The following is a 144,179-nucleotide window of genomic DNA, read 5'->3' as shown; positions in this document are numbered from 1 at the left end:
ATCCCATCTAAAAATCCCTCATGCTGGGGTGGAAGAGATGGGCCCTTAGGAGAATGGATGACTTGAAAGACAGAGTACTGTGCCACTCACTTGCTCCAGAGATGCCTGGTGGAAACAGGTTGGAGGGACCTGTGTTGAGGCTTTCAAAAGGTTCAAGAAGGATGCTTCATGGATCTAGAAAGGTCTCATTTTTCTCTCTCCAAAAGGGCAAATTTCCTCTTTTCCTTTTTCTCTCTCTCACTCTCCACCAGCCAGCATAGGAAATTCCATTCAGGAGTTCCTGGGCAGGGGTGGAGGGGTGAATGGATTGTCTGTCTTCCTTTCCCTCTCTCTCTCTCTTTCCAGCACAGAGGAAGCCAACATTTCCACTTGGCTATATACTTACATACTAGAGATGCTTTGATCCTACTAACCAAAAATAAGATAACTAGTTCTCTATATATCCCATTTAAAATTATTTACTATTCTTTACATCCTGCCAAAACTCTAAGGTATTTTTCCGATGACACAAAAAAACTAAGTTTAAACTAAGTAAAAGTTCTTTTAAATGGCTCTAATACTGCTAGTGTTTTGTATATGTATCTAAATGTTATAAATCATTTACAGAGTTAAAACTGTATACATGTAAACAGCTGTAGTTCTTTTTTCTATGTTACATTCTATCTAATAAGGGCTTTCACATTTTTACTTTTTTATAACAAATGCTAAAAGTTCTACCATTTAGGCCTGACATCTGTCTTATCTGACATTAACTAAATAATACATATGTTATACAATTGAGCATCAAAACAGGGGCTATTTAAAATTACTAACTGCCTTCCCCTAACCATTGGGAAATTTAGGGTTTTTAATTGTCACTAACTTGTTACTTTACCTAATCAAAATTCAAGGTTTAAATTGTAATTAACCAGGGTTACTTTAAATTTTGTCATTACAGTTCTGACCCAAGAACATTTACAGGCAAGCCCATGAAAAATGACTCTGACAAGTGCTTATCTATCAACCAGGACAGACATTCTTAAGTATTGGGATTGTTTTGCATTTTCCTTGTAAAAACTTTGTATCTGTTACCTGCTAACTCTATACAGCAATTTAAAGGTGTCAGTACGTTCGCTATGCTTCAAACAATTAGATTTAATTAGGCCCAGTCTATGAGCCATTTTTAAAAATAAATCTCTTTTTTGCTTAATTTAGCCAAAAAGGTCACATTGGCAATGACTTCTGTTCTGTTTGATGTGTTGCTTCCTCTCCTCTGTGGGACAAAATCTGACTCTCTGGACTTTACAGGAGAAGCACTCCCACCCTGAGGGACAAAACTGCCAAACTGGCAAAATCTTCAGAGACAACTGTTCAGAGAAACAGTTTAAGAGGATGTGAACCCCAAGTCGTCAGCATCCCCCAACTTCTCAGAAAAACAAGTGGCATTCACCCAACCAAAGCAGGTCAAAAGGACTGCACAAATGATTGGGACTTCTCCAGATCTGATGGAGTTAATTATGCCAGAGCGCTAAAAGTAACCAAAGCTGAAAGATTTTAAAAAGGTGCTCTTACACATTAGCTATAATATTCAAGCCTTCTAGGCTTCTGGCAAAAGGCAAAGTCATGTCTTTGGTCAAAGCCTTCTGTTTAAACAAAGTCAATATAACCTTCAATGATATCTAACTTCTGTTTAGGGATGCTATGAGTCTTCCTTCTGTACAAAACTGACTCAATGATGTTTGTTCTCTAATTGGACTAATACCTGCCCCCTGGTACACCTGGCCCCTAATGTAGTTGGCCTTTACCTGCCCACTATAGTGACAGAGTTCAAAATAGCTACAGATATAAACACTGATAGGCAAAGTAACCACAAGATTTTGTCACATGTTAGAATTACTTTATTCTTTCTGCCACACCTGGCAGGGCCCCTTCTGACGCTCCTAGCACTGTTAATGTTCAGGCCATTCCTTCTAAACCAACTTTATCTCTTCCAGAATAAAGGCCTGTAGGACCCAAACCATGAGGCAGTGAGGCTATCAATCTCTACAAATAAACGAGGTCTCCAGGAGCAGCCCAGAACTCCATGTGGAAACTTAATTATGCTGGCTAATATTTCAGACACCCCAATGGAAAAAAATAGGAGAGACAATTTCCCTCCAGAGGTAGGATCTTCTGTCCCTTGTCAGTTCAAAGCAGATACTGAAGATGGACACCCCCACACACAGCAACCCCCCAAAAATAATTTTTTGGAATGCTGTCTCTCAGGGGGATTTGAGGCCGGCTAGAAATAGGAAAAATTTGGGGAACACGTAGGTTGCCAGGGCCACCCTCACCTGGTTGGGAACCACCCATGGCCCTCCCCACTCATTCATTATTGAGTGGGAGTCTCCTGGGTCTGCCCTCCCCATGGGTTAGTGTAGGTTTTAAAAGTACCTGAAAAAGAAAAGCACCCTCTCTCTGCCAGTGGACTCCACCTGTGGCCTTTGTATTTTCTTTCTTAGCTTTTAACAAACCCCATTTACACCCACGCATTCTGCTTGGCTTCTTCCATGTGGGAACACAAGGACCACGGTCTTTGAAAACACTGTTTTGCCGTCATCAGTACCTTCCTCTTATCATGACTTGTTTTCCACTCCTGTCTTTCATTGTTTGTGTGTTCATTGTCCAGTGGGGTTTTGCTTTGGTATTTTACCCGTAAATATATTGCACTTTAATTAGTCTTCTTTTAAGGTTAATATAGTTATGACACTTGCTGTACTTCCCAGAGGCCCAGTAAGTAGCTTCTCCACAAAAACATCTTGGCATCAGAGAAATGGAATTGCCACTTTGTAAATTGAACTGGTAGAATGTTTTCCATACATTTTAATAAATCTTTGAGGTAGTTTCCAGCCTAATTAGCGCATTTCCTTTCTTGGATTTGTTAGTGCTTATTCAACATCCAGTTCCCTGATGGAAAATTGCCATGTTTGGCAAATCAGTTTAACCCAAGCATGACTAATCTTCTGTGTGGCTAAGCCATTCTGGGACATAAGGACATTGTCCTTTAAAAGTGACACATTTTACTACCTTAGGATCCTTGCCAGACTAATCAAACATACAGTTAGAAAGTTCCATAGAATACTGCAATTTTGTTTTCCAAACCTAGGAAAGATGTGTTTGTTGGTAAATTATAACATAAATCAGGAAGAATCTATTCAAATTCTTTATTATATATTTATTGATAAGCTTCATCATTCCCCATTTGGTTCTTTAAAATTCTCTAAATTTCACATTTTCATCATCTTAAGTTCTCAAAAAAAGTAAATGCTCTAGATTCATCTTGGAAAAAAGGAATTTCACTTAAAAATTTCACTCAAAGAAATTTCTGATAAAGCTCACCTCTGGGAAAGCATAAAACATAATGGTGCACGTGAGTCTGTAAATCTGAATGTTAACATTTGTGACCAGATTTCTTTTCAGTCCATATTTCTTCAACTGGCCCATTTTTCTTTAAAATAAAGTTTTTGGGGGGATGAGAAAGAGTCTTTAATTTTTGCTTTACCTTGTAACTATGAGCTTCTGTTTCCCGGGCTGTTTTCTATCTTTTGTATAGTGTGCCTTGAATCAATTTTTCTTGACTTGGGTGCTCCACGGACCCTTTATATAGCATTTCTTTTAGATTCCATTGCATAAAATGTTTCTTTTGAATATTATTAACCTGGGGCTAGGGGCAAGCTCATGTGGTAGGGTTAGGCACAGTGCCCTGACCACACAAATAAAATAAAATAAAGGAAATGTCCTCCATCTGCCCCAAATCAAGTTAATGATAAAGAGTTCCTGTTTTTAGACTTTTGATCGCTATGATTGAAAAGAAGAAAAACAAGACAAGAAATTCTATAAATGCAGATAGAACTTTTCTAAATGACTAGCTAGTGTTTTTGAGACAGAAATTTATACTTTTATTAAAATGCCCTATATTTCTGGCTCAGTGATCATCACCGTGTTCTAGCCTGCCTAGTGACCTGAACACCAATTGGAGTTTTGTTGTGGGTAATACTACTCAATGCTTTTGGTTATCACTGTCCAGCTGTCTTCATAGCCAGGGAAAACCCATTCAAGGGTCCTACAGCTTCTTCATGAATTTGTTCCTGTAATGAATTCACATTGGGTGAGGATCATTCATTATGAAACCAATGAGCATTTACTGGGTACCTCTGTGCCAGTCACTTTCATGAATGTTTTACATATACTAATTCATTTACTTCTCCCTACAACCCTGTGAAGCAGGCATTGATTTTATTTCCATTTCAAAGATGGGCAGGTTGAGGCAAGGCAACTTGCTAAAAATACACAGCAAGAACTGGGATTCATATCTCAGCAGACTGCCTCTAACATTCATGCTCTTGTTATAGTAATATCAAGGTGCCATGGGACCGTTGAGAGTGGAGCAAATAACCTCACCTCCTGGTGGGGATGAGGGGCACCAGGGAATGCAATACATAGCTAGGGATGTTCAATCCTGACGAAGATGTGTCATCTTTGATTTGATCCCTCTTAGCCACCGGTTAGTATATACTGAGTCATCTGGAAAGAAGATGAACCAGAAAAAACATACATGCACCTGTGTGCAAATGTGTTCTAGGCCTAAGAACTTTGTGTCCTGGTATAAATATAATGCAAATTATGCATGACACTGTTCATGTATATCTGCTACCAAATATTCTCAGATTTCCTTTACTCTCTTTTCAGACTGTATGTATCATTAATTAAGATTTATTTCAAACTGCTATCCTTCAGAAGTTTCTCTACTACTAAATTTGTAAGATACCCTGTTCTAACTTGTTTTTAATAAGATTCCTTTTAGTGTTGTTTAGTGTTTCTGACTATTGAGGAATAATATTCCTCTCTAAATCAAAGATAACCTGAAAAAAATCAACACTGAAATATCACCTCATTCTGCATTTGCAGACTAAACCATCTCAGATTTCTTCAGGTGTAAAATGCAACTTTTCTGTGACAGACTTGAGGTTTGTGCATGCCTGGATTGCCCCCTAGTGGTGTATTTGATATATGACCACTTCTCAGATGCTGATAGGCTACTCCCGGTTACTTTGAATGTTAGGTTTTAGTTTGATATTTTCCATACCTTCTCCCATTTGCAGAGCAATCACCAAAGACGGTATCTTTGCATGAAAGCGAGCAATGTACAACGTGACTCACACATGAAGTGGTGATCATGCTATTGATGGTGGTGAAATCCACTGAAGTTTCTGCTCTTGCTTTTGCTCTGTACTGTTTTTTAGTTGCCTATCCTTCACGTTCTTCCATTTGTTGACGTTCTATTGGAGTGTACAGGTAATTTGGGGATGCAATGATGACTTACAGACAGCACTATGCTTTGAAAATACCAATTAGGCATGTTGAATACTGCTGGGCAGCAGTCCCACACTTACCCATAACAAACAAGCCAGAAGTCTAGAGGCCTCAGCTGGTCCCAGACTCCTTGGCTCCTTCTGGGTAGTTGGGGCTGTTACTCACTGGCCCAACCACTTGGATGTCATCCAAATAGTATGGAAACCTTCGAGGTCCTGTGGAAAGTCGGGGAGAGGCCCAGTCAGCATCATGGACCTGACCTTCTGCAGAATGCCAGGCCCTCGCCACTTGTACCAACCGGACCAGAACCAGGAAATCTGATGCAACAGGCTTTATTAAATCTGAAATCTTCTTTAATAAGCAAGAAGTCAATTTTGGCTCAATTAAATAAAGTAAGTACAAATAATTTTTCAAAGAACAAAATGAAGTTAATAAAGGATTTTAAAGAAAAAAACTTGCTTTTATCTGAATTTTAAAAGGAGGGTTGATACCACAGACGAACTGAAAATGAATAAAGAAGAGAGAATCCTCCTTTCATGCAAAAAAAAGTTTGTGAAATGGTACTAGAGATTTCTTCCCAGCAAGATGGTTGTGGGAACTAGAGAGTGAATATAAAGTGACCAATGAAAGCACATTGTAGGGATTCATTTATTTATTTGTTTATTTGGCAAGTATTTCTTGAGCACCTATTATGTGCAAGTCAATCATTTAGGTAAAAGTGAGAAGACATGTGCCCTTGTGAAACTTGAATGGCAATTTCCCCATTCTCACTCAACAAAGAGATTATAGGGGAGAAATGACCACCATCTTTAAGAGACTTGGGTTGTTGTATGAGAGAAAGGCTTTCATGTTCCATGTGCCTGTGGAAAGTAGAACCAAGACCAAAACAGGATAGCTGTTTTTCTTCAATGAAAGGAAGACCCTGATTACAATCAGCACTGACTAGAAATGGGGTAGGGCTGCCACTCGGTGCAGAGGGGACATAAGCTTGGATTATGCTATCAGTGGAAGTACTTTATAAGAAAGTTAGGACTTAGTATCAAGGATATCTACAGTGTGGGCCAAGAGGAAATACATCAAATCCATGTTTCCTTCTGCTTCTTAACTCAGGGATGCTGGGACTGAGATGGAATGTTAACGTCATTGCCATAACCAGGGCTGTGACTAGAAGGCTGAACAAGTTTGAATGCAGGATCCATTCTGGCTAAGGCTAACAGGAAGCCAAAGATTCTTGTCATCTTATGCATCTAGGAATCAAGTGTCTTGGGTTTAGACATGCCCAACCTGGAAATAGGGAGACCCCATAAGAAGACTCTTCCCTAATAGAGTCAGGAACCCGTGTCCAGCAATCAGATACAAACATGGAGGCAGAGGGTAGTAATGATTATACACGTGATTTATTTAATTCCTGTTTCTCTTACTTTGGTATTTCTGATCCATGAAAACACCATGAAAAGTAAGTATGGTTAATCCCATTTAATAGATGAGACAACTGAGGGTCTAAGAAATTAAATAATTAACTTAAGACTATGCAGCTAATTTAGTAGTGAAGAAAAGACTTGAACTCGCTGTCTCTGTGTTTCCTCTACTTCACACACACACACACACACACACACACACACACACACACAGAGTAAAATGAGCCCTGGACTGAGACAGGAAGGATTCTTGTGTCCTCTCCTGCCCTAGTCTGCATTCCCATCATCTGTGAAGGTAAGAGGGTAGGCAGTAGGTGTGGCAATGTCTGATTCAGTTCAGTAGCTATCTCCTGGATACTCTGTAGGTTCAAGGACCTGATGAGAGACAGAGATACTAGGATAGAGAAGACAGGGGTTTGCCCTCATTGAGTTTACAGACGTGGGAAGGAAATATGTTCATAAGTAGATCATTGCAAAGTAATGTGCTTAGTGAAGTTTAAATTTCTTCATGTTTCCACACTGATTGATTTTAACAAAACAAAGCAAGCTCACATTAGTTTCATCAAGAATTCACAACAAGGGGAAAAGGGACATAGAGCACTTGTCTAGAAAGTGTGAGGCCATGAGTTCAATCCCAGCACTTCAAAAAAGAGAGAGGGAGGGAGGGAAGGAGAGAGAGAGAGAAGGAAAGGAAAGGAAAGGAGAGGAGAGGAAAGGAAAGGAAAAACTAACTCAGAGCAAAGGACTTTGGTCAAGAGAGGTTAAAGCTAAAAAAGGGCTGTACAGAAAAGGAAAGGGAAATTGAGGACAGTGGGGTGAGGCTTGTGGGATCTGAAATTATGAAGAAATCTACACTTGGGAGTTCTTAGGCCCATAATACCCAATGAACAACAGCAAAGGGCCATGTTTGGCTCCCTGAGTATCTTTTAGCACTGCCTAGAGTATCTACTTTATTGTGATCTAAATTGCACCTATTTCTGCAATGTCTTTCTCTCAGATCATCACTGTATCCTGGCCCAAATGGTGCTACATATGAACTTTGGGCTGAGACAGAGATAAGTGCCAGGCCAGCCAGAGTGGAGATATGATTGGATGTGGCCTTTTGACCTGTCTATGATACAAAGTATTGTTAATCCAAGAAACCCATCTTTCTGAGCCTTTGTAGATGGCATGGTGGAAGGCCACCATTTTCTCTGGTGACATGAGCAAATGCGGCTGAAACTACAGTTAAATATCTATATCAACAGACAACTCTGCAAACAGATTGGCATTACTAATGAGTTTCCAAAACAGGACAAAGAACAAGCCTCTCTTTAGCCTCTGTAGACTGTAGCCCAAATTCTAGGGAGTGATAGCTCCATAGCATCGTTGAGTGTAGAATCTAAACATTTGCTTTAGAAGGTTGTAGTAGGTTGTTAAGTCATAAACAATGTCCTGGTATTGTACTTATAAGTACAGGTGATTTGTAGTATTTATTGAAATACTGGAGATCATTATGTCTCTATCATTCTTTATGTTTCTTCCATGTAAATTAGTGTAACCATTATGAAGAACAGTATAGAGTTTCTTAAAAAAACTAAAACTAGATCTAGCATATGATCCAGCTGTCCCACTTCTGGGTTGCTATAGTTTGGGTCTTGAATGTCCTCAAAAGGCCTGTGTATTGAGTATTGAAAGCTTGTTTCTAGGCCTGTGGCACTACTGGGAGGCAGGGCCTCCACCATTGGGTAGGAGGGCCTGGTGGAAAGAAGTTAGGTAGTTGGGAGCATGGCCTTCAAGAGGCTATTGGGACCCCAGTCTCTCTCTCTCTCTCTCTCCCCCCTCTCTTCTTCTTCCTCTTCCTCCTCCTCCTCCTGTTCCTCCTCCTTCTTCTTCTTCTTTCACTATGAGGTGAACAGATTTGCTTTACCATGTACTCCATGATGTTCTATCTTTCCACAGGACCAAAGGCAATGGACCAACTGACCATGGACAAAACCATCTGAAATTATAAGCCAAAATAAACTTTTCTTCCTTTTAAGTTATCTCAGGTATTTTGTCACAGTGATGGAGAGCTGACTAGCACATAAGTATATATCCAAATGAAATGAATACCAATGAGATATCAGCATGTTCATATGTTTGTTGTAGCACTATTCACAATAGCTAAGATATTCAATCAGCCTAGATACCCATCAATGGATCGATAGATAAATAAAATGTGATACATATTAAAGAAGAATGAAAGCCTGTCATTTATAGAAAAATGGATGGAACTGGAGAACATTATGGCAATAGAAATAAGCCAGACATAGAAAGACAAGTTCTGTGTATTCTGTCTCATTTATAGAAGCAAAAAAAAGTAGACCTGAATGTAGAATAGTGATTACTAGAAGTTGGGAAGTGGGGGAAGATAGGTAAAGGGAGGCTGGATTTGATTCATTCATATATGTTGTGTGCCTATATGGAAATCACAGTGAACCCTAATATGCACAATTAATACATGTTAATTATTACCATGTTTTAAATATTAACATGTATAATTAATACATGTTAATAAAAACTTAAAAATTTTAGAAAATTGAGTCTGTAGTGAACATGTATTGACTTTTTAAGAAATGTTTCAACCTTCATTTTCCTTGTATCTTTTTGTTATTTTTCTTAATCTGGGCTTTATGAACACCTTATAATTAAGTGATGTTGCTCATCACTTTCATAATCATATTTTCTTACAATTATGTATTGCTCTTCACAGTTAAAAAAACATATATCCATGATCTCATGAATCCAGCAAAATCCCATGAGGCCAATGAGGCAGTTATACACACTTTGCAGGTGAGAAACCTGCAGGCTATAGAAGATGAATCATTTTCTCCAGGCTGGTAAGTTCAGTAGATAAACTTGGAATTGAACCCAACCCTTCTAATGCTGAACTCCTACCTTAGCCACAATCATACATCAACAAGGTCCCTCGTTTGAGCTATAACAGACCTTTGTCAAAATTCACATTCTTCTTTCATAGACCTTAAAATTTTGAACAAATAAATGGTGTGATCAGTGAGACCAAATATGTGACTAGAAAGAAAGTTACATGTTTGGATGCCATATAAACTTTTTGTGGTGCAAAATGACCCCTCCCCCAAATCCCCAAGATGGATTGGCATCATTAGGCATTCTTCAGCTTTATGTAGTAGGTGCAGACACTTTGTTGGATGAATAGGTGGTTGTTGGTTATATGGTTAGCCATGAGGAGACAGAACAGTGAACAAGACAGCAGGTGCCTTGCTCTATGTCACTTGCAGTCATGTGGGAGAGACAAGCTTCACACAAGATTTGGTTATATCTGCTGGGTGTAATGATGTTTAAAAGATGGTAACTCTAGGGGCACAGAGCAGGGAAACCTAATCTAGGCCAGGGGCCAGGATGGATGAGCCTCTTTGAGGAAATACTGTTTCCTCTGAGACCTAAAGGCTGAAAAGGCTTTGTCCAGCGGAAGGAGGTGGTGGGCCATAGGGAGTGTTTTAAGCAGAGATGACAGCATAAACAGCAAATGTGAAGGTAACAGCAGTAAGGAGAGTGCCGTGTGTTTCAGGAACTTAGAGAATTTCAATGTAAACACTGAGGATCAGATGGTGGCACAAAATGACAAGTGAGCCTGGGAGCAGGCAGGATTTGGCAGACTGTGATAAGGAGCTATCACTTTATAACAAAGAGACTTAAGTAGAAGACTGATGATGTTTTTCAGTTATCACTGTGGACCAGATCTGGAAGGAGCAAGAGTACATGCTGGGAAGACACTAGAGCCAATCATATGTTGCCTTTATTCAAGGTCCTTGCATACAAGATGGGAGCAGGGAGCAGGGATTCCTGCGTAGAACGAAAGCATGAACAAAGGTGTGGGTTTCTAGAAATGGGCAGCACTTCACAGTGGAGCACAAGGCAGAAAGGCCAACTGGGTTTACAACAGGGAAGGTCTTGAATGCCAAGGTAGACTTGTTTAGGTTCAAGTCCATAGAAAGTAGGGAGTCACTGAAGCTTTTGGCCCAAGAAGTGGCACAAGCCCATCTAAGGGTGATAAAAATCCAAGCAACAAGGCAATTGTTTTCACTTGTGTTTTGTTCACTAAGCATTTTCACACACTTGGTCTCACATAAGCCACACCATAACCCTATATTGTTAATATTTTCTGTAATTATTAACAATTGCTACTGTTTATTAAGTGCCTTATATGTGTCTGGCATAGAGCTTGGTGGGCCTCTATGTATTTTATCTTATATAATTCTCACATCCTTTCTTTGCAATTTGTTTTGCCCCAATTTTAGATGAGAAATTGAAATTGAGAGATGGTAAGAGACTCATCCATGGCCACACAGATAGTAATGACATAGTGAGAATGCAAACTGGGCAGGGTGTTCCATCCATTTGGCCCATAGACAATGTATGAATCTCACAAGCCTTTTAGAGGGCCATAAAAACATTTGGCTCAAAAATACTGTAGAGAGTTTGCAAAAAGTAAAAGACTAAGAGTCTAAGATTTAGTATTCTTTTCTTCAGAATTTGTCAAAATTTTCCATTAAATTTGGAAATAATTTAAGGTTAAATTTTCTCACGTTTGCAAGCTTAACAGAGATTGTATAGGATTTCCCAAAAATTATAGGCAATCCTAAAGGAAATTAACTTATAATCAAATAATTTAAAAAAACATAACCATAAAAATTCCTCCAAATAACCTTACATGATATGTACTTGCATTTTAGCATGCTTGATACCAGTCACCAAAAATGAGAGTGCTTAGAATCTATGAAGGTTAAAACAGACCCTGGCTCATGGCACCAGCCTCCCTGAGAGATTCTTATTTCAGAGAATCACCCGAGTTTTATTTTTTAAGGCCTAACTAGTAGATAGCACACAGCTTTTCCAAGAAGAAAAAAAATGAACTTCAAAGATAAGAGTCTGAGGGCCAGGTGTGGTGATGCACTCCTGTAATCCCAGCTACTTGGGAGGAAGAGATCAGAGATCAAGAGGATCAAGGTCCAAGGCTAACTGCAGACAAAAAAGCATGAAGCCCTATCTGAAAAACAACTGAAATAACAAGAGGCATGGCTCAGGAGGAAGAGCACCTGCCTAGCAAGCACAAGGCTCTGAGTTCAATCCCCAGTACCACCAAAATAAATAAATAAATAAAGAGGTAAGAGTTTGTCCCTAAATAGGCAGGACAAATACATATTTACTTTTCTTAGCTCTAGAAAGGCAATGGGTGAAATTTAAATATAGACTATAATTTGTAGTGCCATAGTAAAGTTATTTTTGCTTTTTTGATAGAGGATATCCTCATTTCTGGAAAAAGACCTCTGAAATGCTTAGAGGTGAAGGTGCCTATTTGCTATTATAGTGATAATCTGATTATAAGAAATCAGATACCATTTTGCTGAAGCTCTAGTACATGATGCCCTGGCCACTCAGACACCACACTGCTATTCCCTCTGCCAGGGAAGCTGGCATCCCCAGAGCCTATCAGATCCACAGTTGCCAGAGAGCAAAGACTAAGCAAGTCCTAATTCCTGACATGCTATGACATACTGATGAAGAGCGGGTGGGGATGCTCCAGAATTTGAGAGGTGGTGGCCAGAAATTCAGTTAAAGTAGGTCACCTCACCCTAACGAGACAGAATTTGTTGGAGGCAGAGGTTTGGGAGGAGTAGAGGCAGGACAGGGCAACATGGGCACCACTTTCTATAAAAAGGCAACAATCTCAAAGCCACCAGCACTTAAAGTGACAATCCTTGTGAATCACCTTGCCTAAAGGAGCCAGGCACAGACAATGAAATTGAACATTAGCTATGGCCAGGCATTGTGCTGAGCACTACGCACTATCCCTAATTTACAGAAGAGGATACAGGGATTCAGAGTGCTAAAGCACCTCACCTAAGTTCTCATAGCCCATGGGTGACAGAACAGGGTCTTAACCTGGCTGGCTGACCCCTTATGTCCAGCTTGTATCTCAGTGAAAGTCAAGAGGCAGTCAGATGTGTATTGAGAACTACCTTTCAAGGATCATGGCTGGGGTCCAGAAAGTCCTTGGAAGGAAAAAAGAACTGGGATTTCCCTTAGAGTTTTGAAGAATGTCTAGAACTGGCACTAGCAAAGTGAGTCCACAGTGATTGTGTCTCACTGGGAGAAAACAAACCCCAAACACTGGATGGGACTCCTGTGTAGTCACCACTTGGACAACACCCACGGCAATGGGATAAACAAGAACTTGGGTGAGTCCTTTTGCTGTAAAAAACAATGAGTGCATTGTCAAAGGCAAGAAGGCTTGCTCTGCTACCCACTACTCTCCAAAGCTGATGAAATTCACCCATCTGCAGACCTCTATCAGAGAGGGGTCAAGGATGACAACCTGGAGAGGACTCTCTGCCAGCATCTAACTCACACATCCATTTATAGAGTGCCCACTATGTGCCAGACAACTAGATGGATGTTGACATGAAGAGTGGTAATACCAAAATGAGGCCTCTGTGTGTGTTTAGAGGAGAAGGCAGGTACTAATGAAAAACTCACTAGGCAAGAGTCAGATTTAGTCTACGATGCAATAATAATAGCTATTCTTTATGAACAGCCAAGCATTTTGCTAAGACATGTGTGTGTGTGTGTGTTTCTGTGTGTGTGTGTGTGTGTGTGTGTGTGTGTGTGTATATGGCTTATCAAAACACACATTCTCTCTTCCTTTCCTTCCCCCTCTCCCTATCTCTCTCTCCTCCTCATATATAAGTTAAACTTAAGTGTGGTGTGTGAGCCTAAATTATTTCTTCAAGATGACCTAACTGCTAAACACAAGACTAAAACTGAAAAGCTGTTCTGTCTCACTCTAGTGCTTAGGGAGAGCACTTAGCACATGGGGGTTAAGAGAAAGAGAGGGTGTAGAGAGCAGTGGAGATCTTGACTTCTGAAGGAAAGCTAGCTGAAATGAACACTGGCTCTGGCATTCCTGGTGTATGATCTTGGGAAAATTATCAACCTCCCTATGCCTCCATTTCCGCATCTATAAAAGGAGGACTGTGATGGTTAATTTTTGGTGTCAACTTGCCTATAGTACTGGTAAGGAATTACTTCTGGGTGTGTCTGTGAGATATTTTCAGAAATGATTGGTGTGTGGGTCAGCCAACTTAGTGGAGAAGACCTGACCTCAATGTGGGTAACACCAGACCATCGACTGGAGACACAGATAGAACAGGAAAGCAGAAGGTGGGAGTTTGTTCTCTGGCTCTTCCTTCAGCAACACAGCATGTGTCTGTTGCTGCCCTTAGACATAAGACTCCAGGTTTTTCAGTCTTCGGACTCAGCAACTTGCACCAGTGACCCTCCCAGGGATCTGGGCCTTCAGCCATCAAGTGAAAGTGGCATTGTTGGTCTCCCTGGTTCTGAGACTTCTGGCATCTTAGACTGGGCCACACTACCACTTTCTCAGGTGACTATTGTGAGATATTTCAACTTGTATAAGCCTGTGAACCAATCTCCATACATGTAACATATATGTAATATTTATTATATGTATATAGGTTGTTTGTTTGGAGAACCCTGACTATAAAGACAATATTGATATCTACCCATACACTTGAAATGAGTATATATATATACTCATATCTATCTATCTATATATATATATACCTATATATATATATATATATATATGGTGCTTTATGGTGCTGTTTGTTATATGTAGAGAACATATATTCTGAACAAAATCTAAGCAGGGCAAGGAACAGAGCTAAGACAGAAACTGTGATCAGTAGAATAGTACAGGCATCAGGAAATGAGACTATGGATCACAAATGCTGGCAATTCACCTTTAGGAAAGCAAGACAAGTAGGGATAAGAGGTCTGAGCTAAGGCTAGTTTTAAAGCAATGAACCATATTAAAGTTGTCAGAGAACATGTGTGATTTTCTTTCATTTTTTCTCTTCAGCATTATAGATTTGTTCAAAAAGAGGTAATTTGAAAGAAGGAATCTCATCTGGCTGAACAAAATGAAGTCATTCTTTCTGTATGCAAGATTTCTTCCTAGATATGTTTCCCAGGGTGGATTAACTAGGTATACATTTCCCCTCCTATCATAAATAACTAAAAGCTGGATTACATATATATTTGAAGCAAATGTTTTAAGATACTGCATTCTAGGTAGCATGGGAATTTGACCTCCCTAAATTAAAAGAGATGATATGAACCTTATCACCCTGCTTTCAGCCTGACGGTACCCTCCACATCATTGTGCTAGATCGGGGAAACCAAGCAGAGCAGGCCAACTGAGTTGAATAAGCAAAGATCATGGAAGCCGATGTGAAATTCATGGGGCAAAGTACCAGAGAGCTGGATGAAATGCAGGAAAATGCCACAGATGTTTTTTGTAAGCCAACATAGTCTAATTTCTAGGACATATTGCTAAGTTAAAAGCAAAAGAGGATGGGCAAAATGGAAATCCATAAGTTCCTAGAATCTAATGAAAATGAAAATATAACTTACCAGAATCTGTGGGACCCAGCAAAGGCAGGGCTCAGAGGAAAGTTTATGAACACCTATATTTAAAAAAACAATCACAGAGATCTCAAGTAAATAGCCTAATGAGGCACCTCAATCTCCTAGAAAAATAGGAACAAGTCAAAGCCCAAATATGGAAAGAAATAGCATAAATTATGGCAGAAATTAATGAGATAGCAAAAAACTACAAAAAAAATCAATGAAACAAAAAGTTGATCCTTTGAAAAGAAAAATAAGGTTGATTAAACCCTTAGCCAATCTGATAAAAAGGAGGAGGGAAAAGACACAAGGTAATAAAATTAGAGATAAAAAAGGGGATGTTGCAACAAATACCAGTGGAATCCAGAGGATCATGAGGGAATACTTTGAAAACCTACATTCAAATAAACTGGAAAAGACATGGAATAAATACATAAATTTTTAGATGCATTTAACCTACTAAAATTTAATGAAGAGGATATAAACCATTAAAGAGATTTATAACAAGCAATGAGACTGAAGCAGTAATAAAGAGTCTTCTAACAAAAAAAAGCCTAGGATGCAGTATATTCACTGCTGAATGCTACCAGACCTTTAAAGAAGAACTAATACCAATTCTCAAACTTTTCCATGAAATAAGAAGAGAAGGAATACTACCAAAGCCATTCTATGAATCTAGTGTTATACTCATTCCAAAATCAGATAAGGACCCAACAAAAAAGAGAAGTATAGGTCAATCACTTTAATAAAGAGAGACAAAAATTCTCAATAAAATACTTGCAAACTATAGTCATCAACATATTTAAAAGATTATATGGCAGGTGGAATGGCTCAAAGGGTAGAGCACCTATCTAGCAATGTGAAGACCTGAGTTTAAACCCCAGAACCACCAAAAATAAATAAATAAATAAATAAATAAATAATAATAAATAGAAGATTATACATCAGGATCAAGTTGATTTCATTTTAGGGATGCAAGAATGACTCAATGTACATAAATCAATAAATGTAATACAGTACCTAAACACAACTGAAGACAAAAAAAAATCACATGATCATTCCAATTAATGTAGAAAAAGCCTTTGATAAAATTCAGCATCCTTTTATGATAAAAGTTCCAAAGAAACTTTCATGATAAAAGTTTTGAAGAAACATAATAAAGACTCTATGTGACAAACCTATAGCCAACATCATGCCAAATGGAGAAAACTGAAATCATTTCCTTTAAAGGATTTCCACTGTCTCCACTCTTATTCAATATATACTGGAATTCCTAGCCAGAGCTATAAGGCAAGAGAAAGAAATAAAAGGGATTCAAATAGGAAAGGAGGAAGTTAAATTATCCTTATTTGCAGATGATATGATCTATACTTAAAAGACCCCAAAGATTCCACCAAAAACTCTTAGATCTGATAAACACCTTCAGAAACATAGTAGGATATGAAATCAACATACAAAAATCAGTAGCTTTTCTTATACTAATAATGAATAGACTGAGAAAGAAATCAGGAAAACAATCTCATTCACAATAGCCTCAAAAAAATTAAATACCTAGGTATAAACCTAATGAAGTAGGTGAAAGATCTGTACAATGAAAACTATAGAAACCCTGAAGAAAGAAATTGAAGCAGACACCAGAAGATGGAAAGATCCTCTATCATGGCTTGGCAGAATTATCATGAAAATGGCTATACTGCTGAAATCAATCTTTAGATTCAATTTAATGCCCATCAAAACACCAATATTAGAAAAGAAAGTATGGTGTGTGTGTGTGTGTATTAGTGTGTGTATAGCATACATACATATATATACATACATATCATGGAATGTTACTTAGCCATAAAAAATGAAATTATGTCATTAGCAGAAAAATGGATAGAACTGGCAATCATGATGTTGAATGATTAAACCAATCTCAGAAGGCCAAATATCACATGTTCTCACTCATTTGTGGAACCTAGACCTAAAATGATAATGATGATGATAGAACATGAATTTATATAAGGGACTGGGGGAAGGTCAATGGCACGTGGAAGCGGGAAAGGAAAGGATAGGATACCAAGGGATAAGAGGATCAAAATGTGCTACATATATACACATGAGGATGGCAATATGAAACCCATCAAAAATGTTTGAGAATGGGGGAAGCTAGAGGGGGAATGGAATATGATGGAGGGGTGAGCATGTTCAAGGTACACTGCACACAATTAGGCTATTATCACAGTGAGATCCTCTCATATTATTAGTGTATGCTAATTCAAAAGTGAAACAAAATTTTTTTTAAAATGGCTAAACTATATACAGCATGCTTCTTTTGTATAAGAAAGAGGGGAAAATAAAACATGTATCTCTTACTTTGAAAAGGTCACAGGACAAAGCACCAAAATCTATATGAGATCCCCTTGGGTCTACTGCTGAACAATAAACCATGTGTGTGCTGGGAGAAACTCCATGAGGCCAGGTGTAAACAGCCAAAGAGCTGTCGACTATTCCCAGGATACCCTTGTGTTCTAATTGGCCAGGGGGGGGGAAAATCCCACTGAATTATTTGACTGGGTGTCCTCTGACTTTTACTCCCTCTGTGTTCTGTTTTATAATGGTATTTCTAGATTTAAACTTTAGACTTAACAAATACTTTTAGACTTAAACAATGCATTTGACTTAGCTGTTAGCTATTTGTCCCCTTCTCCTGTACTAATTAATCACTGGCCAAGAAATCCTAATTCCCTCAAGACTGAGGAATGTTTAAACATAAGGGGGAATTGTAAGAGGTACTCAAACTGCTTTTGCTGAAAAGCACTGACTTCTTCTTGGGCCCACGAATTAACTAAAAACAGGAGGAACTTGGCATCCTTGCCTTCATTTTGTAGCAGTCTTTGCTCTAAGCCATTCTCTTTGCAATCACCTTGGATTCCAAGAAAGACAGATAACATTTTCATGACAAGGGATAGAAAGCTACACCCAACAGTAGACCTTTCTTTGGATGGACCACCTGCCTGGCTCCAGATAACTCTGGAACCTCTCCCAGAACAAAGACTGATAGAATGATCAAGAGGCCACACCTGTGACTGGAACTGTTTAAATATGCATACCTTTTGTCTTCTGCCCCTAAGTCTTTGTCTATTTAAATTTATAGCTCATGTCAGTACTCAGAAAATGGCTAAAGACAAGCTAAGTGTTTACTCTGGCTCTTTCTATGGCATGTCCCAAGCCATGTAATAAACCTCCTTTCTCTGCTTTAAAGAAAGAATGGTAGATAGAAAGAAAAAAAGAAAGATAGGAAGGAAGGAAGGAAGGAAAGAATGAAGGAAGGAAGGAAGAAAGATTGATTCCACTGAACATGGAGGTATTCAGCAGACCCTGTGGAAAGGTCATGACTCAGTAGTAGTGATACATGGATGACACGCACAGGAATTTCAGGTGCTCAGGGTTCTTGAGTCCACTCTGAGAATGAAAGCACAGACAGACTCCAACAGCAGAGGTCAGAAAGATTTTGTTTGTAGAGAAGAGAAAAAGAAAGACTGCATATTGGGGAATGCAAGGGGACCCAGAAACCAGTGGTCCCATGGGTCAGGGAGGGGAATGGGGTTTTACAGCCTTTTTTGTATTGCCTGAGGGCAGAGATGCCTTTCAGATGCAGATGGACATTCCCTAAGGAGGAGAAGTGTCTCCTTGACCTCCTGTGGTCTGTCCTTCAAGTTCCCCCCTCAGTGACCACCCTAACTGCTGTTAGGAATAGGGACAATGGAGTCTATTCAGTAACTGCTTCCGGCTGATAGGGGGTGATGAAGGGGCCCACAGGGCTGACCATGAGAGGGGTTGTCAAGGGGACCGAGGTAGTAGGTCATTTTCATCTCCACCAGAGTCATTTGTAGTTTGATGGCTTCTAGGCGAGAAGAAATAAACTTGACAAGTAAGTTTAAAATGCAAGGGCCAAACACAAGCAAGAGAATAATGGCAACTATAGGGCCCAGAAAGGGAAGGAACAAAGTCCTGGAGGAGAGCCAGGATTTTATTTGGTCCCATACCTGCATAGAAACCAGAGTTTTGAGAGATTGCTCCTGGAGCCACTTAGCCTGTTGGAGAATGTAATCTGAACGTTCCTTTACAATGCCTGAAGTGTTTATATATGTGCAACAGGAGGTATTGGCTATGGCACATACCCCCCTTTGTTTGGCCAAAAGAAAATCTAGGGCCAGGCAGTGGTGCATTACCATACAGGCAAGGGATGACAAAGTCCTTTGCATGTCCTTATTGGCAAGGCCTACCTGGTCTGAGATGTCTTCTACTACTTTGGTTAGGTTTTTTGCAGTTACATGATTGGCAATCACCCCATAGCTGATTCCAGCTAGGGCTGTAACTAATGCTGTTATCCCTAAAACTAGTAGAGTAACCTCTCTTTTATCTCTACAGGAAGCTGTTCTTGTTCATTAGCATTCCTCTTTCCTTCCAGATAGCTGCATGAGCATGTAGGATCAGGAAGACATCTGTATAGATGTTTACTCTCTGCTCTTTTGACAGTCTTAGGGATTCTATTAGGGCCACTAATTTGAGCACTCGTATTAGGAAGAAGAGGACCTGATGTGAGGATACCAAATCCTGTCACAACTGCAAACCCTGCATGTCTGACACCATTCTTGACAAAAGAACTCCCATCAGTGTATAATTCTAGAGCTGGGTTTTTTAAGGGCTGATCAGTTAAGTCAGGTCGGGCAACATAATTTTCCATAAGTACCTCCTCACATGAGTGTTCAGGATTTCCCTCTGCCTCTGGTAGAAGGGATGCAGGATTTAGGCTCTGACAGGTCCTTAAAGTTATTTCTGTCCCTCCCAGAAGCTGGGCCTGGTATTTAAGTAGATGGCTGTCAGATAGCCAAAGTTCTCCTTTTGAATTTAAAATTCCCCCTAGGTCGTGTGGGGTATAAACCGTTAGGGGGTGGTTTAGGATAAGTTTTGGAGCTTCAGACACTAGAAGCCTTTCTATAGCCACTGCTCTTAAGGCATCCTGGCCATCCCTTGGCTACCTAATCTAACTCTTTGCTTAAGTAGCCTTCTGGCCAGGGAGTGATGCCCTGGAGCTGAGTCACCACTCCGAAGGCCAGGCCTCCCTTTTCATAGACATAATTGAAACTTGTCTTGTACTGGGAGACCCAGTGCTGGAGCTATCATAAGGGCCTTTTTAAACTGGTGGAATGCATTTTCTGACTTGTCATCCCATTCAACAAAGGGCTGGGGATCCTTTTGTGCTTCCTTAAGGATTTGATATAAAGGCCTGGCTAGGTCTGCATATCCCAGGATCCAAATTCTGCAGTATTCTGTGACCCCTCAAAAGGCCTTCAATTGTTTTAGAGTTTTAGGCAGAAGAAACGTCAGGATTGGATGGATTCTATCTTCTCCTAGAGACTTCATTTCTTTCTCCAGGACAAGACCTAAATATGTAACCCTAGACTGACACAATTGGGCTTTTTCTTTAGAGATTTTACATTTTCTATCTGCTAAGAAGTTAAGTAAGGATTCAGTGGCTCGTGAAATAACAGGCTTAGTAAGTCCACAGAGCAGGAGGTCATCTACATATTGTAGCAGAGTAGCTTGTGGATATTGCCACTCTGCCAAGTCTTGGGTTAGAGCTAACCCCAAAGAGGTGGGGGCTGTCTCTGAATCCCTGGGGGAGGACAGTCCAAGAGACCTGTCCAGACTTTCTTCTGGGGTCCTCAAAGGCAAAGATAGATTGACTCTTAGGGTGTAAGGGAATGCAAAAGAAGGCATCCTTTAAGTCCAGGACAGAGTAGTAAGCAGTACCTGGAGGTATTTGGGCTAAAAGCGTATAGGGATTTGGAACTACAGGGTGGAGAGGCACTACTGCTTCATTGATCAGGTGGAGATCCTGGACTAGCCTCAATTTGTTAGGTCCCTTCCTGACACCGAGAATAGGAGTATTATATGGGCTGGAGCATTCTATTAGCAGTCCCTGTCTCTTTAAGTCTTTGATTATGGAAATTAGCCCCTCCTTACCTTCTGGCTTTAAAGGATATTGGTTTTGATGGGGAAACCAGGAGGGGTCCTTGAGATGAATTACGATTGGGACAGCTGTTTGTGCCCATCCCATGGTGTGTCTATCCATCCACAATGTGGGGTCTACTTGTTCCTCTATTAGGACAAGCAAAAGTACTCTCCTGGGGGTAAATTAGTTGCAACCCCAATTTAGATAGAAGCTCTCACCCTGGCAGAGGAGTAGGGGGTTTGGGGACAATTAAAAAGGAGTGACAGAAATGGAAATCTCCCCAGGAGCAGGCTAAGGACTGAGTGAAATAATGCTCTAGAGGCTGGCCTGATATGCCTTGAACAGTAATTTTCTTGGAGGACCTGGGTCCAGGAGAGAAAGGATAGCTGAGATGCTGGCTCCAGTATTGATAAGGAGGCGAACTTGTGCTTTTCAATTGTGAGTAAAACCTGGGGCTCCTCTGCTTTAACGGTGGTTACAGAGCCTGGATGGGAGGCCCAGGGACCCGTCATTGGGTGGGAGGCTCTGGCCTCAGTTCCCAGGGGAACTGGAGACAGTGTGACTTCCAATGTTTTCTCCAAAAAATGGGGCAGGGTCCCAGAGGAAGCTTTCTCTGGGGGCACTCCCTCCTAAAATGGCCTGCCTGTCCACACTGAAAGCATGTACTTGGGTTTGGACTTTGCACCGGGGAAGCCTCTCTGAGCATTGCGATCAGAGCCTCCTGCCACTTATCCTTTCTCTTTTCCTTCTCCAGGTCCTTTTTTTCTTTTTCTAAGTCCCTATTATAGTACACAGATATGGCTACAAGGATCAATTGGTCTAGATCTCTGCTCCTTTCAGCCACCAGTTTCTGAAGCTTTTTATGGATATCTGGTGCTGACTGTATTAGAAATTTATCTTTTAGGACACTTTCCTCTTCCTGTGACTCTGTATAATACTGGTATGCTTTTGTAAAGCATCCTTAAGTCTGTAGGAAAGCTACTGGAGTTTAAGGGTCCTTGCTGTACAGCCGTGACTTGGGAGTAATTAAGAGGTTTTACCTTGTTTCTCCTCAGACCATCAAGAATGCAGTGGATGAAATGGTTATGACTCCATTTATCCTGGTCATTTTCGGGGTCCCACTTAGGGTCATACCTAGGTATTGCCTGATCTCTGTTGGAATTGGGAATTGAGGTTCCCTTTTAGGTATCCAGTGCCTTTGTCTTTCTTATCCCTCCCCCTCCTCCTCCTGTGAGGACCTAGTCTGAGACAGGCCTGTAGGGCTGCTTTTATATAAGTGATAATTGTCTCCAGCTGTGACTGCCTGATCTAGTACCTGCTGTTTCTCCAGAGAAGTGAGGATCTGAGATAGCAATAGCATTACATCTTTCCAGCTCAGTTCAAACTTTTGGCTGACTTCTCTAAATGCCTGGATCTGGGTTTTCTGTGTAATTTCCTAAATCCTTTTTTATTTCTTTAAGTTCATGCACTCTAAAAGGAACATGAGCCCTATCCCCTCCAGGAATTAACTGGAGGAGGTAGAGTCCTGTGGGATAGTGTCTACTGTGTGAGGTAGACACACTAGAAGGGGAAGGAAGAAGAGGGGGTAAAGGGGAAGAGTAAGAGCTGATGGAGCATCAGATGGTTTTTTTGGTTCAAGGGAGTTTGGGGGCTTTTTGCAAAGGGTTACCATGGTCTGGGTATCTAGCCTGCATTTGTTCAGCCATTTTGGGTGATCTCTTAGGAATAAGAACAATTTAACATATGGAACTTTGGTCTACTTGTCCCTCCAGAACATATCTAATTGAAGAATGATATTATAATTAATGCTCCCTCCTTCTGGCCATCTTTCCTCATCTCCCAGAGGATACTGTGGCCAAGCCTGGGTACAGTAAAACTTGAGTCACTTTTGCTGAAGACTTTTTGGATCAAGATCTTTCCAATGTTTTAATAAGCAGGCAAGGGGGGATCCTTCCTGGATCCTTGAAGCTTGATTCCCCATCTAAAAAGGGAAACAAGGGAAAACTGGTTACCTTAACAGAGGTTTCTCCTTTTATCTAAGTGTCCCCAGATGAGGAGAAGCTCTAGGCTCTAGTGGGAGAGGGTATCCCTTTCTCCCTTGCTCCTTCCACTGCCACCTATGGGTAAGGTCATAGAGGATTTACAGATATTTCAGGTGTGCCTACCCCCCTGAAATGATCTTTGACCAATCTCTTATGTATTTTGACTTGCCTGATTGCCCTGTGACCCAGATAGGCATGGTTCTCTTCTACCAGCTGAAGGCTTATAATTTTAAAATAACTTTATCGAAGTAACCAAGAGAGCTTGCATGGCCAGAAGGAGGATCCCTGTAGAGACATGGATGGGGACTCCTGATGTAGACTTTTGTTCCCCTGTATATTCTGTGAGGCATATATGCTTTTTATGAAGAGAGAGAGTCTGAAGGTTTTTCCTCCAGTAAGGGGCAAAAATGGAGAAGACCTGGGGTTTTTGCCTTTTACTTGTTTTTCTTTTCTTTCCCTGAGGGCAGGCCGCAGAACCTGTTTAACCAGTTAACCTGATGTTTGACAAAGACAGTTAAGCCTAAATTAGAAAGTAGCACTTTCTGGTGCCTGTAGGGATTTTTCCCAAACTTCCTGAAGAAAGAAGTTCACAGCTGCTTAGAGCAAAGGGAGGAGGGTGACACTCACCCTGAACTACTTGGAAAAGGGGAAGGACAGGCTGAAGGTTGGGGGAAAAGAAAGTTTCCAGTCTCAATGCATGAGGGATTATTTTTCATCACTGCTGTCCAGGTCGATCCTGCCCAAGGACAGTACTGGAGCACTGGAAGCAAGGGGTGACCTCCACTCTTGGGCCACAGAAACCATGAAGGAAGTGTAAGAGATCTGATTGTCTATTTGCTGCAGACATGGCTGGAGGGAGTCCGAGACTTAGCTGCCTTTGGAGCCTCAGAGCGGGTCAGGAAGTTGCATCTCCAGCTTTTGGGTGACACTGGGAATGCCCTGGCCAGAACACCTTTTCTGGCTTGAAGACAAACTTTCCTTTCCACTGGCTGTTTTTGGACCTCCTCTTAAGTGGGTCAGATCTTGAAAGAGAGAGAGTTAGAGTTTAAGGAGAAGAAAAAAAGCCTTGGAGCACTGAAGTCGGGCTCCACCCACATAGCATTGGCAGTGTGGTATAAACCCCTGCCTGGCGTCTGAGTTCCCTCAGATTGCCTGCCTTATAACTGTAATGGGCTTGGAGCTTTTCCTCAGTTTCCCAAGGGAGAAACCCTTCTTGACAAGACAGAGAGAGAGAGAGAGAAAAAGAAAAGATCAACCTGAGAGTTCCACTGTAGCTAGGCCATGGTGGGGGGGTCTCTCCTGGAAAATGGACTCCACCAGAGTGCCGGATGCTCATGGTCACGTTCCTAGGCAGACTTTCCCAGTTTGGCACAACCTATACTGACCTCAGGTGACAGCTGTTCCCTTCATGGTCGCCAAATATGATGCACGGATGACACACGCAGGAATTTCAGGTGCTCAGGGTTCTTGAGCCTGCTCTGAGAATGAAAGCACAGACAGACTCCAACAGCAGAGGTTGGAGATTTTATTTGTAGAGAAGAGAAAAAAAAAGACTGCATATTGGGGAATGCAGGGGGACCTGGAAATCAGTGATCCCATGGGTCAGGGAGGGGAGTGGGGTTTTACAGCCCTTTTTGCATTGCCTGAGGGCAGAGATGCCTTTCAGATGCAGACAGGCATTCCCTGGGAGAAGAAGTGTCTCCTTGACCTCCTGCAATTTTTCCTTCAGTAGGGCTAAACTATCTCTGAAATAGAGGGTAAAGCCACTCTGATAATGGCTTAATAACAAATACCACGCATGCTAATGTTTTATGAACTAAAAAAGTTAAATCTACAAAAACAGGGCAAAATACTAAATCAGAATGCAAGCAAACTCTATTCCACATGATTAACATAACTACATTGAAGAAAAAGAAAACTAATCAAAATCACTTTTGACACAGTACTTTAATTACAAAATGTAGATCTAGGGGAAGAAAATTGCAAATTAATCTTGAACTTTTTTGGGGGGATTGGAGGGAGGGGGTGTTTAACTCAGAGCCTTGGGTTTGCTAGGCAGATGCTCTACCACTTGAACCACACTGTCAGTCCTTTTTGTGTTGGTTATTTTGGGAATTGGGTCTCATGTTTATTCCTGAGCCAGCCTGTACCTCAATCCTTCTATTTACACTTCTCAATGGCCCAATTACTGTTGTGTGTTGGTTTTTAGACAGGATCTCATCATTGTAGCCCAGGATCCTCCTGCTTCAGCCCTCCAAGTACTGGGATTACAGGTATGGGCCACCAGCCCTGGCCAAAGGTAAACTGTCTTAAGACAGTTCACTACATAGGGCAGCGATGGTGACCTCATTTGTGATTTAGATAGGGTCTCACTAACGTTTGCCTAGGCTGGCCTAAAACACTGTCCTCTAGATCTCCATCTCCTGAGTGTTAGAAATGAAAGAATGGGCAGAATGGATAGACAGGGAGACAACTCAAATGCCAGCACAGGGTTTATTGTGGAGAAGCAGCCCTAAGGAGGGGGGGTTCCAGCAAGAGAGCTGGAGCCCACCACTGCTTACAGACTGGGGGTATTTCTGAGGTGGGTGGAGAAGCCCTAGGGTGGGATAATCCTCAATGACCCTCTGAGCCTCCCAAGATCATGGCTTAAGGGCGGGTCATTCCTTCCAGGCCAGGTGGGGAGTTTCTAGTAAATAGGTAATGTGAATGTCAATTTTTCTTTACAGCTGGGTGAAGGGTTTTCAATAAGTCACCTCCAAGGAGGAGGGATTCCAGTTCTAACATGGCTTCCTTTTGTTCACCCTATCATTGAGGAGCTAGGATTACAAGTATGACCCACTATGCCCAGCTTGAACTTTTTAAAGTTAGATTTGTGTTTTCATAGCAGTATAATAAACCTGAAACTATGTTATATATACTGCATGACTGAGCAACTGTATAAATGTTTTGTATTGCTGGGAACTAGGATTCTCTCTGCCAAAGATGGGATATACAGGAGACAGGAGCAAGATGGCTGATTGCTGTCATCCCTATGCACCAGTGGCAAGGAAGGAAGATCAGAGGGCCCCAAAGGGCACCCATGGGGTCCCATAACCAGCAAGAAACAAAGCCCTCTCTGAATCCACAAATAGAGAATCAACTAACCAAGGGAAGACTGGGAAGAACCACTCATAGCTCAACACACCTGATCCCCTGCCCCTGAAGTTGCCACGTGGCTCCAGGCTCCATTACTCAGCACTTGCTGGGTGGTAAGTCCTGCTTCCCAGCACACACAGGAACTCAGAACTCCATACTCCCCCAACTACATGACCTGCTACCTTCACCCTAAAATACTAGGGAAACCAGCATCCCTGTATAAACAGGACCCAGGGCTCCCACTGCTCCATAGGTAACAGAAGGTGCAAGGCAGCAGGCTTGGTTCCCCTGTGCCAGCAGCAGCTACTGTACTGCACTCCTGGAAGCTTGTGCCAGCAAGAAGCCCCAGGGTTCCTGTTACCAAAGGCTTGGTTCCCTCTTGTCTGCAGCTCTACTGTACTGCTCTCCTGGAGCCCATGCCCAACAAACAGGCCCCAGAACTCCCACTGCCTGAAGGTTGGTTCCTCCATGTCTGAAACAGCTGTCACGGCTCCTGGGAACTTGTGCCTGCAAGCAGGCACCAGGGCTCCCACTGCCCACAGGCTTTGTACTCCCATAACTGCTGCAGCTCCTGTGGCTCCTGGAAGCCAGCACCTGGCAAGCAGGCCCCAGAACTTCCACTGTCCACAAGCTTGAGTTTCCTGTGCCTGCAGCAGCTGCCACAGCTCCTGGTAGCCCATGCCAGCAAGCAGGCCCCAGGGCTCCTGCTGCCCAAGGGCTTGGATCCCCAAGCCTGCAGCAGCTGCCATGACTCTGGAAGCCCACACATCAACACAAGTAGACCTCAAGGCCTCTGCTTCATTGTGGGCACCATACAATTCAATTCCACTGGCTTTGCTGCCAAACAGTCACCCTCAACTTGCTACTCAGTGCCAGGAGCCCTGAGGGTCACACACACAAGTGAACCCCAGGCTCCAGGCTTTGCTATTCTGCTGGCACCAGGGGCTTCCCTCCCCACAGAACACAGAGGCCCAGTGCTAACAATCAAGCCCACCTGTGGGAAAGCCCCTGCTGTCCCATCAAAGAGCAGGAACCCAGCTCTTTCACTGAGTAGTAATCTGCCATTCTGTGGGTGCCAGGAGACCTACTTCCCTGAGGCACAAAAAAGCCCAGTTCTTTTCAGTGTGCCTAACCATGGGAGAGCCCCTGCTTCTCTGTTAAAGACCAAAAATGCTAGATTCCCTACTGAGGGGAGGAAAGCTGTAACCTACTAATAGGTGAATGGCACAAGACCATCTGCCTCCTAGGCACACAGAGGCCTAGCACTCCCAATTGTGCCAGACAGCTGGAGAGCCCCCACACCCCAATCAAAGAGCATAATGCTAGGTTCCCCAGTGAGGGGAGGAAAGCTGTAACCTGCTACTCTGTGGACAGCACCAGAGACCTGTTTCCCCAAACTACACAGAGGCCCAGCACTTCCCATCTTGCCTGCCTACAGGAGAGTCCAGTCTCCCCTCTCTAAGAGCTGGAACTCCAGCTCCTCCACTGAGTAGCAATATACTACTCTGAAGGTGCTGGGAAGCCTGCCTCCCACAGTGCACGGAGACCCGCACTCTCCCCTGTCCCTGACAGCAAGAGAGCCCTTGCTCCCCTGTTAAGGAATGAGAATACCAGATTCCCCACTGTGGGGAGGAAAGCCATAACCAGCTACTCTGCAGGCACACCAGAAGACCTATTTTTCCAAGGTGCACAGAGGCTTCATGCTTCACACTGTGTCTCCCTGCAGGAGAGTCCCATCTCTCCTGTCCAAGATCTGGAATCCCCAGCTCCTCCACTGAGAGGCAATCTGCTACTCTGCAGATGCTAAGAGGTCTGCCTCTCACAGTGCACAGGGACCCAGCACTCCCCACTGTTAAGGCAGGAGAATCCCTGCACCCCAATCAAAGGGTGGGAACTCCAGCCCTCTTGCTGTGGGGAGAAAAGAGGTAATCTGCACCACAACAAGAACCCTGTAAGGGGTAACATTTCCAGCATACTCCTCTCTGAGGAAAACTGCTGGAGCTTCTGGAGAAAAAACCTCAAAACCCCAACAAAGGATTAAAACCCTAACCAAAAATAACTCCAGATGCATAAATCTCAACACACAATGAAACATCAAGATACCCACTCTCTCTCAAAAGCCAATTCCACCACTAAGGATCTAAAAATCTCTGTAGAAGAAGAACTATCAAATAATGAATTTCAAAAAACAATAGTAAAAATGATTAATGAACTTAAAGGAGAAACACAAAAGCTAGTTATTTGACCTCAAAGAATAAATGAATAAACAATTAAATGAGCACAAATGGAATACAAACAAAAAGATGAATGAAATTAAGAAGACTATTCAGGATATGAAAGAGGAAATGGATAAATATATGGAAACCCTGAAAAACAATCAATCCGGAATAAATAACTCAATATCCCAAATAAAAGTTTCAATCAAAGCTTGGTGAACAGAGTGGAGCAAGTTGACAACAGAGTATCAGGAACAGAAAACAAAGTAGAGGAATTAGACCAAACAGTAAAAGACTGTAAAAGAATGCTAAGAAAATACAAATGGAGCATGCAAGATATCTGGGACACTAAAGAAAGACTAAACCTATGAATCATGGGTGTAAAAGAAGGAGAGAAGACACAAACGAAAGGCATTGACCACCTATTCAATAGAATAATAGCAGAGAACTTCCCTAACCTTGAGAAAGAGAGTCACTCAGATGCAGGAAGCTTACAGAACACCAAACCAACAGGACCAAAAAAGAAACAACCCCAGACACATCATAATCAAAACATTCAGCACTCAGAACAAAGAAAGAATTCTGAAAGCTGCAAAAGAAAAAACACAAGTTATATATAAAGGCAAACCCATTAGAATAACAGCAGATTTCTCAACTCAAACTATAAATGCAAGAAGGTCATGGAAAGACATAATCCAGGTAATCCAGGTCCTGCTGTCAACACAGACTAGTCTACCCAGCAAAACTATCCTTCCTAATTGAAGGAGAAACTAAAACCTTCCACAACAAGGAAAAACTAAAGGAATTTGCGATCACCAAGCCAGCACTACAGAAGATACTTAAAGGACTTTTACATATACAAGAAGAAACTAGAGTGAGACAGGAAGACTCAAGAAAGAATAAACCCTTTTGAACAAGCAGACCAGTAAACAAGGAATAGGTAAAACTAAACAGCAGGGGAATAAAAATGACTAGAAAGAACAGGCACCTGTCAATATTAACACTGAATGTAAATGGCCTCAATATCCCGATCCAAAGACATAGCAAACTGGGTTAAAAAAACAAGATCCAACCACATGTTGCTTACAAGAGACTCATCTCACTGAAGAAAATAAACACTGGCCTAGAGTCAAAGAGTAGAAAAAATTTTCCAAGCAAATAGACCCCATAAACAGGCAAGAGTAGCTCTACTCATATCTGGCAAAGTAAACTTCAGACTAAAATCAATCACATGAGACAGTGAAAGTCACTTCACATTAATTAAAGGAACAACTCATCAAGAGAAAACATCAATTCTTAACATACATGCACCAAACATAGGGGCACCCATCTACATTAAAAAACAAGCAAACAAAACTAATGGCCCTAAGAGCACAGATAGACCCTAACACAATGATAGTGGGAGACCTGAATACCCTACTGTCACCAATAGATAGGTCATCCAGGCAAAAGATCAACAAAGAAACTTCAGAGCCACTCCACACATTAGACCAAATAGACAAAGTTGATATCTACAGAGTATTTCATCCAGCAACCAGGCAATACACATTCTTTTCTGTAGCTCATGGAACTTTCTCCAAAACAGATCATATTTTGGACACAAACCAAGTCTCAACAAGTTCAAGAAAACTGAAATAACCCCCTGAATCATGTGAGATCATAACAGAATAAAACTAGATGTCAACAAAAGACACCACAGAAAATATTCAAACACAGGAAGACTGAACAACACACTGTTGAAAAACCAATGGGTTACTGAAGAAATAAGGGAAGAAATAAAAAAGTTCCTAGAATCCAATGAAAATGAAAATATAGCCTACCAGTATCTTTTGGACACAGCAAAGGCTGTGATAAGGGGAAAGTTTATAGTTATAAGTGCCTACATTAAAAAAACAGAGCCCTCTCAAATAAATAGTCTAATGATGCACCTTAAGCTCTTAGAAAAACAGTAACCAACCAAGCCCAAAACCAGCAGAGAGACATAAAAAAGATCAGGGCCAAGATCAATGAGATTGAAACCAAACAAACTATAAGAAGCATCAATGAAACAAAAAGTTGGTCCTTTAAAAGATTAGCAAGATCAACAAACCCTTTGCCAACAGGACAAAACAGAGGCGGGAAAAGACCCAAATTAATAAAATCAGAGGTGAAAAAGGGGATATAAACACAAATACTAACTAAATCCAGAGAATCATTAGAGCGTACTTTGAAAACTTACATTCAAGTAAACAGGAAAATCTGGCTGAAATGGATAAATTCCTAGACACATATAACCAACCAAAATTGAACCAAGAAAATATTAAACACTTAAATAATCCCATTATATGCAATGAAATTGAAGCAGTAATAAAGAGTCTCCCTACAAAGAGCCCAGGACCTGATGGATTCATGGCTGAATTTGACCAAACCTTTAAAGAAGAACTCATACCAATACTCCTCAAACTTTCCAGGAAATAGAAAGGGAAGGAATACTACCAAACTCAGTCTATGAAGCCAGCATTACACTCATTCCAAAACTGAATAAAGACCTAACCAGAAAAGAGAATTATAGACCAATAAATTTAATGAATATAGATGCAAAGACTATCAACAAAATACTGGCAAACAGAATTCAACAACACGTTAAAAAGACCATAAACCATGAACAAGTTGGTTTCATTCCAGGGATGTAAGTGTGGTTCAACTTACGTAAATCCATAAATGTAATATAAACTGATCCATAAACAGCATATAAACAGAAGCAAGGACAAAAAACCACACAATCTTCTCAATAGACCCAGAAAAAGCCTTTGACAAAATCCAATACCCTTTCATGATAAAAGCTCTGAAGAAACTAGGAATAGAAGGAATATTCCTCAACATAATAAAGGCTATAAACTACAAACCTAGAGCCAACACCATGCTCAATGGAGAGCAACTGAAACTGTTCTCATTAAAGTCAGGAATGAGACAGGACTGTCCACTTTCTCCGCTCCTCCTCAATATAGTTTTGGAATTTCTAGCCAGAGGAATAAGACAAGAGCAAGAAATAAAAGGGATTCAAATAGGGATGAAAGAAGTCAAAATACCCCTATTTGCAGATAATATGATCCTATACCTAAGAGAACCCAAAAACGTTACCAAAAACTATTAGAAATCATAAGCTTTCACAAAGTAGCAGGATACAAAATTAACATACAGAAATCAGTAGCTTTTCTATATACGAACAACAATCAAATTGAGAAAGAAATCAGGGAAACAATCCCATTTAAAATAGCCCCAAAAATAATAAAGTACCCTGGAATAAGTTTAACAAAAGAAAACAAAGACCTTTTTAATGAGAACTATAAACCACTGAGGAGAAAAATCAAAGAAGACATCAGAAGATGAAAAGATCTTCTATGCTTGTGGATTGGTAGACTCAACATTGTGAAAATGGCAATACTATCAAAAGCAATCTACATGTTCAACACAATCCCTATCAGAGTTCCAATGACATTCTGCACAGAAAGAGAAAAAGCAAGTGTGCAATACATATGGAATTACAAAAGACCTCGAATAGGCAAAGCAATTCTGAGCATAAAGTCCAATGCTGAAGGTATCACAATATCTGACCTCAAACTGTACTATAGTGCCTTAACAATAAAAACAGTATGGTATTGGCACAAAAACAGACAGGAAGACCAATGGATCAGAATAGAAGATCCAGACATAAACCCATGAATATATAGCCAACTGATCTTTGACAAAGGAGCCCAAAACACACAATGGAGAAAAGACAGCCTCTTCCACAAATGCTGCTGTGAAAACTGGATACCCACATGTAGAAGACTGAAAATAGATCCCTGTCTTTCACCCTGTACCAAAACCAACTCAAAGTGGATCAAAGACCTTAGTATAAGGCCTGAAACTTTAAAACAACTCCAGGAAACAGTAGGCAAGACATTGGAACAGATAGGTATAGGGAACGACTTCCTAAATGGAACTCAAAAGGCTCAGCATCTAAGAGAAAAAATGCACAAATGGGACTGCATCAAACTAAAACCTTCTGTACAGCAAAGGAAACAGTCACCAGACTCAAGAGGCAGCCCACAGAATGGGAGAAAATCTTTGCCAGCTACTCATCTGATAAGGGATTACTATCCAGAATTTGCAGGGAACTCAAAAAACTCAGCCCCCAAAGAATCAATACCCCAATGAAGAAATGGGTGCATGAATTAAACAGGGAATTTGCAAAGGAAGAGGTACAAATGGCCAGTAAATACATGAAGAAGTGTTCAACTTCCCTGGTTATAAAATAGATGCAAATCAAAACAACACTTAGATTTCATCTCACCCCAGGTAGAATGGCCATAATCAAGGGTAATAACAACAACAAATGCTGGTGAGGATGCAGTGAAACAGGAACCCTTAAACACTGCTGGTGGGGGTGCAAATTAAGATAACCACTATAGAAAGCAGTATGGAGATTCCTCAAAAAACTAGAGATAGAATTGCTATATGATTCAGTCACACTGCTCCTGGGTATCTACCAAAAGGAACGTAAGACAGGATACAGTAGAGACACCTGTACACTGACGTTCATTTCAGCACTGTTCATAATAGCCAAGCTCTGGAAACAACCCGGATGCCCTACAATTGATGAATGGATCAAGAAATTGTGGTACATATACACAATGGAATATTACTCAGCCACAGGGAATAATGACATGGGGTTTGAAGGTAAATGAATGTAATTGGAGAACATAATGTTAAGTGAAGTTAGCCAGGCCTCAGAAACACAAAAGCTGCATGTTTTCTCTCATATGTAGAAGATAGATCCAAAGATAAACATACACACAAAACCAAACATGATCATATACAAGCTCAATTGTAGAACATGTTTGTGACAGCAGAGCTACTCTATGGAACTTGGGGAAAGAGGGAAAGGAAAAGAAAATGACAGAGCATCAGTAATATCGCATACCATAAGATGTGAAGGTAGAGACTACAAGGATGTGTACTGAAAACTGTTGAAAACTGTGGTGTGAGAAGTAAAGGGGTAAGAGAGAGTCATGGAAGGGGTTGAATAGACCGAAGTAAAGCACACACACAGTGGACATACATTTTGACACCCCTTTGAACATCAACTTAAATATTAAGAAGGAAAAGCAGGACTGTAAAATAGGCACAGTGTGTGTGTGGGAGTGGGTACTAGCAGGAGGGGGGAGGGTGAACTAAGGAGATTAAGGTGATGGTCTATGGTAGAGGAACTTCATATACCTATATGAAACAGAACTAAGAAACCTCTTGCAATTGCTTTAAGTGAGGTGGGGGTGGGGGTGGGGATAGAGGGGGAGAGATGATTGGGGCAGTGTAATAAAGTGAGCCACAGACGTAGAAATCAGAAAACCTGGTTGCTGATATTGGCTTCCTCACTTACTCATTGTGAGATGTGGGCAGAGGGTGAATGTGAGAGCTAGGTAGATAACAGGGGTAAGAATGCCTGGCACAGAGTGAATGTTCAATAAATGTTAAACCCTATACTAGGTACCTAACAATGTTGCTAGTAATATATTTTCTATATACCTTGGGCTGTTTCTTTCAATGTATTTAATTCTCCTTCCATCACATAATTTTTTTCTCATTAGATCAAGAGCTCCTTACATGAAAAACCTCAGCTTCAAACATTCTGCCCCTTTTATAGCACCCAGCAGGATACTGAAAATGCAACAGGTGCTCATAAGTGCCCAACATGGGCTTTCTGATCAATTACCCTGGAGTCAGAGTGGACTAGCAAGTTGAATGTTATCTGTGTAACTCAGTCCATTACATGCACTGCTTCAGAAAGGGGGACCTGGGGAGTTTGGAATACTTATTTGGGGCCAAGCAGACATTCCTCATATGGCAGAATCCTACCTTTCAGAATTCAGAACCCAAGAGCAGCTCAAATGCTTGCAACTTTAAATCTGTTCTCTACTTGCCAGATATTCCTAGACCTGTTTTTGCTTCCACAAAATTCCTTCATAAATTCCAAATTTTTTAGCAAAATTCAAAAAATATTTTTCAAACATTGACTTTCTAATGATTAACATTTTTTAAAAAGCTACCAGCTTTGGATAGTACTAAAATCCAAATTTAATTCTGGGTTATACTGCAAGCCTCTTGTAATTCTGCATTTCGGTGTGATGTCTGACACAAAGAAAGGACTTCCTTCCAAATATCAACATGGCTATTAAGCCTGAGATCATTCAGAGCCCATAACCATGACTCATGTTTAAATGCATAATCATAACAGTAATGGCTATTATTTATGGGGGATTGACATCGTGCCTCACTCTATGTAATATATTCTGAATAAATCATCTCATTTTCCCTTAACAACTCCATGAGGTATGTGTTCCTATACTCATTTTTGCAGATGAGATCACCAAAGCTGAGACATTAAGGAGTTAGTCTTGAGTTTGACTGTAGCCATTGCACATACCATGCAATCTGTGATGGTGATTATTTTAACTTGACTTTTTTCAATGATCCTGGCCTGACACAGGACTTAGCAAAGGTGAAAGACAGAAGGTAGCAGAGTCAGTGCTGGAAGCCAAACAGCTGCAGCAGGCTCATTCCTTGATGGGAGAGGCAGGGTTATAGGAAGAAGCTAAGTCAACACCTGGAGGTTGCTGAAAACTGAGTAGCTGAGGGGCTTAAGTTCTAAGAGGGGAGTATGTGTATTTATGCCGGGGATGCATGGCCAGTGTGCCACCAATGCTGCCCAATGACATTGGTCTCTCTGGGCTGCTTTGAACTATCACCAGCTCTCATGGTGGCTCCTGTCCAGCAGTAACCTTAAATGCCCCCTTTGAATCTAGCAATTAATAATGCTTTCCAGGGTGAATTAGTTTCCAGTGGCTGCCATGACAAATTATCATAAACTTAGGTAGTGGTCTATACAACACAAATTTATTATCTTAAAGGGCTGGAGACTAGAATCCCCAAAATAGGTAGTACAGACTAAAATCAGTGTCAGCAAAGCTGTCTTTTCTTTGGAGGCTCCAGCAGCGTGCCTTTCCAGCTTCCAGAGGCTGGCCTCACTCCTTGGCTCACGGTCCTGTCCATCTTGAAGGCATAGCATCTTTTAGTCTCTGATTCTGCCTCCTTCATCACATCACCTTCTCTTATGGTGACTTTCTCTCCTCCCTTTTACAGGACCCTAGGATTGCACTGAGTCCACCTAGGACCATTTTTGCATCTTGAGATCCTTAGTAATCACATTTGCAAAGTCCCTTTTTCCAAGTGAAATGAACTCTCAGCTTTACATTAGGATTTTATCTTTGGTGGTGGTGGGAAGACTAGGGGCATTAACTATGTCTACCTGCAGGAGAAGAAGTAGAGACGCTCGGAGGGAAGCCATGCTAGCCCCTGCCCTCTGCTTTGTGGAGGCATTAGGTGCAGGACAGGGGCCACAGGCTTTGTCAGGCAGATGAGAAAATCTAGCTCCATCATTTACTGTGGTCTTGGCAAGTTATTTAACTACTTAGTTTCCTGAGTTTCAGTGCCCTTTTGTGGGGATGATTACGGTGTGTCAAGGTTTATTTTATGGCTTGGAGACTGCCTGGTATGCACTTAATAAGTGAGGAACTGTCACGGCTGTCATTCTGATGTCGTTTAAGCAAGTTCTGGGAATGTAGTGATGGAAATGCTAAGCCTAAATGCTCTGAGGCAGAACGGCTTCCTGCTCGGCTCTGCTGAGAATGCCAGCTATGGCCTTCTTTGCCAGAGGACAGACTGTGGCCCAACAGTAGGGAGGTGGTGAGTTATAGCACTAAGCTCAGGATATACTCAGACTCTCAGGTCAGCGGTCAGCAGGTCTACACTCATACCCTTGTCAGCAGTTTCTACTCAGGTGGCCAATTCCTGGCTGCTCCCACTGAGGGTACCATGACCAGTGCCATCAGCTCAGGTGCCTTCTCCTACCTATGTAATGCTGCCAGGTGTTCTCACACTCAGGGGGAGCAGCAACACTAGGCCAAGAGCACAGCTGACTGAAAATTCATTTTCATGCATGGAAGAAATGGGAAATGCCAAGAGCTTATACATAATCCTTTGAATTGAAGTTGCAAATGCTTCTCATAGAAGTCAAGTGGAATTAAATAATCATGCCTGGGAAACCAGTCATCAATCATTGCTCTTCTGTCTTACAGATGGGGGTGTCTGGAAGTCATGCTCCATGGTGTGGAGTAGGAGAGAAGCCTGCTCTCTTGCTGCATGCCCTCCCTCCCCCCACTCCCAGGTCTAAATTAAGCTGGGATGTTTCAAAGGTTGAGAACCAACCTGACATTTTTCTATTGTATTTCTCTTGTATTTAAAAACAGGTAGGATCAGCAACTCAAAGTGGCAAATTATCCTCTGACCTCTGCTGGATTGTGCAGTACAACCCAATAAACTAAACCCACTACCCTGAGAAGCACATGACCAGGGAAACGCGAGCAAAGTAACCCCAGTGCTCTGAGTACAGGATCGGGAGGTGCGCTTGACGGGAGCCGTTGGGAGCAGTACAGGCAGGAATAGGGTGGGAAGAGGAGATACTGGGCTCTTGTAGCTATGCAAAGGATTCCTTGCACATTTAAGCAATGTCACCTTGCTACTAACTTCACTTGCTTAAAATCCATTCCTTAGCTAATAAGCTTTTCAACTCAGTTTGGAGCAACAGCTCACCACCTTCCTCCTGCTGTTCCACAGCCTGCCTTCTGGCAAATAAGGCTGAAGCTTCCTTTCCCAGGGGGGCCCAGCAAGGAGCCAGTCTGTCTCAAAGCTTTTGGGGCTAGCATTTCTATCATTACACTCATAGAACTTATCCGATTATTTATAGAAAGAGAATCAGTACACCAGTGTGCAGCAGACACAGAGACCGTGTATCTAGTGTACCCTCATCGGGCAGCACAAATGTTACCATGTGCACTTAGGAGTTGCTATGCTTCTGTTTACCTCATTTTTGCCACATGGAGTGCCCTTTCTCACAACTGCTCTCTGATAAAATCATCTTCATCCTTGAAGGCCTGGCATAGGCCTATTTCTCTTTAAAGCCTCCACAAGCTCACTGTCACAAGTGTTCTCTCCTTCCTTGGCCTTGCACCTGAAATTCAGGTTCTGTTTCCACCTGAACTGCAGTTTAAATATGTCTTCCAGATGGGGCCCCTGGAGTCTTAAAAACACTGTCATATGGACAGGGCTTCATTGTCACTGTAGAGTGAATACACGAAGGAAGGGCTTAATAAGTGGCTGGTGGGATGCTTCCAGTTTCCCCTCCACTCTCTCTCAGGGATATCACACACAGCCATCCTCCTTTGGGGCCTATGTACACCAAGCTGTGAAAGCACAGGGAGGCTTTTGCGCTGTGATTCTAGGCATGGAAAAGTATTAGAAGCCATTTCAGCACAGCTCTGAGCAATTATGCTAAGAGGTTATTAACCTCAGCCCTTCCTTCACCTCAGCCCTGCCCCCCAGAGACCCACAGCACACAGTGAATGACAACTCGAACCAAAGGCCAAAGAAGAAAAAAAATAAGGTAAAATGGGGTATAAGGGGCAGAGGGAACAGAAGGCTGAGCAGAAGCTAGAGACCACATGGCGCTGTGGGAAAGGACAGGATCAGCAACCAAAAGCATCTCCATGCATTCATGAGCAGGAAGGACAAAGGCTTGGCACTCCCTGTGAGCCAAGCAGCGCTGAAGGTCTGCTGGCACTTCCCAGTCAACATGGGGTCTTGGTGGGATCCTTGACTGAGAGGGAAAACTGTCCTTCTTATCCTTCTGGAGTCCACATGATGCTGGTTAACCAATAGCAATTGTGGATGGTAGAGACTGCAAGGGTCCTCCCTCAGAGGTGAAGGGTAGAAAGAGGGCTCTAAACACTGTTGGAAGAGTAAAGGAATGACACAGTGATTCATATAAGGAGGTTTGAGTGGTGGAAGGAGGAGCAAGGAAGCGTCTAGCTCCACAAGACACTGGGTGCTCACTATCATATTATTATAGGGGCCCTTGACATTACATGGACTGCCTCCCAGTCTCTACTGACCTAGGGAAGCCAAAGTGCCTTTGAGCAGTATCTGACATCCCATGGGATTCCTTGCAGTTGGCCACATCTGTACTCCTGGAGGAAGGTCAGGGGTAGGTAGCACTCCAGATCCAGCTAACTCTGAGAGCCCTAGAGATGCAGCTTGCATAGAAAGAAGGAAGGTGCTTTGGAGCTAGAACACCAGGATTTTAATCTTCTCTGTCACTCCTCAACTCTGAGACTTTGGATGAGTTTTTAAATTGCTCTGAAATTCACCCAGAGCAAAAAACAGACATAATGTCTGCTAGAGCAAGTGATTACTGTTTACCTACTTGGGTGAACAGACATGTCAGATTTGACATAATATTTCCTGAAATATAGTAGACATTCAATATATGATAGCTATTACTGTAAAAGAAGTTAAAGTAGCATGGAGGAGCCAGAGATTCTTGCTGCATCCCAAAGCAGAAGCAACAATACTGCTTCTCATTCCATCCATACAGTCATTCATTCCTTCATCAGACATCAGCTAGGCAATCTCGCTAAAGGGTTAGATACTATATTAGAGGCAGGGGATACAGCTGCAAATAAGACAAATATGGGTCTTAACCTTCAAGTTGCTCAGAGCCTAATGAGAGGAGAAAACAACTCCGAAGCCATCAGAGCAAGTGTTAGAATGGAAGAGAAGGCCTCATCCATAAGGATGCCAAGGATAAAGGGCTTCACTGTTTGGAGAAGTGGCAAAAGGACAGACACTCAAAAAGTAAAATGGCTTGTCCAAGGTCACACAGCTTTAACTTCTTTAATCCTTCTAAAACATAGAGGTTTATCTGCTTCATCATTTATCTCAGTGTCACAGTACTTACCACCATGTATCGCCTTTCAGGATCTGGGACCAGGAAATTTACAGATATTTTCTCTATACTTTCCAGGTTGGTCATGGTGTCTCCCATGTCTCCCACCAGACTGTGGGCAATTTAAGGAAGGAGTTACATCTCTTTCATCTTCGTATGTTCTCAGAGCCTAGCACACACAATAAGTCTTCAATAAATACTGAATTAACAAGTGAACAGTGCTCATGGAGGTTAACTGACTTGGCCAATGTCACTTAGCTAATGAATTGCAGCATTACCAGGACAGACTCAAGTTCTCTAATTCTGTCCCTGGGTTTTCCCTTTCAACAATGGGTGAAGGGGAAAAGTGAGTGCTGTTACTAGAGTTTCTCTCTATATCTTTCTCTCCCTTCCTCTTTTCCTCTTTCTCCCCCAAAAGCAGGATTACCAAAAGATTTAAAAATATGATGAGCACAAGACTCAAATCTTTCTTCCAAATTTTCACAGATCATACAATCTAACCAGCTCCTTCTGACCAGCAGAGGGCATGCTTGGATGGACTTAGCACCTCAGCCTCTGTGTCCAGTTTTAAGGGCCTTTGCTTTGCAGAGATGATGGATGACTTTCACAAGAGGGAAAAAACCCACCTGAACTAAAGGACTTTTCCAAGTTTTCCCACCTGTGTCAACATCATCCACTCTGTTTCTCTAGGGTTTCCTATAATGTAGTTACTCTTCAATATGTGAATCATGGATGGAGACATTTAAATGAATTGAATTCCTTTGAAGCCTAAGAAGTGACAGTGTTAACTAGCTGGTACCAAGGAAAAAAAGTTGTGACTGTACCTTTAATTTTAGAAATTTAAACTAGTGGAGACTTTAAGAATCATCATTTGAGGACTAGAAAAATTGTCACCACCTAGGAACCAAACATCTAGGTAGTGTCAAAAATGGGTCCAAGTTCATCCTTCTTTATAAATATATTCATATATTTAAGGCAGAGGATTACATTTGAGTCAAAAACAGTTGTGTGGAAAGATAATAGTATTTGTCTGCAACTGTTGCCCCCATCTGGATACCTGATGGTGGACAATTTAATCCAGTGGCTTTCAAGTAAATACAAAGTTACTGGTTTCCTATTCACTTCAGACTTAAAATTTCAAATTCAAGTATTTGAAATTGAAATGACAGGTAGAAACCTGTCATTTCCCCAGGGTTCCATCTAAGTTCTGAGATGATCTGTGGTAATCTTACAGACTTTGTGGGAGGGGGATCTAGTCTTTGGCCCTTGTTTCCTATTCCTCTCTGGCATCCATTGAGGGAGACTAGCGTCATTGTCCTTCCAAATGGGCATCAGCTGAGCTGGTAACGATTACTGCCCCGTTGTTCTTTCATGGAACTGGCCTAATTCCCTTACTGTGGCTATGAAGCCACTCTTGGACCCTCAGCTTTGTCAGATTTGGGGGAGAAAAGAGGAAATAGGGAGTTTTGAGAGCTTGTCCATACCACTCTAGGATCTTGATCTTGAGAAACTCTAGGGGTCTCTCTCTAATCAAATGGCTTATCCCCACCCATATGGCAATCTGTACCTCATGTTCTTATAGCAGAGGGCACAGACAAGGCTGCTGTCTCCAAGGATTGCAGATGGAAAGCAGGACACAAGTTACTGTATGTTTGTGTCCTGTGAATTACAAGTGAGAATTCATCACTCATCTTCCATGAATAAGACCTAGGGATGAAGGATAGAAACATGACCTCATATGATGCTTAGTTCCCTGGCTCCCTCATAAACTCTTCTATCTTATCAGCTCTAAAACAGCTTCAATCTCCTCTCCTTCGACATGGAGGTAAGCAAGGACAGGCATTGGGGAAAACTTTTAAGTAAAAAAGGCAGAAAAAGCCTCATTTGTATGATGTCATTTACTTTTTGTCAACTTTGGAAAATTTTGGCCATTATTTTTCAAAAAATGATTTTCAATCTCTTTCTCATCTTCTTTCATGGACTCTAATTACAAATACACTATGCCACCTTATATTGTCCCACAGTTCAATAGGCTCTGGTTATGTTTTCATTCTTTTATTTGTGTGTTAGTCATTAGAATCTCTTTTGACTTGTCTTCAAGTTCATCGCTCCTTTCTTCTTCAATGTTCAATCTTCTAGTAAACCTGCCCAAAAGTTTCATCTCAATGTTGCATTGTTCAGTTCTAGAATTTCCATTTGGTTTTTATAGTTTTAATTTCTGTACCAAAATTCCTCATCTCTTCGATCATATGTCTACCTTTTCCTTTAAATTCTTAAATATACTTACCATGGATTTTTTTAAAGTCTTGTTAATTTTGATATCCATTTTATTTCTGAGGTTATTTCTACTGATTTCTGAGGTTATTTCCTGATTATGAATTACACCTTTTAGCCGTTTCCATATGGAAATTTTTACTTTTCCTTTGAAAAATGTGAAATTTTATTTTAGAAGGCAGTTAAGTTGCTAGCAGAACATTTTGATCCTGTTGAAGCTTGGTTTTGCACTTCGTTAGAATGGGTCTAGAGCTGCCTTTATTCTAGAACAAGATCCCTAATGCTAAAATTCCTTTTTGATGACTTAACTAAATGCTCTGAGTTTTCAATGTAATCTCTGAGTGGTTGGAATTCTAACAATCTCCAAGCACCATGTGACTTCTAGGATCTTCATTCAGCTCTCTCCGCCTCAGAAATTCTTCTCTACCAGGTCTTGTGGAGTCTCACCCTGAAAGTGCAATGTAGCATTCAGTCAAAGGCCCGAGAGGCTCTCTATGCATATTTCCAAAGCTTCATTCTGAGCAGCCTCCTCTTCTCCAGTACTTTGCACCAGCCACCTCAGCAGACCCAGACTTCAATGTTTGTTTCTTGCACTCTACAAGACTTCTGTCCTCTGTTCAGGCACACCTTCTCAATTCATTTTGTGAGTTCCTCTTCTGTTAAGCCTCATTGTCTTGCAGTTTCTAATGTCTAATATCGGACCACATATATTTTGCACATATATTTTGTTCATTTTTATTGTCATTAATAGTAGGAGAAGTATGACACTCCTGACTGTGTCCTAGGTTAGTTTCCAAGAGAAGCAGAAAAGAAATAGGAAGAGGATGACATGGAAGCACGTGAGTTCCTGGCACAGTCTCATCACAGCCCTTCCTGTGATTTGGTTACTCAACATTATTTTATTTGTTTGTATTTCTGAGTAATTCTGAGGCCTGTGGCATGTAAATTCTGAATATGTGGGTGAGAGAAAAAGTAGAGGGGGCCAGAGGAGGGTGGGAGAGCCATTAGACCAAGTTGAGGATTGAGTATTTATGAAAATAAGAATAAGGAGAGAAAGTTGGATGGGCAAGTCTTGGACTGCAATTCAGTTGTAAGGAAGTTAAACAGATCTGATGTAGAAGATCCTGAAGCCAAAGTCATCTGTCAAAGGAGTCCCATATGTCCAAAGAATAGCCCCTGTAGAGTCCTGCCACATATGGTCAATGGCTGGAAGCTTGTGTAAGGTTGTTAAATTATATAAAAGACACCCAGTTAAATTTGATTTTGAATTTCAGATGATAATTTTTAGTGAAAATAAATTCCAAATATTTCATGTATATTCTATATTTTCATATTCTAAATCTGGCACCACTAAGCCTGGGGGGCACTTGGATTCATGTAAACAGTTGATGGATCCTCTCACAGCTGCAAGTCTATGCATGCTCATGGCTGCCACTGGACTTTTTCCAGTGCACCTTCTAGTACATCTTTCAATAGATTTCTCTTACTCTTAAGCTAGTCGATGTTTTGTTTTTGCCACTCACAACACAATAAGTTCTAATTGCTGTGGGACTATTGATGCAAAATAAACTTCCCTCAAATCTGTAGTGTAGAACAAAACACATTATATTACTGTTATAGATTCTGTGGGTCAGGAATTTGGACAAATTATAAAGGGGGTGACTCAACTCTGCTCCATAATGTCTGGGCTGCAAATGACAGAGGATAACACAAGTGACCAAGGGATGAGGCGTTTTCATTCTGGTGCCTGGGTTGGGGTGACTTGAAGGCTAGGCTCCACTGAGACTGCCAAGCAGAATGTCTATACGTATCTTCTCCATGAGACTAGGAGTTCCTCTAACATGTCTGTCTCAGGGTAGCTTGACATTTTACATGCTGGCTTAAGACCCCAAGTATGATTATTTCATTAAACAAGGCAAAAACTACCTTTTATGACAGTCTCAGCAATCACTCAACCTCACTTCTGCTGTAACTTATTGGTCAAAGCAGTCACAAGCTACCTACATTCAAGGAGAAGGGACCTAGACCTTTCCTTTTCATGTGAAAGATTTTATGGGCATATTTTGAAAGTGCTAAACTGATATGTTGGTCAAACTAAAAACACTGTTTTCAAAAACTCCTCCTGCCTCTTACTGTCACTCAAGGTCCTCCTCTGGAAGGAACTCTAGCTCTCTTACAAAATAAGAGCTCAAATGCTTAGGCATTCCTGGCATAAGGTTCTTTTCCAAACATCTAGTCAGACTATCCCTAAGGGCACTAACTAGACTGTTAAGTTTTTCTGCACCAAATCGTTAAGAATTTAAGCAACTGCATAACATTAGCAGGAACATGAGAACAAGCTTATTTTCTTTATAGGCAGAGTCCTCCAACTCCATCCATTATTCTCTGTCACTTGGCATAAAACTGTGGATAGCAGTGGCAACAGCTGGGAGGATGTGCAAATGCAAAATGAGATCAGCCCTTTTTATCTTCAGAGATCTTGGGCAGACCAACTATCATTTTCATGATCAGGTTTCTAAAGATTTTGACAACATAGATACCAGTAATAATAAAGAAATAATTGATTAAAAAGTATTTCTTCACTGTATGAGGTATGCAAGATTTTGTAATTAAAAATATAAAATAAAACACAGTGAACTCCTTTGTAAGGAAAACACAGGTTAAAATGTTACTCTTTTTTTTTCACTTTTATCTACAAGTAAATGTATCAAGTAATACAATCTCGAATGGCCCAAACAACGTATGCACATGTGAATAAATGAATAAAAAAATTTAAAAAAAAAGTAATACAATCTCTCCAAGTCTTTGTTTCCCTACCATGTAATGCAAATGATAACCTTACCTGATGATTTGAATAATAAACATACAATCAGGCAATCAGAACTTTGCCTAAGTGGCTGTTAGGACAGAAAAAGAAACTCTAGAATAAGCTATCACCAGACATTTACCATATACCATACTATATTAGAAACTGCCAGGGATGTGGTGATAATGGAAATATAGTTCTGGTCATCAAAAATATCACAGCCAATTAAGAAAGTATCAGACTTGTTATGAGGGAGTGAGTGTGAGACTGGATTCCAGGTAGGGTGCTTGCTCTGGCCAGCCAATGTGTAACTCAGTTTCCTCCTCTGTTATAATAGGAATAATAATGACCACCCTTCTTACCTGAGGATTATTTTTAGTATTACCTAAATAGCACATGTTAAAGTGTTTGGTAAATGTTAAAATATTAAGGTGTGGTCCTGCCACACTTAAATGATGGAAGCTATCATTTCCTGAGGGCTTATCCTTTGGCAGGCATTACTTTAAATTTTTATGTGCTCTCTCATTTAATTTGTGCAATAGGTATTTTGGGGGAGTGTCACATCACATTTGTAGGCCCTTTCCAAATGTCGCCCTCAGCTGGAGAGAGCTTCCCTTTGGGAAGAGGTCAGCCTCCCTCCAATGATAGATGAAGGCAGGAACTTAAAGATCCCAGATTCCTCTCTACATTGCAACTCAGCTTCAAACTGCCCTTGAGGTTGGCTGAAGCCATTGTTAAGCTTACACTGCAGCTCAGCTCCCAGTCCTGCTTCCTTCCCTCCTTCTTCACAGATGTTAGTTCCCAAAGCACTCCGCCCATGAACTCACCATCTCTGACTTGGCTCTGCAGAGAACCCAACCCATAACAATTCTGTTGTGGGGATCAAATGGAAAAGTCCACAGAAAACATCATGCCTGATGCTGATACTGATATTAATATTCAGACAATAGAATTGTTCCTATTAACCACCTCAAAAGGTAGGCATTATTTTTATATTTCATTTACAAATGAAATTGAACTTCGAGAAGGTTAAATTACTTTCCAAGAACCCTATGTAGTAAAATTCACAGTGAATTTCAAATTCTGTGCTGCAAAACTGTGCACATCTTTATTAGGCTATCCTGTCTTCTTTCAAACAATCACCCTGGAGACTTTCTCCAAATGCAGTACCTGGAGGGAGCTACATGTAGGTGGAGGCTGGGTTGTTGAAGCAGTGTTCAATATTAGCCTGTGTCAGTGGTGAACTACACTCAAATACTGACTCTACCTGAGATAAATAAAGTTTTAGATGGAAACAACCAGAAAGAACATGAAAACATCTATGAAGAAAACAAAATGAAAGTCCTGGGAGAGAAGCCAGGATTATTAGAGGAGGAAAATTTCATAGCACCAGAGTTGAACATGAGGAAATAGATGAGAAGATTCAAAAAATATTCCCTGCAAACCCTTTGAACATATCTTTATGGAAGCATCTTAAAATCTAAATAGGCTTGATGGCCACTATAAAAAAATTACAACTGTCCCCCAAATCACGTTTAATACACACACACTCCCACATGCACACACACACACACACACACACACACACGCACACACAATTTACCAGTCACCTACATGATCCCTGTCATCAGGAGCATATAGTCCAGTGTACTGGGAGTCAGGGTAGGGCAAAAGGGATGCAGACATACAACTGAACAACAAAACGTAGCAGGGTATTTCTGAATGCCAAGTGAGTAGAAAAACTAAAGCTGCCACAGACAGCATGTCTAGGAGGATCCTGGACAGCTTTATAGAGGAGGCGACATTTGAACAAGACCTTGAGAGGTAATGGACTCTCTGTAGTTAAGGGACTTTTTTAAAACACTGGCCTGCTTTCTGAGAGGAAAAAAGCATCCATAGTGCCTATGCTTTTTTCCAGCGTGTGGAGCTTCAGGAATTCTCGTTGTAGTGTCTTGAAACAGATCATGGACACTTGTTATTTTTCATATTTCAACAACTGGGAGAAAATCCCCTGGGAAAATCACTGTAAATCCAAGTACTTCACCCTTTGAAAGGATTGTTATGGAACAAAATAGATGGTTCTTTGAATTCACATGTCATAAAACTCCAGCAGGAGCAACACATGCATGACGAAGACTGCCTCTGTTTGGAGGAGTTAGATGTAGGAAGCAGATGTTCTGCTGCATTCTGAGAGATTGTTGAGAGATTGCTTGATCATTTCTTAGCTATGACCCTCAAGACTTAAAGGAGAGCCCATCTGTAGGTCCTATTAACAGGCACTTGTGTCTACACCACAGGAATGCTAGCCTCGGTCTCCAACACTGGTGTGTTTGAAACTGAGAAGGTAGCTTCGTGTTGACAGCACAGTTACCAACCAGCTTCAAAGCCAGAGCATCCAACGGAATTATTTCAGAAGGAAGAGGTTTTTTGCTCCTTGTACTGCCTAGCAGATGGCAGGTTTGCACTTGAGGAACATTTGCTGCCAGGATGAAGTAATGTCTTCTTGCAATAACTGTCTTGTTATTTTTAATGATGTGGATGTGATGTACCAAGGCACCTCAGAACGACCTGCTAACTCATGATGGGGGTGTGCCTGCCCCTAATCCTTGAGAGAAGAAGTTTTAAGGAATTAAAGGAAGTAGAAATACTTTCTGCCCGTCTCTGCTAATAACTAGCAGAAGTTAAGTGGCCTTTGATAAATCCTTTTGTTACTAAAAACAAACTTGCTGTGGAGAGTGGGTACTGCTGCAGCCTTGTGTTTCTTCATACAGGAGTGGTGGTGGATGTCAATTGATAGGCAAAGCAAGCTTCTCCATTACCATTCAGATTGCGGACCTGTGACCCAGAGACTTTAGGCCTTGTCTTGTCCGTTCCTGCTGCTGTAACAAAATGTCTGAGACTGTAATTTATAAAGAACAGAAACTTAGTTTTCACAGCTTTGGATACTGGAAGTCCAAGATCATTATGCTGGTAGGTTTAGTGTCTGGTAAGAACTTGATCTCTGCTTCAGGATGGTATCTTATTAGGGATGACAGAGTGCTCAGGTGGTACCCTGCCTGCCCAGGAAGCGTGAGGCCCTGGGTTTAAACTTCATTACTGCCAAAAAAAGAAAGAAAAAAAGAATGGAACCAAGACAGTACCTATTGCTGCAAAATCCAGAAGGAACAAGCACGTTTTCACATGACTAAAGGGACAGAAGAGGCCAAAAAAAGGTGCGTTGTGGGGAGAGGGTGCTGAACTCACTCCCTCAAAGCCTCTCAAAGGGCTGTTAATCCCATTGTGGAGCCAGAACTCTCAAGACCTAATAACCTCCTAAAGGCCCCACCTTTAACACTGTGACACTGGGGATCAAGCTTTGACATGAATTTTTGAGTAATACAAACATTTAGCCAATAGCAGGCCCCTCTGTCTAAAGCTCCATGGAAACAGGCTGGACAGCCACCCTGAGACTTGTCCATCGGACATGTCACACTCCGCGACAAAAATCTCCCTCCCACTGTGAATCTGTTTCTGATGTGCCACAGTTTTGTCCATGAGAATCACCTGGAAAACTTTCTAAAAATACCAACGTCACAGCAAATACCAGAATCAATAAGATGAAAGAACCCCTTGCTCATACCATGTGAAGAGCTGCAGTCCGGAGATTCATATAGGTCTGAGGTGGAACCTGGGAAGTCCTGCATTTTTAAAAGCTCCCCAGATCAGTGTAATTGCAAATAATGTCAGCAAACACTGCCCTGAAATCTCACAGCTTGGCATAAATTATTTTATCCACCTTTTATGCAGAACCCAAATTTACATCTGTTGTCGATAACACCCATGGAAAAATATTAATAATCATTGCTTCAGTTGTACTGGCTGACCATTTACAGTTTACCATTCGGTCCAATGGGGTAAAGTGGGTCACTGTCACCAGAAATGATTTAGTACCTAGCAGAGCTTGGTGTAAAACACCCAGACCCTCAAGTTGTCTGAGCTGAATTCATTCCACTGTTTCTCCCTGGCTCCTCTTACCAAGCCTGTTTTCAGTTATCAGAGGCCATGAGACATTTACAGCTGGCTCTGGACTGAAGTGGAACATGGAGGTAATTATCTGAGTGATTCAGTCAATGGTAGTTTATTTTTCCTGAATTACCTGGATAATTACCTCAAGCCTAATAAAATGGAAAGAAGCCAGAGCCACATTCTGGTGGTTTTCTTGCCTCTGCAACAACACATTCCTATATAAAGGTCCTGATTTGAAGAAATGGGCCATTGTCTCCCCGTTTCCCACAGGATACCTCATTAGTTAGGTGGGGAAGGTAATGATTTGTAATTGTCCAGCTCCTGTGGCTGTTGAAAGCTTCTGTGAGCTAAGGAGCACTACTGTCCTAGATTGCTGACCTCTTGTCTTTGTCTCTGGAAGTTTTCACCTCCATTAAAGAGGTGACAAAGAGGAAGGCTTCTCAGTGTTAGATTTTTCTGTCTGCTTTTCTTTGTGGTGCTTTCTCATCTTTCTTTCTTTTATTTTTTCTTTTCTGCACTGAGGATTGAACCCAAGGCCTTGTGTATATCGAGGCACTGCCTTGGCCCTTTTGTTTTTATTTTGTTTTGAGATAGGATCTCAAGAGATAACTGCATGGGCTGTCTTGAGCTCAAGAGATCTTCCTTTCTCTGCTTCCCGAGTAGCTGGGTTTATAGCATGTATCACAACTTCTGGCTAGCTTTCTCACATTTCTTTATTAAACTAAGTAACAAAACATTTTGCACTACTTCCTATTATCCTGTGCTGGACTTGGCCTGATCTGTAAAATGGAGCCATTTGTCTGTGTGGCAAGACCTGGCCTTTCACATCAAGGCTCAGCCAAAAGTGGGGAACCTAAGCTAACTAAAGGGAAAGGAAGCCCTGGGTCGTGTTGTTGTCATTAGTTACCTTGCTAAAATTTTTAAATGCCTAAGAGGAAAGGGTATCTGCCTGCTTTCCTTAGAAGAATTCCTCTGCTGAGCCCTTGGTCATCTCTCTGAAGTCCTGTTTCATTAGTTACTCCCTCTCCACTGCCTCTCTTCAATTTTTGCTGTCCCTTGGCTCCCTCCAGTCTGCCTACAGATATGATCAGGTCTTCTTCACCACTGTAAGTAGAAAGCAAGGAAGGGAGTGAGATGGGGTGGGAGCAGGCCTTGGCCAAGGCTGATTGAGAGACAATGTTGGGAGATGGGAGGAAGAAAAGAGAAGCCAGAAAATGGAGCCAGGTCAGAGATACCCAGATCAGTGCAATAATATGGGAGTCAAGGGAGATGAGGGTTCCAAAGAAACATGATGTAGTGGGAAAAACATGGGCTTGGAATTAAATTCTGGCTCCTTCGCTTTCTGGTTCTATGATAATCATTAAAACAGCATATTATTAAGACCTACCTTCTAAAGTGTTATGAGAGTGAAGTGATTCATTGTATATAAAATTGCTTGGAGAAATTTTATACTAATTAATTATGGCTATTATTGTTGTCCAAAAGGAAAAGCTGGCCAGCTTCTTTGGATCAGAGTGGAAAAAGCAGAGGAAGGTCTTTAAGTCACGTCCTTTAAACTTTCGAGGCTTCTCACAGTTAGAAAAACATGTTCTATAATAATTAAGAAAAACACATATACATAGTAGTCCCCCAAAATTCATGTCCACCCTGAATCTGGGAATGTAGCTTTATTTAAAAGTAGGGTTTCTCCAAAGGTCACATGTTCTCTCTCACATGTGTAATACAGACACAATACAAATACAAGTGATATTACGAAAGGAAGGTTGTGCTAAGGAGAGGCCACATACAAGAGAGGGAGGGTAAAAGAAGGATGTTAAGAAAGTGAATAATCTTGAGGTACTTTCTATACAAGAATGAATAAGAATTTTTAAACCTGTTGAATTCACCCTAAGAAGGGGACTAAGGTAGAAAGGAGAAATATAAAGGGGATGAACCAGTTTGGGTCATAATACATATACATGTGGAAATGTCACAATGGAACTCCCTGTATAGCTATCTTAAACAAACAAAAATTCCCTTTTTTTCCCTATAAAAACAGAACAGGAAGGCAAAACAGGTCCTGTCTGGGGGGGATGGTACCAGTGGGAGGGGGAGGAGGTGGGGAAAGGGTGTAGGAGGGGAATATGGTGGAAATATTTTGTACACATGTATGTAAATGGAAAAATAAGACCTGTTGAAACTATTCCAGGAATAGTGGGAGGGGAGATAAAGGAGAATGATGGAAAGAGTAAATTCAACTATGATAAATTGTGAGAAATTTTGTAAGTGTCAAAATGTACCCCCAGTACAACAATGATAAAAATAAAGTATAAAAATGACTCTATGGCATGACAAAACATAGTATTTCTAAACCACTTGGCAGTATCATAAGCATAAATTTTTTAAATCAGACAGATTTAGGTTTCAATCCTAGCTGCAACTGTGTGAACTTGGACAAGTAACTTAATTCTCTGCCTAAGAATGAATGCTTTATCCCTCTGAAATGCATATCTCAAAATGTAATTTCCAATGTGTTGGTATTTGGAGACAGAACTGTTGGTAGGTAATTAGGTCATAGGCACCCTGCCTCATGAATTTTATTACTGCCATTATAAGAGAGACACCAGGGTACTTCCTCATCCTTTCACCCTTATGAAGAAACCTCCAAAGGATGGACATCTATGAACCAGGATGAATTTGTATGTTTATCTTGGACTTCCCCACCTCTATAACTGCAAGAATAAATAAATAAAAATAGGGCTTTTTTTCAGGTGACGATTTGGGTGAGATCATACTGAGTTAGAGTGAGCCTTAACTCCTGTGACAGTGTCTTTATGAGAGAAGGAGAAGGACATAGAGGGAAGAAGGCAAGGTGAAGATGGAAACAGACTTATTCTAACATAAGCCAAGGAATACCAGAAGCCACCAGAAACCACGGCAATCCAGAAAGGATTCTACCCTAGAGAGTTCAAATGCTGCCACACCTTGACTGAACTTCTCGCCTCCAGAACTGTGGAAGAATACATTTCTGATGCTTTAGCTATCTGTTTTGTGATAAGTTGTTATAGCAGCTCTAAGAAACTAATACGTATGTGTATCTGAATCCAAATCTCCATGAATTATGTTTACCAAATATAACACACTTTGATATTCCCCATTAATCTTGGTTGTAATCTACTAAATTGATTTCTTGGTCCATGGATGGATTGTGACTCACTGATGGAAAAAACATGTTCTTCTTTGTCTCTCATTAAGGATGAATGATGACTGAGAAAAGATCTTTGGGTCTGGTGCTTAAAAGTCAATGCTGACCCTTAAGGAAATAATTAAAATAGGATGACAGGCACTATCTAGTTAGGATTGAGACTTGATCACTATAACAAATACTTAAAATAGTAGTGGCTTAAACAAGTTAGAGTGTATTTTTATTGTTAAATAGTACATTTTTACTAGGTGCAGTGATGTCCTACACTTTGTAATTCCAGTTACTTGAGAGGTAGAGATAGAATAAACATGAACACAGTTCAAGACCAGTATAGTCTGGGGGGAAAAAGTTAGTGAGATCATATCTCTATCTCAAAGACAGCTCATCATAGTGGCAAATAACTATAATCCCAGATATGTGGGAGATGTAGGTAGGAGAATTGTGATCCAAGGCTAGCCCCAGAAAAAATGTGTTAGACCCTATCTGAAAAATAACTAACACAAGAAAAGGACTGGGGGCATGGCTCAAGCAGTAGAGCACCTGCTTTGAGTTCAAGTCCCAGTATTGTCAAAAAAAGGGGGGGAAGTGTAGGATTTTGTCCCCAAATAGGTTTGGCAAATATGTAATTTACTCTTCTTAGCTCTAATACATGATTCCCTGGCCATTCAGACACCACATTGTTATTAATCCATAAATTCCCTCTGCCAGAGAAAGTTTTGTCTGGGATCATTATTGAGCTGAACTCTTTCTTCATGACAGAGAGTAAGGAAGTAGGCCTATGTTAGAAAGAGCAATGGAATCCACCATCACCTCTGTGCAGCCTCCAGATTGAAGAGACAAAGATTAAAGATACATTGGGGTAGGGGTGGTTCACAAGGTAGAGACTTACCTAGCACACATGAGGCCCTAAGTTCAAGCCTCACCACCAAAAAAAGACTATATTTACATTTTTAAATAAATGGTAACTATTATCTTCATACAAATATATAAAGAATAAATATCAGAGATTTTAACTCATTAACTAATGAAAGAACCAGTAAGGTAATACTACCAGTTCAAAGGAGAATTCAAATTATCTCACAGAAATTGGTCAGCTGGGAATGCTGGAAAGAATTTACAAATGACTGTAAAACAATCTTTTCCAAGGGACTGAGGGAGCAGGAAAAAGGGAGGGGGTGGTCAGCTGCCCCTGACTGCATAGAATTTGTGTGTGGGAAAGAAATCATTTGCACTGTTATCAGTTATCTACAACTTACAGATTGGTAAAATAGTTCAAAGCAATGAATAGTAGGAATGACTTGGCTGGGTAAACTACTCAGAACATCCAAAAATCTTTTTGTTGCCCATTTATAAATCTTTTGCAAGTTTTTCTGACACTGTCTTATTTAATAATGTAGAATATATATTCTAGAACTAATATGGCAAGCCTCTGTGTCAGTGTCAGTGTCACCTCTTTTTATCTTAGTACTCCTCTATCCCTAGTACAGCACCTTCAGCTACATGGACCAAGACAGCTCACCAATGTCACAGCCACATTCCTCTCAACAGGAAGGGGAAAGGGCAAGGAGTACTTCTTCCCTCTAAGGACATACCCTGGAAGTTGCATCATCACCTCTGATGACCTTCCACTGACCTGAGCTTATTACATATCCCTAACTTACTACAGAGGAAGTTGACAAACATAGGCTTTATTCAATGTAACTGTGTGCCAAGACAAAAATTGAAAGCTTTCTTCCCAAAGATAACAGGAAAAAAACAGATATTAGAAGAAAACTAAGTCTTTAACCAAAAAAAGGCCAGGATCATGGACTTAAATATTTATAAATAATAAGGAAATGAAAGCAGAACATCTTAACTATTCTTTTGAGAAGTTTGATAATGAAGGAAAGGTTCTCTGGTTCTGTGAACTAGGACAGAAAGAGCAAATCAGACTGAAGGAAGGAAAAACCTATTTTTTCTGGGCATCTTTAACTCCAGAGTTCATGGAGCAAATGCTGTCTCCTTCTTGTAGCCTTACCTAATCATCATAGCTAAGATCTCTTTCTGTCTTAAACTCTTAATTCCTCCCTTTGCCTTGTTGCCTTGACACTGACTTTCTGTTTACATGTCTTATCTTTCCTGTGTGCCCTAAGTGTCTCATTTATCTTTTTAACCTTCACAGCTTGTAGTACACGACCCTGCCCAAAGCTGACGCTTTGCTCATTTACCACCATCCTCCCTACCATACTCTTTCCAGTACAACACAAGAGTAGCAGTCTAATATTTCCCCTCTCCAACAATAGCACAGAGTTCATAGTTTCCTTTGAAAAGTATTCAATTGAGACTTCAGTTCCTGACGTTGATGTTTATGGTTTTAAATTAGATTCCACTTTGATACAGAGTAACATAGACGATTTAATCAAAGAATTAAATGTCTACCCAGGATGGCTTAGCATATTAGAAAGTGAGGAATTTTGAACATCACTACTAACTCATATGTGTGATCTTGAAAAAGTCACTTAACTTCTCTGGGCTTTTGCTTTCTTATCCATTATGGTAAAAAGAAACCCATCTTTCAGGGTTCTTGTGGCTCGTAGTGCTATTGTACATATGGGTATCTATCAGAAACTCAGTGAATTTTTTACTGCCTTTATATTTACAGCCAAGCTTGATATTATTATGCAAACAAAGGTGTAGTTAGCAGAGGGTCATATTTGTATTCATTATGGCCTGTATACAAAGATGAACTAACAAATGCCTCTGATCAATTCATCACTGACTTAAGGCAAATTATTGGGAAGTATCACAGTAATTTGTAAAAATATAACTAACTGTTCATCTTTCTAGGACCTGGGTAAGTTAGGGAGCAGTTTATGGCAATAGATCTATAGCTTTTAAAATTAGCCTTCATTTATTACTTAAATTGGAAGAGGGACCTATTTAGTCTCCTTAAAACTTTAAACAAGTCAGTGATCCCCAATTAAAACAACCTATGAAGTTTGCACAGAAAGTCTTTCTCTTTTCCAAATTTCATTATAGAGCAGATATTTCAGGACATACTAAGTGATGGCATTTTAATAATTTAATACTTTAAGATATGGTATTAAATACTGCCCACTCCTTCCACTTGGGGGAAGAGTGAAAACATGAGGGAGGCAGAGAACAATGACTTGTTCAACCTTCCCATTCTTTAATAAGGCACTGACCCTTGTTAAAGAAAACACATATACACATGCACACAAACAAGAACCACCATTTACCTTATTTTCAAATTTAAATTATTGCATCCGGTCATTCATCTTTGTCACAATTGGCCAAGTTTCACAAACAAGCTCTCCTTTCAGCATCAGCCAGGAAGGTTAAGGTCTAGATCCCGTGTGATAGAAACCCTTTTTGTAATTCTCCCCCAAACATCTGTTCAGTCGCTCATCATTAACATCTGTCACCCATTTCTAGTCTCGCCCCAGACAAAGCTTATGTTTTTCTAACAAGCTCCATTCCAAATTGTTACCAAGTGATTGCTACTCAGATTAATCTTATACAAGGACTGAAAGAAGATGTCTTATTTGATCAGACTCATCTTCCACAAATGCAGTACCTACCCTGGAGCCCTGGCAAAAACCCAATGGCTCAGAGGAAGGGAAATTCCTTATAACATGTTAACACTTTTATTGTGATACTGAAATGTTTAATTCTATTTAGCCCTTCAGGGTTAACTAAACATGCTATACACCCTATACATATCTTTAAATTCAGCCCATTACTTACTCTACACCAGCCCCAGTAGAGTTACTTTGCAAACTGAAATAAGAACATATGGCAGATTTTCTAATAATTCGCTCAATTATTTGCCTGAAACAGACAAGAAATATTGGTGTACCTGGAACAGCAGCACAGCCATTAAAAACATGCAGAGACCTAAATTAATATATTAGAAATGTCACCTTTAAGTCAAGTAACCTTGGACATTGTAGTTAATGATTCTGTGTCCTCAAAGACTTAATGGAAAAGCTGACTGACTCATAGACTTATGAGAATGGAAAAGAATGTTACGTGTAAGGGACTTGACACGGTGCCTGATACACAGCAAACAACTCCGTTTAAGGTAAATCTTGCTATAATTATCATCATCATCAAAGAAGAAGAAAAAGACCAGAATGGCTTCTCTTTCTCCTTTGTGCTCTATATGTCCTTTTTATTATTTCTGTTTAACTAGCATTTATTGAGAGCCAATTATGAGCTCAAAAATACCAGTGAGCGATTCCTTGTCCTCAAGGAATTCTCCTTAGCAAGAACATAGATAAATCTAGGCTCTGTTTCAAATCAGACTATGATAAGTGCTATAAACTTATACATAACACTCCCCAGAGATTATGTGAAGATGTTTTAACACTAATCTCTATTTTTTATTAGAGGTTTTAATTGAGGGCTCATTTTACACAGTGAGCTAGGAATTTAAACCCCAGGGAAGACTTTTCATTTCAATGAGAGCCTAATGGTTATAATTTAGGCCATTGTTTATCATGTCAATAGTGCAATGGGGAGGAGGAGGGTTTTTACCTTTATTTCCATGGATGTTAAAAAAGATTATAATGAAGAAGTTCCCCAAACTGAACCAGATGGGACAACTGAATTACTCTAACTTACTTATTTCCTCTGTAAGTACAGTAAAAAAAAAAACTATTTGAGAAAGCTGCCATAACTCATTAGAGACTATACAATGTATGAGTACTAAATATTAATGTCGATATATATTATTTTTATTGGATATTATAATGCCAAGGACTCCACTTTCCATTGACTGTAATCAACAGGACAGAGTCCCTTTGAGAAATCCTTTGGCTAATGCCATGAGTCCCTTCAATGTCAGGGGAAAGGGAAAACTGAGCTGAGCAACTTTCAGAGCTATACCTTTTGCCATTCGTCATTCCCTTGTGAGTCCCTGTCCTGGGAGACCGCTGTTTTGTGTGGAAAATAAGTGTGGCCTATGTGCTGAGACCACAGAAAGAATATTGAGCTCATGAACAGAGGGCAATGGCATGAGTGCAGGCTTTGAAGGCAGAGGGAACTGTGTGTAGGGTGGGGTGGGAGTCCTGACAACAGATCTGCAAGGAGAGGAATGCAGAATAGGAGAGGGAGGTGGGATGACAGAATCTGGAAGGCATGGGCCACGAATAGCTGTTCCTGGGCAGATCATACATTTTATGTTTACTGGAACAACTATCAGGAACAGATGAGATCCAAGGCCCATCCTAGAGACCCCTCAAAGATGCTCACTGAAGGCCTCATGGACATATCTTCATGGAAATTGCACAATTTACAAATTTCCTTCCCATGATTACCATCCAATGATATGTTACTACCTTCCTTTAGAAAATTGAAAAGTGGAGCTTACCAGCACATCACTTCACTTCTCTGAATTTATTTCCTTATCTCTGAATGGAGAAAACATTTCCCACCTCTCACAGTTTCAGGAGCACTTATGCAGACTTTCTGGTAGTCAGAGGCACTTGTATGTGTTCATTTCTTTGTGGCCCCAACTTATAGTCAGTGGTAAGAAAATCAAACCGAAGCGCTCTGACCACCTAGGTCAAGCCTGTTCCAGGGCATCACCCTATGCCAGTCATGCTTGACAGAACAAAGTACCTCCCTAAGTCACAGTTGATTTGTTACCATGCTTAGTGCCTGTCACCCTTCATCCCTACCTACTTCAACAGACCCCAGTGTTGCAGGCACATATTCCTGTGCTTGTCCCTATCCTCCCTGTCCCTAACCCAAAGCCAGACCTATAGGTAGCAGAAGAGAGCCAGTTTCCTCTAACAAGTCACTCCAAGGTAAGCCTCAGCCACAAATTAAATTGGGAAAGGAAACTAATGACAAGTGACACTGAAAATGCTATATTTTTCAAGACGTTTTCACTTGTCTTTTATTAAAAAAAAAAAGGCAAATTAGATAACTAAAGAATGCCTGATCTGTGAGGGGGAAAAAGAAGGAAATTGAGTTAAAAAAAAAAGGGAAGGGGTTAACCAAACTCTTTGAAAATAAAGATATTTCTAAATTTATGGGCCTAAGGACATGCTTTTTGAGATGCTTGTAGCCACCAAATGTGTTCCTTTCGCTGGGACTCAACTTAAGGCTGGAATCTTTTTCTTTAAGTTGTTGAGATCTTTATGACTTGATTTACTATTTTCCCCTCAAAGCCTCCTCTCCTGTAATTGCAGGCACTTTGCACTTAGTTTGACGGTCAGCCAGGATGTGTGGTAGTGGGAGGCAGGAGGAAAACGTAGGCTGTCTGGTGCCCCAAATATGCCCCTCCTCCGTTCCCACCTTGAATTAGAGCTTGGAAAAATAAATTGCCCAGGATGTATTAAACAATATACATGTGACAATCCAGGCTATGGAGTGCTTTTCTTAAACACATGTCTGATCTGTTCTGTACTCAGAATTCAGAGGTTTGGTTTTTTAAGCCAGATCATGCTACCTGCCTGCTCACAACCTGCCTGTGATGTCCCATTGCACCCAGAATGAAATCCATATGCTTTACCAGGTGTTACAGAGCCCTGCTTGTCTGGCTGTGAGCTACTCTGCCATACTAATTTTGTACCACTCTCCCCTGCTGTGACTATGCCACAGTTGCCCTGGTGCTTTTTGAATTTTTTTCTAGTAGTGGAAATTGAACTCAGGGCTCTTCCTTGCTAGACAAGTGCTCTATCACTGAGCTACCTGCCCAGCAATTTTGTTTTGGTTTTTAAATTTGTTTTTCAGATAGAATCTCCCATTTTTGCTCTGGACACTCCTCAAACCTAGATCCTCCTATCTCTGCCTTCCAAATAGCTGGGATTACAGGCATGTGCAAACATGCCCTGTCCACATTGGTCTTTTGATAGTTTATAAGCACCATCACCTTCTTTCCAGCTCAAAGCCTACACATCTGTTACTCCTTCTGCCTGGAATCTCTTTCCAGACCCTTGTCCTGGCTATTGACTTCTCCTTCAACTTCTTCAAATCTCAGTATTATTTTTGGTTTTGGTTGTTTTTGAGACAGGCTCTGTGTAGCTCAGGCTGGCCTTGATCCTTCTGCCTGAACCTCCTAAGTGCTAGGATTACAGACCTGTGCCACCATGTATGGCATGCATTACCATCTTTCTTAAAGAAGCCTTCCCTATTTCACAATACAAGTTAGGCACATGCCCTGTTGTACACTTGCGATAGCCTAGCTCTTTCTCCATGATCTCTTATTATAATTTGCACTTATAGTCTGACAACCCACTTCTGGTAGACAGTCAGCCTCATGAGTGCCTTGGTCAGTACGCATCTATTTCATGTGTATTGTATTCCAAGAACCTAACAGCTCCTGACTCAGCACAGTTTATGGTGCATGTTGGGAGAGTAAATGAATGGCTGGCTTGATGAAAGCTACCAGATTGTCTGTCTACTCTTGCAGCCAGAACTGAAAGTTAGAGGTAGCTGCTAACCAAAAATCAGCTCGCAACACAATACCAAGTTATTAAAAGTGTCTAAAATGGAACTGAATTAGAGTAAAAAGTGGTAAATTAGCAGACTGTCTTTTCCTTATAGTCAAGGAACAACTGTAAACAGAGGTCATCAATCTGAAAAGTTACAAAGAACTTTAAGAAAAATCAAGTCCCTTGGGGAAGCAGGTCACTGAGTTAACTGACCTCACACTCACATGCTAAAATGTAAGAATTTAAAGTTGGTATTTGAAAAAGATGCATCTGTACCTTCCGAGAAACCTGGACCCTCACACACATAATACAGTGTTTTCTAGGGTTATGCTGAGACAATCAGCAATTCCCATAACTAAAGCAACTTCTAGTCATTCCTTTGGTTTTCCATTGATTATAAATTATTATTGCAATGGCACAGCATATCAAACCATGATCATTTATGAAAACCAGGAGATTTTTGGAGAAAAAAAATAGATTCAAAAAAAAAAACAAGGAAAGAAAAGAATTTCATGTTTCCTTCTACTGAACCAGGACTGGGGAATCCTTCCTTCAAGTCATGTTGCTTATCTAGAACAGTGCTCAGCACAGGATAGGTCATCAGTTAATGCCTACTGATTGTGTATGTGGATAACAGGTGGACAAGACTATATCTAAGAATTTGTGTTGTGTTTCATTAAAATAAAGTTGACCCTTGAAACATGAAACATCCATTTACAAAATGCTGTTTTATAAACTGATCCTCCTATGTTCAGACCTTATAGGGCCTTTCTCTACCACCCCCAGAATCCCCTTCTCTTCACTCTCAGTTTCTCCTGCTGTAGTTCAACTCAGCCTGTCTCCTGGCCTGTAACAATATCTTGCAGTTAGAGGATTCCTTTTCTTTGATCAAAGCATTTGTATTCCTCTTTCAATTTCCTAAGACCTGAAACTCAAACTATTTCATTTCCAAGTTTGGCTTACTTAGGTAAGGGTCTTCACTCGAGCTTGAGCCACTTCAGGTCTATCTGCTTCCCTCAATCTGAGCCCTTGGAAAGAGATTTTAAAGAGAAAATGCCCTATAAATTGGACATTTCAGATAGCTGCCACCATATGACAGATAATTGGCATAGTGACACAGAACTAGCTGTTAAACTACCTCCAGATGTGAATCACTAAAGTACAGTGCACACAATGCTACTACCAATGACTTTCTAGAAAGACAGTAAAGAAAACAGCCCAAAGCAAATTTTAAACAAAATGATATCAAGGCACAGATTGACAATTACTTTTTCTGCTCTCAACTAATTCCAAATTGTTTCTCTCAACCACTTTATTCTTTCAGGCCTGAGCTGGAAATTTCTTCCCTTCACCCTCAAGATAAATTATATATATATATATATATATATATATATATATATATATATAAAATGTATATGTAAATAATATATATAAATAGTTAAAAGCTTGGACTGTGGAGTCTGGGGGATCAGTGTGGAAATTCTAGGTCTACAACTGAGTGCCATGGCAAACTATCTAATCTCTTCAAGCTTCAGTTTCCTTATTGTCAAGGCATGGAAAATAGCCCCCCGGGAGGTCCAGGACCTCACCTGTCCTGCATGAATGGTACTTCCAACATTAGATGGTTACTTTTTCTTCCTTCCTTGCCTTCCTTTCTTCTTCCTTCCTTCCCTTCCTTCTTTCCTTCCTTCCTTCCCTCCTTTCTATCTTTCTTTCCTTCCATCCCTTTTCTTCCTTCTTTCTCTTCCTCCCTCTTCCCCTCCCCCTCCTCCATCTCTCTCCATATGTTTGTATGCATATGTGTGTGTGTGTGCATGTGTGTGTGTGTGTGTGTATGTGTTCTCCCCTACTATATAGATTTAAGGAGGGATGGCTAATGTCAATTTGCACAATCACAGTTAAGATGTGCTGTCCACCAAAATATAAACAAACAAAAATCATTCCAGCTATGTTTACCAGCTATAGGTCACAAGGTCACTGGGATCATCTAAAATGATTCAGACCACACTATTTAGGTGTCTGGGCTGAATCTTTCTGGCATGCCCATCGGTCATTTATAACCCGCCACATGTACCACTCCCATATCAAGTTGTTCTTCAATTTTTAAATTTTTAATGAATAACCTTTTAAAATATTTTTTGAGCAATTAAAATGCTTTCTTCCAGACCCATGAGTAAATGATCTACTTATTCTACCTCCCCAATGGTGGTAAAGCAAGGATTAAGAGAGATAAAGCATGTGAACCACTTGGCATGTGACATGGAACAGGAAGGGTACACAGCAATTTAGAATTGCTGAAATGGGGCTGCTTGAATGGTCTGCTTTCACTTCAGAAGCCTTTTTCTAACACCTTTACAGAAAAACAAATCTAAAGCTTTCTTCCTCTGTCTGGAGGATGTCAATCAGGAATAGCAAATGGGTTTGCATGAACTGCCAGCTCTGGTTAATGAATGGCAACTGCCTGGACTAAAAGTGAGCTGCACTGGACCCAGCTCACTTTGAGAGTTCTTTGATCAATTGACATTACCGCCATGGCCATGAATTGAGTGTGTGTGTGTGTGTGTGTGTGTGTGTGTGTGTGTGTGTGTGTGTGTGCTGTCTTTGCTGATGTTATAAACATACAAGAACACAAGTAGGAGAATCTGAACTCTAGATCTGCTCCATCTACATATATAATCTTCAGCAAATCACCCAACTCTGCACTGATACATTCATCTGCTTCCATCCTATCTTGCACAGTATATATCAGTAACTATGAACTACTTGTAATTCTCTTCATGTATTATTCTGATTTGTATCTCCTTGGCTTTGCTTTTCCTGGGGTGCACACCTTGTCCTTCTTAAGCCCACAATTCTCACTCACCAGTTCATAGGTTAAGCAGTGCCTCTTCCAGAAAGCCTTTCTAAATAACAGTGGGTTGAGGTGCTCCAACTCTGAGCATTTATCCCAGTGCTTGGAAAATTTCTCTGTAAAGTGTTCATAACAAATATTTTAGGCTCTGTGATCCAGATAGCCTCTGTCACAACTTTTTGTGCCATTGTTCAGTCATGGACATTTAAAAGAATGAACCTGGCCATGTCCCAATAAAACCTTATTTATGAAAACAGGTGGTAGGTTGGATCTACCCCTTCCAGGAACTTGTACTAAAAGACTGTGAGCTAAGAGCAGAGATGGGGCCTTATCTTTGTTCCTCCTGTCCTCAGCCCAGAGAAGCTGTTCAAAGTCCAAAGTAACAACTCTGGAAAACAGGAATAATAATCTCAAGCATCTGAAGCATTTTTCAATTAAAAACACCCATGTGTTCGGTAAAAACATATGGAGCTCTGACTATGAGCACATCACTGATACCCTTGTTCCAATCTCTCCAGGAGGGTGGACAGTTGTATGTGAGCATGATGTTTCCTGCCACAGGGAGATGCAAAATAAAACCCTACCTAAAAATCTTACTCCTTCCAGGCTCCTAAATCCTCAGAAGAGATGGGTGATTTGTGGTGTGTTTTACAAGCCTATGTTAGGCCACATGCAGAGGTGAAGCATTTCTAGCCATAGTGAAGTCCTGAAACCCCCCTGAAATGCATTTTTAAAAAGCCTAGCAATGATGCAGGTTTCCCGCCATTTCTTTAAGCGTCTCTATAACAAATTCCCTTATACTTAATTGCAGAAAATGTCTGTGTTTACATCTATTGAATTTGTTGCCAAGCCTAATAGAAGGCAGGGGTAGAAGTTCAGGTCCCCAAGATGAGGAGATAGGAGACCTCAGAGTGAATCACAGAAAAAGTGAGCTCCCAGTCAGCTAGGTTTACTATAGGTACAGTAGTGCACAGCAAATTTCTAGAATTTATTCATTTTGCCTGACTGAAACTATATGTGGTTGAATAGCAACTCCCCATCTCTTCCTCATTCCAGTTCCCACCAACTGTCATTTTACTCTATGTTTCTATGAGTTTTAGATACCTCATGCAAATGAATTCATGCAATATTTGTCCTTTGGTGAGTGGCTTATTTCACTTAATGTCATCAAAGTTTATTTTTGTTGTCGCACATGGCAGGATTTCCTTCCTTTTTAAGGCTGAAAAGCATTCTATTGTGTGTATCCAATGCACTTTTGTCTATTCGGTATCAATAGACAGTTGAGTTGTTTCCACATCTTGGCTATTGTGCAGAATGTAGAAATCAACATGGGAATGCAGGTGTCTCTTTGACATTCTGACTTCAATTTTTTTTGATAAATGCCCAGAAGTTGGATTATTGGATCATATGGTAGTTCTATTTTTAATTTTTTTATTGTTTTATTATTCATATGTGCATACAAGGCTTGGGTCATTTCTACCCCCCGCCCCCACCCCCTCCCTTACCACCCACTCTGCCCCTATTTTTAATTTTTTTAAGGAAACTCCACTTTACACAATAGCTAAACCATTTTATATTCCCACCAATAATGTAAAAAAGGGATATATATTTTTAATAATCAAAATATGTACACATCTATAATTTTGTTGGCATTTTGGAAAATAACATCAAAACTCACAGAAGTTCGGGAAGATACAATCTTGTGCCACTTTACTGCTCCTAGAGAGGAACAGAAAGAAACAAGAAACACCCTCCCTCTGTCCCAGAAATGCATTGCCCTCCCTGTGACCATTCTCTTGGAACTAACTGGTCCAACATGGAAAAACAGCTAGAGGTATGCAATTTTAAAACTATGGACTATGGTGCAACTACTTAAAAACAATGATTATAGAAATTTTTCCATCTATGTAATTTGTAGAAACACAGAAACTATTTATGACATAATGTTAATTAAAATATATTTGAAATGAAAATAGTGTGAGGGTGGTGGGGTTTATATAATTTATTATTATTTTCATTTTTGAAAAATGGAATGGAATATAACATTGCTCACCAGAATGTGCCCCAGTTGAGGACTACCAGACAGCCTCACCCTGGAGTTTGAGAGAAATGCAAAATGTTTAGTCCTACCCCAGATCTACCACAGATCTACCAATCAAAATTTTCATTTTAATAAGATTCCCAGCTGATTCAGATGCACATATGGCTTTTATTATATTTCCAGAAAAACAAATATTTATTGAATGAGTTTCCTTATTTTGGTGTTCAAACGATCCCATACATGGTTAACATAAAGTTTATTCTCCTCATTCTGTAGATAAAGAGACAAATCAGAGATAAATTATGTCCCCAGAGACATGCAGTATCAGCTCACAAGTCTGTCTCCTGATTATGAGGTCACAGACCAATCCAGGCCCATCACAGCTTCCTTGGCTTGTTTGTGTGCCAGGCTCTCTCACCTGAAACCTGAAGTGGACTATCCCCTGTGTCCCTCCTTAGGCTCAACAGCATGGACAGGAGATTTGAGATATGCTCAGTGGTAAGAGTGCTCACTAGCATGCAAAGGCCGTGGGTTCAATCCCCAGCACCAAACAAAACAAACAACACCAACAAAAATCCCAGCATGGACAGGAGTCAGCTGGAGCCCCAAGCTCAGAAAGAAGAAAAGCTGAGGTTCCTGAGGTTATGTCTTTCTCTACCTTAGTCTTTGATGATACTCACCTGACTCCCAATCCAGTAGGACTGTCCAACCCCATCCATTTTCAGACAAGAATTTTCTTGCAGTGCTAGTAATGGAAACCAGGGTCTTGTATAGGCTATGCAAGTTCTCTGTCACTGAGTTACATCCCCAGTCCCCAATCCTATTCATTCCCATTTTCAAAGGGAGAAATAGAACCAGGGAGGGTGATAACTTGACCCAATTAACAAAGCTAGAGTCAGAGCTAGGAGAGGCTAGCATGAAGGGCAACCCTGGTATTGGAATACAGGGCAGTGTGACTCAGAACCCCTGCAAAGGCACTGGCAGGGAAGACCCTCACCCTTCTTTCCAGGTGGGGAAGGAGCAGGGCTGCCCAGAGTACTCCCTGCAGAACAGTCTGTTAGTGCCATGATATTTTATCATTGTGTACCGGTTCTGATCAAAGGTTTATCCTAGCATTCCACACTAAGAAAGAAATATTTGTTCTCTTGCCCAGGTTATTCACACCCTCAACATTTTTTATCCTCTTCAACCACTGATAAAACAGAGTGAACCAATTTGGGTTATAATGCATATACTGGAAATGTCAAAGGAAACTCCACGTGTAGCTGTCTTAAAAAATAAAAATATTATTTTTTTCTTTTACAAAATTGTAGAACAGGAGGGCAGAACAGGCCCTGTCTGGCAAGTTGGTACCGGTGAGAGGGGGGAGGAGGTGGGGAAAGACTGTAGAAGGGTGAATATGGTGCAAATACTGTGTACACATCTATGTAAATGGAAAAATGGACCTGTTGAAACTATTCCAGGAATGGGGGTGGGGGAATAAAGAATGATGGAGGAGGTGAATTCAAGTATGATATATTTGATATATTGTAAGAACTTTTATAAATGCCACATGTACCCCCAGCACAACAATAAAAAAAGGAAAAAAAGTCACTTAAAAGCTGAGCTTAAAGAAACACAATTAACATTTTAATTAAGGTATGCTAAAAAGGCACAATTTTATTGCATATCCACAATGTGATAAGTACTGTGCTACCTATAAATGCTTTCTTTTAAAAGTTGAATTTAGAAAGGCTTATTCAGGAGAAGAGAATTGCACATTCAACTAAAAATGTAAAAAAAAAAAATCAACTATTGTGAATTAGTCTCTAAGGGGACTTTCATTCAACCCACAGGAAATAGAAGATTGTTAAAACACGTGATTACTGTAGCAGCAAAGACCACAGAGGGCTCGGGATAGAGACTTTTGCTTTTCTGTGTTTTGTTTTTGAAAAAGTAAAACCACTTATGCTTCTGACACTGGATTTTCAGCTTCTTATCACCCACTGCAAATAAAGCAAAAAAATAAAACAATGAAAAAAAAACACGCGATTACTTAGAGACAAATGGTGAGATGGAACAGTAAATGAATACTGCTTGAGCTTAGAATGCTCTTTTAAGAGCTGCAGAAATTTTATGACAAAGAAAGTTTTGTAGAACAACATTTCATCAGGGGATAATGGTATCATGTTAGACTAAAGGGAACTAATAGATGGTGAAAGATCAATTTTCGTTACAGTTCCTCTCTGTTCAGATTATACCTGTGCCTTCTCCAAGTGACACAGAAGTGTATTCATACTGGGTCTAAATAACCCCAAAATGCTAACTCAAGTCAGGGTTTTAAAAAATTGGTCAAAATTGTTGGACACCCATAGAGAAACTCAGACATACAACTTACGTTGAATCTGGGCAAAATATATTTTAGCATTTTGTAGGTAAAAATGTATATGCTTTACTATACATAAAATGTATATGCTTTACTATAAATAAAGTTTAAATGGAAAATATTTATATCTTTACAGGTGATGAGATTATGGATTTCCTTCTTTGTACTTTTCTCTATTTTCCAGAATTTCTTCAGTGGGCCTATTATACACTTATAGCCTGAAAAAATAAACACATTTAATTGAAAAAGTAAAAAAAAAAAAACTTATATCTTTTAGCAATTGCTACTTGAAAGTAATTTCTAAAGTGTCTAGAATGAGCTAAAATGTTTTCAATACAAAAGACTTTCCATACTGTTTGTATTCTAAAAATTCTATTGTTCTACTTTTTTCAGAAACACTGACATTTTATTTTATTAAATTCCCACCTTGAATACTACACATTTGTTTGTTTATTTTCCTCTTGCATGACTCACATTTTAGAATGAAAATAAGGATTTTTTTTAATGCTATGTTCCCAGTATTAAGTGTAGTTCTCAATATAAAATCAATGAACCAAATGATTGAACAATGAATTTGTTACCTTTGCTCTCTTATATCTTCTACATTTCCTATGTATTACTTTTGTAATAAATTAAAACAAGAGCTGCAGACTTGACGCAGTGGTAGAGTGTGGGGAGCAGCTTGTGAGAAGCCTATGAGAAGTAACATAGGCACACTTATGCTCAATGATCTACAGGCTGAGTTTGGCACAGCCCCTGCTGCAGAAGGAAGTGAAGTGCAAAATGCAGCACAGCTGCTGTTCCTAAGTTGTTTACTTCAGAGAAGTAGGAAGGCAGGTTTATCTTGTTACAATGTCACTCCCTTCCCTGAGAATGGTTGCTCCACCTCCTTGTTTACCATTGGGTATAAAAGACTCACTGAAGGAGGTCTGGGGGTTTTTTTGATGGAAGGTTTTGATGGGGGATTTTGCTTGGCTGCCACTGAGGCTGACTTTTGTCTGTCTTCATCAGAGCAGCTTTCTGCACAGAGAACTTTATACATAGGCTTTAGAAAAGCAATGCTAAGGAGAACATGGGACAGTGCAAGTCTAAGGACCACGACTTTAAGAGTTACGCTAATGCAGTTTTCAGACGTGCTGCTGTTGTTTGTCTGCAAGTCTGAGCACCAAGACTTTAAAAGGAACATGGGACAGTGCAAGTCTGAGGGCAAAGACTTTAAGAGAGATTATGCTAAAGAAAAGCTAAGGAAAACATGGGACAGAGTGAGTCTAAGGAAAGAGACTTTAAAGAATAGAAAAGAAGCAAGGTTTTAAAGAAAGACTTCAGAAATAAGGCTTTAAAGAATAAGAGAAAAGAAGCAGAGTAAAGAGAAGTAAAAAAGCAACAAGGCTGCTGTGCATCTCTATCTGAGCACCCAGATCACCTGGCCCCAAACTTTATGCATGTTTGTCTTCTATTGTTTATCCTTTCTGCATCTCTAGTCACCCCCATTTAGCCCAGTTGGGTCAGGAGAAACCAGGGAGTGAGAGAAAGCTCACTCCAGTAGAGCATCTACCTAGCAAGCATGAAGCCCTGAGTTCAAACAAGTTATTGTAGAAATAATAGAATCTAAAGTGACCAATATTGAATTATTTTGTATTTTTTAGTGACAAATATTTCCTTGTTTGTCATCATGTCCTTCATGCCTGCCCCCTGAAGGTGATTAAACACATTTCATGACTAAATAAGTAAATTAATTAGTGAACATTGGATTATCATAAACAGGAAAAGAAAATAGAGAGTACTTTGTATCTAATTAGCCTATAAAAAAATCCCATCCCTTTCCATCACATCACTCTCAAACTTGTTTTTGTAGTTTCAAAGGCATTATCACAGAACCAGCAATATTGCTTGCATTCCTTTGTCACAAGTCATTTATGCATCTCCAGAGAGGTGAGGGCAAGAAAGTGGGTGATGATGGTAGAAAGACAAGAAGGTTATGCACCAAAGGTTGTTGTTTTGTTGTTTTTGTTGTTTACTAGTAAATTCTGTGATGATTACCTTTGTACTGATACTACCTAGAAATTTGTTGAGAAGTCTGTGAGTGTATGCCTTTCATTAAATTTAAGTTGCTTCTGGGTCTCATTTCTTAAAAAATGTTTTCTGACTGATTCTCTATCTCCTATTCTTTGGCAATTATACATACATTAAGCCCTTGATATCATTCCATTTGTCCCCACGGCTCTGTTAATTTTTTCAATCTTTCTTCTCTCTATTCTACAATTTAGTGATTTCTATTAACCTCTCTTCAGGTTGACTTACCCTGCCTTCTGTCACCTACAATCTGCTGTGAAATTCATCCAGAGAATTTTTTTATATTGCATTTTTTCTGTTGTATATAATTCAGTTCTATTTAATTTCTTTTTAAAAAAATCTATTTGCTGGTACTTCTTATTCATTAATTTGTTATAAGCATACTTTCCTTATGTCCTTGACATAGTCACAATTGCTACTTTAGTGCCCTTGCTAGTTAATTCTAGCATATGACTCTTCTCAGAGTTTGTCTCTACCTATTGCCTTTTCTCTTAAGTATGAGCTATGTTTTCCTGTTCCTTTGTAGTAAGTTTGAATTATGTCTTGAACATTGTGAGTGATATGTTGTAGAGACTCTATCCTTCTGTCACATTAATCCAAAAATTTTTATTTTTGTTTTTGCCAGAAATTAGTGCAGTTAATTCAGCCTCCCAGCTCTCATCTGATATAGGGCCAGAAGAAATCTCTGTTTAGTTCCCTTGGCTTTAGCTGCACTCTCTGGAGTCTGTCTTACATATGCACAGTTCAGGGACTAGTTACACAATTAGGGCAGCGTTTTATGAGTGAAATTTTGGGCTCCCTCTCAATTGCTGTGCTAGACTTTTCATCCTTGTGACAAAATATCTGCATAAGCAACTTAAGGAAGGAAGGATTTATTTTGACTCACAGTTTCAAATGTTTCAGTCCACAGTCCTTGGTGCCATTGACTCTGGGCCCAAGGAGAGGCAGAACATGATCGCTGCTGAAGCATGTGGCAGACTTGCTCAACTCATGGTAGACAGGACACAGAGAAGAGAGATAGAGACAGAGTGACCCAGGACAAGACACATCCCCCAAGCACATGTGTCTAGTGACCTACTTCTTCCAGCTAGACCTACCTCCTAAAATTTCCAGAACCTCCCAAAATAGCAGCACCAGCTGGAGACCAAGCCTTCAATACATGAACTTTTGAGGGAGAAAATTCACACCCAAACTGTAACATGTGCTTTCTGCTTTCTTGGACCTCTTCTGCCTCCAATTTACAGCTGCTGTGGTTACTCTATTACTGTCCTTGGCTCCTCTATCCAGTGAGACTACATGATTCTGAATTTTAACTGCCCTGCTCAGTACTGACTATGGCGTGTACTCAGAGGAAAAATCTATTAAGAATGCTAAGCTCACACGTAACATTTCTTTCATCCAATGGATGACTCTTGCCTACTTTCTATCTGCCTTTGTTTCCTCTCCAGTACCATCAGGTAATTGGTTTTCTATTTTTTTCTACATGTTATAGTTTTTGTTTGTCAGAGAGTTGGTTATAAAGGAACTATTCTGTCACTAGCAGAAGGGGAACCCCAGATTTTCATGTTTAAGAAAGTATTCTAGAGGAGTGTTGAGAACCGGTTGGAAATGAAACTAAAGTAGAGAAACAGGTCAATAAATATGGCAACAGCACAAGGAAAAGGCGAGGACAGTTTATGTAGCAGCAGCAATTGGATGAAAAGGAAGGCTTGTATTTGACACCTCCAGACTCTTTAAATTCCAACCCTGAACTAAAGTGGCTAGAAATTGAATATGGACAAATGGTCAAGAGCTTCTGGATAGCAATGTAGGTCATGGCAAGAGGTGAGACAATAATCTTGGGTGGTCTTTTCCCAGGACAGAGTGGGAGTGTAAGAAGGGAAGTGGACCAGAAATGAAAGCTGAGGAAGAGGCAGAGAGTATAGGAGAAGTCAGAGAGCAGGAAAGTGGTTGTGACACAGAGTGGAGAGTCACAAAGGAGCGTTGTTGGTTACTAACATCAGATGCCTGGAATTAATCAAGAAAGCTGACATCCAATAAACTCCCATTGAATTTGAAGTTGGAACATCAGTGACCTTTGTGGGAGCAATGTCAGTGGAGAGTGAAGACACTATATTGGAGACAGTTAAAAAGTGAGGTGAGGAAACACACATAATTCATCCAGCATTTGTAGATGCCTTCAAAGATTTCACTTGGTTTCCATATACAAATGTCATTATCACGCACCACACAATTTTCAAAGAACATAGTTACAGTCAGTTCCCAACCTAGGATGTTTGACTTAAGATTTTTTTTTTTACTTTATGATGGTGTGAAAGCAATAGGCATTCAGTCGAAATCATACTTTGACTTTGGAATTTTGATCTTTTCCCTGGCTGATTATACATGGTACCATATTCTGTCATAGTGCTGAGTGGTGTCAACACAATACAAGGAGTACTGGAAGAAAGTGTTACCAGGAAGAATGATCAGCATTATGAAATCTTCTAACATGTGAGACCTAGGAGACCACTTTGCCAAGGAGGCAAGTAAGATCAGCAAGGATTGGAGAGGTGGACAGGTGGCCAGATCACACAAGGTCTTATAGTCCAGAATAAGGAGCTTGGATTTTACTCAAAAAATAGTTGAATGTCCTTGAAAGTGTTAAAGCAAAAGTTTGAATCAACATGGTTTAGATTATGTTTTTTATTAGTGTAAATTAATTGTGCAAAGGGGTTTCATTGTGATAGTCCCAAAAATATAATGTACTTTCATCATTTCACTCCCTCTATTCTCCCCCACTTTTAAAACAGTTTTAGTGGGTTTCATATATATATATGAAACCCATATATATATATATATATATATATATATATATATATAAAATGTACTTCAATCATATTCACCCTCTATCACCCTTTCCTTTACCTCTCCCCACCCCACTGGTTTCCCGACTAAGTGGTTTCCCTTTAATAATCAAAACAGATTCTATTTTTAAAAGATCACTGACTGTTCTGTAGAGAATATATTGGGGAATGTGCAGAAATTAGAGAAAAGAGATAAAATGGAGGCTATTGAAGTAGTTCAAATGAGAGATGATGTCATCTAGCAATGGGGTAGGTAAATGGGGAACCCCAGGGGAGAAGGCAAGAGGCATTCAGCTACAGGCTGAAGTTGCTCCAGTGGGAAACTGGTAGGATCTTATAAGAAACTGATCGCCATAGGGATAGTGAAGCCAAGATTATTGGAAGTGCTGTGCAAAAAAAATTAATATAGCCTATCTTTTATCTCAAGGAAATTTTGCATCTAGAAGAAATTTTCTAGCAGACTTCTTTGAAATCTCACTGACCAATACTTGCTGGTGGCCAGGAAATGAGTATCCAGCAATTGAGCCTGAGATTGTTACAGACAGGCTCAGAGCAAAACTTGTTCAACCCAGCTGGTCTGGGCATGTTGCCCCTGAGCAAAATCAAAGGAGGAGGCAGGGAATAGGTACTGGCTGGACAACTGACACTGCCTGCCATGGACATTTTCTTGAAAGAAAAAAAAGAAATTTAGCTTGGATGCATTTGAGTGTGTGTATCAATGGGACAGATCCAAACCTGGAATTCAAATGAGAGTTTTAAGTTCTATGTATTTTTTAAAATTTTGTTTAGAATGTGCTGATTTGCCAAGAGTATCTCAGACTTTGGAAATTTGGGTGAATATAAATGGGAATTCAGATGGGACACAAATAACCACCAGGGCTTTAGTGAGTGTATCAAGATTCAGTTTTGCAATGTGGAGACGTGATAACCCTCACAGCCTGCCTATCTGAGAACAGCTGAGGACAAAGGCTGAAGAGAACATATGGCACAGCAGCTGGGAACCATCACTCACATCAGCCCAGCTGCCTGAGAGTTTTAGGATGGAGAGTGGCTAACTGGAAAGGCCAGAATCTTAGTAAGGGACCAGGGGCCCATGAGAACATAGAAAAGGAGTGAGGGTGTGTGTGTGTGTGTGTGTGTTTACAAAGAAGAGTACAAGTAAACTCTTCCATCGCATACTCTGGGAAGACAGAAAACTTAACCTGAGTATAGAGGCAGGCACACCCAGAGAGTGGGAATGAGTAGTGCTGGCTCAGGAGTTAGAACTGGGACCTAACGACCTAACCCTGGTTTTGACTTTGGGATAGTTCCTTACTATCTTTAAATCATGATTCCTTCATAAAACAGTGATAACGCCTACTCTGGAGACCACTGATGAGGAAATGAGATAATGTAAAAAAAGAGGCCAATGAAGTTACTTGATAATGCAAAAATCTCCTTAGAATTGTAATAATATAATAACCAAAAACAGGAGAAACTTTAAATGATCAAAACCAGATTGAACAACCAAATCAAAGAGCAATTGTATCATCGAGTGTTATATATGCATTTATAATGATGCTGTTTCCATTCATTTTCATTAGTGCATATTAGCTGTACAAAATAATAGGTTTCATTATGATATTTTACATACATGTATATATGGACTTTGATCATACTCACCTCCATTACACTTTCTTATCATCCTCCCTTCATACTGGTTCTCTTGCTTTTCTCAAATAGTCTCCCTTCTATTTTTGTGTCTTTTTTAAAATGTAGATTCCACATGTGAGAGAAAAACATCTGATATTTGTCTTTCTGAGTCTGGCTTATTTCACTTACCATGATAATGTCCAGGTCCATCCATTTTCCTACAAATGATCTAATTTCATTCTTCTTTATGGCTGAATATAACTCCATTTTCTTCATTCATTCATCAGTAGATGGGCACCCAGGCTAATTCCATAGCTTGGTTATTGTGAATAAGGCTGCAATAAACATGGGTGTGCAAGTGTCTCTACTGTATGCTGACTTCCATGCCTTCAGCTATGTACTCAGAAGTGTTTAGTTTTTTGAGGAACCTCCATACTGATTTCTATAGTGGCTTCACTAATTGACATTTTTACCAATAGTGTATGAGAATTCCTTTTTCTAGAATCCTTGCCAGGGTTTGTTGTTTGTTTTCTTGATGATAGTCACTCTGACTAGAGTGAAATGGAATCTCAATGTAGCTTTCATTTGCATTTCCCTGATGGCTAACGATGTTAAACATTTTTCCATGTGTTTATTGGCAATTTACACTACCTCTTTTGAAAATTCTGTTAATTTGCCTGTGTATTGGCTCAATTATTTGTTCTTCTGGTATTTAATTTTTTGAGTTCTTTATATATTTTGGATTTTTAGTCTTCTGTCAGATGAATAGCTAGCACAGTTTTTTCTCTCATCCTATAGGCTGTCCCTTCCCTCTAGTAACTGATTCCTCTGCTGTGTAGAAGCTTTTTAATTGAATGCAATCCATTTGTAAATTCTTGCTATTATTTCCTGAATTATTGAAATCCTATTCAGAAAGCTGTTCCTATGTCTTCATATTGAAGTGTTTTCCATGTGTTTTACTGTAGTAGTTTCAAAGTTTCAGGTCTTACATTAAGATCTTTGATCGATTTTGAGTTAATTTTTGTACCAGAATGAAAAGGATTTAGTTTCAGTCTTCTACATGTGTATATCCAGTTTTATCAAAACCATTTGTTGAAGAGGCTGTCTTTCCTCTGATGTATGTTTTTGGCAACTTTGGCAGGAATCAATTTGGCTATAGCTGTGTGAGTTTATTTCTACGTGTTCTATTATATTCTAATTTGTCTACATATTTATTTTTGTGCCAGTACCATGCTGTTTTTGTTACTATAGCTCTGCAGCATAATTTGAAATTAGGTATTGTAATCTCTCCAGCATTACTCTTTTTGCTCAGTATTGCTTTGGCTATTCTGGGGTTGTGTTCTTCCATATGAATTTTTACGACTGTTCTTTTTATTTCTGTGAACAATTAGACTGAATTTTTGATAGTGATTGCATTGAATCTGTTATAGTTATGTTTTGGAGAACACAATGAGGAAATATTTAACATAGAAAGTTATGTGAACAGTGCAGGATAAAAATGCATATAAATATGATTTTTAGAAAGAAAGTGTAAGGAAATGTGGGCCCCAAAATGACCACGTGGAGAGGAGTGATCTGGCCGAGAGATTCTTTATTGCTGGGTGGGAGAGGGAGAGAGCAGAGAGAGCCAAGAGAGAGAGGGAGAGAGGGGCAGGGGCTTAAATACCCCTCAGTGGGACTCAGCATGATCTGATTGGTTAGGATCTTATGGTTCATGCTGATTGGAGGTTGGGGCAGAAGGAGGGTTCAAGCTGGACTTGAGGCAGGACCGTGACCCTGGAAAACAGAAGCTTAAGGGTGCAGGAAGAACTGAAACCTATCAGTGCCATTATTGCCTACATTCCTCCCTTTTTTTGTTTGTTAAGGAAGGGGGCGTTGTGCTTGCTCTGGCTTCTTCGAGCTGGCAAGGGGCGGCATAGGGGAAGGGAGGGTCAGTTGGCAAACAATGTTGGGGTGCTGAGCCTCATGATGGTGTACACCCATGCTCCAAAAATGAAGATTTCCTCTTCCCTGAAGTTGATGAAGGTCCCTTGTAGCCATAGCTCATAAAGAGTCTCGAGCCAATCCTCCGACCTCCGCATGGTGGGTATCAGCCAACTATCCTGGCGTTTTGGAGAGGTTGGTGTCCCTGGAGGTGCAACTGGTTAAGTTTTGATTAGCAATAGCAGACGTGTGTGTGATACAAGGGAGGAAGCTTAAGAATAGAAGAGCAAGAACATAGGCATTAGGATGGGCACTGCCAGGAGAACCACTGTGAAATGTTGTCCCCTAGACAATTTCAAGAGTCCTCCAATTCCCTTCTCCATTTTCTAATTGTTTCTTGAGAGGTGCCGCCATTGGGGAACCCATTGAGCTTGACAGCAGTGGGTGTCATGAGAATGACCAGATGAGGGCTGGTCCATCGAAGTCCCAATGGAGAGGGTAGAAGATCCTTTTGGAGAACAAGATGCCCTGGTTTAACAGAAATTGTTATAGGGTGGGGCAGGATCTGGTCTGCATGCTCTCTGAGAAGTTCCCTGAGAAGGCAGGTAGTCAGCCAGAGGAGCAGAGTCTGTTCGAGGCAAGTTTTTCTAAGAGAAAGGGGTGGCCATACATTATCCAAGACCCAAATAGGAATATTAGGAGGAGCATAAAAAGGTGTCTGTTCAGGGACTGCATACCTAGGGATCTAAATTCTGCAAAATCCTATAACTGCCAGGAAAGCTGTAAGCTGTCTTATGGTATGGGGGTTGGGAAACAGAAGATTGGGTTGATGCATTTAAGACTCAGGGAGTGAGTCTGTCCCTTTAAGGCCACACCTAGGTAGGTGATCTGTGGGAGGCAGGGGCTGTCAGGATTTAAATGTAATACTCTTAGATAAAAGAAAGCTTTAGCTCATTATTTTATATAAATTGACACTTTTAACCTTTTAAATGTTTGTACCATATTTAGATAAAGTATAACAAAATACTGTTACAAGGTGGTCATTTAAGACACATAGGCAAATATATAAATGAACTCTGATTTAGTAGTACTTAAAAGCTTGACAAGATCAGCAGAAAACACAAATAATTTCTTTGATAAAATCTTTCTCTGTAATGGTTTTTTGTAGATGTTACTCAGAGCAGAACAATATTAAGATAACCTTGTTATTTCATAGACATAGAGGATTTGATTTTAGTTTCACATGACCCTAAAAATCTTTTAGGCAACTCTTAGATTATATTCAACTTTAACTTTATCACACACTGAAGCTTTATTATACACTTTTCAAACTTACTCAGACCTTTATACAACATACTAAACCCTTTGATGGTTTGTTTTTATCCTTCCTATTTTAAACAATCTTTAGGACAAACCCTTCTTTACAAAAATCACTTCCCATCCAAAAAATCATTCTTTTTTCCTTTAACTTCTCAAAAAATACATTTATTGCCTATCTATATCCTTTCCAGTTGTTTACTTTGTAACTCGTGTTTTAAAATTAACTTTTATAAGAATTTTAAATTTATTGTAGGGGCTGGAGCAACTAATTAGTAGCCCTTATTGTTTTAAGGAATTTATGATAGGCATAAGGCTTATCATCCCTCAGGCTTGAGGGGATATTGTTTTGGGTGTGGAAACTGTGAGGGATTTTTGAGTTTTATTTGAATAGGGAGGGCCGTCCTGGCTCACACTACACTCACCTCATCAGTCCACACTGTGGAATCTCTTTGTTCCTGAAGGAGGGGGCAGCAGAGATAGCTGCCTGGGAGGAGGAGAATTTGAGCTTTTAATTGAGATAGTAAATCCCATCCCAGCAGGGACACTGGAGTTTCAGGTATTATGGGAAAAGAGTGACAGAGGAGGTCTCCCCAAGAGCAGGCCAGAGGCCAGGTAAACTAGCGCTCTAGGGGCCGGCAGATTTGCCCCGAAAGGTAACTTTTGTCATTGGACCAGGGACCAGGAGAAAAAGGTAAAACAGAGAAACGGGCTCCACTGTCTAGGAGGAAAATGGCCTTTTGTTTTTCTGCCATTATGGCTCCTCAACATTGATGCCAAGAAGTGGAATGTGGCCAGGAGGCTGGGACCCATCAATCCATGAGGTGGCACCTCGTCTTCCATCTGGTGATGTGGGCACTTAGACCTCCAGTGGTACCCTTGCAGAGGGCAGGGTCCTGGTTGGGGGCGGGGCTGTCTCCTGGGCTGTCCCCCTTTAAGCATTCTCTGCAGAAGTGCCCCTCCTGTCCACCACGGTAGCAAGTTCAGGATACAGGCCCCAGTTGGGTGGGGCCCTCTCTGAGAGCAGCAATGAGGCCATGGTGTCTCTTATCTTTTTCTCTCCTGTTAGTAAGGTCCCAGACATACAGACATAGCCATAAATACAGACATGGCTAGCTATATTACTTGGTTCAATGGCTTTTCCCTTCAGCCACAGTCTGAGTTTTTATGAATATCTGGGACTGACTGTTAGAAATTTATCTTTGAGGAGAACCTCTCTCACTTGTGACTCTGAGTCTACCATGGTATGCTTTCTGATAGGTTGTTGCTGTAAAGTAAAGTTGTTATTTTACATTGACACCTGACACTCTGGAAAGCAAATTGCTGAACTGTTCTAGGCCTCAGTTTCCTCGCTTGAAGAATGAGAGATCTGGTCTAGGTTAAACTACGTTTTTCCACTATGAGATGGCTGAAGTGACATTAATACCACTTATCTTCTTTTTTTTTTAGTAATGCTGGGGAATTGAACCCAGGGCTTTGCACATGCTGGGCAGACATTCTCCCATTGAGCTACTTCCACAGCCCCAAATATTATCATTATTATTTCTTACTTTGGCTGTACTGGGCTTGAACTCAGGACTTTATGCTTGTAAAGTGGCACTCTACTGCTTGAGTCATATAATCATTTCCAACCTGAGTGGCCTGGGCCGGAACCCATTGCTTTTCTAATGAGAGAAATTTGTATAGGGGACCTCAGTTACTTTTTTTTTTTTTTTTACTTTTATGGAAAAGGTCTAATTGGAGTATGCTATTGTAATTTAAGGAACCCTGTGAAGGCCACTTCTCTTGGTCACCCAAGGCATGTTGAGGCCAGGCCTCAGTACAAAGCTTCCACCATCTACCAGCCAAAGACTGGAAGATGCAGGTCCCATCTAGAAAGAACAAAACGTTAGGATCCTGTCTTTTAGCTAACAGCAGGCGGCCTCTTTAATAAAGGCTACCTTTTTAACAAAGAAATCATTTGTAAAGTTAGAGAAGGGCATTCAGAGGGCATTTCAGGCCAATAACAGTGCAATACGGGACAACTAGTGTTAATATTTGGAGGGAAAAATTTATGCTGAGGCCAAAGGTATAGAAAATTCTAAATGAGAAATTTAGAGACCACAGTAATGTCTATTTAGTTATTTCTGGAATTATAACCTTGAGCTAACAATTGACTTACAAGGGTCTGATGCCCTGAGGTGTGAGGTGGGGCTAGGAGCAGGACTTGTTTAAGGTGCCACTCCCTGCACACACACCTGGGACAAATGACCCTGACTGCCTAGGCCTGATCCTGCGGCCTGTCGCCCCTCCCCCCTTCCTGTGTACTCTGCATGCGTTTATTATAGGGGAAGTGGTGGCGGGCTGCAGCCATCGCCATGTGTGGCTGGTGATCCAGGATTTGCTAGGTCCTCTCTATGGATTTTCCTAGCTATGGCAGGCATTTTTGCTGTGTCCAGAAGTGGGCATCCTGTGCACAGGTGCACCTGTTTGCTTTCCCTCCTCCCCTTGTCGGGGCAGAGTTAGAGCGTGAGTGTGGCAGCTGCAGGTTTTTGCAAGCGCTTTTGTAAAGCAGCTGATTTAAAGTTACTTTAGACTGAGAGGCCTGGCAAACTAGTTGGAATAGCTTAAGTCATAAGGTACTATGCTACAGGTTTTCCATGGGAGGCAGGGTCCCAGTAAGCCCAGGGAGGGGAAGGCAGACAGAGGCAGAGGACATGTGGTGAGACCATGGAGGAGGCAGAAAGGTGTCCTGACATCTTAGGTAAGGGAGGGGAAGGCAGAGCCTGGAGGCATGACACGTGCTTAAGGGATTAGCCATCACCTGTGTCTCCAGGTTGCTCCCATTGATTGGTACTGGCAGGCTTTCAGCAAAATGAAACCTCCACTCTCTGGTCACTGAATAAAGCATGAGCTCTCTCAGAGCTGGAATCGCCTTTAGGCCAGAATTGGCAAGGAGTGGCTTGCTTAACTCCATGATGGGGAAAGTTTTTCAGGAAGATAGGAGGAGATAAGTATGGTAAGCAGTGCAAGAAGTCTGCTTACGTGGGGAAGGAGGAGGTTTGGAGAGGAATTGGCTGATTTAGAAACTGGTTTACAGGCTGATAGAATCTGCACAGAGGAACAGAAAGTACAGAGGGAGGATTTGAAGTCAGAGAGTTGGATTTAGACAGAGGCATGAAAAGGCTTGGACATAATGGAATCTCTCCCCATCGTCCCGATCGCTCACAGTAGTTATATGTCCCATAAAAGGTTGGGATTTAAAGACCCGAAAAGGGGCCAGTGATTTTGGTTGTCTAAAGGATAAGTGGGCCAGATTTGAGTGCAAAAGCGGATCAAATTTTTGGTTTTATGTCTGGGGTCAAACCCAAGGTGTCCAAATTATTGAGGAGGCATCTCAATGGGGAGTCAGACAGCAGAGAAGATGTAGAGGCACCCATTATGAGGGACCCGGTCCCGGAATGGGAAAGGAGGATATTATGTACTGTGAAGCGTCCTTGCACAGCACAAATACCCGAGAAAACACACAGCGCACATGACCCAGCCGTCGCTGAGTTCAGGTGGTTTGCAGGCCAGAGGCCGGTGGCTTGGATTACCTAGGCCTAGGTTTTGTAGGGTCCTGGACCCTGTAAAATCCAAACCCTGTGGAGAAGGGGATCTCTCTACCATCTGAGCCACCCAGAGATAGCCCAAAGCATGGGAAGTGTTCTAAAACCCAGAGACACCGAAGGGAGAGACCGTAAAGGGAGTCCAAGAAGGGTAGGTGAACTCACCAAAGAATGTCCGGTGTTGGATGCAAGCGAGGGCGATCAGGAAGATGAGTCCTGGCCAGTCACGTCCTCAGAGTGGTCAGGGGTGAGTTGGAATGGGGGATCCCACCAGGATTAGTGGGGAGCCCCCATCCAAGTCATGGCACCAAATGTAAGGAAATGTGGGCCCCAAAATGACCATGTGGAGAGGAGCGATCTGGCCAAGAGATTCTTTATTGCTGGGTGGGAGAGGGAGAGAGCAGAGAGAGCCGAGAGAGAGGGAGAGAGGGGCAGGGGCTTAAATACCCCTCAGTGGGAGGGACTCAGCATGATCTGGTTGGTTAGGATCTTATGGTTCATGCTGATTGGAGGTTGGGGCAGAAGGAGGATTCAAGCTGGACTTGAGGCAGGCCTGTGACCCTGGGAGGCAGGACTGTGACCCTGGAAAACAGGAGCTTAAGGGTGCAGTAAAAACTGAAACCTATCGGCGCCATTATTGCCAACAGAAAGTATATTCACCAAAAGGATAACAGAGAGTTGTTATTTGGGCTAAGAGATTGTAAGTGATTTTGGTTTCCTTTTTACCAAAAAAAACAAATTTTGTAGTTTTCCAGGTTTTCTATGATGAAAATGAATTGCTCTTATAAGAACATGGAAATGTAACTGGAGATAATAAGTAGCAGTTATTTAATGTCAGTGGTTTTTAGACTAGCTAGTGTATTGTTCTAATTTGCTATTCCCCAAATCCACTTCTGGTTTAGCCCCTGGGAAAATGGCAACAATCCAGCAGAAAGCAAAAAAAAAAAAAAAATGTGTACCTAGAGGAATTAAAAGGATTTTTGTTCACTTACTTTGGGTGGGTTTGTCTGGCTGGGTATGTTTCATTCTGACAGGAAGCATGTGTCACCAGAAAAGAATTTAATTCTTTGCAGCTAAAAGAGACACACAACACACTCATGCATGTTTCTCACAGATTCTGACTGTCACACCAGCTAAACTTTCTAGATGGAATCACTCCGAAAGGTGGCACCTTCCCCTGACAGCAAAGCAGCAATGTAGAGGGCCTCCTGGTACTCTGAAGGCCAGCTTGGTTTGACCACTGCCCTGTAAACCTGGCTTGGCCTTGCAGAAGAGTTAACACTTCTCTTTAAGCCTCAGTCCAGGCTGGCCTCAAACTCACAATCCTCCTGCCTCAGTCTTTTGAATGCTGGATTACAAGTATAAACCACCACACTCCGGTATAAATGAATGTGCCATCCAATGTTGGTAATTAAATTTGTGTGTAAGGCACTATAGGATATACTTACACATGATGTCTTGTTTCTTTTTTTTAATTGAACAAATTTTTATTTCCTTACATGTTCAGTGCACTAGGTTGCATGTTGTGACCCTGAAATGTACAGCCCTTAACCTCATGGGAAAATATCCCTGTCAAGAAATAAAAAAACTGCAAAGTGATTAGTGTGATGCTGGAAGAAGGACAGAGCACAACCATAACCTGACTATTTTAGTCAGGAATCATTTGGATGCAATTAACAGAAACTCACTAAGCATATTGGAAATTGATAATTTAATATATGGTCCAAATCCACTAACGGTAGGAAGTGGAGCTGTCAGGAAGAAAGGCAGGCTTTTTGTCCTTTATCTTCCTAAAGCTTTGTGTGGTTGGGAGCCCTCCCCCCGCTACTGGATCTCCTGGGCAGTATCATTGTAAAACTTTTGTCCGAAGCAGGTCAAGTTCCCCACTGGGGTGGAGAATTGGTCTTTTGGATGAGAAATGCAGATATTCCTGATAATAGAGGTCTTTAGGAGCTAAGTGCTGCTCCCATGGCTAGGGAAAATGGTGTCATTAAAAGGCTCCTGAAGATTTCGTTCTCTTGCTTCCTGTGGCCAATGTTCTCCCATATTTGTTCCCCCACAGACATAACATGAAGTTACATTTAGAGTTTAGGCTATGGATTCAGACATTGAGAGAAACAGGTTTTTGGCTTTAACAGAGATGGGAAACTCACTTTGTGTCTCCTCGTAAAAGGAATGAAAGACCTAGTATGAGGAGCTCTCATGAGTGAGCACGGTGAGCTGAAAGTGCAATAAAGCACTGGGGTCTGTTCCCTTTCCATAGATTAAAATGCCAAACTTTTTCCCAACTTCCCAGCCTGTTTCATTGAGGTTGAAAATAGTGAAATTTACAGGGTTACAGGCACCAAGAGTGCAGTCAGGGGTTGCTTCCCTTTTCTGTAAAAGAGCGGCAGTTCCGTGTTAGGTATGGCCTCCTCTTTTAGCCAAGTTGCCCACCTTTCACAACCCCAATAAGAGCAGTAAAGTTGTTCATAATACACACAACTGGATGTCCCACTGTCTTCTTCTGGACATATACACTTGTCATTTAACCTATAGGTCCTTTCCCAGGACAGCCCCCCACAATTGCTCCAAGGCCCAGTGTTTTCAGCTATTGCAGCACACACATCAAAGTACATGGACAAAGGTTTGTTGGGGTCACGGTTAACAAGCTTCCCAGTGCTGGTGAAGCTTCGAAACTCTAGCCATTGCTCTTGAGGGTGGTAGATGGGGTTGAAACAGATATGTTGACCCTCATAGGAGCACACTTAGTAATTGGTATGGTTGAGGGTGCATGACCCAACAATGGTGCCTGCACAGGAATAATAAATATGGAAAAAGAGTTTTGGTAACAACATTTCCACTCAGGTGGTGTGCATGCATGAGTCACAGTCCAAGGCCTGGGAATCCCTAGGTAGGGAGCTGTTTAAGATTAACGAAAAGAAAATGCAGAAGGGACTTATCCTCAGGGGTGAGATGGGTGATTCCTCAAGCTTCCGCTGTGCGTAGACTAGTCAGCCTCCAGGGTGACTAGAGCAGGGCTAGCAGGGCTGTCGTCCTGTTGTTCATGGTCCCCTGCTGTCTCCTGGGGAGCAGAGTCCTGCCAGGGAAGGGCACGGGCATTCTGGAAGGTGATCTTGCATGGTGAGGCTGGGTCAGGGATGCATTCCCATTTAAGAGAGGCTGGCTTTACTCAGCTGTGGTGGAACCAAGGAGCAATCTCTACAACTTTAACTGCTGTAGAAGTAGACAAAATAACAACAAAAGGGCCTCTCCAATGATGCTTTATGGACATTCCATTCCTTTACCCAAATGGCATCCCCTGGCCTGTAAGGGTGCATGGGAGTTGTCAGTCTGACAGGAAGCCTCTCCCAGACCCAGTCATTGATCTTTGAGAAAGTCAATCCAAGGGCCTTCATCTGTTGCCTCAAGGTAAGGTCGCCTATTTCTTTGAGGTCCCCAGTATGCCCTTGATTAAGGGGGATGGGCATCCATAAAGAACTTCAAAAGGTGAAAGCCCTGTCTGCTTCTTAGGACTAGACCTAATCGTCAGTAATACTTTGGGTAGCATGTGATCCTACTGCAGATGGGTCTCCTGACACAGTTTTCCTAACTGTAAATTTAGGATTCTATTCATATGCTCTACTTTCCCTGAACTCTGGGTCTATGGGCGGTGTGCAGCTTCCAAGTTATCCCTAGTCCCTAGCTATCAACTGCACCACCTCAGCCATGAAAGCTGGCCCATTGTCCGATCCAACAGACACACGTATTCCAATCCAAGGGACAATCTCCTTTAACAGCCATCTGGCCACTTCCTGGGCTTTCTTATTTCAAGTAGGGAAGGCTTCCACCCATGCTGAGAAGGTGGAGATGAACACCAACAGATATTTGCACAGTCGAGCTCGCGGCACTTCGGTGAAGTCCATGATCAAGTTTTCAAATGGGGTTCCACCAACGCTCTGCACCCGGGGAGGTGCTTTTGGTTCCTGTCAGGGATTATTTTTGGTACATAAGCACATAGGTACATTTTTCACATACTGCCTTACTTATGCTGGAGAACTTGGGGACATAAAAATGCTGGGTCAAGGTGGTCTCAAGAGCTTTCTGCTCTGAGTCCCTTCATGGAACTGCTTAACAAATGCAGGTAACAGAGACTCAGGAATGATGATGCAGCCATCGCCACATTTCTACCACCTACCTGGCAGAAAACTTCTTCCTTCAGTTTCAAGCCAAGCCTGCTCTTGTGGTGTGTACCATGGGTCCCATTCAGATAAATGACACAGGAACAAGGCAGGTGTCAGTGAAGTTGAAGTTTGTCTTGCTGTGAGAGCTGCTCATTTGACTTCTCTATCAACCTCTGGTTTCCCCGGACAATTGTCTCTCCCTTCTGGTGTCCGTGGCGGTGCATAAATGCCACCCACTTAGGGGCCCATACAGCTTCTAGCATTTCCAAGATTTCTTGCCCATACTTAACATTCTTTCCTCCTGAGTTAAGGAGCCCCCTTTCTTTATATAAGGCTCCACGAACACGAATAGTTGTAAAGGCATACTTAAGAGTCTGTATAGGTGTTTACCCACATTCCTGCAGCAAGCTGGAGCACCGGCATGAAAGCAATGAGTTCAACATTTTGTGCAGGGGTCCCAACCGGCAGTGAACGTGCTTCAACGACAGCATCCAGGGTCATTACTGCATATCCAGCAAAGCGTGTGCCATCCTGGACAAAGTTACTGCCATCTATGAAATATTCAATGTGTAGGTGATTAATAGGCTCAAAAACACCTCATCCATAACCTCCAAACCATCATGTTCTGGGGGGCCTGAATCAACTGGTAGTGAGGTAGCTGAGTTTAGAGTCTTAAGAACCTCCAGTCAGATGCAAGGGTCTCACATAACATGCTTTGGTATCTGACCATTTGGGAGTTTGTTAGCCAATAATTTCCTTTATAGTCTATAAGGGTCAAGACAGAGTGGGGAACTCAGACTGTAAATTCTTGCCCCCAAAGTGAGTTTGTTTTGCTTCAGCCATTGAGAAGGCAGTGGCCACTAGGACATGCAGGTAGGGTGCCATCCTTGGGAAACAGCATCAAGTTGTTTTGATAAATAGGCCAGCGGATGGTGCCAGGAGCCTAGTAGCTACATCAGGACCCCAATAACTGTCCTCTTTTGCTCATGGACATACAGGAAAAAGGGCTTCATCATACCCAGCAAGCCTAGAGCAGGGGTGTTTGTGAGTGCCCTTAATTTCTTTAAAGGCTTTTTCTTATTCTTCCCCCCCATACTAGGGGTTCCCATTCTCCCCCCTTTGTGGCTCCATGAGGAGGGCTGGCCAAGAGGGAGTAGTTAGGGATCCAGATTTGACAGAAACCTTCAGCTACCAAAAATTCTTTGACTTGCTGGCAGGCCCTGGGTGCTGGGATGGAACAGAGAGCCTGTGTTGCCCCTGGGACAGGTGAAAGCTGAGGTACTTAACAGTGTGGCAAATCTGGGGCTTTTTCCTCAAGACTTTCTATGCTGCCTCCCATAAGAGAAAGGAGGAGATGAGTCCCTTCCATACAGTCCTCCCGAGTTGGTCCAGCCAGCAGGAGGTCATTACATACTGGAGGAGTGTGCAGCTGTGCTGGTTGGCTGAGAAGTCTTTGAGGTCAGATTCTAAGGCAGTTCTGAAAATAGTGTGTGAATTTTTGAAATTTTGTGGCAATTGGGTCCAGGCTAGTTGCCCCTTTTCTCCATTATTGGGCTTTTCCCATTGGAAGGCAAAGATGGGTTGGCTCTGTGGAGCCAAGCAGATGCAGAAAAATGTGTCCTTAAGGTCCAAGCAGGTAAAGAACTTTGCTGCAGCTGGGATAAGGCCAAAGAGCTTGTAGGGGTTTGGGACCACAGGGTGTAGAATAACAGTTGTTAACTACAAAGAGGTCCTGAACTGGCCTAAAGTCCTTAGTTCCTGGCTTTTGGGCAGGCAGTAAGGGAGTGTTCCAGGGAGACTGACAAGGCCAAAGGATCCCATACTTTAGTAGCCTGTCGAGATGATTTTGGATTCCAACTTGGGCCTTGTGAGGAATGTAATACTGCTTCTGGCTAACAGGAGTGCCTCCCAGCTTTAGTTCTACTACCACTCGGGATATGTTCTGAGCCAATCCACGGAGGTTGTCTTCAGTCCATACTCCTGGAATCTTATAGGGAAGCTCAGGAAACTCTTTCTTAGAGGCATAGAGTTGCCATTCCTCCTCCTGCACAACCATGAGGGTTAGAACCTTGGCTTCGGGTCCCCTCAGCTTCAAGGCTGCTGTGCCATCAGGGTCAAAAGTTATCTGTGCCCTTAGTTTACACAAGTCTCCAGGGCAATCAGGAAGATAGAGGAACTCATGTTTCACTTCACGTTTTCCAAGATTATACTTTCTTGGAAAGAAATCTCTTCCTCTAGGAAGAGGCAGCAAGTCTGATCCCCCCCGTGACCCCGACAATTGTCACATGTCTCTGTGAGAGGGGGCCCATGTATTGGGTTGCAACTAAATATGTTGTACCAGTGTCCACCATTAAATCAATGGGACGGCCCCCTACCTTCATTTGGACCATAGGCTCCTGGGGGCCCCATAGAATGGATCCCTGTCTATCCTAGTCCTCCTCATAATCCTCAAAATTTGCCAACCAGCCGATGTCTTTCTCCCAGGGGCCACCTTTCCCCTGAGCCAGCTGATACTTTTCTTCAACAACTTGGCCTCTGCCTCTGGTCTGCGGGGCCCTCTGGGGGTCCCTAGGCCATGGAAGGTGTTCATTTTTTGAGTGTCCTTCCTGATGGCAATAGGCACACTCGTTCTGCCCTAGTTCACCTCTGGGTTGAGGCCATTCTGGGGGCATTGACTGCAGTCCATGGGACTTGCCTCTTCCTCTGCCACAGCTTGCCTGCCAGGGCCCACCTGTTTGGCTAGAGCCACAGTAAGGAAGTCCACCGATCTTTTCATTTTCCTATCTGCCTCCTATTTGGCTTCTTGGTCTCGATTGACAAAGAACTTTGTGGCCACCTCCAGAAGTTGGCTGGTGTTCATACCAGCAAATCCCTCTAATTTCTGTAGTTTTCACCTTATGGGCCTGGCCAACAAAAGTGGGTTTATCATTTGCTAGTTTTCTGCTGCTTCTATGTCAAAAGGAGTGCACAAATGAAAAGCCTCACCCAACGGTTCGTAAAACTGTCTGGGACTCTCACTCAGCCCTTGGAGGACTTCTGATGCTTTGCTCATGTTCATGGCTTCCCCACCCCCTTCCTTCACACCCCATACTAGGGCCTTCTCATATTGTTTTAGTTGCTGATAGCCTCAGTCATCATTAGGGTCCCAGTGGGGTCCTCCTCAGGAACTGAGCCTGGGCATAGGCTGGGGTATTTAAAGTGCTCTCAGGGGTATATGATCCTCCAATCACCTTAGAGATGCCAAGGTCATATGGCATCACTCTTCAGTATTAAATAGGGTCAGAAGAAGCTGTCGGCAATCTGTCCAGGTGGGCTTATGAGTTTGGAAGATAGACTGCATTAAATCAATCATAGCCTGAAGTTTTTCCATAAAGGTGGGGACATGATGTTTCCAGTTTAGGAGGTCTGTGGTGATAAAGGGTTGGTAGATGAATGTTCACCCTCCTCCTTGTATCTGACCATGCTGGTCATAATACATCAGGCCTTGGGTTTCCCTCAGGGGCATTTGCAAGGTGATGGGTCCCAGTGGGGTAAGTGAGACCCATGTTAGAACTGTTCAAATGTTCCTGGTTGAACCAAGGGGCCAGTCTCACAGGGGGCTGCAGTGTAAGGACTGGCGGACTTGGAGTGAGCATGAGGTTGAAGGGACCTGAGGAAGTTGGGGTTGTTGCAGTCTCAAGGACTCTTGGGCCAGGCCTTGTAGGTGTTTCTGCTGCTGGGGCTTCCCCATCTGATGCTGCTTCCCCTTCCAAAGGTGGAGGTGAGGGGCAGAAGGCGGTGGCAAAGGTGGGTACACTGGTGCATAAGGGGCTGGGATCTCCTCAGGGTCCCCCACTAATATGGGTTCTTCCAGCTTTTTAAGTTTTTCCCTACACCTGGAGCTACCATGACCCTACATGCTTCCTCTAGACAGGGCCTTAGCTACGTGGGCCAACTAAGGACTGCATTCTGTGAGCAATCAAGATAGGGAAACTGGTCTGGATGTCCAGGATCTCCTATAACCACTTCGAAAAACTCTATTGACTATGACCTTATTTAATGACCCCTCTGAGGGCCATCCCACACCAAAGACATGCCAGTCTTTTTCACAGGAGGTCTTGAGTTACTGGGAGTCAGCTTGACTCCATAATCTCCATTAAATCCCTTTTTAAAGTTCTTAAGCATGGACCCTAGGGGGTGTGTTTTTGCTCTGACTTCCTCCCATTCCTTCTGTTAGCAGATGTTAAGACAGAGATGGAAACAGATGGGATGAGGGCTGTGGAGAGGAGGTAAGGGGTCCTGTCCTCCAACACACAAGGGAGAACAAATAACACCATTTGCTTCATTCGTCCATCTCTGGTCACTCCCCTTGAAAGGATTTAGGCATCTCTTAGCCATAGTGAGTCTGTATAAACCCCTGGACCAGATGCCCTGTTAGGGCTCACTCTAGACCCATATGAGCTCTCCATGGATCTGTGGATCAGTACTCCACACTCACTTTGTAGCCAAGCTACATCTCATTCACACATGTTCACAAACAGGCATCCAATAGTTCTGCCCTGCATCCAGCACCTAGGAGTCACAGTTTTGCTTTTGCTTAAAGTTGCTTGAGTGACCCAGGAGGTAATCAAGCCCCGCTTCTGCCACTTAGGGGCAGACCTAATATTTGAACCTGGGTTCTTACCAGTCTGATGGGCAGTGCTCCCCTTGATGGTCCTGAACCTCACCAGGTTCTGTTGTGTGTCTGAGGCCCTCACCCTGACTCACTGAGAGGACAGGTTCCCTCCTCCAGATCAAACCATCCATTGGTGCCTGGCAGGATCACTTCTCCTGGTGGTCCAGAGGATACACCTGGCAACAAGGGAGGTGAAGAACCATTATCTCTGAAATCCCAGACATGAGCCCCCAGAAATGTTGTGGGAATCTCAAACAAAGACACAGGACACTGAGGCAATTCAGCAGGAAGCAAAGTTTTATTGTGACAGCACAGACTCGGTGGACTCGAGTCCAAAGGCTGAACCCTGAGGACAAAGGGGTCTCACCTTATATACCATTTAGATCAGGCTATAGAAAAAGGGGAATACAGCTTATCCCACACATGGTCCTATACAATGTCATTTGCTATCTTAACCTCTGCGGTGAAGTGGCCTTTCTCCATTGGCTATTGTGACCTCTGGGGCAGGGCGACCCTTGCTGGTCTCACCCTGAACACTTTGTGACATTGCTCAGGTCTGATTTCTTTGTTCCACTGTTTGGCCATGTGGCACTCTTTCATCACCTCTCTTCCCCATTTCCTGCCTTTCTGCTATATTATATGTGCACAGAAAATGAAAAGAAAGCAGTATTCTCCTACATAGTCACATGGTTTGCTCCTCCATCTGCCTCAGACCTTCCATGTCACTTTCTGGTTAACCTACTTTAGATAATCTCACCTCCACTAAAATCCCCATCCCAGGATAGGATGTTTGCCTAGCATGCATGAGGCCCTGCACTGAAAAAGAGAAGACAAAACAAATTTCACATTCCTTCTTTAGTTCATTTGTCTTCATAACACTTAGCACAATCTGGCACCCTATATATTCTACTTAAAAAAAATTATTGTCTGTCTCTCCAGAGAATTAGGCTCTATTATCCAAAGAAACAAGAAAATTCTTTTAATTTACAAAAAAAAAAAAAAAACCAAACCAACCAATCAAACAACAATAACAAAAATATTACCGGGTTGTTGAGAAAGGAGACTCTACCAGAAACTACAATGGAAGGAATGTGGACAATGTGGACATGGTGGGAGTGAGCCAGAGGCTGGGGAAAGCCTCATGAGATACCTGGAGGTGTGGGGGTGAGGGGAGAAGACAAAGTCCCTCCCTTAGGACTCCTCTGCCTCCTTCTTCCCAGACACTGAGATAAATGCCAAGTCAGGGGTCACTGGCTCACAAAAGGTCTTCTGCCCCATGGTTTCCCAATTCCAAACAGTGGGGCCCAGAAACATATCCTCATCCTTCCAACCAGCGAACGTTTTGTGTTTTTTTTTTTAAATCTGGTGCTTACTTAGGTTTCAACCAGTTCTTTGCTGAACCCTGGTTTCTTGTTTTCCTTGGGAACCAGACTCTTTTTAAGTTGGAGCCATAAAAAGGATGAAATCCATTACCTGATACTTTTCTATTCAGCTATTCAAGACATGTTCCAGATGGAGGCCCTCTGTGCCTCTCTCTCATTGTGGCAATGGTGCCTAAGCCCAGTACTTTGAAGAAGGCACATGTGAAAGTGAACACTGAGCTTTTTCCATCTTTTTCCTTCCTTCAGTTTTTTCTCTATTCTGTTGCTAATTGCAAGCCATTGTCTTGAGTGAGTAATTGCAGAGACAACTGATCCTCACCTCAAAGTATATCCTTGGAGCAATGAGGGAAGACAGATCTGCTAGTGCAAAAGTTAAGGGACTTCTGTTCTCATAATTTTTCTGCTGCTAACTTGCTACATGATCCGAGTCAAATTCTATTAACTATGCCTCAGTTTCTTCATCTGCAAAATAAGGATCTTTAAAGTTCCCGCCTAAGTTTCTTCAACTGAGAACCAACAGTGACACCTTGTGGTTTCCTTTGAGCTGTGCTTTCCATTTTTCTAGCCCACTGCCTTTGGCAGACTCCCTTCCTTGCCTCCCCACCACCCTTGTCATTCAGCACTGCCCTCCCCTTGACTCTGTGTGGAGCCCTATGCTCTGTGGTGAAGCTTGAAGTTGAATGTGAGCTCGCACTGTGGGCTGGCAGTGTCACTCTATTGGGAACCGGGGCCACGGCTAAAGGAGTAAGGTGGAGATTTTATTGTTTTCTAGGGCTCCTCCTCATTTATAAAATTATCAGCCTCCAAATTGCTCTATGCCTCAGTTTTCCATGCAAAAAAAATAAGGAACTTTTCTATTAGCACTGCCTTTGACCTCACAAAATTGAGAGGCATTCACTTATTTGTTCTTCACATGTTTAATGAGTATCTTCCCAATGCCAAGCTCTGAGAACCCACCTGCACCAGTGATACAAACTTGCTAAGACACAATCCCTGTTCTTCAAGCCTTGTTCTTGTCTAATGAAGAAGAGAGACAGGAGACCTACTGTCTGCAATAAGATGAGTCCTATATAGACAAAGTAGATACAGAATGGCATGGGCTCCCAGGGGTAGACATCTAACTGGGTGTGACAGAAGATGGGACACTTACATGAGAACCTTACAAAATGGGAAGGTGGTCAGTCTGGTGCAAAAGTTTGCCAGAGGAGACCCTTCCAGAAGAAAAGGGAGAGAGGCATATAAATACAACTTATATCCTTAATCTTAAAACCAAAAGCATGTACTCCCTTGACCCAATCCTATGCCCTTCCAGACATTACCTAATTTATCTGCTTTGTATAGCAGCCAAACATTCCAAAAATGCAAACTGCATGTTCTGACTTTACTTCCTTACTTCTGTTTGAACTGTAACCCGCCCTGACTCAGTTGCCACCTTCAGTGACTAAGGAGCCTGGGCAGAGAAAACAGTGCTCCCTTGGTGGTTTCTGTTTCCACCTTACTGTCTTGTTCTTAGCCTCCTTTCTCAGCTGCTCCCACTCCTGGGCCTTCTTTTCTGTTGAGAATCTCATTAATTTCCATGGTTTTGAATATCATGTATCAGCTCCTAAATTTATATATTCAAGCCTGATCTCTGAAATCTAGAATTATCAACCATCCAAGTCTCATCTTAAATGTTACCTGCAGCTTGGATGGCCTCTGGCATTTTTCTTCTCTATATTTGCCTCCTGCTAGACTCAGAACCCCAGGTAGGCAGATCCATCTTTAGTTTCTTCAAACTTATACCTTTATGATTAAAATGGCTCCTAGTGAGTACTTCAAAATCATTTGATGACTTAATGAAACCTAAGTATGCAAATTGTTTCCAATGATAAAATAAGTTGTGGCTTTGATTTTTTAAATTGTTTTTTAGAAACACTGGAATATGAACTCAGGGCTGTGCACTTGCGAGGCAGGCACTGTACTCCTTGAGCCACGCCCTCAGCCTTGATATTTTTAATCCTTTAAAGTTTAAGTTCAGCCAGGGCAGCCTCACAAGGTGTTATATGTTCAGTGTTTCCGGGTGTTATTGAAGTTTTGTTCTTTGATGCACAGTCTCACCCTTGTCTAGTGACATGCCATGTTGTTTCTTACCTCCTCATCGTCCACTCTGCCCATTGTGGAATTTCCCCCACAAAAATTCACTGGTGTCTGAAGTGTAACTTTCATTCTCCTTGATTATTCTAGGTTCATACAATTCTTTATATGTGACCTTCATGGCAGTTTTTTTTTATTCATATGTGCATACAATGTTTGGGTCATTTCTCCCCCTGCCCCCACCCCCTCCCTTACCACCCACTCCGCCCCCTCCCTCTCCCCCCCACCCCCTCCATACCCGGCAGAAACTATTTATGGCAGTTTTTTTTTTTCAGGAAATACTGTAACTACAGAAGACTGTGTTCCAGCTTAGTGGTATTCACATTCTGAATTTTTAAAAAAGTTTTTTTTTAACCAACACACACAATTCCCCACTGTCCAGGAGCAGGAGACAGAAACAATGATGCAGGCTGTGGAAAGGGGAAGCCACTCCTGGCCTGACCCTTTGACACCCTAGCAAAGGAAAGCTGGGGACAGCATCTTCAGCTTAGAAAAATAGGTACGTCCTCTTTGATATAAACCTGAGGCTGAGACCCATTTCAACTTGTGAGCCCCAAAGGACAGAGGAGCCCCCAGAAGTCAAGAGGGACTGAAAAATGAAACACTCTCATCTTTGTTTTGTAGCAAGAACCTTCTGGCAGGGGGGACCATGGGTCACTTGGGATCTAGGAAAAGTTGTTTTTAAAAATAAACTGCAAGTCACACTGTTCAGGATGCTTTGGGAATATTTATAAATAGGCCACAATAGCAATGGTCAAGAAACGTTCTTCCCTCCCTCATCTTCATAAGGTAACATTGACCAAGTTAAACATGATTTTGTTTTTTGATAAGTTGTTAGACCCTTGGACAACAATTTAGCCATTCTGGGCCTCCATTTCCTCCTCTTTAAAGTGGGCAAAATAATGTCCTCCCCCAATCACAATGAAGATTAAATTAGATTATACCGATCAAGTGCAGAGCACAATACCTGGATCACAGTAGCTCTGTAACAATAAATGCTTTTCTACTATTCAATGCCTGTGCAGAAGAAATTGCCTTAGCGATAAAGATATTTATACTGGAGGATTTTCTTCTTGACTCACTCAACCAAGAATATAGACAAGTAATCCAGTAGTTTAGATGGGGAGCAGCAGATGCTGCTGCTCATTTATTTGCCTTTGTATCACTGCACTCTGAGTACCTGGCACATAACACATGTGCAGAAGGTTTGCTAGCTTGAATTAAACAAGACCTGCACTGTAGCCACTGGCCACAGGTGACTACTAAGCACCTGAAACATGGCTCATTTGAATTGATGGTTCTGTGAGTGTAAATCACACACCAGCCTTTGAAGATTTAGTACAAAGAAAGTAAAATATGTCACTGATGACTTTAATATTGATTATATGTTGAAATGATAATACATTGCATATATTGGGTAAATGAAAATATTTTATTGAGGTTAATTTCAGCTATTCCCTTCTGTTTTGAATGTGATTACTAGAAAATTTTAAATTACATATATGGCTTATGTATTACATTTCTCCTAGAGAGAGCTGAATGTGACTATATACTACCAACTGACTGAATGACCATTGAATATATCCCAGGCTTCTTTCTCTGGGCCTCTTCACTTGCAAAAGGTATACAAGCTCTGTAAAGCACTTTCCAGTTACAGCATTCTATAATTTTATAAACTTTAGGGTATAGTATCTTACTTATGAATTCAGATTAAATTGCTAGTATGGGCCAAACACTTTTACATAAATTGACATTTAGTCTATAGAATAAATAGAAGAGGGAAGAATAACTCTCCTCATTTTATAAATAAAGAAGAGATTGCAGAAGTTAAAAGACTGGGTGGGGTAAGGTCACCTGGCTAGTGAGTGACATAGCTAGAGTGGAATCTTTGCCCTTCTCCTCTGTTTCTTTGTAAGAATTACCAAAAGAAAATACGATTCAGGAGTAACTGTGGGTGCTTCAACTCAGTTGTCTCCTAAGGTGTGTTTCCATAGAAGAACCCTCTATCATTGGAATCACTGCAAAAAGGTATGCAAGAGGCTCCTTGAAGACTGGGGAGGCATTTGGGTATCAGGTTTGGTAGATCATTGACACCCAGCAGTAAAATGTTGGAGGTTACTTAGAAGAGAAGATCAAGAGTCAGGCAAGCAGGGGCTGCTGGTGGTTAATTGTTCACTAGCTTCAGAAGATAGGGCTGGGAGGGGAAGAGGGGGAGTGAAACATTGACCAGCTCTGATTTAGATGCAGGCATGCAGCGGGGAGGCATGGAAAGGTCAGGGGAGCAGTGGGCACCTGAGACAGCTCCCATGGGCAAAATTCCTCTCCCAGAGCCTGGGATTGGAAAGGGAAACGTGTTCAGAGGGGAGGAAAGGGCCTCTGGCCTCAGAGTACATTTATTTTGCCAGCTCCTACTGCCCATTCCAGGATCTGCTGGAGGAAAAAAAATAGTGAGGTCATGTTTGGCTTTTTCAACCCACCAAACTCTACTAAATTTTGGAGAGCTGGGACTGGGGAGTGAAGGGTAAGAAAAGCAAAAATGAATAAATAACATACTGCCCTTATCTCAGAGCCAAACTGGAAAATGCAATGACTTGGCTTGAAGGCTCTTGGACGTGAGTTCAAATCTTGGCTCTGCTTAGCCATGCAATGCTAGGCAATTTAATTACTCTCTGAATTACACTTTACTCAAGTGGAAAAGAAAAGTACTAAAACTTAACTCCAAGTGTCGTTATGGGTGATTACATGAGAAAACAAAAGCTCCTAGTTCAATCAATGTCCAGTTGAAGGGTAAGAAACACAATACCATTTTAAAAAACTGTCCAAGGCCTCCTCACAGTCCCTGGGAAAGGTTCAAGCCTCCTTCCCTGTGTGATCTGGCCCAAGATCCTCTCCACGGCTTCCCTCTCTCCTCCTGCATCCCCACTCCATCCCACCCGTGGCAGCTTCTGATCCATGACACTTTGAGAACCAACATCCTGGGTACTGAGGCTCAGAGTTTCATTCTCAGAATTTCTAAAGTCCTTAAGTTCCCCGGGGGAGCTGACCCTGCAAGGGCCCTCCTTTAGCACATCCCTCCAAGCTAACTTGCTCCTTTCCCAGACACAGGCTTAAGCCCAGGGTGCTGTGCTTGCTCACCATGGACATGATTTGACAAGGAGCATGTTGCATTTCTCTACAAACACAAAACAAAAGTTTGCTGGCTGGCTGCCTGGTTTCTGTTATATAGACTCGGATTAAATTTCTCTTGGACTAGCTTGTAAAGCCCATGGACGCTGGATTGAAAAGTGATTTACATTTTCTCTTGGCAAGGAATTACCCAAGTGAGAATTGCCTGGAAAAATAATCTCCTAACTGAAGCTTGTGTGAGGTGTGTGTATACGTGTGTGCACGAGTGTGAACACACATACACACGTGGCTAAGTCTGGTCAGATTGACAAGCTTCTTCTCCTTGGCTGACAAACTTCAGAAAGTAGAAAACCAAAAGGCAGGGGAAAGTTTCATAAATATACTAACCTTAATGCTAACAGGGTTGCCATGAGTACATTTTAAATTTGATTCCAAATTCCCTGGCAATCAAGGCAAAAGGAAATCAAATCATTACCCAGGCATGTAGGTCTCATCCTCAGAAAGGAGAGTCCCTCTGACTCTTCTTGGGGGCCCTGAGAGCATTATAGTAACACCCATCATTTGCTGAACACTCACTGTGTGCCAGGAGTAGGGTTAGTGTTTATAGCAACTTACTCAAAGTAGGTTTTTCTAGTTGGAAAAACTAGACTCACAGAGGTGAAGACTTTTGTAAGACTTTCCAGCTAGTAGGAGTTGGACCCTGGATTACTATACAAGTATGTCTGCCTCTAGCTTCTAACCAACACTGTCTTCTCAGTCTGTGATAGACATGTCTTCAACAATATTTAGATAGCAAATACACTACTTTTTATGGCTGTTTGACCTTCAAGTAGAAGTTTAGGGTTTGTTTAGTGTCATGTTCAGACAAGAAATGAGTTGAGTAACTGAAGGTCATAGCTCCTCCCCATCCCCCCTAACATGAAAAGATGAAAAATAAAACTGAGTCTGTGTTGAGCCCACCATGCGGAATCACTACATTCATTTTCTATTTAAACCTCACAAAAATAATTGAAGTAAGTGTGACTGACTTGGAGTCTTAATAAAGGATCGTTAGTTACCAGTACTAAGGAGTTTGAATAAAGGCTTCTGTTCTCAGGAAGTGTTGTCTCTCTCTTCACCAGTGACTAAATTGCATCTTAGGGAGAAGATATCATCATAGATAATATCAGAGCTGGAACTCATACCTAGGTCTGATTGAGCTTAAGGCTATGTCCTTCTAACAGTTATGAGGCCTCATAAGTCTGTCTTGTGCTAGACATTCTTCATTAGGATTGAATAGAATGCCTGGCATTATAAATTATTTCCACAATAATACTGATTATAAGGCAGAGCTAAGATTTTGCCTTCCCATTTTAGTGACACCTTTTCCTTTCTCCTTCTGGATTACCTACAAAGTGTGGAGCTGTAGAGACTCATATCAAGTCTGCTGTACATGGAGCCAGAAAGTCTGTACTTCCAACCTCCAGGTCCTCAGATCACACAGATTTAACTGTAAGCTCTTTGATCATTATTTGTTTTTTTCATTCACTTAATAAATGTATATATATTGATATATAATGTACATGATTATTATATGTTAATGCATAAGACATATACATAGTCTATATCATATTGTGCATTAATATGCAATACACATACTCTATTATTACATCAATAGATATATTGGATATTTAACACATGCCAAGCACTTAAAAAATATAACAATTCCTACCAGAGGCTCAGCTTCTACTGTGAGAAATATGCAATGAAACTTACTCTGAGGCTGAGGGTTTTCAGGAAATGGAAGTGGTGGCACTAGTTGGAATCTGAAGATTCTCGTGAAGATCTCTGGGAACCCTCTCAGAGGAAGAGGGGGACCCAAATTCATCTTCTTCTTTGATGTCACTTTTCTTCCCTTCTCCCAACCCTCAGTACCAGACAATATAATTAACTCTTCTCTTCCATCACTTCCTTGGAGATGAAGTGTATTCTTAAGGAGTTTGCCAGTACATCAGGTCTCTGGCATAAATATTTCCTAGAAGATGGGATAGCTAAGAGAATGCCAGGAAAACTGCAGCCACTTCTGAATGGTCTGGAGCAGTTTAGTGTGGCTGGGGCAAAGCAATCACCTTGTATCTTTGAGTTCCTTCTGTGTTGTTGAAATCGATGGTCTTGAGGTTGGACTGAGCAATAGTGCAAAAATTCTGTCAGGCAGTTAGAGATTAGTGAGCTAGACTTCATGGTACACTTTTACCAAGAAGTGGCTGCTATATTTCTGATAGGCATTTAGATCAAAGAGGATAACCACAGCTGATGGAGCTGAGGCCATCACTACAGGTAGGTCTCCATGCAAATGTGGCATGACCGTTTGGGAGTAGGATCCCAATGAACTGACTGATCTTGCTGACCAACACAGACCTGGCTATTTCAATGTTAGCATATCAATTAACTCCAAGGGTAAACTGTGGTGCATCAAGGCAAATCTAGACCAGTTCATTCTCCTCATTCATTTCTTTTCAGAGATGCCAAACCTTCAAGAATTTAGTAACTTTTTTTGCAACTATAACCAAAAAGAACTTACTTGTGAGAAGTCAAGCCTATTGCTAGCCAGTGAGGGATATAAGTAGAACTCTCCTTCCTCAGAAACAGGAGAAAAAGACAATAAAAGGTATTTTATTGGATTCAGATGGCAGGTTTTACCACCCTTACCTGTCTATAGCTTAATTATGTGACATCACAACCACTGAGCTTCCCAGTGATGATTTAATAAAATTATAGAAAATCAGAACAGGGAGATATTGTAGTTGCTCCCTGTTCCACATGGTAGTTTTAAAAATCCAAATAGCAATGAAACACAAATTAATTAATAAAAAGGTTAAGTAGCAATGACCTTTCTCTAAAGCATATGTGATACCCTTGGAACTGGTAGCAGTCATTCCTACTTCTGTTCTTATCACTCTACAATAATATGAAAATAATGTACTTCACAGATTATATAGTTTATTTTTGTACAAAATAAAGAATGGAAGCTAGGTGCTAATGACACACACCTGTAATCCTAACTAATCAGGAGGCAGAGATCAGGAGGATAGCAGTTTGGGACCAGTCTGGGCAAAAAGCAAGAGCCTTCCCCAAAAATATCCAATACAAAAAAGGACTGGCAAAGTATCTCAAGTGGTAGAGAACCTGCCTAGCAACTATAAGGCCCCAAATTCAAACCCCAGTACTGCCAAAACAAAACAAAACAAAAAAGGATGGACTTTAATTTAAAAAAACCCACAAAACCCAAAAACTAGCTACGTTGAGATAATATTGTATGTTTGCCAAACACCCAAACATTCTGTAAAACACATGGGGAGGCAAAGGGGAAATATATACTTACACATTTCAAGTGGGAAATATGAAGTGATTCAACCCCATGTCAACCAATAGCTGTGCACAGTGGCATGCTTCTGTCATTCCAAGCTACAGAGAAGGCTAAAATCAGAAGGATGACAGTTCTAGGCTAGCCTGGACAAAATATTTTGTGAGACCCCATCTCAACCAACAGCTGAGTTTATGGCTCATGCCTATCATCCCAATGACAGCGGGAAGCATAATAGGAAGAGCGGGGCCCAGCCTGGCCTGGGCAAAAAGTGAGATCCCATCTCCAAAATAACTAGAGCAAAAAGGACTAGAGATGTGGTTCGAGCAATAGAACCACAATAGGTTCTGCCCAGCAAGTGTGAAGCCAGAAGTTCAAACCCTAGTACTGCCAAAAAAATTAATATACTAGATAATAGTAACAATATAGCATATGTGTATGTATATACTGTGTGGGAGCACAGCTATAAAATCTTGCATAGGCATTATAAAATCTCTGGAAAGAAAAAGCCTTACTATCAAGAGGTTCCAACCAGGCATTGGTGGCTTTTGCCTGTAATCCTAGCTACTGGGTAGACTGAGACCTGGAGGATTGTGGTCGAGGCCAGGCCAGACAAAAAAAGTTTGCAAGAGCCCATCTCAATAGAAAGAAGCTGGATGTGGTGGCACACGCCTGCTACAGCAGGTGGGAAGCATAAAATATAAGGATTGTAGTTCAGACTTGGACAAAATGTGAGATCCTATCTCCAAGCCACCAGATCAAAAAGGGCTGGAACTTTGGCTCAAATGGTAGAGTATCTGCCTTGCATGTGTGAAGCCCTGAGTTCAAATCCCAGTACAGAAAAGAAAATGTTCCTTTTTTTTTTTTGTTTTGTATTATGGGGTGGGAAACAAGGCAAATAATGAGACTAAGAGTATAATAAAAGTTTTGACAGAATACCTTTGAGAATTTTTGAACCACATGAATATATAACCTATTTAAAAATTGAAATAAATAAACAAAATTTTTTAAATGATAACATTTTAACGACTGTTAGGAAGAAGTAGCCCAGGGTCCTTCTGAAGTGGGAAATGGGAACTTAGTCTGCAAAGCCTGAGGGATGGCCCAGCAGAAGCAATTTTTAAATATTTCTTTTTATCATATTAATCATTGTACAGGGGTATATATTGTGACATTTACATAAGTGCTTAATTAGATTCACCCCCTCTATCTTTCTCCTTCCTCCCTCTTTCTTAGAACAACTACAACAGCTTTCATTGTTCTATTTTCATTCATGAATTCAAAATACTTCTATCATATTTGACCCTTTCCTTATGCTCTCCCTCCCACTTATACTCACCTCTGGACAGAATCTGTTTTACCTTCTTGTCCTTTGTTTTTCTAAAAAGACATTTCTGTTAGTTTATGATAGTTATATAGGGGGGGTTCATTGTGACTTTCCATGTATATATGTATTGGTTCATCCCTCCATCATATTCCTTTCTACCCTAGTTCCCTTCTTGTTGTAACTTCAACAGGTTTCAATGCTCCACATTCATACTTGTATAGAAAGTGCATCATCCATATTCACTACCTTTACTTTCCTCATTTACCCTCCCCTTCTCACTAGTGCCCTCCCCTCAGCATGACGTGTTTTATATTTCTGTCCATCGTTATTTAGGTGTCTGTTCATTGTTCAGTGGAAGCAACTTTTAAATTGAAGAATAAATAGCAAAGGGGCAACAGGTTGACCAGGATGAAATGCCTCACACACGTTCTAGGAAAAGAGCTTCCCATTAAAGGAGCAGAAGCAAATCCAGGGTGACTGAAATACAAAAAATGAGGCACGCCGGGAGATAGGAGAAGTAGCAGCTAATGGCACAGTGAGAGGCCAAACAGCACAGGTTATTTTAAAACTGTCTGGACTTCATCCTAGAGGAATGCAGTGGGAAGCCCTGGATGGAGTCGAAGCAGAAGAAGGAGGGGATCAAGGTTATGTTTAGAATAGATTGCTCTGGAGCCTATGAGAAGGAATGACTGGAGGAAGCAACAGTGGATGCTGACAACTCATGTATCTGACAAACCACTTTGGAGAACTGTTTGGCAGTTTCTTATAAAGTTAAACATACTCATACCCTATGACCTAGCAATTTCATTCTTAGGTATTTATCCAAGTTAAATGAAAACATATGTTCACAAAATATTTGTACAAAATTTTATAGCAGCCACATTCATAGAAGCAAAATTTACGCTGAAAAACAACCTGCCAAATTTCTATCTAAAGAGAGATTGATGGCTGAGGGTATGGCTCAAATGGTAGGATGCCTGCTTAACAAGCACAAGGCCCTGAGTTCAAAACCCTCTACTACCAATAGATAAATAAGTATAGACTGATAAGCAACTGGCAATGGATTTATACCAGGGGATACTACTGAGCAAAAAAAGAAAAAGAACTCTTTATTTACACAACATGAGTGATTCTTAAATCCACAAAAAATAAACAGGCACAGATAGGTATATAATGCATGAGTCCATTGATATGAATGAAATCCATATATACAAAAATAATCTATAGTAATAGAAGTCAAAAAGCAGTTGCCTGGAAGGAAAGAACATTGACTACAATGAAAAATCAAGGAAGGATCTGGGACAATGGGAATAATTTATATCTTGTATGTGGCAGTTAATTTACATGGTATAAATTGTCAAAACCCATCGAAGTGAAAACTAGACTTGAGCTTTACATTGCCTGTCAATTTTTTAAAAAGAGTAGACACTGAGAAAGATAGGAGATGATATCAACAATTCAGAGACAAGTGATTATGGGGATCAAATAAAATAATGTGTAGAAGGGGCAATAAAACTCCACACAAACTTTTGGGCTTTATGCACACTGTGAAGCTCTGTGCAGAAGTGTAGACTTAGTCTAACTTAGCCCATCTCAAGTTTTAGAGGTGACAGTGATCTCCAAAATTGCTCCTCAGTCTTGCTTGTTTGCAATGAAGGACTTGGGCATGATTAATCATGATCTTCTTGTTGGTTTGCTACATTTTGGCAGGAAATAGATCCAATGACTGCTGAGATTCATCAGAATACTTGACCTTGGGGCAAAGGAGGGAAAGAGGGCAGGAGCTGCTTTTGCTGTGGGGTACTTTTCTGCTGAAAATTGGGCTTTCCAAAACAAAAAATGCATTCAGTTGCTGGGTTTCAGTCTTGAATTTATTTTTTTTCAATAATTAGAACTTGAAGGATACAGCAAAAAGGAAGCAGACTGTCAGTTCCTGAGGCAGGGACCATAAAGATCAGTGACATGAGGCCACCCAGGGTTCAGGAGAGTTGGCTGGGAGCTAAAAGTGTGTGGGAAATACACGTGGGCTGTGAGTCTGCCTCTAAGTGCAGACATGTTTGGAGAAACAGCAGTGTGAAAATCAGGCAAAAGCCATCTGAATAGCTGATCACTCAGTTTCACTCAACTCAGCTCTTTTTCCAAACATTTTTCAATGTTTACAAATCTATTTGTTTTGATTTAATGTTTATTTTGCTTTCTCAAAACTACTTTGAATGAGCAGACACAGCTGGGTCCTCCCTATCCACACCAAGGGACACTAAATGCCCTGGCACTGTACTTGACTTCCTGTCCATGAAGAGAAGACATCTTTACACCAGGCAGGGTCTTAGAGTCTGTGATTTTTGGAGATTCTTCAATGAACTGCAGTGAATGTCCATCCTATTTTCCTTCTCTGGTGCCTGTCATCCAATGTCTTTCTAGGGTTTGGTATCTGTTGTGGTTTCTCTTGGTGTGAGGTAGGAACCACCTTCCACAAAACAGTGGACAAAAACACACACTCCTAGCTCTATCCCAATCTAAGTACAGGCAACAGACTTGAGTTCAGCCCACCAGGTCGATGCTTTTGAACACTTAAGGGAGCAATAAAAGAAGATGGGGGTGTTGGTGGTTTTCATGAAGGCAGCTAAAAACCACCTTTTTGAAAGCACCAGAGCTGGCATGCTGATCAAACTCCTCCTCCCAAGTTACCACTGTGTTGTTCCTTTGGTCTGACCCACTGATTCTTCCCTAATTTCTACCCATCTCTAAACTTAATTCTTTCTGCTCTATAATAAATTTAAGTCATCTAGAGTCTGTTTTCATTGCTGGCCTCCAAGATGTACAATGATCATAAAACAGTGATTTCATTTTCTGAGGCAATGCTCTCAGAAAAGTGTCTCAGACACTCCAATCCAAGACTCTTCTTTGGTAGCAATGGAAAGACACCCAAGTGATGGGAGTGTGAACAGGGTAAGAGAAAGGGAGACAAGAAAGTCCCGCACATTTCGTAGCTACTGCAATCTAGGACTGAGGATACTCAACACAGCAGAGGCTCTAACAGATGCCAGGAGCAGAGCTGAGCACTTGCCCTGTGGTAGCAACATGGGAGGTGTGTTCACAGGCAAAGGAGAAAGCATGAGGTACAGCAAGGCTAAGGCGCTTGCCCTAGGTTACATTGCACATCACTGGGGAACTGGTATCTGAACGGCTCTTCTTCTAATTCAGATCTGCCCTACCCATTCTACTAAATTTGCTAGACAATGGTGTATAAGCCACATGTTTTTTTCCTCTTTATGTTTTGATTTAGGCATTGTATCCATGATTTGTAATGAGTCTACCTGAACCTAATGATGTAACAAGATCACTGGATTATGGATGTATTTATTTATTTTAAAAACATGAGGTAGAAAACTTCCCTGAGCCCATGAGAAGGAGAACAGGAGGCGTGTCAAAAGCTGTTTTGATTTAAGTGGAATAGATCCAGCTTGAGTGTAAATTCGAGACTGTGTTTGCTTATGTCACACTCTATTTTTCAAATTACTTTCATATGTCTCATTTCATTTATTTCCCCCATTTCTGGATGGGCAAACTGAGGCCTGGAACTTGAAAAGACACATTCATGTTCACAAGGAAAATTACTATCAAAGCCAAAACTCAAATTGTTGTCATTTTACAGTACCCCACTGCTGCTTCAGAATTATTACTGCACCAATTGAGCTTAACAAGATAACTTGGATTGTTTCCTTCTAATTATTTGATTTAGTTCCTGGGACTATTCAGGTAAACTTTAGACTCTCTCTGTGTCTTTGTTTTCTTTTCTTAAGATTTTTTCTGCATTCTACTTCTCCCCCTTCATTCCTCCCTCCTCCTTTTCTCTGTTAATCTCCTTTCCTTCTCTTCTTTCCTCCCTTCTCCTCTCACTGGAAAAAAAATTTCCTCGTCTTACATAGGGAAAGTATCATGTGACTGAGTGGCTGAAATGAGAAATATCTGTTAAGCTCCTGGAAGCAGAATTTTTTTTATGGATTTTTTATTGTTTGGATTGTTTTGCCAGGCTAATGAAAAAAGGCTCTGAGGCCCCTTATCTCAGGCCAACTAGAGGATGCCTTCAAGTTTTTGTTTTTCTTTCCAAGCTGGTTCCTTACAAATGCATGCTAAAGGTCACTCCCAGGTCCCCAAGATAGTGGTAGGTAATCAATCACATGCAGGACATCAGTATCACTGCAGATAATCTCATGAATGGGAGGATTTGGGGAAGGAGAAAGGGGAGCCTCAGCTGTCCCAGGATTGTGTGCTCAGCAAAGGTGATCTGATGGATTGCTTTTCCCAGAAGGTTGCTGGGACAGTCACAAGTAAAGTCTATATCCAATGGCCATTCTTCTCTTCTGGTCTTTTACTTGAAACAAGTATTTAACATATAAAATATAAAAAGACTCAAAAATTTCCCAGATAATCTAAACATTGTAATTCAGCAAGAGACATTGATTATATTTAATAGCTTCCAAGAGTGGGTCCACATGTCCACCCCAGCAAAAACTAATCCTTTAAAACAAACAAACAAACAAACAAACAAACAAAACCAGAAGGGACTCCAAGGCTTGGCTTTGCCCAAGCCAAACTTTGTAAGCTTAAGTCACCTCAATTCTCTAGGCTTCAGCTTCCTCAACTGAAATAGTGAACTAGTTTATTCTTTTAACAAACGCTTGTTAAGCATTTACTTTGCAACAGGCCTTATGCTAAGAACTGAAAAAAAAAATTAAAGGATAGACACAGTACCTGGTCTTAGGGTGTCTCAAAGCTTAATGGAGAGAAAAGATGTAACATAAGAGAAAACAATGCAATATTTTGTAAAAAACATTATGTAAAAGAACAGAGGTAGAAACAACTCTGGTTAGAAGCTTATCCTTACAATTCTTCCCAGACTTTAAAGTCTACTTCTTTGGCTTTTTTGTTTTGATCTACTTTTCACACTAATGCATTTTGTTCTTTCTTTACTAATTATTTTCAAATCACTATTGTCATTCTCAACTATTACTAATTACTATATCATATACTGTTCAATTGCCCTGACACCTATAAAAACTAGATACTATGGTCACCATTTTTGATATAAGAACATGGAGGCTTTTTTTTTCTCATGAAGAATTTATTAAAATGTATGCTTCTGTCTAACATTATTGAAGAAAACAAATATTTCCTTGGATCAGTCCAACCATCTTATTAACTGCAAATTGCGTTATCTGAAATGCAATCAATATTCTTCTCGTATACAATTCTCCTATCATATCATTCTAAACCACATTAATAGACAGAGAAGCCTGCATATGATTTAACAGGCCTTGTCTTGTCTAGCTATTGTTCAGATTTCTTTATCCAAATCGAGCAGTCTGTACTGAGCATTAGTTATGGAGGCTTTCGAGGTTAAGTAACCTACCCAAGTTCACACAGCTCTGAAGTTGTAGAACTTGGACTTGAACCTGCAACTGTCAACTCCAAAGTTCATGCTCCTTCCACTGCATGGTGTGGGTTTAGGTGCTTGTAGCCACTCAGGGTCAGCAAAACAATTTGCAGGAACAGATGTGAAATTTCAAAAATTATTTAGAAGTCAGGTACTGGTGGCTCATGCCTGTAATCCTAGTTACTTGGGAGGCTGAGATTGGAAAGACCGAAGTTCCAGGCCAGCCCAGGCAAAAACGTTTATGAAACCCCAACTCAACAGAAAAAAGTCAGCCATGGTGGTATGCTCCTATCATCCCAGCAAGACAGGAAGCCTAAAATAAGGTCCAGGCTAGCCTGGGTAGAAAGCAAGACTCTCAAAAATAATCAGAGCAAAAAGGACTGGGGAAGTGGCTCAAGTGGTAGAGCTCTGCATAGCAAGCATGAAGCTTTGAGTACAAACCCCAGTAACACCAAAAATAAATTATTTAGAATTTCAATACTGTAAGAGTGGCGCATTAAGCACAGCATAGGGCTTTCTAAGCAAGGGGCCCTCAGTGACTACCAGGTTCTGCCAGTCACACTTCACTTTGAAAATGCCATCTCCCATCAAACAAGAAAAGCAACATGGCAATTTGCAGGTCAGGCCACAGCAGTAGAATTCAGTGATCTGTTTCATGTGGGCTCTGTAGTGGGTTCTCAGAGTAGCCCTGGCACCTACCCTAAGGAATATTAGTGTCATCACAGGTAAAGTGACATCTGGGGAAAGGTACATAATCTTTAGCTGATGGGAGTTCTGATGGTGTCCCTTGCACTTAAACCTGAGGAGGTCCAAAAGTCTCAGAACAAAAGTCTCTCTCTCTCTCTCTCTCTCTCTCTCTCTCTCTCTCTTTCTCTCTCTCTCTCTCTCCAATGCTGGGGATTGAATTTAGGGCCTTGGGCATGCTAGGCAAGTGGTCTACCCTTTTAGCTATGCATCCCCCTAACCTCTTGGTTTTATTTTGTTTTTGAGACTGGGTCTTCCTTCTAAAGGTGACCAGCTTGAGAAGAGATGGCAAACCAGGACTTGAAGGTATATCCTAAGGAGGGTCAGGAGGAAATCTGCAGATGTGCTGGAGTATAAACCTCTTTCACATAACATGCAAGATGCCAACTCCTATAGCCTAGCAGAGATTGACTAAAGATCATCATTTTGGCCAATGATTCTCAGTCAGCAGTGTTTAATTTTCTGAGACCTCAGGCCCCTTCTATGAAAGGGATAGGCCATCTCCCCAGACAAAAAGACACACGCATGTGAAATATTTTTCTAAACAATTGTACACTCCCGTAACAATTACAGATTTTTTAAAACCTTATTTTAGATCAAGGCTTCCTTAAATTAGAATTCTACAGTTTTAAAACCAGACAGAAACTTAGAGCTTATTTCTCAGGAGGTGAAATGTCATTTAGAACAATAAATTATGCACATTTGTAAAGAGCTGATTGTCAACTCTACCCTTGAACTAGTTGCCCCACTGATAATTTGCAACTATCAAAACACTGTAGCTAAGTGGAACAATGTAATATCACAAACAGTCGGTGCCAAGATGCCAGTAAACATTTGTGCAACCCCATGGTGTTGGACTGAAGAATGGTTCTTGTCCTTGAGATGCTCAGACATCTAGGAGAGGAACACACAAAACCAATATAATGCAATATGACCTATGCAATTGTAGATGTTTGAACTGGGTTTGGAGGTAACCTAAGGAAGGGCACTATCAACTGTGCCTGGCCAGACCATGAGAAGCTCTCTGAGGACAGAACACCTACACAGAGATTTGGAGAGTGAGTAGAAGGGACATGGAGGGAAAGGTCCTTTAGCTGAGGAGACCAGCATGTACAATGGCAGAAAAGGAGGAAAAGCAGGAGGGCAGGAGGAACTGGAGGAGTTGGGGTGAGCTAGAACGCAGGCAGAGTGAGGCTGGGAGAGAGGGGAAGAGCCAGATCATGGGGTCTTGGATACCATACCAAGGGCATTGGACTTAAGGAAGAGTGTCAGTCCATGCGATGTACTAGAAAGCACTTTCCTGGACCTACAAGGCAGCCAAATATCCATTTATCCTAGATGGCCCTCTGCTGGGAAGAAGTGGGAGTAGAGGTGGAGAGGAGACAGCCTCTCTGAGATTCCTATCACCTCTCTCTTTAAAAACCAGCCACTGTCAAACTCTAGAGAATGTAAGAAGGCCCTTGAAAAGCATTCAGAACGTCTCTAAGATGTCAATGAGATACTCACCAGCAAACGACTATCCTCTCCACTAAGAGATAGCTAACTGAGAAGAGGCCTTCTCAAAACTGTTCTCTTGATATATTCATGTGTTTCCTTTGCAACAATTCCCATTTTCCATTCACTCTTAAATTTGAGCCAGTTTATCCCTAGGAGGCCTGAGAAGAAAACATTAAGAAAAGAGAAAATTGCCAGGAAAACATAAAGGAAATATTTTCATGTCACTGCATTTTATGCTCTGATTTCTAGGCTTATTTTTACTCCCAAGCAAAGCCTAATTTCTGGGACACTGCATTTAAGTCAGTATTCTGCCCTAAAGCTGTTCTGCCTCCATTCACCACTAGGTGTCATAAAAATCCTGTTTTAAAAGAAACATAGCTTCAAAACATGCTGACCTAAATGTCCCTATTTCTGTGGTCAGATTTCTCATAAAATTACATACATACATACATACATACACACACATATTTTTTAAACAAGATGAAACACTGTAGCTGCTCATGACTTACCTCTTGATTAACATACCTCCTGAGTCACAAAATAGTTATAATTCTTCAGACTACCTACCTCCAAATACTATGGATCCTACAGGAGCATAACAAATAGATCTTTGTGGAAGTATCCGTGGTAAATATACATCTTACAGGAAATTCCATTGCGTTTACACTATTTATTTAATAAAAATAATCTCTGCGATTATTTGCATTTGTTTCTGAAGGAGGATGTTTTCCCTTCCTCAGAATAAGTTCAGGAAATGAGTGAAATGTTCAGGAAGTTAGCTAAATGCTGATGTAAATCCAAAAGGAAGGTCTGTTGTTTAAAAAGGGGGGGAGGTGCAAAAAAGCCCTAGGAAGTGGTTTTCTTGTTCACTTATGGAAAATGTTATGCAGAATTTCTGATGTAAATGGAAGAGGACTAGAAAACATGTGAGTGCCTATATCTTTTTCAGTGAATCTGTTGGGCAATCCAGACCTTTACTGATAATAGTAGATGGCAAAGAAAATTGTGTCAAGAAAGAAAATTTACATGGGAGACATGAATGAGATTAAGTTTCTACTAAATTAAGCCATTCTTATGGAATTTTGTTGGCTATTCCAAAAAATAAATCCTGGTAGGAAACCCTGAGTCTTGAAGAGCTGGTGGGCCCCTTGGCACTCCATAAATGACTACATACTACCCTCTACTACCCTGTCCCTTCCACTGACACACAGTGTTACACTGACCCTCAGATTGAAAGGAGAGTCGTAATGGCAGGAGGGAGATGACCTACACCGCTAAGGTGCCTGGTCAGTGCTGCAAACTCTGTGGCCCTGCATGTTATCTTTCTGTAGCTGCCTGTGTAGGGTGTGCTGTATTCCATTTACAGAGCAAACAACTCCTTGCCTCTGAGATACTGGAAAGCCGAAATAAAGATTCGGCTCATTGAACAGGACCACAGAGGACAGTCTGTTGTGTTTTTTCTGAAAATCCCCACCCCCATCTGTCTGCCACCACCTCTGTTCAGGCCCACATGGTTTCTCATCCATGGTTCCAACTTGCCTTCTTTCCAGTCCACAACCCCCAGCAGCCAGAGCAAAAAGCAAAAAAGCCATATTGGTAAAAACACCAACATGGACTCAAGCCTTCCCTCCTTTCGAACACTTGCTGACTCCCTTGTGCCAAGCGCAAGAGAGAATAGGACTTCCGAGGCCTTTCACAACTGGGCCTCAGCCCACTTTCCCTCCCACTCCAAGAATCTCAGGCTCCAGTTACATTGAAGTGACTTGCTGCCCAGTACTTCCCTCCAGGCTACTTATCGCCATGTTTACTCACGTTTATCCTTTTCACTTGGGGTAAAGGAAGACTACCAACCATGAAATTCTTTTAAGTAGTATAGAGCAATCTGTTTAAACTTCTAAAATTATGACATGAGGATAATGAGAGAGGAAGGTTCAGCGGACACAAGGCAAACTCATCCATATAAATGCCCTACTGAGCATAAATACTATAAATTATCACGTGTGCCTAGAAAAGTTGCTCAGCTGGAGGCGGTTAGCTGGATCTAATGACTAAATGTCTCTGATGGCACATCAGGAGGCAGTTTTAACTTTTATGCTTTATGTACTGAATTCAGAGGGTGGCTTGGAGGAGCAGAGCAAGTCTCAAAAGTGTTAGAGTCTCTGAGATCCACACTTCTCTCTTTTCTTCCTGCATCCTCCCTCACATTTGCATAAGGCAGATGTGTCCTTTCAGGGTTCAAATGGTGGGTAATCAGAAGTTGTTCTATCCAAGCTAAACCAACAAGACCTTGGAACTTGGGGTTGTAAGAAACTACATGGTAAGTGTGGCAGAATTAGTAGCCTCAACTTCAGGGTCCTCCACAGTGCCTGATGAAGGCTAGTATATGATGGACCCTTACTTTGCCATTCAACAAATATGTACTAAGCAGTAGAGGGTTTGTTTTTCCAGGTTTAGAGTTTTAAGCTTGTTAATAGTAGTTGAATTCTTTCTCTGTTCTGTCATCTGCATTTGGGAACTCTAAGTTGGACTTTACCTTTCATGGGTTTTCTTATTTTTGTAATCACTCCCTCTCTCCTTCTCTAGCCCACTCCAGTTGTTCATGCAGTAGACTCTCAGCAAATATTTGTTGTGGGGAAGGAGGAGAAGAGAAAAGGAGGAACAGAAACAGCTACATATAAGCAACACAGTAGGGTCGGTCATTGTTCTCTAATCCATTTTCTGTCTGGAGACTATTCTCCTTGGCTAATGCCCTAGCATCTTTCCAGAAAGTTCTGCCAAGGTCATGACTCTTGTCATCCCCTTTGGTTCTCATCCTCTGCTAGCACATTTGTCACCAAAGCTCCTCAGCTCCTCTTCCCAACTCCTTTTTTTCTTCCATTCCTCTTTTTCCTCCTTCCTTTCTCTCTTCTTCCGTCCTTCCCTCCCTTCCACAAATATTCCTAAAACTTGAGCTCTGTGCCAGACACAGTGCCAGGCTCTGAGGGTGCACAGAGAGGCCATGCAGGGGGCTCAGGCTAGTGGGGAGATGGACACATGCACCAACCATTGCACATGGTGCATGAACGCTCAGAGTTGAAAGTGCAGAGATTTATACTGAGGAATAGTGAGAAGGAAGGGAGGCAGCAGAACTGGGGGAGGTTCCCCAAGGAGAGGTGATACAAGACTTCAATCCTGAAGGAAGAATAAATATAACCTAGTTAAGAAAGATGGAAAGGGCATCCAGGCAAAGGGAAAAACCACAGGGAAGGGGGCGAGAGGAAAACGATGAAATAGGACAGGTTTTCCTATGTGACTTATCAGTTCTATCTCATTGCTTTACACTCTACCCATTTACCTCATATCAAATGAAGTGATTCAATCCTCAGGCATTTTAGGAAATTTAGATAGCTAATCACCCAATCTCTTAAATAGCAAAGCATTGATAATGTACGTTAGCCATGAGATTAAGCACATTCTTTGGTGAAAACAGGATTGGGTTTGAGGGAGACCAAAATATCCCCAAAATATTTCTTTGGCATATTTCAAGTTGGTTATTCAGAGAAACTGCAGACCTCAGATGCTGGAATGGCTCTGAAAATCTAATCTTTTGGGAAAAGAAAGTTACTTGTATTTACATCAGTAAACAGCAGAGGCAGGCACTGCCTTTTGTGTCTGCACTTTCTGCAGAAGGAAAGATCCTCACAGGAAGAAGAGACTAAGGTTCTAACATCTGGTCTGGACAGAGATTCCTGTTACCATTAGGTGGCAGTTATAGGAAGATGTCATCCACATTAAGCAGACAACCCTTGCTCACTGTACCCACCCCCTCTTCCACAATCTCCAATAGACTGTTTGCCCCCTTTGGATTTTCATACTGAGTATGTATGTGGCTCTCACACTTAGGAACGAGAAAGTGTGTGTGTTCTTTTTCCTATCTGTCTATTGTCTATTTATTTCCAGACTAAACTTCTTCAGAGGAAGAATTTAAAATTTCCCTGTAAGTGCTAATGGGAACCTGAATGGTAGGCTGATAATAATCAGGCAATCAGTGGGAACTGTAACACATTTTATTTTGTTTTCTCTCTCCAGGGTATTTGAGAAGCTGGACTCCTTTGACATAAAGGCCAATAGAGCAGTTTGTGGCTCTCTTAGCCTTAGTAGGAAAGAGAGTGAAGGAAGAAGACAGGTGGTTCTAGGAATTTCAGGAGATGCCAAGGTACATTTTGAGTCTTTTTGACTAAACCTTTGCAGGTCTAACACATATTCAGGACATTTAGTAAGATCCTCCCAGTTCTACCAACTCAGCTACATTGGAAAGGAAAACTGAGGCCCTAGCCCTTCTCCCCGTGTGGTTTATTTCTGTTCACAAAACCTCTAAAAACAGGAGGCCAAGGCTGACCTCTTTAGTCAAGAGTCAGCTCAACTTTAAAATTATGATTGCATGTGAAAGCTAAAATGGGAAAGAGAAAAAATCAGTTCTCAGGGCAGAAATGCTAAAAAACCCTTGGGCCACATTCCAGTTAGGGTCCTGGCCCTGCACACAGAGCTCCCATTGGGGGTGGGTGGGTGGGAGATCAGCCAAGCCCAGTTCAAACCAGTTGAGTGTCAGGGATCCTGGGGTTTACTCTAGAGGTGTCCAATTTACAGATAAAGATATTTACTCTAGTGATTGTGCTACATAATCCTTAAAAAACAGCAACTCAAAGCCAGGTCTCATTATTGAGAGCCTGCCAAAGCATTCACCCACTCTCAATGAGCTATTTACAGAAAAGAAATCAAAACGGATAGAGTATATATTTGTTCCCTAGGGCCTCTGTAACAAATTGTCACCAACTGGTGACTAAAAACAACAGAAATTTATTCTTACACAGTTATGGAGGCTAGAAGTCAAAAATCAAGGTTGGTTCCTTCTGGAGACTCCAAAAAAGAATCCTCCACATTTTTCTTCTAGCTGTGGGAAATTTCCAGCAATCCTTGATGTTTCTTGTTTGGCCTGCATAGTCAGTCTCTGGCTACATGTGGCATTTTCCTCTATATGTGTCTAAATGTTTCTTTTCTTAGATGGATATTAGTTATTGGATTAGGACACACCCTAATCAAGTATTAGCCCATTCTAATTTAATTATATCTGCAAAGACCCTATTTCCAAAAAGGGTCATATTCATAGGTATTATGGGAATCCCTGATACCTATCTTTTGAACATATCTTTTAAGGGGACACAGTGGAACCCACAGGAATGTAAAGTGAAAATAAAGCAAACTCCTGTGTAAAATAAAAAGAAAACAAAAGCCTTAGCTAAACATGAGATAATCTGGCTATCTAGCCTACCTATCATCTTCCCATTGGGTTACCCTTGCCCTATGCAAGTCTTGGTTTCTCCTCTCTAAAGGAGGGCAATACTTGCCCTACTTACTTCAGAAATACCATGAGAATAAAATAAAATCACATAAAGTATTTTCTACTGGGAAAGTGTTTCTACAAGTGCAAAGGATTATTATGAATTCATCCCAGATTGTGTTGACTTTTCCTTAACTTCATAACTACTTAATGAGTAGGTAATGGAATGAGAAACACAGCCTGTCTTACAGAGAAGAGAATTTAAATTATATGCCTCCCTTCATTTAGGGTTTGAGATAAAAGTACAATAGCAATCCTCAGATAAGAAGAGTAGTGTTGCAAATCCCTATTCACTGGGCTTTCTACTCACCCCAGCTGCAGGGTGGTGTTCAAATGAAGCCAAAAGGTGGCAAGCAGTTCAAAAGCCAACCAAGAGGACTGATCTTATCTGAGACATCAGCAGATACCTCCAAGAGCAGTGGCTCTCCTCCCCTCTGTGTGGTCCATGTTACTGGATCCCATGACAACATACTGATAATCTGCTTTGTTTTGAGTGCTGGGTATAGAATCCAGGACCTCCCATATGCTAGGGAAGCACTCCACCACTGAACAACCTCAGAGCTCCCAATATCTTAATACTTGCTTGTTCTGACCAATGACTTTTCTGGATATGGAGATATAAACCACCCAACTTAGAAAATTAGACAAAGACATTTTTTTCTGATTGATGTGACATACTAATGCGTATTACATAAAACAGAACATTCTGTAGCTAGAAAAAAAAATTAAAAGATGAAAATCTAAAGGTTAAAAAAAAAAAAGGTCCCCTTCTTACTTTTTCAGAGGCCTAAAGCGCTAACCGTGATGGAAAAACTTGTTTCAGGCCACCAGATTGAGTCAGTGGTAAAGACGGCTACCCTGGAAATGCCAAAAAGTAAGTGTCATTGGGATAACAGCTTGAGAACTATAGTTATAGCCAAAGCATCCTGTGATATACTTGAGTGCTACTGATGACCACAGTAGTGATAAATTCTGTTGACCTTGAATTGTGGTGTTTGCTGACCCAGGAGAAATGCTAGGGGGAGAAAATAGCACTAGCAAAAAAGAAACAAAGAGGCTCTAGGAATCCATTTCTCAACCTGCCTGGTAAGGTGAATCCTCTATTTCTCACTGCTGGGTATGCATGCTTCCCAGGGGTTGTCATACATATTCAGGGATATGCCAAATTGCACACCAGTTAATAAACAAAATTTTATTTTCCTTTAATACAAAAATTAAATAGCAAGGCTTTTTTTTTGTACAGTTGATAAATTAGAAATTTACAGTACAGACATCAATGCAGACATACTTTAGTACATCCTTAAAAGTAGGGTCCATTTCCTTTGCAATTTAGCAATTCATTCAGGGTATGTGTAGTAGGAGTTTGCTTGGTACCTCCATGTCAGACATCTGAAAGTCTCCAGGTTGCCCTCCAGGCTCTGGAGCCGTGGGATGGCATGAGGACCCAAGAAAAGGCAACAGAACAACAAACTTAACTGTTGCACAGAGTAGGTTGACTTGTGTTTTATCTTTTTTGCAGATTGCACCTGATAATTAGTCTGCCATTCTCATGAAGAACTCAAGGGGCCTTCATCCCTACATCTTCTGAAGCCTCACAACACCCCTGTGAGGTAGAAGAAATTCAGAACCACCTAGACACCCCACTGGGAGAGATCTAGAAAGCAGCTTTCCCCTTCCAGTGCTCACAGCCAAGTCAGGGCCTGAGCCTATTAACAGGATTTGGAAAATTTGCACAACCATGGAAGGAAGTTGGACCCAACTTTTGTGGGGCAGAGCTGCTCTTGCCCCTCCTCTCAGAAGCTTTCTAGGATGACAGTGGTCATGTACTGAATATTGCAGGCAATCAAGAAGGTACAAAAGCTTTGGGGACATGGCTCATATGGGACCCCAAAAAGGCCCTCTACAAATTGCCTGGGTGAATACTAGGAATTTGCTGGTGCCAAGAGAGGAAATAAGGTAAGGCAGAAATAGCAACAAGCTACTACTGGGGCAACTGGGCTTACCAGGGGAAGAGTCATGTCAGAAGATGACAGCACCCTCCTGGTACTGTCAAGCGTGTCATAACTGCATGGCAACAAGCAGTCATAGAGAGCTCCATCCAGGCTACAGTGAAACAGAACCTATTATTTAAGCCTCTAGCATCTGATCCTTGGTAGGAGCAAAATGCTCTTTTAGGAGTTTCTAAGATCTGTGACCTAGCCATGGAGGAAAAACGATAACCCAGGGCCTTTGCCAGACATAATGCAAACCCAGCCAGGAATTCTGAACTCAAACACAGTAAAGGAACAAAGAGAAATGTCACAGTCTAGGGACTTGACATGATTGGCTGGAATAACAACTATCTCTAATTCCTTCCATCACAGAATGAAATTAAGGATGAAGACTGATTTTAAGAGGCTCCTCCCAAAGTCTTGTGCTCTGTGGCTCCCTTTCCTAACTGCTGCTGTAGCTGCCTCACCAGAAGCCATCCTGGTGAAACATCTCTAAATTGAACCAGTCCCTGCAGGGCTGAGGATGTTGGGCTCATCTTTGCATCCTCAGGTGCCAGCTTGGTTCTCAACACAAATAAAACTTAATTCTAAAACCAGAAGGCCAGGAGGGCAGAGAGTTCAGAGCTGTGGGTGCTGGATAGAACCAGAATTCAGAATTTAAGTTTCCCAGGTTCTAGGTTTGGGGAGTGCAGGTGGAGAGAGACTGGGGAAGGAAAGTCAGAGAGCATCTTTGAAATGAAGTGTCTAGTTTCAGGGCCTGGGCAAGATGCCAGCTCAGAAGCAGTCTCGGCGATCAGGAAATGGGTCTCCATAAAGGAAGAAGGATATGAATCAAGCAAGTAGCTCAACCAGATAGTTCTGGCCTGTTCCACCCTACTCCACGTTCCTCTGCTTGTCCTGAGGTTTGGCCTTCATAAAACAAGATAAAGGTGTCTGCCAGAGAGGTTGGACCAGAGGTGTCCTTGGCCCTGTGTGCTAAAATCTCCAGAAGCCAAGGGATTTTTGTAGAAAACTACAATCATATCTACTTATTCTAGATTTCAAAGAAAGAAAAATAAACCTAACATTTCCCTTAGCAAGACATTCTCCTTAAATATACCTATATAAGCTGCCTGGAGCCTCAAACCCTGACTTGCCTGCCTCCAAAGCCATAGAAGATGTGGAACCATTTCCTTAAAGCCTAGTCTGTCTTCCTAGGGCATTTCTATGCAGATTGTCCCTGATGCTTTCTGTCAAAGCTGCTGTAACTGATTTGTAAAGCATCCTGCGGAAAGAGAGATCTGCTAAAGGTAGAGAGACCTAGGAAGAGGTTTGTGGGAAAGAGATAGTGAACAGATATGAATCTAGAGGCCCCTGCTCTTCACAACAGTGAAGTCCAGTGGACCCAAGCGCACTAGAAAACCAGAGCTTATCTCCATGGCAGCCCTATGGTGCCTAACATGGGCCTTTACACACAGTTGGCACGTGATAAATGTGGTGAAAACTGACTTCTGGTTTTTTTGAAACAAATACCAATCCAAGAGGTGATGGAATTGCTTGAAGGTCATTGGTAACTGACTCCTTCACCACAGTTTTTTCCTGAAACCGTAAACACTCTCCATTGTCTGCAATGTGAAAGGAAAAGCCTATAACCCTGTGACATTGCTAAGGCTACTAATCCAGTTTGTACTGACATCCACTTCTGCTCAAATGTACTTTCCTCTGAAAAGGCAGGAGATTGATGCAGCAGACAGTCAACCCCCAGAAGTTGTCAGGGCACTAGCTCCAGAACTCAGGTGTCCACGTTCACCCAAGTGCTCTGTTATGGCTATAATTATTACTTTATCATTTACAGATATTGAACACTCTGCCTTGCCCAGCCCTCTGCTAGGTGCTGCCTTGGTCACACAATCACTGAAGCATTACAAAGAAAATCGCATCACGAGTGCCTACACTCCAACAGCAACAGCCGCCAGCCCCCCTACTGCATGGTCCTCCTTCCCTTTCCTGGGCCAAAGTCTCTGCACAACTCCCAAGACACCAGAGCAGAGCGTGAGTAAGGGCAGCCTCTGTCCCTGGGTGCATGCTCCAGAACCTTGGCCAGTTATGGGAACTGTCTGCAAGCAGCACAGGGAGTTCACATTTTACATGTCGTAGGCAATACGGTCTCAGATGGAGTCAAACCGGCCCTTCCAGGGATCAGTTCTCATGCTCCTGGAGCCCTCACCCAAGTCCAGCTAGGTGCTCAGACCGCACAAAGCAGCAGGGGCCACCAGGCCCATGTAGCTTCTATCTCAAAAGACCCACGATGGTCCCTTCCAATCACACACACAGTGGACCTTATATGCTTCTTGATCTCAATAACCCGCAAAAACAAAGAGGAAAGAATCACTGGCATAAAGCTCAAACCAAGAAAAATAAAAAGACATTCTTTTCTCTAGAATTTGATCACCTATTTGGAATTTTTCATCCTTGGAAATGTTTCTCCACAAAGTGTGATGGGGAGAAAAAGAGCTTGCTTATTTTTTTAAAAGCATGAATTAATACATAATGAGACATTGAAACATAGTTGCTGAAGCAGAGACAGGTATGAATTATAAGGAGGGCAACCTGTGACATGAACAATTTATCCTGGAGATTTGGTGATTAGAAGGCCTAAAGCAAGTTAAAAGAAAGACCAGTTATAATTTTAAAAGAACTCCAACTTTTGATAGGCTGCTAGTGGGTACCCCCTTGAGAGGAACTTAAAGCATAAATTTTAAAAGCTTTGGATACCTCCGCTAAAGGTAATTAAGACCTGTACTGTTCGAGTTTGCAGTTCATTTCATATGGTCTACACTTTATTCCCTGCTAACCAATCCAGCTCCTGGCTGGCATTCTGGAGATTCATTAAGCACCACATAAATACTCCAGGCCACACTGCCTCCAATGAAATCTTACAAGGAGCCTTTGCCAATTACAGGGAACAATTATACACCAAGTAGTTGGATTAACTGTCCTTAGTTTGCTTTACAAAATTAAATAAGTCTCCACTGTGGTAAGTAGACTAGATTCTGATAACATTCTCATGCTGGGGGAAAAAGGCACTATCACTCTAAGAATGCAAGCTGACCATAGTTTTAAAGTCAGTTGAGTATTCTATGTCATGGTCCAAGAATGTGCTTTTAATTGTAATTGACACACACAAATTACACAGTTAATCTGTGTGAATGCAAAGTTGCCAAGAAATTTAACATTTCAGCTCTTCCAGACTGGCGTCTGCGTAGATGCAATCACACAAAGTAAAATACATTAAGTCCCAACTGCTTCACGCAATAGGTCTCTGGGGTGGGTAAGGTAAGTCAACTTAGTAAATCTCATTTGCCTCTGAATTAAGTGATTGTCAGAAAGTGAATCACCTTTCCTTTTTCCCTCATTAGGCATACTGTGGTGCAAAAAATTCCTATAAAAAGACCTCTTCTGGATCATTAGGGTAAATGAAGAAAACAGCAGCAGCCTAAGACAAGGAAGTTGAAATTTAAGAGAGGAGGAGAAAGAAGAAAAATCCACTGGACATCTTATGTGTGTTAATACAGTACTTTGTTTGTTCAAACAATTCTGTTTTATGACAAAGGCACTGAAAGATTTTGACACCACCTCTTGGGAGTGCAATCCACAAAGTTCTAAACAGCAGACAGTGCACCACAGAAGATGTTTATGTTAGATCAGCCAAACTATAAAACTCTTGTAACACTTCTCTGAACCCAGCATTTCCAGTGTTTATAGATCGCTTTGCTATCTGCAAGACCCAGTTAGTATTTAAAATTTAGAATGGCTAAAAAAAAAAATTAATCTTTCTCCCTGCAAGTTAGTTACCAGCTCACAGCTCAGATCCCACCTTATTGGGAAAAAAAAAAAAACAGCATCGCCCTGGAATCTAGGCAGGACCTCCACTCTCCAAGCTGCGACCTGCTAAAGTGATCAACATTTTGATTTTTCACAGCTTTGAAAGCCTCTAACTGGCTTTTCCATTTTGGATCATTCCAAAGTCTGCAGCAAAATCATTGGTTTTATGAAGCTAGGGTGCGGGTGAGGGTGGTAGGTGGAAGTGCTTGTTCAAACTGAGATTCACTGCATAAAACTCGGAGCAGCATTTCCACAGAAATGTGCTATTCCCCTCCTTCAAAATGAGGAAAGTGTGGAGGCTAGCTAGCTTCACACCACAGTTTCATTGTCTTTCCCAGCCTTTACCCAACCATTCCCTCTCTTCTCTCTCTTTACCTTCCCAGAATTCACCAATCTGTTGGAACATTTCTGCCAGGTGTGAAGCGTTTTGGCAGACCAAATCCACATGCCTGAAGTAATGCCCACAAGCAAAGACATAAAAATTTTCAACATCTCAACTGCCATATTAGAGTCATCTGCAGAATATCGAAAGAGAGCCCAGTTGGAGATTTCATAGAAATAACAGGCAATCACACAGGTTGCAGGAACTGTGTACAGTACTGAGAAGACTCCAATCTTCACCATCAGCCTTTCCAACTTGTCTGTCTTTGTCCCATCCTTTTGAAGATTTGACCGAATTTTGAATAAGGCCACCAAACCTGCAGCAATGAATAAAGTTCCAATCACCAAATACGTGAAGAGGGGAGCCACCACAAAGCCAGTGAGGGCATCGAGGTTTTGGTTCCCAACATAGCACAGGCCAGTCAGTTCATCTGCATCCACCAGTCTCATGATCAAGATGACAATGGTTTTCACTGCAGGGATGGCCCAGGCTGCAATGTGAAAGTAAGAGCTGTGCATTTCAATGGCTTCATGACCCCATTTGAGGCCTGCTGCCAAAAACCAAGTGAGTGTCAGAATAACCCACCAAATGGAGCTTGCCATTCCAAAAAAGTACATCAGCAAGAAAATGATTGCACATCCTGTGTTCTTAAGTCCTTCTTGGATGAGAACGGGTTCTGCTGCCTCTTCAAAATCGCAGGATATCCTTTCCCGGCCTACAGTCAGCCTGACAATATAAGCAATGCTATAAATATTATAGCACATACTGAGGAATATGATGGGGCGCTCAGGATAGGAAAACCTGGAAGAATCGACCAGGAAGGTAAGGACAGTAAAGGCAGTGGAGATGAAGCAGAGGCTGGCCCACACTGCTATCCAAATATCGGTGAACTCTTTGGCAGAGCGGCTGTATAAGCCAGCATCATAGCCACACTTGAGAACACAGGTCAGGCTCCTTTTCACCCAGATGTACTGATCGGAATTGGTTCCCACTGAGTGACACTCTTCCCCAGGCTGGATGGGGGTCTTGTGAGGTAAGGGCACCTCTTCATCACCTGGCCCTTCCATGCACATGTGGTTGTGGTCGTTCTGTGGTGGGAATTTGCTGCAGTTCAGGCTCTCAGGCCAGGCAAATCCAAATTCCTTCAGCACGGGTTCACAGCGTCTCTTGACTGAAAGACACATGCCGCCACATGGGCCGATGGGGATGTTGATCTTCTCTGTGCACATTGGCACATAAACTGAACAAAGGAAGAACTGGAAAAGTAATGAAATGAACAAAGAAAACAATGACTTGGAGGTTTGACCAAATGCTTGCACAAAGCTGAGTGAATGTTTCTAGGCAATGTACATATCTGCTTTTAAACAAGCCTAGTAGGAGTCTGTCTGTTTACCCTGACCTCAAACAGGGGTGCTTGGTAATCCATCACTTTTACACACTTTTCTTTGACTCTAGTCATCCTTTCCAGAGGGACAAAGATGGGTAGATAGGTAGATAAGAAGCATCTGAAGAATTATATAATTCCTTTTCACATAGTCCTTAATAAACTTTTAAAAAATGACTTTAAATACCCTTCTGCTTTTAGCTACTGTATGAAAGAGATGAAGAGTCTAATAAAATTACTCAGTTGTTTAAAATAGGGTACTTGATTTTATTCACATTTATCACCTTAAAAATAAATGTAAAACATAGATAGGTCCTGTTACTATTTTCTCTTTTCCCTACTTTACCCTTTAAATTAAAAAAAAAATCAATTCCATTTTTGAAACAAAAATTGTACCAATTGAGACACTGTTAGACCCAAGGGTGTGGATTGAGGTCTCTGGTCACTAGGGGTTTGTTTGGCTAGGGTTTCCTCAATGAATAGTAATGAAGCACAATAGGAAAATGTAAATGTTAAGTCCCTGATACTGCAATACCAGCAGGGGAGAGTCCAGTTGCTGTCCTCAATTCCTCCAGCATTGATAAACAGTCTCCTTGGCTCCATACAGATGTTGTCTATGAAGTCTAGGGTTACAAGTAACTATTTTCCAGCATGTAAAGGGATCCAGTCTTGTCCTTCAAAACAGCTTGGCTGCTTCCCCAGGATACATGTAATTAAAAATATACATCCCTGCAAAAGCTGTCTCTGCAACAAAATTGCCACTGATGTCAGGATATGTGCTGTTTCCAAACTGAGAGCTAGAGAATCATTTCTTAAGTTTTTATAACCTAGTCCTAAAGTTCTGAAATTTCCAAAGGGATATTTCACCAGCAACAGGTCTAATCCCAACCATCTTTCCAAAACCACAATCCAACTTTTAAAATGACCTATGTAAAAACATACAGCCAGTAAGTTAGCTGTATGTCTTTTTCTTATCTTTCAGAAGTCACAGCCAGGACCATAGATTTCTGAAGTCTGCATAACTAACCTCTATTATTTTCCCAACTGCTCTCTTTTCTAAACATATTAAAATCACTCAGCCTCACTAACCAAAACACAACCAATGTTGTTAGGTTCTTTTTTTTTTAATTTTCCATTCAGTTCCCACGCTCCCCATAATGAATTGATTGTTATTGCAAGATTTTGATCACCTGTATATGCAAATTCTTTCTTCACTTCTTGTAGGAGGAACAACTTCCGTATCATTACACATTACATAAGCTTTAAACTTTTTAATGACTGCAAAAGAAAATTCTTCCAATACCCAAACTACTTTCCTGGAGCTTTTTCTCTTCTTTCAAACACTAAACCTGCCTCCAATCCTGAGGACAAGAAAGAACTCAAGTCAACCCAACCATTCCTTCCTGCATGACCTCTAAAACCGTGTGAGACGTGAGGAGGGAACCTGCTGCAGAAAATCGGGCAGTGGTGTTTTATCCAATAACCCAGCCCCAGAAACATGGTGAGAAAGGAGATCGGTGTTCATGTGTCCTTATCTCTCCTTCCAAGTTTTAGCTACAGCTGGCTGCTCTGCCGGGACTCACCCACGGAGCAGCGGCGGCCAGAATCCTTGGCAAAGATAACCTTCAGCTCCACCGGGGTTAGGGGCTTGGCCAGACATGGGTGGGCAAGGGAGAAAACGGAAGGGCGGGGTGTAAGAGTGGCCAGATGACTTACCCAACGTTTTGGCTTCTATTCCCTGAGAAGGGACTGAAGGGGGGGGGGTGGAAGTCACTTTTTCAGGAGAGTTGTACCCCTCGGGCTAGGAAGGGTACAGGGGGCTCGACTTCCACGGATTTCACGGAGGGACAGTGGGGTGTCCCTGCTCAAGAGGTACCGCCAGGGGTGGGAGTGGGGGTGCGCCCACCTGCAGCTGGCTAGAGCAGCCGTACTGGATGAGAGGCGTGAAAGTTGTCAACTGCAGCTCGGCGTCCGTTTGCAGCTCGTGCCCCACCAGGTTGGGCATCTTGGTCACGTTGTAGCCGAGGTTCTGGCACATGGAGATACGGATGGGGTCGCAGCGCCGCTCCTCCTCGTCCCCGAAGCCCCGTGCCGGCCCCAGGAGCAGCAACAACTGTAGCAACAGCCCCAGACTGAGCCCGACGCCTGCGGGCGCCCCCGGGACGCTCGGCCCTGCGCCCCGCCAGGCCATAGCCAGAGCCTGGGGCAGCAGCGGCGGCGGCGGGGGCTAATGCAGCAGACACCCCCAGTTTGCACTGGGGCGCCGGCTGCCCGCGCTGCTCCCAGCTCCGGGGAAGGGAGTGTGATAAGGCGCCAAGGGCGACGAGGGGGCAGTGGCCGCCTTTCCAGCAGCTGCGCGCGATCGTGGGGGGTATTAGACGTCCCGGGCCGAGGCGGAGGAACAGACTAATAGGGTCATGGCTGCAGGCGGCGATCCCACACCCGGCGATCCCACACCCGGCGCCGGCCGAGTCAGCTCGGCGTCTCAGCGAAGCCCGCCAGCGCTCAGCCCCGCGCTGTCCTCACTGCCCGAGCCCTCCGCGGCGCTGGAGGTTCGCTGGGCGGTGGCGGGGCGGGACAGACAGCGCACCTCGCCAATAGGTGCGTAGGCAGAGGGGGGCGGGACTTCGGGGCGGGGCCGCTCTCCCGCTGGAAGGGTCAGGCCTGGGCCCGCCGCCCCCCTCCTTCCTCCCTCCTTGTCCCGGCCCGCCCCGCCCCGCTCGGCTTCCCGGCGCTCACTTTCCTCCCACCCGGATCCAGGCGCGCTTGGGGCCAGGCGGCGATGGAACCCAGTCGCGCCCGCCCGTCCAATCTGCCCCCTCCTCTCCCAGGTGTAAAGTGCTCTCGGATAGATGCCCTCTTTCATTCCCTTCTCCTTCCAGCTGTCACCTCGGGCCATGGCCACCTCCGCATCAAGCAGAGAAATGTACACAAAGAACTCGAGATTTGGATTTACACAAATTGTGGCTTTAAATCCCAGCTGTGTGACCTTGAGCAAATTGCACAGCCTCTCGGCGTCAGGTTCCTCATCCGTAAAGTGACTTGGGAGGATTAGAGATAAAGCGTTAAAACGCTTAGCTCGGTGCCTGGTACAGCGTGCGTCTGCAGCTATTTTCACCCCCAGATTGCCAGGGTCGGCGCCCGCCCCTGTCCCCGCCCCAGGCCAGCCCAACCTGCCCCCGGGAGCTGCCTGTCTCCAGCCGCGAGTGGGGGAGGCGCCCGGGGCAGCGCCCAGCCGACGGGCTCGCGCTCCGATTTCCTCACCGTATGAAATGAAATTCCACAGGGGGATTCGAAAGGAAATGAGACCAGGACGCTCCGTGCTTCTCGGCCCGCCGCCCTTCCTGTCTCGGGGACACGGTTTCTAAATAAGGTTGGGAGGGTGAGAGAGCAGGAGGGGAGAGGTTTGACCTGTGCACTGGGGGCGAGGAAGGCGCACAACCACCAGGGCTCCCCTTCCCAGCCCTGGGGCACCCCTCCCCTGCATCCTGCATCCCTTTTTTCCTTATTCTGCTTCTGCGTGGGTCCTGGGGTTGGAGAGATGTTGCCACTTGGGTTCCAATCCAACTTTTCTTTCTCTCATTTCCAGTCCCCAGGGGCTCTGTATTGGTCCACTTTCTCAGCTTTCTAGTAGGACAGTGGGACTCTCAGAAGGTAGACACCTAAGCCATTTACTTGTAACTTAACTGGCTACTGTGCCTCTTTGAGCCCCCAAATGGCCAAATGGACAATTTCTGAGGGAGGTTCACGCCTTCCTCACAGTTGTTGCCAAAGTTACAGGAGATAATAATGCCTGATAATTTAGCATCGTGATTGGCACATAGTAAATGCTACATGAGTTGTTTAGGTGGGGTTTTTTTTGGGGGGGTGGTGGGGGTTTGGAACAGATAAAGGAGATTAATTATAGTACAACCTTCATCTCCCACAGCCCAGGTCTGAGGATATGGGTAAAGCAATTCCCCACTCTCACACCCCCATTCCCTATCCCTGGGGATTGAACTCAGGGCCATGTAAGCTTTCTAGGGAAGTGCTCTACCACTTGAGCCATACCCTCAGTTCTTTTGCTTTTAGTATGTTTTTCAGATAGGGTCTGACACTTTTGCCTTGCCAGCCTAGACTGCAGTCCTCCTACCTCGGCCTTCTCAATAGCTGGAATTAGAGTTGTCAACATTTGCCACTGTTTTCCTGGAGCTGATTTGTACTCTACCATTTCAGCTGATTCTCTGACACATGGCAGAGGCTAGGTATAAATTGGAAGAATGTCTGTACCATCTGGTGGTGCTTATATTTTGTTTTGTATTTTTAGTTGTCTTTTCTTACGTTAGCAGCTCAACTTGGCTGAGGGCAAGGTTGGAATCAACTTTTTTTTTTTTATTTTGGTACTTGACTCTGTGCCTAGAACTGTTGGGCACATAGAAACTGCATTGTCTCCAGTCATTGTCATAACCTTAAGGAGACTGGGAAACTGAGGCTTGAACCAAGGCAATAGTTAGAAAATGACAGGACCACCCAAACCAGAGCCCATGAAAGGCCCTTCAAAGATGATGGCAAGGTTATTTCCCCAGAAAAAGTCCCCAGCCAAAAACCAATGGACTCAGGAGGGCTGAATCTTCTGTGTGCTTGTGCCAAGTCATGCATAAGACCACTGGCCTTCTGGAGAACAGAGTGAATGATCTGTTCATTTGGGCTACAGAGAGGAATAAGTAAGATAATAGTTTAAGTGAATACATGATCCCCATCCTCTAGGACCACACAAGGGAAGACAAAGAATAAAGAAACATCAGTAACTCAGTAGGATAAGCACATAGAGAATTGTGGGCAAATTGAAGGCAGAGGTAACTGAGACCTGCAAGATCTTGAGCTCAACTAAATGGAGTTAGTTTACAACTAACAATTCTAGAACAGGGAGGAGAAGGGGGCATGCTTTGTGCTGAAGATAAATGTACATGATTTGTGAAATAACGAATTCCCCAAGGTTCTCAAGGAGTAGAACCTGTTCCTCACATAGGGCCTGGCACACAGAGGGGACATCACTAGTCCTGGGTGAAGGAATACTATTATTGAATCAGTAATAAGAAACTGTTACTTGCATTCATTATTTCATACAACAACCTGAGAAAATGGGTTCTGAGACGTTAAGCAATTTACCCAAATGGCATAGTAAGTGGTGGAAAGGACTCAGTTGTACATCTGAGAATCAAATCCCAACACTGAGGAGACTGAGGCAGGAGGAGTTCCAGGCCTGGGCTACATAACAAGACCCTGTCTCAACAAAACAAAACAAAACCCACCAATAACAGCAACAACAAAACTAGATGTGTACCTGCCCAGACCTGAACTGTATGCACGCACTGCTCTCACAGAGGACACTGTTTTAACACCCAGCCTAATCCACTGTTAACGATGACCCTTTTGTCATCCTGACCTCTTATTCTAGGCTTGGCATCTCTGTCTCAGCATGTCTGAAGCCACTGTCTTCTTTGAGAACACTCGAAGGAGCCCCTTCCCATCAGAAGCTTTTCCTGTCAACAGCTTTTCTTTCTAGGTATGGAACTCATCACAGGTATTTTCCAAAAAAAGAAAGCCAGGGGAGTCACATTTCAGTCTGAATGTGAAAGAAAACAAAGACCATGACTTGGAGTTTAGTCTGAATGGCCCAGAGCACCTCATCCTCCCTCTCCTGAGTGCTTTACACGGTCCACAACTGCCCTTTGGTGACAGGCAGGGCTTGTATGTCTTTGTGACAAAAAACACTTCCCTAAGGGTGTTCCAAGCAGACAGGAACTACCTTCCATCATGCATACTGTGTGGAGAGGAAAAGAGAGGGACATGTGAAAAGGATCTTCCCTAAAGCACTAGAGGCCGTAGTCTCCAGTGGCTGTGACCTGAACAGTGTCCCTATCCAGCCTCCAAGTAGTAAAGATGCAGCCACATAGGAGCTCAACAAAAATGACTTCTGCGGCCTGTTGGGCAGTTGGAGAGCTCCCCAGGCGCATCTGATGAGAGCTGGGTTCTAATTAACTCCTGTGATGTGTTAATTTTTCAACCTGACATTTTCAGCTCTAATAGGTTTTTATAATGGTTCCTAAACTAAAGGCTGCAATTGAAAACTAGTAGGTTAAAATCCACTACCTAAGGGGGTGGGTGCTGTAAACTTCCTCTCCTTCCTAAGTAAAACCCCTTATTTGTAGCTCTTTGCTAACCCAATTAACGTTGAAGTGGTCATCCCAAAGCCTGCTTTTTATTTCTGGCGAAACAATCCAACTAATCCATATTCAGTAGCTTCTAAGAAAAGTCTTATTCCAACCACTCATGAAGAAACTAGCTTCTTTGAATCTAGACAGAACATTTAGAACTCACAAAGAACTGTCTTGATAGAAAATGCAAGAAAGTGGTTCATTATTATCCTAGTTGGTTTTTGAGGGAATAATTTGCTGGGACGAAAAATCGGAAGTATTGGGAAATTACTGTGGAATGACAGAACCACGGGGAGAAGCCAAGCCACATCCTATCAGTTTATAAATAGCTTGAATGCTACATCTTCTTCTATATCCAAAATAGCTATAAAACAAAATCATGTCTACAGGATAAGGTGGGGAAAAAATTCTGATCTAGCTCCAGGTAGAGGGATCAGAAGTCCCAAGTGGCGAAGTAACAACTATTAAGTGGCAAAGCCAAAATCCTTTCCACTGTACTCTTAGCACACGAAGACATTACAGAGCTCTTGATGTCAAGGAATCAAAGCCCTGTTCCTCCCACCTATGTATTTAGCAAGTGTAAGACAGTACATTGGACCTTTTTATTTATCAGTGGTGATGGGGAACAATGAGCCTCCATGGGAGGCAAACATTAATGCAAGTACATTTTGTACCTCCACAGCCTCCTTTCCTTTCAGTACTGAAACACATAAGCAGGTGTTTAGTGATGGGTTGTTGTAGGCATGTCACTGAACATTGTACTTGTGTGGGGATATGCAGATGTGTAAAAGATGGTCCCTGCCTTCAAGGAGCTTACAGTCATATTGGGGAAGATTAAGACATGAAACCAAAAGGGAAACAAGTTTCTTTATGGTTAAGTGTTTTGTCTTGGGCTTCTCTCCCTATTGCCATATATAAGGTTTGGTATTAGAAGTTTTTTTCTTTTTCTTTTTTGTCTTCTTCACTAACCTTTGAAGTCAGAGGCTATGTCTTATTCTCAGATGTGCTCCTGAATAGCGTAAAACAACATTACCTGATCCATAGAAGATACTCTATAGTTATTTGTTGAATAAATGAATGGTTCAGGTGATGAGTGATCTGATTCTTCGAAAGAGAGTCTTCGCTATGATCTGGATATAGTCAACCACCAAAATATAACCAGTTAGATTCTTAATCACTCCCACAAGTCAGGTATCCTGGCAAGTCTCCCAATTACCCTAAGATATCATGAAAGAGAGGTCACATACAGCTCTCAATTTTCTTCCAAAGTCAGATGTTTTGCCAATTATTTATCTGTCTTTCTTGTTTTTATTTTACTGTGACCATTCTTAAACATTTTAAGGTAGAACAATGTTTTGGTCAAAATCATTGTTTGATTTAGAGCAAATGAGTTTCTCTACTTCATGAATAAGCCCAGACATTTTTTAATCACTGTGTATTGACCAGTCCACCACTCATCTCATTGTTGTCAGTTAAGCCACTAAGAATTGTGTATGCCACCAGATTGGTAGTAAGAACAGGATCTCAAGCCAAGGCGTGTAAGTCAGATTATTATTTCTTGGTAAGTTTGTATAAAAATTGGAATGTGAGCTTAGTTTTGAGGGGTGGGGAAGCTTCCAAGAGACCTAGGGAGGAATGGGAAGGAAAGCATATAAAATAAGATTCTCATAGGCAACACTCTCTTATCAGTTGGTTCAGAATAGAAATGAATAGGAATAAGAATGATGCTAAATAATGACCAAAGTGTGAACCAGCCACATGTTGCATACAAGCATAAACTAGACTAGACAAAACCCAGGGAGCGGTTTTAAAACATGGCTTCAACTTCTTTGCTATTCTTCCCATCCAAGGGAAAAGTTTATGTTCTCTCCCCTTGAGTCTGGAAAGACTGTGATCTTTAATGAATTACAGTATGCTATAAGTGACACTAAGTGACTTCCAAAGCTGTGTCATAACAGGCCATGCATTTTCCACCTCATTTGGTAAAAAAACTCACTTTTGACCTTTGAGCATCCTTGCAAGTCCTCCTGAGGGAGGACTTAGAATGCTGTACAGGAAAGGCCATGTGCAGGCTCTCCACTTGATAGTATGAGATGAGCCAGTCCTTTACCCATCCCAAGCCAGGTTCTAAAACCATGAGTGAAGAAATCACCTTGAAAGTAGATTTTCTGGTCCCAGCTGTTCCTGTCCCTTGCTGCTTCAGTCAGCCTGGCACAGACCAATTTGTGGAGCAAATAAGAACCATCCTTGTTGTGTCCTTTCCAAATTCCTGCCCCACAAAATCCATGATGGTTATTGTTTTATATCTGAAGGTTTAGATTGGTTTGTTGTTCAGCAAAATGTAAACAGAACAAAATTAAGTAACAAGATATCAAGGGAAAGTGTGACTCAGCTAGAACAAGAATGAATAAGGATAGCATGTTTTCAGTAGCACAAGGGACTGTTGGGTCATGTGAAATGGGAATATTACATTACCATTGCCTTTATCTGGAATTTAAGTATCATTAAAAAAGCAAGTGTTGAATGCCAAGCTGACAAGAAGTAGAGTTTGGCAGCTAGACTAGAGCTGTCTTTCCTGGAATTACCTTCCCTACATGGTTCCAGATTAAGGTTGACCACAGGAGAAATTGGCAAAAGTGTGGGAGGTAAAAGAAAAACTGCGTTGGGTACCACATGAACAATGTCATGATGTGCTGGCTCAGCTTTTAGCATTGGGCAGCATCTGGCTCCACCGGGATCCAACTCCTGAGGATCTCCTTCATCTTCTCTGAGTCCTGGCCAGCAAATGAGTAGTCCTGTGTAAAGGTCTCCAGCTTCTTTACCTCTCATTCAATCAAGTTTAGAGGTAGTTAACAACAGTCCATCTCTTTGGGTTCTATTTTGCCCTGTATTTTCCACACATTGTACACAGCTTTCCTTTTAGATCCCCTATCTGTCTGGTCTTTAGTGTTTGCATATCAGGTGCAACACCAGACAGAGAGGCAGCACCTTGCATAGAGTACTTCACTGGCTTCTACAATTTTGTAAGGTTCTAATCCTTATAGTAAAGCCTGTATTCTACCTCACTCATAGTAACTTTGATTCTCTGGTTAGAGCCTGACAGATATAGCCCATTAAAAAAATATTCTCAGAAGGTTAGTAGTTAGAGGTTGGGTGATGTGGCTCAAGCCTGTAATCCTAGCTGCTCAGGAAGTGGAGATTAGGAGGATCACTGTTCAAGGTTAGCCTGAGTTTGTGAGACCCAATGTCAAACTATAAAAACTGAGCATAGTAGTTCATGACTGTCATCCCAACTACACCAGAAGCACAAGCACAAGTAGAAAGATTATGGTCCATACACAAAGCTTGATCCTATCTCAAAAACAGCTAAAGTAAAAAGGGTTGATGCATGCATCAAGTGGTAGAGCACCTGCCTAGCAAATGCAAGGCCCTGAGTTCAAACCTCAGCTTGGAAAACTGAAAAAAAGAATGCTAGGACTTGGAAACTACTGCAGAGTTCATCTCACCCACTCCTCACTTAATGCATGGGGACACTGAAGCCCCAAGTGTTACTTACCCTAGTGGCTCACAAATAGCCAGTGGTTGGGCCAGTTCACTAATCTAATTATAATCACTAATTTCACCTTAGAAATATGATTTAAGTATTGCCAGATTCCTCAGACCATATGGTCCATAGCAAGCACTTCACTGAGCATCTCTGTCTGGCACTTGCTAAGAGTTTTACATGAATTATCTCATTTAATTAATCCACGTTACCTCCAGACTATGTTTGAAATCTGAATTACTTCTCTCCAGTACCACTTCCCCAAACTGTTTAGCGCTCCTCAGCCCTTGTTAACAGTCTCCTGACTGGTCTCACTCTTTCACCATTGCTCACCATTGCTCAAAGATCTATTGAATATTTTAAAACCAGCTCTGCAGATCATGGTCTTCTTCTGCTTAAAACCTGTCAGTGGTTTCTCATTGAAGATGGAATAGAATTCATAAGGCCTACAAAACCTCTGAGAGCTGGGCTCATCTCCCCTCTTCATTGGTCTTACTCTGCTTTGCTTACCACATTCTAATCACTTTGATATTCTCTTTCTTCCTAAAACATGTCAAGTTAGTTGCTGCCAGAGGGATTTTGCTATCCCTTCTGCCTAGAATGCCTCTCCTTAGTCTCCCCTTATTTCCTCTGAGAGATCTTCCCTAAACACTCATGTCTTACCCTTGCCTTCACTTATTTGCCCTGTTTTATTTCCTCCACAGTTCTTATTGATACATGTCACTGTCTTGGGTACTTAATTGTTTACTTGTTAATTTTCTCTCTCTCAACTAGTATGACATCTCAATGCTATGAGATCAGGGTCATGACTGTCTTATTCACTAGTATTTCCCTGTTGCCCAGTAGGTACTCAGTAAATACTCATTAAATGAACAAACCTATATGATAACTTTTGTTGCTCTCGGTTTTTCAGATTGAAGAAACAGTGTGTGAGAAACTTGGTCTGAAGTCTTACAGCAATGGCAGAGTTGATATTTCAGCACCAATCTGTCTGACTCTACAACCTATGCCTTTAACCATTATGCCTACCATCTTAGGCAGCTTCATTGTCTCCACAGTTTCCTCTGGGTGCAAAATTGATCATAGGGTATTAGAACTACAAGAAACCTTTGAAAATCAGCTAGTTCCTTGCTGAGTCATTATAGTAAAGTGAATCAGTTAATAACTGTTTATTGAGTCATTATAATATGCATTGCTAGAATAAATGAAATTCTTCCCCCAAACAGGGTACATATTAAGGATCACCCACTGATCGCATCTGGAATTCCCAGAAGCCTGCAATTTTATCTGATTTTGCTTCACTTGCTGTCAAATTTTCAGTTTCAAGAATTTGATTGAATTATAGGCCTTTCTCTCTATCTTTGTTTTTCTGTTATCTCTTTTGCTTTCAAGAATCCAAATATATGATTTGTTTTCTATTCTATCCTAAGATTAGAAGACTGGATCCTTTTTTAAGAAAACAGATTTCAGACACATGCAAAGAAACAGTCGCAGACGATAGCATCTGTTAGATTACCAGGGACCTGGAAGGAGACTTCCAGATCATCTGCTACAGAGCCCTTCTTAACAGATGAAGAATCTAAGACCCAGTGAGTAGAAATGACTTATCTGAGGCAGGATTAGAACTTACCCTGCCTCCCGGACTCTTTCCACATTAGTCTGTCTTCCCTCCACCTACTTTCTTCAGATTACTGTGGAAATCAGGTTATAGGTAAACAGCAAAGACCTGTCAGGCACACCTGAGGCTTCAGACTGCACATTGGGAACTAGGTCACAGATTGCTCTGTATAACCAGGTCTTTTCCTATTCTTGTAATACTACCACACATTACCACTCACTCACTAAGAAAGAATAGACATGCCCTGCCTGCCTGCCCTGCAAGAGGTCAGTCACTCTATATCTGTCATCACATTTCTCCTTCCTCCATATCAAAACATTGTTTTTCAGAAAAGCACGGAACGATTCATTTTTGCCTCTGTGACTCTATTGAAGCCTTCCTGGAGAGGCAATCTAATGAGATCTGAACTCCAGTATCCATGTAATGCCAGAAGGGTCCAGGTTATAGGGCTCAGAGAATGTCAGAACTGGAAGATACCTAGGAGACAAGGAGTCCTCGTAGATCCTGCTAGCTAGACACAGGGTAAAACTAGAATCCAGGCCTTCCAACTTAGGCAGTTCAGTATGTACTGCATTGTACTGAAGTCATGACACTCACAAGGACACACTGAACTCTCAAGAAAGGATGTTGATCGATCCACAATATATTCCACCAAGGAAATGAAGAAATTCTGGTTTCTCCTTAGAATGAAGCTCCACTATATAGTAACCCTCTGCAGGAAAAAACAAAACCAAAAATAAAATTTATTTACCAATCTAAGGGGTTTGTGAGAATTAAAAGATGAATATATGAAAGTCCTTGCTATTGGGTTTGAAAGATACTGTCAGCTTTCTTTTTTTTCTCCCCAGCTTTATTGAGATATAATTGACAAATAAAAATTATATGCTGTGCATGTCAGAAAGATCATTCACCACAATCAAGTCGGCTTCATCCCAGGGATGCAGGGGTGGTTCAACATACTCAAATCTATAAATGTAATACAGCACATTAATAGAAGCAAAGACAAAAACCACTTGATCATCTCAATAGATGCAGAAAAAGTCTTTGGCAAGATCCATCACCACTCATGATAAAAGCTCTAAGAAAACTAGGAATAGAAGGAAATTACCTCAACATTGTAAAGGCTATATGTGACAAACCTACAGCCAACATCATACATAATGGAGAAAAACTGAAACCATTTCCCTTAAAATCAAGAATGAGACAAGGGTGGCCACTAACCCTACTCCTATTCAACATAATACTGGAATTCCTAGCCAGAGCAATTAGGCAAGAAGAAGAAATAAAAGGAATACAAATAGATAAAGAAACTGTCAAAATATCCCTACAGACAACATGATCCTATATCTTAAAGACCCAAAAAACTCTACCCAAAAACTCTTAGACGTCATAAACAGCTACAGCAAGGTGGCAGGATACAAAATCAACTTACAAAAATCATTAGCTTTTCTATATACCAATAACTAACAAATTGAGAAAGAATATATGGAAATAATTCCATTTACAATAGCCTAAAAAAAAATCAAATACCTAGGAATAAACTTAATAAAGGATGTGAATGACCTCTACAAAGAGAACTACAAACTCCTGAAGAAAGAGATTGAGAAAGACTATAGAAGGTGGAAAGACCGCCGGTGCTCATGGATTGGTAGAATAAACATAGTAAAAATGGCTATACTACCAAAAGCAATCTGCATGTTTAATGCAATTCCCATCAAAATCCCAATGACATTCATCACAAAGATTGAAAAATCTACTCTAAATTTCATTTAGAAACACAAGAGACCGCAAATAGCCAAGGCAACACTCAGCAAGAAGAGCAATGCCGGAGGTATCACGATACCTGATTTCAAACTGTATTACAAAGCAATAGCAATAAAAACAGCATGGTACTGTCACAAAAACAGACATGAAGACCAGTGGAACAGAATAGAGGACCCAGATATGAATCCACACATCTATGCCCACTTTATTTTTGACAAAGTTACCAAAAACATATGATGGAGAAAAGACAGCCTCTTCAACAAATGTTGCTAGGAAAAGTGGTTATCTGACTGCAAAAAAACCTGAAACTAGATCCATGTTTATCACTCTGTACTAATACCAACTCAAAATGGATCGAGAACCTAAATATCAGACCTGAAACTCTGAAGTTAGTACAGGAAAGCGCAGGGAATACTCTGGAACCTCAGCAGCTCAACAACTAAGAGAAAGGATGGACAAATGGGACTACATAAAATTAAAAAACTTCTGCACAACAAAAAAAATGGTCTCTAAACTGAAGAGACCACCCACAGAGTGGGAGAAAATACTTGCCAGCTACACATCAGCAAAGGACTGATAACCAGAGCACACAGGGAACTCAAAAAACTAAACTCTCCCCAAATCAATGAACCAATAAAGAAATGGGCAACTGAACTATCAGAATTTTTTCAAAAGAAGAAATTCAAATGGCCAAAAAAGACATGAAAAAATGCTCACCATCTCTGGCCATAAAGGAAATGCAAATCAAAATCACACTAAGATTCCACCTCACCCGTTAGAATAGCTATCATCAAAAACACCACCAACAGGTGTTGGTGAGGTTGTGGGGAAAAAGGAACCCTTGTACACTCCTGGTGGGAATGCAAGCTAGTGCAACCACTCTGGAAAACAATATGGAGGCTTCTTAAAAAACTAAACATAGATCTGCCATATGATCCAGCAATCCCACTCCTAGGGATATACTCAAAGGAATGTGACTCAGGTTACTCCAGAGGCACTTGCACACCCATGTTTATTGCAGTGCTATTTATAATAGCCAAGTTATGGAAACAGCCAAGATGCCCCACTACTGATGAATGGATTAAGAAAATGTGGTATTTATACACAATGGAGTTTTATTCATCCATGAAGAAGAATGAAATCTTATCATTTGTAAGTAAATGGATGGAACTGGAGAACACCATTCTGAGTGAGGTTAGCCAGACTCAGAAGACCAAAAATTGTATGTTCTCCCTCAAATGCGGACTTTAGATCTAGGGCAAAGGCAGTAATATTGTTGGACTTAGATCACACGCTAAGGGGAGAGCATATAAAGGAGGAATAGGGAAAGGTAGGAAACCCAAAACTTGAAAGTGTCTGATGTCCCTACTGCAGAGGAGCTAATACAATAACCTTGAAATGACAGAGGTCAATGAGGGAAGGTGACCAGGAAGTACTGAAGAGGTCAAGTAGAGATGAATCAATTCGGGTTGTAATACACTTGTGCATGAAAGCAATGCTAGGAATCTCTCTGTATAGCTATCCTTACCTCAACTAGCAAAAATGCTATGTCTTTCTTAAAAAAAAAAAAGATCCATATAAAGTGGACTCTTGCTTGTTCAAAAAAAATTACATGTTCTGTAAGGGGATGTTTTGATACATGTATACTTAATGAAATCACAGTCAAGCTAATTAAGATATCTATCATCTCACAGTTACTTTTTGTGTGTATGTGACAAGAGCATTTAATATCAAATTTCTTAGCAAATTTCAAGTACATAATACATTATTAACTATGGGTCCCATGCTGTACATTAGATTTCCAGAGCTTATTCATCTCACTTCATGTAAGTGAGAGTGTACAGCATTTGTCTTTCTTTGCCTGGGTTATTTCACATAGCGGAATATCCTCTAGGCTCACAGTATTGTCACAGTGTCAGAATTTCCTTCTTTTTAAAGCTAAATAATATTCATGTGTGTGTATAACATTTTCTTTATCAAGTCACCCTACCATGGACACTTAGTTTGATTCAAGCTCCTCACTATTGTGAATCACACTGTGGAAAATGGGAATAGAGATAGCTCTTTGACCTACGTATTCCTTTTCTTTGGATCTACACCCAATAGTTCCATAGCTGGGTCATATGGTAGTTTTAATCTGTTGGGGGACCTCTATACTGTTTTCCATAATGGCTGTATCAATGTACATTCTCATCAACAGTGTACAAAAGGGTTTCCTTTTTCCACATCTTCACCAGTCTTTGTTGTATTTTGTCTTTTAAATGACAGCCACTCTAACAGGTATGGGATGATATCTCATCGTGGTCTTGATTTCATTTCCTGGATGATAAATGATGTTAAATACTTCATATATTTGTTGGCCATTGCATATCTTCTTTTGAAAAGTGTCTGTTCAGGACCTTTGTCAATTTTTTAAATCAGCTTATTTGTTTTCTTGGTACTGAGTTGTATGAGTTCCTTATTGATTTGGGATAATAACTTCTTATCAGCTGTATGATTCACAAATATTTTACCATTTTTGCAAGTTGTCTTTTCATATTGTTGTTTTTTTCTTTGGCTATGCAAAAGCTCTTTATTTGGATGCAATCCCACTTGTCTATTTTTGCTTTTGTTGCCTGTGCTTTTGGGGTCAAACCCAAAAACTCATTGCCCAGACCAATGTAAAGAAGTTTTCCCCTAGTAGTTCTATAGTTTTGGGTCTCACATTTAAGGCTTTTTTTCTGTGGTAGAAGGTAATTGTCCAATTTCACTCTCTGCATATGGGTATCTAGTTTTCCCAACACTATCTATTAAAGAAATTTGCTCTTAAAAGATTTTTTTGGTGGTTTAAACTCAGATCCTTGAGCTTACTAAGCAAGCATACTACCTCTTGAGCCATGACTCCATTGCTTTTTGCTTTATTTTTTAGATCGAGTCTTGTGCTTTTTGCTCTGGCCAGCTTTGGACCACGATCCTCCTACCCCTGCCTCCCATGTAGCTGGCCTTACAGGTGTGCACACCATGCCTAGTTTGTTTTTTGAGATAGGATCTTGTTTATTTGGGCCTGGTTGGCTTAAGCCATGATCTGACCATCTCCACCCTCAGTGTACCTGGGATTACAGGAGTATGCCACCACACATGGCCCTTAAAATTCTTCATCTTTGACTTTTGAGAATTCAATTTCATATGTGAGTAGGATTTGATTATTCCTATTCACTGCCCTCCTCCCCTTCTCCTTCTACCCTCCTCCTCCCATTGGAATTCTTGGAGAAGATCTATAGTTAATCTATTTGGGATTCTTTGAACTTCATGGATCAACCAACATTCTCACAATATTTCCAAAGTTGTTTTCTGATGACTTTTTATTTATTTCCCCAAGGTTCTCCTTTGACACAAACCAAAAGTTCTGGCTCCTCCAACAGCCCTAGAAATGCGTAATGCCTCAAGTCCTCCAATTTCAGGTTATTTTTCATTGCCTCTGGGAACACGAGATCTAATGCCAGCATAGACGTACTATTTTAATACTAAATACATTTCTCAGAAAAGGATATGTTTTATAGCATGTCCTACTATGCAGTATGGCCCCTGCTGCCCTTCAATCTGGGTATTGTTTCCTATGAAGGAAAATTGCTTTGTTCAGCATTTACCTCTCAAGCACGTTGGGAAAACCATTTACAAAACCCAAAGGGATATTTCACTTTCATGGCTTTCATCAATGCAGAGATAAACTTTTCCATAGGAGAGTTCCTGTCTTAGATCATGGTCCTTGGAAGCAGAGCCTGAGATAAGGATTAGTGTTCAAATGATGTATTGAATATCATTAAGGAGAAGGAAAGTGAGAGAAAAAGAATAAGACAAGGAAAAGGGATAAACATGATTTTGGCCTTTGCTGATGTCTAGCTTCAGCCTGATTCCATGACACTCACTCTGAAGCACAAACTGCTCCACAGAGTTAGTCCCACCTTAAGGTAAGGAGGACGGGACTTCTGTATCTCTGCAACAGTCAGTCATTGGTCCCTGGCTGTACAGTTGCGGTGTGTGTGCACATAGCTTCCTGGTCAAGGTGGCTCTCATCTGCTCAAAGTCTCTTTCTCTCTTGGAAGGGAAATTCTACAAAGAAGAGGGTAGCTGTGAGTTGTATTAGCCAACTCTCCCAGAAGCTGGGGATAACTGTCTGGGTACACTGACTGATAAAGGGATCTCGATAGGACACCAATAGCAGTTCTCAATCACAAGACACAAAACAAATCATTTAAGTCTGAGTAATAAGTTCCTTAATCTCAGAATTCCTAGAGATAATGCCTCATTATATATTCTTTTCGATAGATTTAGTGTGACAATAAAGGCAAAAATCACATAGCAAACCAGTCCTACAGTTCAAAGTAGCTATGACTAAAGGTAATGTTCAAGCAAATCATCCCATTTCAATATTCTGCTAGCTTGCTGAAATCCATAACCTTGACTATTACAGCACAAGTCCCATTTTGTACTCATTTTTCATAATCAACAATACTGTATATAGCTCAATCTTATAGTATGGCCAATAGGTGGCACCAGAAACACCCATACTTACTCAAACTTATTTGTGCAGTATGTGAGCTTCAATGTCTCTCTACTTATACCTTCCTTCCTCCCTTCCCTCTTTTCTCCTTTCTCTCTCTCTTTTTTTCTTTTCCGGTACCAGGCCTTGCATATGAGTTACCTTTGGCCTTGTACTTAGGCTTTTCATATTGAAAAGACACTCATAGTGTTGAACTGACCCGAAACTTGGTAACTTACAGTTTCCTATTTGCTATTTGACTTACTTCTCATAGGGTTATTTGAGTGACAAAAAATAGGGTGATGGGGCCAGTGAATTCAGAAAGAAAACATCTATTCATTAGCAAAAGGAAGGAAAAAAGACTGGAGCCCTATATCCTTTTCCTTCAAGGCCTCTTGAGTGTATAAATGCTGAAGATTATTAGGAAATATTTGAATAACAGGATAAAAAAGTCAAAGATACTGCCTCTAAAACATGAACTTTACTCCCCACTGAAAAGAGACTTGGATGGCAACCAAGTCGTTCAAGGATTGCCCTTGCCAATCCACAGGGCTCCTCTCTGGGAAAGGTCTGAGTCCAGCATTCACCATTTTCAAGTTTGTTTCTTTTGAAGTTTGTACTTTATTGTTTATGAAAGGAAATAAAGGGGGAGGGACACTACATCTTCCATTGCCCTCCCCCCAACAATCCAGCATTGCACTCTTTTCCTAGAAAAGACTGTTCTAAGGAGCAGGACAACTTAGACGAAAAAAGCTCTGAACTGAGAATTGGGCTGCAATATACTTAAAATTTACTAAGTATTTTTGTCATCATTTGACCATGTTAAACATGGGAATACTGAATCTCAGAAAGGTCATGAAGTTCGCCAGGATCCAATCTAGTTCCTCAGACCTCAAGGCCAAGGCTAAATCTAGATGTGCTTTGAACTTGCCATGCAAAGTGAGTGGACAAGTCATTTCACCTCACCAGACTTCAGTTTCATCTACATCATGGAGGCTGGATGGACCGCACAGGACCCATGCACCTTCCTGCTAGAAAGCTCTAGATTCTGAATAGTACATGTAGAGTATAGTGTCTTGTGTACTGATTGGGACTGGAGGTGTGGCTTGGCACCACAGTCAGTAGGAAGGGTGGGTAAAGCTCACTTTGATAGTGTTCCAAAGTGGAAGGTGACACGGCTATTATACAATGCGTGAAACACTCTGGCTCTTGTATTTTGGGGGGAAAGTAAATACCAAGTCTTGATTGGCCTTTCCTATACCTGTCATCAGCTTATTATACTGTAAACACTGTGCCTCTCTGAGCTTTCCCTTCCAAATGAAATGATCCCAAGTTTTGGAATTTCTCAATCATGCATGCTGAAAATTATTTTCACTGCCCTTCTCTTAGCCATCTTGAGTTTTGCTCTGCTTTTTTGACATTATGACTGGCTAAAGGTTCTTTGCTCATCTACACCTCCACAATGTGAAGGAAAAAACTCAGGAAGGAAGAAAAAAGAAACTAGTCTTAACTGAGTGCCTAGAATATAGAAGGCCCTCTGTTTGATGGCAGAATGAAGTTAAAGAGACATTTAAGGAGGTGAAGAATGGACTGTTTAGGTCTTGTTTCTTATCCATCTCAGTCCCCAAGAAAAAAAATGAGGAAGAGTAAACTTTGTCAGGGCACACTTAATCCCTCTTCTGGGAAAAAGGGCTATACTGATCAGGAATTCCCACTGTTCCCTCTGGCTGTTCTGGACAGTGGGGAGTGGCGGTCCTGGAGTTCTTGCCCAGCTGCCCAGAAGACAGTGGATGAGCAGCTGAGGGTACTGGTAAACAGCCTGGGTTAATCCAGGCTGTAGTTTGCAACTCCCTTGCAGGACCCATCCAGGATTTCCTTCAGAAGGATCACTTCGCAGCAGCTGGCTGGTGTGGCTTTGCCAACTGCTTGACCTCTGGCTAACAGGAAACTTCAGCAGGTAGAACTTGGCCAGCCTGAGGAGCAGACACCACACTGAGATTCTTGGGACAGAGTAAGAAGGCTTGCACAAATAGGGCTTGCACAATAGAGGATGAGAACAAAGCCAGGGAAAATAGTCCTCCACATCCATTAACCCTCATCTTGACACATCAGCCCTTTGATTTCAGATTGAAGCCAGAGAACTGCCACGTTAATTCTGCTTATTGGACAACTACTGTACTTCCTTCTATTTCTCACCAAAATAGCAGTCACTGTTTTTCAATTACTGTGTGCCAGGCACTTCGCTTACAGTATTTTTAATCATCTCAGCATTCTGCAAAGTAGATGGCAAATATCATCTACTAGTTTATGATTGAGGAAACTAAGATAACCACAGGTTAAGAAACAATGAATATCAGGAGGTATTTCCACCACACTATAGTGAGGGGTGGGAAATTGATGAAGAGAAGAAGACAATTCTGTTCTGTCCTTCAGTAGTTGGTCAGGACAGGTCAAGCCACTGGAAATAGAAATGGAACTTAAAGCTTGAGTCCCTCCACAAGCCTTGGGACTCTTTGAAGGCAGGTGACTTTGTTATTTTGTGTTTATATGGTATACCATCAGCACCTGAGTCATATTTGGCCCAAAGCCAGGACTCAACAAATTTTTGTTGAATGCACAAGTAAAAGAGTACAGGTGTCTGCTTTCACTTCAACAGAAGCATTGACTTAATGAGGTTCTCTCTGCTTAAGTTCTTTCTGAAACGCTTAAAAGTCACATAAACTCTTCTGGGCATCTGCACTACTTTTTAGTGCAAAGAGAACGGAAGTTTCCCCAGTCTCGCAAGTCACTGTAAAGGCATTGTTTACTTACTGCACTCCAGTGGTCTATTATGCATCTTTCAAAAATACCTCTCCCACTGGACTTCTGTTCACTCAGCCTTGGGGTTTTTGTTTGTTGTTTGTTTGTTTCGAGGCAAGCACTCACTATGTTGCTGATATTGTCTAGCTGGCCTCCACTCATGATTCTCCTGCCTCAGCTTCCCATGTAGCTGGGCTGCAGGTCTCATCCCACAAATTTCCTTTAGGCCTTTTTTTTTTTGGTGCACATTAGTTAGGTGGTGATTGAGTTCTGGCTGCTGAGAAACTTAAACAGAGACTTCTAGAAGGCAAGTCTTTAAAAGAGGGTAGAGGGTGAAAGGGAAAAATTGGGGGAAAAAGTCAAAAGCTGGAGCCTTGCCTAGTCCTTGCCCCACAGGTTGAGCCTGAACCCAATTCCCTTTTTGCTTGCTCTTTGGGGCAAGGCTGAGTTAGCAAGCTATAAATTCCACTAGTCTAAGTGTGAGGAATGTGGGGATGAATGTGAGGAGGTCTTCATTCCAGAGGAAAGGACATGATAGTGGCCAGCTGGAGATGGAAGACAGAACATATTCCAAGTGTGAGCCAGCAGGGATTTGAAATTAGAATCCGGGCTCAGCCCGCATCTGGGTTTTAAGAACTGATTGTCAGTGGATAGGGTTGTCAAGTAACTGGAAGAAAGTAAGTAGAGAGCTGAAGGGCTGATTTGTTAAGAAAAATTACTTGCATATTTATCTGATTATTTGAGTTTGATGTATCTTTTTGGCAAGGAGAACCATCTGTGCAGGGAACCAATAACTTGGAGAGGAAGGTTAAAAGAAGCAGAGAGCCCTGTAAAGGTGAGCAGGAGAAGGTCTTAGTGCCCAGAGACGCTCATCTGGCTTTGTCCTCAAAAGCAACTTGATAGAAATGGGGAGTCTAAACAATCGGCCACATTTCCCGTGGGTTGTGGGCAATCTCCCCAAGGATCTGTGGCCTGAGATCCAGGCCTGGAGCTTACTTTGGAACCCACTAAGGAGGATCATTTTTATTGGGAAGTGTGGTTTGGAAAGTAAAACTGTTGAGGACTGTCTATCTTTGAAGATGTGTTCTGTGCTGGCTGAATGTTCATTGGCACTCACTGAGGATCTCTGGGTTCTTGGAAATTTAGCAACTGCCTCTTTCCTCCCCAAGATTAGAGTAGGTATAAACAATGACTTACATGGGAACCAGAATTCAGGGATGACAGCCCCCTAGGGTTTGCTTTGAGTGAAAGATATACAAGCTACGTTCTTTTAACATAACTTCACCCAGTGAGAGAGCACATGAATAACAGAGTACATGAATATTTCATTAATGGCCAGAAAATGGGGATGCCAGGCCAACACTGCCGTTAATTGGTGAAGACAGGCAAGTCAGTAATCTTCTTTGTGTGTCATTTTATTTATCCTTAACATGGGTATAATATTGTCTTCCTTACTTCTCACAGAAGTTCTTATCAAAGTAAAATAAAATGATGTCTCTATTTTTTATTATGAAAATTGATTCAGTTGTGTTACATGAAAGAGTCTTGAGAAGCTGGGTTTATATTCCAACTCTGTGATTTACCACCTTTATATTCTTGGACATGTTTCTGAACTTGTCAGTGCCTTAGTTTCCTGATCTCTAAATACTTTATCAAAACATTGTGAAGATCAAATAATGTATATAAAGCATCTAGCTTGTAGATGGAATTTGATAAATGATACTGGTTATGATTATAACTCTTATTAAGCACATGCTAAGTGCTTAGACTAGTTCTTAACTTGGTGCATGGTAAATGTTGATGATTATTCTTGTCATTAATGTTTCTACTAGATATGGAAAACTATCTAGAAGCAGAATTCTTTATTTAGCTTCTCAAGAATGGCTGAATAAAATAGAAGTGAACCCAATTACTGCAAAGCAACCTGAACTTTATTGGCTCTAGATCTCTTCCCAATACCTCTGGAAATCCTGTTTCACAACAGTTTTCCTTTTATTCAAATGGAAACAGTGCAGTGACTAAAACCACTAATGTGGATGAACCTTGGACCCGATTCCACAGCAATAACTCAGTAGCAACCACAGAGCCACCAGAATGATGTTCTGCCAGAAGCCTCAAAGACAGGGTGGTGTCCTTCCACCAAATCACCACAAAAGATCATTCCCAAATAGTGGGGTCGCAGCCCACATTGAAAAAATGGCAGGATAAGGAAACGGAAGTCCAAAACACTCTAGGAAGGGAAGAATGCAGAATAGTCTCAGAACATCCATGAATGCTGAGAGAAAATGACCTCAGTATCTCCGTTCAGCACTGTGGTAGGGTGACAAGGTTGGCTTGCTAAGGAGCTAATAAACCTAGATATTTGTTTTTCTAGCCCAAGGGCCTAGTACTTACTTCTAAGTATTTTTCTGCTCATTACATCTTTTTGGAAGCAGTTCTATTTTTGTGTTTAATAAGTTCCTGAAATTTTATTGAAAAGTATAATATATAAATGTCAAACAATAACCTTACCTGTTATGTAAGGAATTTTATCCTCAAGAGCTAAAGTAATGATAAATTCCCTAGCATATACTATAAATATTTTTATCTTGGATTAAAAATAGAAACCTGAGTGTTTTACCATGTATATGTATGATTATTTAAAATGTTCAAAATACAAATTAAACATTAAATATGGACAATAAAATTACTTATCCAAAGTATAATTTCTTACCTCAAGTTTTATCTACTCTTAGCCAACTTGATATGATATTTTGTAAACAGAAGATACTGATTTTATCCTGTGTTTTTGCTGTACTGAGGTTTGAACTCAGGGCCTTACACTTGTTTTGTGCAGAGTTTTTGCAGGGCATTGATCAGATTGATTAGTGGATTGTGATGCTAACTGCAGTGGTATATGAGCCTTTCACCAAATATCTTTTTTGGATCCAGTTGGTGAAATAATCATACAAGTCAGTTTGCTTCTCCACCTTCAGACATCTTTAAATTAACATATGTGATAATAAAAAAAGGAAGTAGGATTGGAAGATTTAGAAAAACAAAAAAACCCAGAGGACACAGTTGAATTTGAATTTCTGACCAATAACGA

The 144,179-nt window shown here is 41.5% G+C and overlaps 1 protein-coding gene and 1 long non-coding RNA gene across 4 annotated transcripts; one reads left to right on the top strand and one right to left on the bottom strand.

Annotated features, from left to right (window-relative positions):
* Positions 1-57,309: 57,309 nt before the first annotated feature.
* On the top strand, positions 57,310-120,903 carry LOC141425055 (uncharacterized). 3 transcript variants are annotated; one of them, XR_012450163.1, is made up of 7 exons: positions 57,310-57,579; positions 96,661-96,795; positions 111,721-111,847; positions 113,813-113,903; positions 114,549-114,985; positions 116,855-117,051; positions 118,419-120,903. It is a non-coding gene; the product is annotated as an uncharacterized lncRNA (long non-coding RNA). The 3 variants fall into 3 exon arrangements; XR_012450162.1 differs by lacking the exon at positions 96,661-96,795 and having other exon boundaries at positions 57,320-57,579; positions 118,419-118,560; positions 119,268-120,903; XR_012450159.1 differs by lacking the exon at positions 96,661-96,795 and having other exon boundaries at positions 57,320-57,579.
* Positions 114,207-123,207, bottom strand: Fzd4 (frizzled class receptor 4). The gene is made up of 2 exons (XM_074081590.1): positions 122,557-123,207; positions 114,207-120,522 (listed from the first exon to the last, which is right to left on the bottom strand). Exons 1-2 carry the CDS (start codon positions 122,839-122,841, stop codon positions 119,194-119,196), a joined length of 1,614 nt encoding a protein of 537 aa, XP_073937691.1. The 5' UTR covers positions 122,842-123,207; the 3' UTR covers positions 114,207-119,193.
* Between the last annotated feature and the right edge of the window lie 20,972 nt (positions 123,208-144,179).

This window comes from Castor canadensis, chromosome 1 (assembly GCF_047511655.1).
Source record: "Castor canadensis chromosome 1, mCasCan1.hap1v2, whole genome shotgun sequence".
Classification (NCBI taxonomy): domain Eukaryota; kingdom Metazoa; phylum Chordata; class Mammalia; order Rodentia; family Castoridae; genus Castor; species Castor canadensis.
Note: the sequence above shows the minus strand (reverse complement) of the source record. Positions and strands in the feature narration are given on the sequence as shown.

Excerpts from the sequence above, each read along its gene's own strand:
- Fzd4 (XM_074081590.1), bottom strand. The coding sequence starts at position 122,841 with ATGGCCTGGCGGGGCGCAGGGCCGAGCGTCCCGGGGGCGCCCGCAGGC. Across the intron at positions 120,523-122,556 it reads GCTGCTCTAGCCAGCTGCAG|TTCTTCCTTTGTTCAGTTTA; the intron begins GTGGGCGCACCC and ends TTACTTTTCCAG.